A 144,179-nucleotide genomic window follows, 5' to 3' on the forward strand; every position below is an offset into this window, starting at 1 on the left:
CCATTCCCCTAAAGGGCAATCTAATTACCAACTCAAACTCTGCCCTCAGCTTTGAAGGCCCTTCTTGTCCTCCGTGGGAAATTGTATTAGTCCTTCAAAGCCCCAACCCATTGCTCCTTCCATGAAGCCAGTTCCAATCTCCATTTTTCCTCCCTTGAGCTTCCAGACAATAAGTACAAAAGTGACAGCCACCACTTCTATAGCACTTACTCTGTGCCAGCACTATTCCAAAAGCTTTACCCCACTAACTCTTTTCACCCTTACAGCTGTATGAGGGAAATATTCTATCAGTCCCCTTTCACAGATTAGAAGACTGAGCACAGAATAGGTTAAGTAATGCACCCAGGGTCACACAGCTTGTATGGAGTGGAGCTGATATTCAAACCTCGACAGTCTGGCTCCAGAGTCTTAACCATTATTTGAGACTCATAGGTTGGGGTGTTGGTTATAGGCTATGTTTCCTTCTAGGGTATGAAGAGGAGTGCTTGGGCCTATGTCTACTTTACTGCAAAGCCCTTTGCCTGAGAGTGGGATTGAATCCCACAGTTGGCTGAGGACCTGGCTGGGCAGGGGGCTCTGATCCCCACCCCCAAAGCCAAGCTGCATCATTAAGAGCATCCCATAAGGGCAGGTCCCCTGCACCGGGCACCATCTTCAGCCTCTATCCCTCTCTCCCAGCACCTGGCTTTTCACAGCATTTCCCGTGTGTCTCTGGAGCTGCCTGGCAAAGGCCCCCCTGTTGGATCTGATAGTCCTCAGATCAGCTCAGGCTCTCTAGCAGAAGGGTCAGTCCAGAAACTTTCCCCTCCAAATCCCTTCACTCTCTCACCTCTACCCTCTACCATGTTCAGCCCCAGACAAGGGTGAGGTTGGAGCCCAAGACAACAGGCATCTCCAGAACTTCCCTAAGAGGCCTTGCAGAGTTCAATTCAAAATCTATTATCCTGCTCTAGTCCTAATTCCAACTATTGACAATCCCAACCGTGTAATCTTAACACCCCTTAGAAAGTTATGGCTAATATTAGTCATAAAACCACTACATCTATGTTACCACTGTTAAAGGCCAGCAACTCTTATGCCAACAGAAGGTAATGTGCCCAGGGCCTGGCACAGAGAAGATTTCGTTAAACTTTAGTCTCCCTTCCTTCCTTCCATAATTATATATTGAGCACCTGCTGTGAGCCAAGGCCTGTGCTGGCTGCTGGGGGAAGTGCTGAAAGCCAGAACACTGATCTTTGTGGTTAACATCCATCCATGGCATGAGGTTTGAGAACACTAGCAGAGGGAAGCTCAGAGAGCTGAGGGCACAGTCCTCCACCTGGAGGTGGTGTGTGTGTGTGTGTGTGTGTGTGTGTGTGATGGGCAGGGACAGGCAGGAAGGGCCTGTGGGCCAGGCTGAGCAGCTTGGACTCCACCAAGGTGCTCAAGGAAGTGCTCTGTTCTAGGAAGGAAGTGCTCTGTCCTAGGAGGCAGGCAGACCAAGGAGGACAACTAAAATGGTCAGGAGGAAGATAATGGCCACCTCTCCTAGCAAAGTGGCAACCAGGTTGGAGATAAATGACTCTTCGACAGTGTTTAGTAGGTTACAGTTAATTATAGCTTCTAGTTATGAGCGACAACTGTGTCCTCGGGGTTAGACCTTTGTGCCTTATATCCATTATCTCCATCCTTACAGGAATCCTCCCACCAAGGATCTATCAGCCACACCCTGGCAGAAAGCAGATAGCACCCTCAGACTCGGCACCATGAGAAGAGTTTAATCAACGGACTGTCTCACAGATATGAGCAGGGTCAAGGAAAGCTCTAAAGAATGGTGCTGTACCCTAGAGCTTGGAACCATGGGGAGCCATTACCAGCCCAGGTCAGAAAGGAGATGGGGAGGGAGCAGCTACTGGGACCCAGAGAGAGGAGAGCTGTGGGGTGCCACCGTGGAGGTGGGGTGCTTCAGCTGGGGGACACAGTGAGCCCGTGGTGACCCTGCAGGAAGGAGAACTAGGAGAAATGTAACAACCACATGAAGGCAGACCAGGTGACGAGCCTCCTGGGCATGGGGTGGGAGAGGACAGGCCTAGAGGGCTGGAGCACACGGTCAAGGCCAGAGGGCCTGGGGACTGAATGCAGAGTCAAGGCTGACCCAGTTTCTGGTTGGACGTTAGTGGCAGATGGTGGTGTGATGCTCAGAGACAGAGTCAAAGGGAAAGGAGGGCAGGACCTCTGTGGCGGGAACGCTCCTGCCTCCACCCCGAGGCTCCCACATGGCCTGCACTGGCTCTGTGGCGCGGAGGACCTGCCTCGTCTTATCCCTGGTCTCCTTCTTTCTAAAACAAAGCACTTAACCAGCTACTTGAAATGGCCTCCTCATGTCCCCCCACCCAGCTCCCACCTTTCTTGCTGCCACAACTCTGGGCTGGCACATGGCACGTGGAGCCATGTTTTAGGGAACGTGAGCTATCTGGGGAGAGTAGGGCCCAGCCTCTGGAGTCGGGCAGAACTGAGCTGGGCAGGCACAAAATGGCAGAATTGTATACATTCAGATGTGCAAAAGCACAGACCTTTATTTTCTATGACTCATCTCATCTTGCTCTTGCACTTGTATTCCCACCGATGCCTGGGAAAGGAGTAGGGGAGATCCTTTAACTCATCAATTAAAGATAGCTCAGCCTTTTCCTGTTTAAAACAGTCTCTTTCAGGTTAACTCAATATCTTTTGCATAAATACTCAGTCTTCCAAAATTCAAGCTCTCAGGACACTCTCCTCTTTCATTATGTCTTCATTCTACTCCCTTCTTGCAAAGACGGCAGCCAACTGCAGGGGGCGGCTGGCACCTCTCATGGGGGCACAGGGAAAGGCATTAGGAACCCATGCTGCCCGTTGTACTCTCACTGGTCTCAGACGGTGTGACCAGCTCCTGGTGTTCACTGAGGTGCTGAGTCCTTGAGTCCCATCTTGGCTTCTAGTCATGAAGCCTGTATCAGCCAGTATAAGCTAGGTTACGCCATGACAACAAACAGCCCCCACATCTCAGGGACGTATTTCTCACTGTGTTACGTGTCCATCACAAGTCAGCCACGGGCCCTGATCCACGTCATCACCATCCTCCCTCCAGGACCCAGGCCGATGGAGCAGCCACCATCCAGAACGTCGTGAACGACGCAGCAGAGGGAAGCGAGTGCTGCGGAGGGTTTCACTTCAGGGTCTAAGTGCTCTGTCCTAGAAGAGGCACTTTTGCTCATGACGCTTTGACTAGCACTAGACACGTGGTCCCACCATGGAGCCAGGATCTCAGACCTGCCCCATGCCAGGAAGGGGAAAGAAAGAAACTGGAACGCTTAAGACCCCTATTCTGTAGCTCCAGTACGTGACCAACACCAGACCTACTTGAATGTGCCATCGCTCTCCCCAGCATGACCTCTGTGGGCTGGGAACACAAACGGGCTTTCTCTACCTCCCCCCGCCCCACCCCTGACAGAGTGCTGGAGGTCCTGTGAAGCTGTCTTTCGGCTTAGTCACCCGGGTACCTTCCTTGGCCATTTTTAAAAAAAATGTATGTATGTATTACTTTTATTGAAGTATAGTTAATTTACAATATCGTGTTACTTTCAGGTGTACAGCAAAGTAATTCGGTTATACATGTATATGTATACATCTATATTCTTCTCTTCTATTCCTTTCCATTATAGTTTATTACAAGATATTGAATACGGCTCCCTGTGCTATATAGTAAGTCCTTGTTGTTTATCTGTTTTATATATGGTAGTGTGCATCTGTTAATCCCATACTCCCAACTTCTCCCTCCCCGCCTTCCCCTTTGGTAACCATAAGTTTGTTCTCTCTGTCTGTGAGTGTGTTTCTGTTTGGTAAAGAAGTTCATTTGTACTACTTTTTAGATTCCACATATAAGTGATATCACATATTTGGAAAAGACAAAAGCTGTAATTCAAAAAGATACATGCACCCCAATGTTGACAGCAGCACTATTTGCAATAGCCAGGACATGGAAGCAACCTAAGTGCTCATCAGCACATGAATGGGTAAAGATGTGGTAGGGCTTCCCTGGTGGCACAGTGGTTGAGAATCTGCCTGCTAATGCAGGGGACACGGGTTCGAGCCCTGGTCTGGGAGGATCCCACGTCCCGTGGAGCGACTGGGCCCGTGAGCCACAACTACTGAGCCTGCGCATCTGGAGCCTGTGCTCCACAACAAGAGAGGCCGTGATAGTGAGAGGCCCGCGCACCGTGATGAAGAGTGGCCCCCGCTTGCCACAACTAGAGAAAGCCCTCACACAGAAACAAAGACCCAACACAGCAAAAATAAATTAATTAATTAATAAACTCCTACCCCCAACATCTTCTTAAAAAAAAAAAAAAGTAAGTCTCCCCAGCTGTAAACCAGGGTCAATAGCGCCTACCTCATAAAGTCACTGCACTCAATAAAAAATATCAGCCTTCTAAAACAAAATAAAAAAAAAGAAGATGTGGTACATATGTACAATGGAACATTACTCAGCCATAAAAAAGAATGAAATAAAGTCATGTGCAGCAACATGGGCGGACCTAGAGATTAGCATACACGGAGACTCCCAGCCCCATCTGGGTGACCAACTCCACTTCCCTGCTGCTTCCACTCCGGGAGCAACCAGGGTGTTGACACTTTGCCTCTCTTCCTACTCGCCATTTCAGTGGTGCCCATCCCTTAACTTCCTCTGCCTGTGGAGGGGAATTTCCTCTGTGTAACATCCTCCAGCCTCCGTCCTCCCCTCCCACACATCAGCTTGGCTTCTCCCGGCTGGCCCTCTGCCCCCTCCTCTGCTTCACAGGCTTGTCCTGGGAGCACCTATTTCATAAACCACTTGTACACGATTTCTCATCTCAGGGTTCACTGCTGAGAACCCAGCCTGAGACAGCACAGGCCCCTCAGAGCTGTAAGCAGGCACAGGTAAGGCTGAGAATACCAGCTAATTACTGAGCGCCTACAGTGTGCGTGGCCCTTCACGTGCGTGTCTCATGTAATCCTCACAACTGAACTTCCAGCTAGGAGATATTATTATCCGCATTTTACAGATGAGGAAACGGAAGCTTAGAGCAGTCATGTGACTCGCTGAAGGCCATCTGGCCAGTACATGGCGGAACGGGATTGGGATCCAAGGCTGTGGGACCCTGTAGTCAACCTCCCTAACACACACCCCACCCCAGGACGCACAGTGGGTGAACACAGCCGAGAGTCCCGTGACAAGAGGTAAGGTAGTTAGTGTGAGGGAAGACCAAGATCCTTTTTGGAGGAATTATGGAAGAGCAAAACAGAAAGAGCTCAAAGTGGGGATATGGGTGGAGAGGCAGACCCCAGCCAGCACGTGGGATTGGGAAGGGGCTGGGCTGAGCCAGCCCACGGGCACTAGAAGAAAGAAGCGTCAGACTGCACACTGCTCCCTCTCCCGCCCACACCGACACACACGCCCCCACCAGGATACGCAGCGTGGCATGTGCACGCGCTACTGTGACACAGACGCACCAGGGACGCCCGGGGGATTACAGCTCACACGTCACCATTCCCTTGCAGAGACCCTGGTTACACCACGTCACTCTCCTGGTTTCAGCCACCTCCTCTTGTACTAGAACACTCCAAGCATGGCTCCAGCCCCCAGGGAGGAAGGGATAGGCCCACTGGGAGACCCAGGGCAGGAGGGTCTGCTCAGAGAGGGTCCTGGGTTGAGCTTGGAAACACAACCCCTACAGGACATGTTTGGATCTGAATTGGGAGAGAGATTACCCTGATCCAGCCCCTGATGAGGGAGCCAGGGGAATAGCATGGACCTCAGCTGGGCAGTGAGGGTCAGGAGGGGAAGACAGGAGTGGCCCTGTGTTCCCCTCCTGTGACGACGGGACCTGTCACAGAGCAGCTTCTGCCTAAGACCTCGGAGGCCGCAAGAGTGGCTATAAGTCAAGTGCAGCCAACCTGGGAGTTCAAAGTTCCCCTTCCTAAGATCTGGGGCCAAGCTTCCACCTGAGCTGTGGACAGGGCTTACAGCTAATGGCAGGTGTGGGTGGGTGGCCATGGCTGTGGGCAGGAGAGAGAGAAGAAGGAAGCCCAAGATCACCGTCCTTTGGAGATGGTGCCGCACCGCCCATACCGGCAGCAATGGAAGTGACTGGGGACCTTCAGTTTCAGGGCTTCCATGGCGTCACCAGCCCCTAATACCCTTAGTCTCAGAAAATGGCTGGGGCAGGAAAGGGGACAGGGAAAGGAGAGAGAAAGCACAGAACACTGGGCCAGAAGCAAGAGAAGGAGACTTCTGGGTGTTCCCCGAGGGTGAGCTGGAGTGGACTCTGGGCATGTCACGCCTGGTCTTGGCCTCTGTCTGGGTCCCTAGATGGTACCCCCCAAATGAGGAAATCCTACACCCTGACACATACATAATCCCAACTGCACCCTCATCCAGGAAAAAATCCTTTCCCCCAAACCAAACTCCAGCTCTATTCCCTAACCTGACCTCTCTCCTAAGCTCCCGTGGAAGCCTCTCTTGACCCCTGACCTGAATCCAGCCTTACGTCCAGCCTACCCTGACTGAGTGCAGACCCAACTGGAAACCTCACTCTTGCTCTGCCCCGACCTTGAACATCCTCCACGAGCCTACGACCTCGGTCCTGACAGCTCCACGCTTGCCTTGGCCTGTGCACGTCCAGGGACACAGCTTTGTTACCGTAAGCCCCCTACATACGGAAGAGTCCCATTCCATTCTGAGAGCACATTTGTGAGTCCAATGTGTTCGTAAGTCCAACAGAGTTAGCCTAGGTACCCAACCAACACAATTGGCTATACTGTCCTGTACTGTAATAAGTTTATAATACTTTTCACACGCATAATACATAAAAAAGAAACACAAAAAATAAAGGAAACATGTTCAGTCTTACAGTACAGTACCTTGAAAAGTACAGTAGTACAGTACAACAGCTGGCACACCGGGGCTGGCATCGAGTGAAGAGGCAAGAGGAGGTACTGACTGGAGGGGGGAAAGGAAGTGGGAGATGGTAGAGCTGAAGGATCATACGTAGGGGACTTACTGTAGTTTAAAAGGACTGTGCCCGGCACCTGGCGGCTGCCAGCCTCTGCCTGCCCCATCCTGAGCACCGCAGGGAACCACCTTAGAGTGGTCGGGGCTCTGAAGTTTTCCAGCCACGCCTGCCATCATCAGCACCACGGGAGGGATTCACCCATTTCCCCGCCTGTCACCTCGTCATACTTTCTAAAGCACAGTAAGCTGATGCCATCTCTCAACATCATTGGACTCCGTCCCTGCCCCAGAGGGCTTCCTTGGGGCCAGGACCTAGAAGGAATAGCCTGGTGCGATTATTTCGCAGACACGGACAGGCAGGCTGCATCAGCTGTCACACGTTCTGCTGGCCTCCTGGACAGATGTCACGCCAGGCCCCCTCTGCCTCAGCCCCAGCACTCCTGGCTCATCTGAGGCCTCCATGTCACCATGAGCATCCCCATTGCCTTGGAGCGTGCAGGAGGCAGGTGAAGCAGAGACCACCAGGGGTCCCTGTCACACTGTGCCTCCAGCCCCTCAGGAAGGTGACAGAAATCCTAAAATCCTCAGCGGTGCTCAGGCACCTGTCCTCACAGGCAGGAGGGACATAAGCAGGGCCTGCTGTGGCCTCTCTCCCATCGCCTTCCCCACCTGCAACTGTCCCAACAGACTGACCATGAGCTGCCTCTACTGCTGTCACGGGACCCCACAGGCAGTGGGTGGTTGGTGGCTGCGTGACCCATTGCAGAGTTGGGTGCTGGTGTGGCGGAAAGGGGTTCAGGAAGAAGCCTGCAGGTAACAGGGAGGAGGGACGCTGTGACAGAGCCTGACAGGATCACCCCCTGGGACCTGAAAATGCTGAAGGCACAGCCCCCCGGAAGACTGGTGTTAACCACAGACAGAACGCTAGGGTTGCAGCCCAGGGCTCAGAGGCAGAACCCTGCCAGGGGGAGACAGAGAAGCATTTCCAGACCTGGGGCCCCAGCCTGTGGGGTTGTCCGGTGGTGTAACCCCCAAGGTGCAAGGTAGGTGCTAGGGTGCCCCCCAGCCGCACTGGGTCCACAGGCTCTCACAGGGCCCTGTGCCTGACCGGACCAGGTGCCCCAGCCTGGCATAGTGGGAGGAAAGCAGGGTGTTGACAGGAAGGTTTCTCCTCAATGTAAGAAACGACTTCCTAACCATCACAGCATCCAATTTAAAAGAAAATCTAAAAAGAAGACATGACATCAACTCTCTGATTGCTTGTGGGCTTTGAAGACTGACTGTAAAGCCTCCTCGGTAATTAAGCAGAATGACTCCATTTTGCCACATAAGTACGGTTATTGCTCCTGGGTGGCTGCAGTTAATATAAAAGCAGCTTAAGGAAGCCATCATCAAGGCATAACGAGTTTTTAAATATTAATTAATATGTTAATAACCATTCTAGGTTAAGGGTGAGGTTTTGTGCTGTTAGCTTACTGCCAGGGACCCAGGAACGCCTGCATCCTACCCTACGTAACCTCCACTTCCTGGCGGGACTCCTGGGGGAGCGAGAGCACAGCACAGATCAGAGCCCTGCTGTGTTCACAGCTACGTGACACGTGATGCCTAAGGCCCAGCGCAGCGCGCTGAGCGGCCAGAACCCGGAACATGGAGCGTCGGCTTCAGGGGGCCCGAGCACTTCCCCAAATCTAAATGTGGCATCAGCACCTCCCAAGGAAAGAGAGTGAGGCCCCGGGAGAGGCCCTCAGCCCACTCCTCCTCCCAGAATGTACAATCAGAGGGGATGCTGAGCAGGAGTGGTCGCAGGACCCAGGGCTCGCGCCCTGCCTGGGTCCGCGAGATGCCGTGAACTTAAATCGGGGTCCACTAAGGCCATGACCTTGGCCCAGCCGACGTCCTGAGTTCTGACCATGCGAGTCGGCAGAGCCCTCCTTCGGTGGGAGGACAGCAGTCAGAGGAAGGTCTAGGAAGGGGAGAGTGGAGGGGTGAAGCACCCTGTTTTTGTCCTCTCTTGACTTTCTGGTCTACCTAGTGGGGGGGCGTGACTGCCTCCCAAGGGAGGGGGCCACAACCAGCAGCCCATTGGTACAGTTCCATTCCCAGCTCACGAAGGCCCCTTGGTCAATACCTACTGGAGGGATTTCCCTGGCGGTCCAGTGGTTAAGACTCTGCGCTTCCACTGCAGGGGGCATGGGTTCGATCCCTGATCTCACATGCCGTGAGGCACCGTGTGGCCAAAAAAAAAAACCTACAGGAGAGCTGCAGGTCCAGAGGTCTCTGAATAGGTTAGAACAGGACATTAATTGATAATTGAATAACCCAAGGTTGTCCCACACACTTAAGTCAAAAATTCACACACCCTTCTATTTCCCTACCTTAAGTTCTGACCAGCCCCACTGCCCCAGCTAGTTCAACAAAGGGGGCGCCACAGACAGCACAGGCGGCAGAAGCCTAGGCGGCAGCAGAAAACTCCCAAGTCTGAGCCTCACCTCCTCATTAAGTTCTTACAGAGAAACTAACGTCCAAAATGAAATCCCTTTCTATGTGTTAATCCATATTCAAAATTCTCCCTTCCTATCGTTTTCCGGCTGTCTCAGAGAGAGGGGGCCTTCCTCGGAGGCCTGGGGGGTGTCGAGGGTACCTCTGTACCGTTGCAGCCTTGACCAAATTTCTTGGGAGTGGTTTTCAAAGTTATGGAGAGCGAATTCAAACTCTCTTATCTGTGCCATGTTTCCTAAAACTCCTAAAACACTTCAGCCACAGCCCCAGTTCCAGGCCATCTGGAAACAAATGTGGCCACTTCAGCAATCAATAACATTCCCCAAGGTAAGTGAAGTGAGGGTCTGACATTTCTATAGTCAGCCATGGACCACAGCCCACATTGGAGCCCTGGGCTGGGGAGTGAGAGGACAAAGGTCAGCTTTCAACTCCAGCTCTGACCCTGTGTGGCCTTGAGCGAATCAATTCCCCACTGTGGGCCTCAGTTTTCCCCTTCTGCAGCATGGGAATGACAGTCCCGCCCCACTTCTTTCCCAGAGCTGTGGGGATAAACCAAGAGGAAGCCTTTTGGAACCGTAAAAGGAGATGCAAGATGAGGGTGCTCTGTAAATGTATTCCCTCCTCCCTTCCTTGGCTTTCCTCCCTGTGGATCAGATCCAAGGACATAGCGGCATCAGCGAGGAAAAACCCCTGCCAGGCCCAGCCTGAGCCAACTCCCAGGGGCTTCCCACCCCTGCCCCCATCTCCACTCTCACCCTCAGGCCTTATCTCCCTTCCTAATCCACCCCCACCTCCCATCTTTGCTTTCCCTGATAGAGTCTCCTAAGGCACAGGCCTGAGGATACCTAGTGGTCAGGGTCTGAACTCAAGCACAGAAGCACACCCCTCAGACGCCCCACATCGAACCCAGCCCCGCCCAGGGCAGTGCAGGTTACATCTTGTCAAGGAGCTTTCTCTCCCAGCAATCTGCCCGGGGGCGTGAAGAAAGTCCTGAATGCTGTGAACACGGGTCTCCCACCTTCTGTCCAGATGGTTTCAAACTTGCTGGGACAGAGGGCTGAGCCCCTTTCTGGGGAGGAGTGGCAGCTGGGCCCACGGAGCAAGGGGAGCACGGCCGAGCAACCCCTGCGTCAATTAGGACCTGATTAGCTGGGAGGGGGCCAGGTGGGCTGCTGGCTGGGCGCCGGCCCCTCTGTGGCCGCAGCCTGGCTTCCCTAATTAGAAGCGGAGCCTGGCAGGGCTGGGCAGACTTCACGCTGAGAGAGAGGAGAGCGCCAGGCAAGGCCTGAATGCTTCTGTTTCTGATCTCTTCTTGCAGGAAAAAGAGCAAAGCTGCTGTAAGCTGCTTGCCTTTGGGAGGAGGGGAACGAATGGCAGGTTTAAGCAGGGGCCCTGTCTGCTAATTGCAGCTCCTGATGCTTGCCTGGGGGCTGCAGAGGCAGGTGTAAGGGTAGGGCTCTCATGCTTTCCCACACAGCCCCTTCCCACTCTGTCCCTGCCAGGTGTTCACGCTCTGAGTCCTTGACGGGCATCCGGGAGAAGATTCCTGAAGGTTGCTGACTCTGAGTTCTACCCCCAAGCTAGGAAGGCCACTGGCATTCTGTATGGGGTGACTGATAACAGGGGAGGTTAATATTCCACATCTGACTACTGAACACCGAAATGCGGCTGGCATGACTGAGGAACCCAATTTGTAATTTTATTTGAGTTCATTTAAATAGCCACATGGGGTTAGAGGCTACGGCACTGGACAGCACAGATCTAGACTGAAGTGAGGAAAATGTTGTCCAAATTCCTCCCAGGTCGCTTGGGGAACCTGAGGAATGGCATGACTGTCCCCTGACCCCATCTTCTCCACCCGCCAAAGGACTTTCTTTTCTCTCCATGTCAGCCTGGGTCCCTGCCCCAGGAGCTCCGGGCCCTGCGGGCTGGGCTTCCAGGAGCAGTTGAGGATTGAGGTTAGAAGCACAGGCTTTGGGGCCAAACAGACTGGAATTCAAATCCATCCCTGCTCTGCCACTTACCAACAAACCACCAAGCTTTCCTGAACCTCAATTTCCTCATCTGTAAAATGGGTATCATAAACAATACTAATATCCACTTCGGTTACTGTGAGGATTGAATGAGTTAATACATGTGAAGCACCGAGACTAGTGCCTCGCCCACAGGAAGCACTCAAATAAGTGGGAGTTTTTGTTGCTATTACCACCACCACAATCACCACTAGTTAGCACGCAAAGCAGCAGCTGGAATTAGAAGCAAGTACTGACAACTATCTTCTGGAGGGAGACCACAGACCTTAAAAACGCAGCTTGTGGGTTTCCCTGGTGGCGCAGTGGTTGAGGGTCCGCCTGCCGATGCGGGGGACACGGGTTCGTGTCACGGTCCGGGAGGATTCCACATGCCGTGGAGCGGCTGGGCCTGTGAGCCATGGCCGCTGAGCCTGCGGGTCCGGAGCCTGTGTTCCGCAGTGAGGGAGGCCACAGCGGTGAGAGGCCCGTGTACTGCAAAAAAAAAAAAAAAGAAAAACGCAGCTTGAGTCACAAGCTTCTCCTTGAGCAACAGAGAGTAAAGGCCATCAGGAAAAAAACCCAAACACCCAATAATGGGGAGGGGGCCAACACCTCTTGCTAGTTGAGGAAGTGGTCAGAGTATGGATTCAGACCTAACAATTGCTGCCACCTGGGTGGGGCTGGGGGCGGGGTGCACCAGCTGAATGGGATCTGTCGGATGTTATAGGTACAGTCAGGCCTGAAGCTCACCCCGGTGGGGACGGAGACAGGACAATGCCCCCAGAAGCTCCCACGTCCACTTCTGACCATGGGCCTAGCGCTCTTCCTGCCCACAGCTGTCCTGGGAGACCTGGGTGGCACTGGACCTTAAAGGGGAGGGTGAGGGTGGAGGAGTGTCTCTTCCCCCTCCCCCGCAGGTGCTCTGAAATGCATGACTGATGTGGGACTCTGCCCTGGGCCACAAGGACTGACGCCAGCTAGTAGTGGTGAGGTTTCCCTGAGAGAGGTGGGTGGGATTTCAGGCGGAGGTTTGCAGAAGACTCCTGGTGGCGCGGTGGCCTTGGAGCTGGGGGAGGCAGATGAGGACTGAAGAGCACCCAGGCATCAACACCGCCTCTTAGGGTCTGAGGCCTGCGGTGACACGCCTGGGAAATTCTGGAGGAAGTCCTGTTGGCAAGGGCTCTAAACCGCGGCCCCCCACCTCCACGTGGCACAGCTCCTGTCAGGGCCAGCCCGGGTGTCTGGGGGAGCCCGAAGCCCTCCATCTCCTCTGGCTCCGGGAAAGAGCGACAACAGCTGTCAGGTGGCTGGATCGTTGACCCACCGTTCTGGGCTGGCTGTCGGGGAGAGCCAAGGCCCTGGGTGGCGCCGGGAGCGCCCAGGGACGACCCGCCAGGCCAGGGGAGCACTCTGGAGAGACAGGAGCCCGAGCCCAAGGTGACCCCGAGGGAGAGGAAGCTGTCCCGGGAGGGGAGGGCGAGCGCGCGCAGCTTGATTGCGTTGAACAAAATGAGGGCGGCGCCCCGCCTCCTGGGCACTGCGGAGGTTTGGGCCAGCGGCTCGCTTCTCCCCCCCTCCCACCCCCGCCGCCCCCGCCCGCCTCCGGGCAGGGCTGTCATCAGACTCATTGGCTCCCAAGTTCTGAAATGAACTCTGCTCCAAGTAATTACAGCTCTTCAAGTTTCCCGTCCTCTGTTTAAAGAATTCGTCCTCTCGCCCTCAATGCCCCATCAGCTCCCTAATTAGCAGCGCGCGGCGCGATTACACATTCTCCGCAGCTCGCTGGGTCCGGCCCCTAATGAGTGTTTGTGGACAGCTGGGAGCCGGGCCGCCGCCGCCGCCCCGCCGAGCCAGGAGTCAGGGCCCAGGAGTGCGAGCTGTCAGCTCCGTGATGGGGCTGGAGCTGGTCGCAGCCCCGCGGGCCTCCGGGAGGAAAGGCCTTGAAATATAAATGAAGATGAATATTCATATTTGGTTCAATAAGTGCCAACTATTAATATACATGTCTGTCGGGAAGAGGCGGCAGCGCGGAGCCAATTCTGCCGGGCATAATTGCGCTCCTAATTCACAATTAGCCTGGAGCTCCAGGCCTATGCGCCGCGGGAACCCGGGCTCTAACGGTGACAGGGGCCGGGACCGGCCTGCAGGGAAGACCCTGCACACTCCAGGGTGCTTCTGCCCTGAGACCCCTCCCCGCTAGAAGAAGGCAGCCTGCAGTCCCCTCCGGGAATCCCACAGGAATTAACGCGAACTGCGATCTTCAGGTGGACCCCAGAGTCACATTTGAACCACACACACTGCTCCTCTGTGAGGCTGTCAGCCCAGAGGGCTCACGCCCAGTCTGTAACCAGAGCTCCACACCAGGAAATGTCTAGAGATGCATGAGAATTGAAGCCAGAAAATTGTAGGGACTCAGCCCAGCATGGCTGTTGTTCACCCTAAAGGCTGGCTTTCTGGGGGTCCAGCCTATGTAGCCAGAGGGACTCCAGGCACCGCCCCACCCAGGCTCCTGGTGTCACTCAGCCTCTCTTCTTTACCCTCTCTCGTTTCCCCAGACTCTGCTCAGATGTCCTCCATTATGACACAGTTGCCACCAGGCCTTCTCTGCATCCTAAAAAATCATAGACTGCCTGCAGGTGGCCGCAGAGCCATGCTGAGCATTACCTTCGCCTGCAAAGTATCCTCAACTCGGAGACAACAGGGAAGAAGACCTCAGGGCCAGGGACTGGGTGGAGTCACAGCCCAGGAGGAGGGCATGTCTGAGCCCTGGGAATGAGCCCACACCGGCGGCAGCTGTGCAGAACCCCTTTGAGCCAATAGCCCATCATCACACTGGTGAGTGGGGTGCCAGGGGGTCCCTGGCTCAGCCCCAGATCTGCTTCAGCCAGGGTCAGGGGCTGAGGTCTGCCACCGGGCTAAGGGCCTGCCTGTGCCCTCCAGCCAAGATCCAAACCTGTCCAGACTCAGCTCCAGTGGGGATGAGAGATGGGCGCTCATCATGCCAGCCTGACAGTGAATGCAGGAGGGTGGAAGCTTGGACTTTAAGCTTGTCCAGGGACATCCTGAGCAACAGCCAGGAACAGGTTGGAACAGTGAGGGGGAGGTGGGAGCTGTGACAAGGCCCTGGGGCAGGCCCCCCGGAAGGTCTGGTATGATCAGGGCCAGGAGCATTGCATCCTCTCAACAGCGTGTGAGGCGGACGCTGCTGTAATCTGCATTCTACACATGAGAAGGCTGAGGCACAGAGAAGTTAAATAGAGGGAGTAGAGAGGAAGGCTGAGCACAAGCAAAGCCACTCACCAGTCTGATTCCCAAGGTCTGCAAAATGGCAACGCCACATGGAGCCTGCGGGGAAGGGAGTGGTTTCCCACGGCAGGCAAATAAGAATGATTTTAAATGGATTTTCTACTCTTTCTCTTCTTCTTCCTCTTCCTCTTTCCTCCCTTCCCCTCCCTCCCCTGCCCACCCCTTCCCTTTCCTTCCTTTTATGAACAACTCTGCCCCAAAGCCATTAGGTGAGGCCAAGCAAGGTCACTGTCTGCACCGAAGGCCAGGGGAGGGGCCACAGTGGCCCAGAGCAGGATGTCATGTTGGAGCCTGAGCAGATGAGCCGGACTCCCATGTGAAGGGGAGTGTCTACCTCGGTGGGTCAGAACACAGGGTGAGGAAGCCACCTGGGAGAGTGGTGCAACAGGGGGAGCCTGATTACACACAGGGGATCAAATGCATAAATATACGGAGGCTAATGGGATCCATGTTTCACGCTATGGGGGAAAGGAGTTACAAATAAGGAAAGAGAGAAAACTAGAATGATCCTGGGTCGGAGTTGGAGTTGGCGATGGGAACTCACAGTTCTCGGCAGAAACAGATGAGACAGATAGATGATAGACAGATTGATAGATAGAAGCAAAAACATAGACATAAACGTGATCTGTCAATCAATTGACCTATATTCATCTATTCCTTTGCTCAGTCCACCAAGAGGACCTGCGAACAGTGACACACCAATAGCAAAGAGCATACCTTGCACCCAGTTCTTGAATTCTAAATATAGTTGTCCCCTAAAATGAACCAGGATTTCTTGGAGGAATGCCCGATTCCAGGGCGAGAGCAGAGAAAGTACCAGATGAACCTAGGACATCTTATTGTGCCAAAAAGCCAGTGTACTCAAATCCTGATGTGCATATATCAAAAGGAAACAGAAGTCAGCTTGAAGGGGCTCCCATGGGCCAAATCTGGGGCAATTTGAACATCAAAATAAATAATGATGGTAGCAGTTTATAGCCCATTGAATAAAATAGGAAACCATGAATCCATACTGACATAAATGAATACATGGAAAATTTAATGAGGAATGGGATATTTACATAGTCTCAAAGTACCTTCCCACATAGTTATTAATTACAAAGGGAAAAAGTGATTTTACAATGGAGGAGTCCAGCAGACACCATCTTAAACAAGTGATCAAAGTGAATGTCAGTAATGGAACAAATCAAAACTAGGCACCACCTGATTGGAGACAATGAGAAGAACCTTACATCACGTCTGTCGTGTTTCTGCCAAAAATGCTCCGTCTGAAATGAATCTTGAAAAACGTTGTACAAACCCGAACTGAGGGACATTCTACCAAAGAACTAGCCTGTAGTCTCAAAAGTGACAATGCACGCAGAGGTTGAGGAACTGTTTCTAGATTGAAATAGACAAAAGAAATATGACAACTAAATGAGACATGATCCCCAAACCTGGATCCTTTTGCTATAAAGAGCATTACTGGGACAACTGGTGAAGCTTGAGTGGGATCTGAAGACTAAATGGTAGTTAGGTGTTGATGTTAACTTACCGATTTTGCTGGCTGGCTGGTGGTTATGTAGGAGAATGTCCCTCTTGGTAGGAAATGTACTGTAACCCATGGGGATGGGAGGTGATGGGGCATAATGTAAGGAACTTATTTTCAGATGGTTCAGGGAAAAAGACAGTCATGTGTTCTGTAGTTGCCACTTTTCTGTAAAGTTGAGGTTATTTCAAAATAAGAATTAAACTTTATAACAAATGCTGGAGAGGGTGTGGAGAAAAGGGAACCCTCCCACACTGTTGGTGGGAATGTAAATTGGTGCAGCCACTAGGGAAAACAGTATGGACTTTCCTTAAAAGCAAAAACAAAAAATAGAGCTACCATATGATACAGCAATCCCACTCCTGGGCATATATCTGGAGAAGACCATACTTTGAAAATATACTTGCACCCCTATGTTCATAGCAGCACTGTTCACAATAGCCAAGACATGGAAACAACCTAAGTGTCCATTGACAGATGAATAGATAAAGAAGATGTGGAATATATACACAATGGAATACTACTTAGCCATAAAAAAGAATGAAATAATGCCATTTGCAGCAACATGGATGGACCTAGAGATTATCATACTAAGTGAAGTAAGTCAGAAAGAGAAAGACAAATACCGTATGATATCACTTATATGTGGAATCTAAAAAATAGGACACAAATGAACTTATCTACAAAACAGAAATAGACTCACAGACAGAGAGAACAGACTTGTGGCTGCTGGGGGGGCGTGTTGCAGGAGGGAAGGTCTGGGAGTGCAGAGTTAGCAGATGCAAACTAGTATATATAGGATGGATAAACAACAAGGTCCTACTGTATAGCACAGGGAACTATATTCAATCTCCTGTGATACACCATAATGGAAAAGAATATGAAAAAGAATATATATGCATGTATAACTGAATCACTTTGCTATACAGCAGAAATTAACACAACATTGTAAATCAACTATACTTCAGTAAAATAAATTTTTTTTAAAAAGAATTAAAAATTTGAAAAGTGTGGGGGAGGTCCTGCTCTGGGCTGAGGCCCAAAGCTGGACGAAACAAGACCACAGTTGCCCATGTTCTAGGGGAGGTGCTGGATGCTCCAGGCGAGGCTTGCCAACAGGAGGCCCAAATCGGCCCAGGTGCCTCACCCAGTCACTTGCTTCCAGATGGTCGGAGGGAGAAGCCAGAGACCAAAGAAAGATTTGGGAGCCAGGAATTCTCTGGAGAGATCACGTATTGCTGCTTACCTTCCACCTGCCCCAGCGGTGGGAAAGGGCTGCCAGGCCATCGAGGGGGTTCTTGAGGGAACATGGCCTGTCCCCTGAGTTTGAGGGCAGGTTTCTGACATCTTCCAGGAAAGTTTGAAGGTCAGAGGTCAGCTGCAGCCATCTGTGCTGCAGAGAGAAGAGAACTCACCACCCTGGGTGGTCCAGGCATGCTGGTGGAGTTTGGCTCGACGAAGGTGAGGGCGTCCCTAGGAGCAAGGGAAAGGTCACAGGGCTCAGCTTTCTTGGAAGAATCCTCCCCAAGGAGACTGTCTGGCAGGGCACAGCACAGTGACTTCAGGAGGTGACTCCAACAGGAAGGGCACACAGAAGCCCAGGGTGGTTGAAAGGACACAGTAAGCTGAGTTCTGAGTGCCCTAAGTCCATGGGTCAAAGCGAGCGCTTACTCAGCACCGGTCCGCAGCCTCCAGGGCTCATTTTGCATGAGAGTCCTGCTCCAGAACCTTAACACAGCCCCTGCCTCCTACCCCAGCTTGTTCCAGCTGCTGCTCAGATATAGATGCTTGTAACAGCCAACAACTGCTGTGACATCACTGTGACAACCCCCTCCAGAAGTGCACGGAGACAGCAGCATTTCTTTCCTCTCTCTCAGGTCGACAGGTGAGGTGGGTGGCTACTTCAGGATGCAGACTGGCTGGGTTGGCTGCAGGTCGTTGTTGGCTTTAAGCCTGCTCCTTGGGCCCAGCAGAAGGGGTAATAGCTCCCTAGGCATGTGCTTCTTACCCCATCAAAGGAAACAGGAGGCTGAGCAGAAACACAGGGCCCTGTCCCAGAGCCCACACACTGTCGCTTCCACTGTCCAGACAGTGGATGTGTTAGTCTTCTCCTGCTGTGTAACAAACTACCATAAACCCAGCCACTAAAACAACATCCATTTATTAGCTCACAGTCTGTAGGTCAGAAGCCAGGCTTGGCGTGACGGGTTCTCTGCTCAGGCTGATATCAGGGTGTGAGCTGACTGTGTTCTCATCTAGAGCCCGGGATCCTCTTCCAAGCTCATTCCTGCTATTGTGGTTGTAGGATGGTTCCTTGAGCCTATTGAAGTCCCCACTTCCTTGCTGGCTGGCAGCCAGAGCTGTTCTCTGCTTCTGGAGGCCGCCCACATTCCTTGTCACATGGCCTCCTCCATCCTCAATATAGCAACATTGCAACAAATTCATCTCGCGCTTTGAACCTTTCTGACTTCCCTTTCTGCTGCTGACCAGAGAAATTGCTCTGCTTTTAAAGGGCTCACTTGACTGGGTCAGGCCCACCTGCATAATCTCTGCATTGTAAGATCAGCTGACCTGGGATTTTAATTACATCTGCAAAATCCCTCCATAGCAGCAGCTAGATTCGTGTTTCATTGAATAACTCGTGGTCAGGAAACTCGGGGGTTGGAGGGCATCTTTAGAATTCTGCTTAGCACACATGGCCAAGTCCAGCATCTATGGGTGGGAAAATATGTACCTCCCCAGAGAGGCAAGTGAAATGTTACTGAACCATTATCTTACCTATCACGTGTTCCTGAAAAACCCTCTCCAAATCCACTCATCTGACCACTAGACAATCTTCAGCAGTACCTGGGCAGAACCCCACAGAAAGGGAGGGCCCCAGGCCTGTTCCCAAGATGCTCCATCACTGTTCTCTTCCCAGGATGGACTTGGGTGTCTGAGCCCCACGCAGGCCCTGGGACCCTTCTGAACCCCCTTCCTCTGGCCCCCTATCCTGTCTCACTGCGGGCGGTTGTCCAGCCTTCACTTCACCTGGGTGAGCCAGGCCCTCCAGTCCTGACTAGGCCCCTTGATCTCCCAAGACACTCCCCACATGCTGGGACAGAGGCTGAGGTCCAGTCCCTTCATCCTAGTCCCCAGGCCATCTGCCTCTCTCCAGCCTTTGCTCTCTGCAGTGCCCTTGTGCACCAGGCTCGTGCAACCTCCAGGCCTTTCATCACGCTGGCTGCCCCTCCTGCTGAGTTTCAGGGCTTTTCCTCTTTGATCCCTTTACCCACATCCTTCCAATCCTTCAAGGCCTAGTTTACTCACTCTTTCAGGAAGCCCTACCAGACTACCCCCTGGACCCTGTCTTACTCTGCTCCAGGGCTGGGTGGAACTCCTTCTGGAAGGGTCAGGACAGGGTGGGGGGAGCCCTGCCCAGTGGTAGCACAGTTACATATGGGGGTTGTTCCTTGGAAGGGAGTAAGCACCCTAAAATGCCGGTGTTGCCCTACGTGATACTCTGCCCTTCACGAGGGGGTGTCCAGCAGGGGCAGCTGCCCCCAAGCCTACACGGCCCCATAACCACCCCCCTCCAGTGTCCCTCCCTCTCACCACCCTCTCACATGCCTGCCCGGGCTGCTGTGCTCTCTGTCACACACTCTGGGATCCCCGCCCAGAATGGTTCAGTATTGGGCTGCCTCTGTTTCCCTAGGTGTGACGTGTTTTTGAAGAGTGTCTATACCTCCTGGGACTCAGGCCCTGGACTCAGTTTGAACAGAGAGGGTGAGCTAGCTCCCTGGGCTCTGGCTCTGACCATTCTCTGGCTGGCAGAGTCTTGGGAAGGGAGGGCCTGGTGGAGCAGCTGAGGGGCCTTGAGCACAAGGTCACAACTTGGCAACCGAAAGCCAGTCGAGCGCCTTCCATCAAGTTTTTAACCAGAAAAATAGTGTGCCCATTTCTCTGTAATACACCTCTGGGCCTTTTTATTATGACTTCATTTCCCCTTGTAATATTGGAACGTCTCTATAATTGTAAAAGTGTAATAGAATCTAATAGAATTTCATTTGGCGCCCGGAATGCTCCGTGCCATGGCCGCTCATTCAGAGTGAAATAATGATGTCTAATGCCCACACATGGCTCCCCGTGACCTTATTCAATCTTGGGGCTGATCGGGAAATACATTGATTCAATTATACACTGATGACAAATGAACTCAAAGAAAGAGGAAAAAAAGGTCAGCATATATTTGAAAATGTAAATCTTAGCAATGTCTTTGGGGTTCGCCCCAAAAAAAGAAAAAAGCCATTTCAAAATGCCATTTGTGGCTAATAGTGTGGAGTTCCAGGCTCAATCAGGGAGACGCATTGGGTGGCTGAAAAGGCATTAATGGGGTGCTGCTTCCTTAGAGCAGGAATCAGGCCCAAATCCACCTTGAGCAGCTGCTGCCTGCACAACCTCTCCGGGCACTCCCTCTTCCCCCAGAGCCAGACCTCCCTTCCTCCCTCCTCCCTCTCTCCTCCCTCTCTCCTTCCTCTCTCCTCCCTCCTCCCTCCCTTCCTCCCTCCTCCCTCTCTCCTTCCTCTCTCCTCCCTCCCTCCTCCCTCTCTCCTTCCTCTCTCCTCCTCCTCCCTCCCTTCCTCCCTCCTCCCACCCTTCTTCCCTCCTCCCTTCCTCCTTCCTCCCTCTCTCCTTCCTCCCTCCTCCCTCCCTCCCTCCTCCTGCCCTTTCTCCCTCCTCCCTCCCTCCTTTCCTCCTCCCTCCCTCCTCCCCCCCTTCCTCCCTCCCTCTGGGGAGAGGGTGAGGAGGCAGGGTGGCAGGGTCAAACCACTGGCCATCTGGACAGAGTGAGGGCAGGGAGTGTTCTGGGTGTGCTTGGGCTCCGAGGTGGAGGGTGGTGTCCCCCAGCAGGGCAGCACAGCAGACGAAGAACAACACCCACAGCCAGGTAGTGGTGGACAAGGAGTGCCCAGAGGAAGGAGGAACACCAGGAGAGCTGGATCACACAAGTCAGGCAAGGGAAGAGTTTGAAGCAGGAGAAAAAGACCAGGCATGTCAAATACTGTCAAATTCTAGAAGATGGAGACACATAAAACTCCAAGGCATTCACAGAATTTCTCCAATCAAAAAAATTTTAAATTACGACTGTCTTACAGCAAAGTCCATAAATATGAAGTGTGCAGCTCGATGAGCGTTTTAGAAATTTATATATGCCTGTAACCACCACCCAGATGGACATATGGAATACAGTTGGCCCTCCGTATCCATGGCTTCTGCATCCGCAGATTCAGAATATTTGTGCATTGACAATATTTGGAAAAAATAATTCCAGAAAGTTTCAAAGAGCAAAATTTGAATTTGCCACATGCTGACAACTATTTATATAGCATTTACATTGTATTTGCAACTACTTACATAGCATTTACATTGTATTAGGTATTATAAGTAATCTAGAGACAATTTAAAGTATACGGGAGAATGTACATAGGTTTTATACAAATACTGCACCATTTTATATAGGGGACTTGAGCACCCTTGGCTTTTGGTATCCAAGGGAGGGCCCTAGAACAAATCCCCCCCAGATACCGAAGGACGACCGTATTTCCAGCACCCCAGCGGCCTTCCTCACGATTCCTCAAAATTAATAACCCTGCATCCCCCTAGGTAAACACTATTCTGGCTTCTATCCCCATACGTTAGTTTTGCCTGCCTTTGCACTTCTTATAAATGGAATCATAAAGTATGTACTTTTCTGCCACTGGCTTCTTTCCTTCAACGTTGTATCTGTGAGATTCATCCATGCTGTATGTACCAGCAGTCCTTGCTTTGCACAGCAGGACTGTGAAATGAATATGCAGGCTGAAACCATGCAAAGCAATCTTGATGATCAATGGGGAATATTATGATTGTTCTGTGACTTTTAAAATTTTTCATCAAAACATTAAAAACTCTCTTCCTGTTGGTTATAAATGTAGAGGGAAATGAAAAAATAGGAACACTAATATTTAGTAACCTGTCGTTTAAAGCATTAAAAATTAAAGTGTTGTATTTCTTTGTAAAAAAACTTATCAAGAGCCGTTTGAACAGTCCTCGCCTCCTTCTGCTCACGTTATGTAACTTACAATACAGAGCGAGCGTCTTTTCTGTGCCTTGGCAGACTGTCCTGCTGTTTTCTAAGTCTGGATCAGCTTCCAACGTTGTGCCTTTGTGCTTTCAGTGTGGTGAAATATCTCTGAAAGTTCCTTTAATTCGAAGTTTTGTGTGAGCTTCACTTTCTCTGGGCCATCTTCATCCTTTCAGTCACAATCAGGTTCAAACAGTGGCTATGTCAGCATTCTCATGATCAGCTATTTCTTCTGTAGCTCCACTTAACATCTGATTCAAATTTCAATTCCATCATTATCGATTTTCATTTCTTTGTTGCACTTTCATCTTTGTGACTAATTCCTTCTTTCACTTAACGAGTTTTGTAAAGTGTTGCATGTATTTATAACTTGGAGATGAGGAGGCAACACAATGGCACACTTTGCTGTCTGTTCGTGAAATAAACAGCAGATGCCCAGTGGCTAGTCATCCACAGACGCCCAAAGAAGTGACATGGCTGGTCACAGATCGTGATTTGCAGACTGAAGACCAGGTAGGGAAGTTTGTATTCTACGCAGTTACAGTTAATATACCATGGTAACTAAAATTTGAACTGTGTTATTGGGAAACTGGTATCATCTGACTAAACTGTGGTAACTGAAATTTGTGCATATTGGAACCGTGTCAAGTGAAGCCTGCTTGTATAAATAGTTGGTTCTTTTTCACTGCTGTGTACTACTCCATTGTGTGACTATGTCCCAATTTATTTGTTCCTCTTGCTGTACACTTGGGTTGTTTCCAGTTTGCCTCTATTATGAATAAAGCTGCTATGAATATCCTTGCACCTGTCTCTGTCAACATATGAACTCATTTTGGTTGGTTAAAGAGTTTTCTACCCAATTATTTCATGTGTCCCCAGGCAATTCCCCATCCCCACAGAGCTGGGGCATCTGAGCAACATCTGTAAAGAAAGAGGGTCATAATTGCACTGAGATGGGAGGTCCTTCCCCTCTTCCAGACCCATTTTACAGACAGGAAGATAGACTCTAGACCCAGAGGACCTGCTTGAGGTCACACAGAGTCAGATCTATGGGGCCCCTTTCAACCTGCCCTCCAGGAGGCCTGCCTGCCCTACCGAGGGCTGCCCTTGAGGGTCAGCCCTCCCAGCTGTGGAGCTAGAGTTTGCCTTATTCTGGGGCTAGTGGGACTCTCTCTATCTCAATGGGAAAATACCTTCATCCCATCCGCATGGGGCTGAGGTCAAATCAGGTGTATGGGGCCGGGAGGCCCAAAACGGGAACCTTACCTTCTCCTGATACCCCAGAACTCTCAGTAAGAGCTCAGCCGGCCTGGCTGCCCCATTTAATTTTCATAATTAGCTGACAGCTCATTAGCAGCTCATTAGAAGCCCTGAATGCAGTGACAGTAACAAATTTGGTGCAACCAGGCAGTCCGGGGGTGTCCCCAGGGGAGTGACCCAGGCTGGGCTTCAGAGTGGGGGGCTACTGGGAATGAGCTCAGCCACTGTGCCCATGTCTGAATCCTCAGTCTGAACCCTAGTCCTTGGATACCATTAAAATATCCCCTCCCCCAACCACCTGCCCACTGACACTTTCCAGCCCTGCCCCCAGCTTCAGGACCCTTAGCTACCCTCCCCTGCGCTCCTCTCCTGTGAGGACCACATAGGAGAAGGCAGTCTGGCTCCAAGATAGGAAGGGGGACCCCAAAGCCGCGAGGGACCCCAGAGAGCCCAGACTCTCTGCCCAACACTGGGCACCAGGCCAAGCCTGGGAGACTCAAGTGCCCCCCGTCCACTCACTGAGTCCTGGGGCGCATGCTCTCTAAACCCTTCTCCACTCGTCCCTCCAGCTCCGGTCGCAGCTCTGTCTGTCGGTCTGTCTCAGTCTGTCTCCATTCATTCAACATTCACTAGGCACCTATGATTTGCCTGTTCTGGGCTAAGTCTGAAGCAGCTACAAAGCTAGGTTACGTCAAGTCCCTAATAAAGGACTCATGACACAGCGGGAAGGAGAGGAGTAAACAGACATTACAATCCTGTGAGGTAAAGGCTGGATAAAGGCCGGAGTAAAAACTGCAGATGCATCAGAAGAGGGGACTCCAGGACCCCAGGGGTTGGACCTGTCAGGGGAGGCTTCCTGGAGGAGGCAGCATCTGAACCAGGAGCAGGAGTTTGCTGCTTGCTCTTCAGACCACCACCTCTGTGCCTTCACCCTTCTCGCTACAGCCCAGGCCTCCCCTCCTTACAGCTGAGCCCCTCCACCGCAGGGTCTCGGACCCACTGAAGGCTCCAGGGGCAGAGGCCAGAGACTGGGGATGGAGCCAGCCCCATGGGAGACAGCTAGAGCCTGGAGGGGGCAAGGAGAGACAGAGTGACTTTTCCTACGGAGGGCATGGGAGAAAGAGAAGAGAAAATGGGGTGGGAGGGGGAGGGAGGGGGGAGGAAAGTCAGAGGGGAAGAGCCCAGGTGGTCCCAGGCTCCCACAGCCCTGTGACCTTGGGCAAGTCGCTTCTCTCCCCTGGATTTCAGTTCTGTCTCCCCACTGCGCTCCAAGGGAACCTTGCAAGGTAGGGCCTCACCATGGCCTGGGTGAGGCCAGGGCTGCCTGGTGTGGCCACCAAAGGTCAGGGCTCTGCACGGCCGGCCTGCCTCCCAATCCTGAGTTCCCAACTCCACCTCGGGGTGGCCATACGTCTGCCACTGGGATCAATGGGAAGCCATTATCATCACCACATCTTAATGACACCAATTAATTCCCCATCTGTGGGTCCCCTGCAGCCTTCAGTGCTGAAGGTTAAAGGGAGGGGCACTGGCTCAGGGTGGCTCTTCCCCAGGATGAGTTACAGGCTGGTCTGTGTGGCATGTGTGTGTAAGCATGTGTGTTCATTACCCTTGCGTTGCCTGTGTATAAAGGCAACGTTCATCTTTTACTGGTTTATGTGTGTACACGTGTGCACTCTGTATGTGTGCATTGTCTGTATACAAAATGTTTATGTGTACAAAGTGTAAATCGTTATATATGTGCAAAGTACGGTATGTTGTTATGTGTACAAAGTATGTGCATATAAATGATGCCTCTATATTACGTTTGTACATAACGTGAGGTTTATCTGTGTGCATTGTGTGTGTGTGAAGCTTCTGTGTGTGAGTCCTATGTTGGTGAACACCAAGAACACAAAGGATTTGCACCTCTGTATCCACTCGGATTGTGTGTAAGGGTGCATTCTGTGTCTGCCTGCCTCACTGTACACGTGCCTGTGAATGTGTGCTTGTACATTCGTGTGCTGACTGTGAGGGGCCCTGGCCAGCAGATCCCCCCTCTGCTGCATGGGCGTGGGGTAGGGGGCAGAGGCTCCTCTCTGCTTCTTTGGGGACTGGGGTTCTGCTCTTGAGCCCAGGGTTCTCAAGGGTAGATCTTCTTGCACTCTGACATGGACCTGATGCTGCCTGAGCTTCGTCTGTGTTTTGAAGGATGAATAGGAGTTCACCAAGTAGTCAAGGAGGGAAGGGGGTTCCAGGCTAAATGTTCTAAGTGTGTTACACACACATTCATATAATCTTCACAGCAACCCTATGGAGTGAGCACTATCATTATTTCCATTTTACAGATGTGGAAAATGAGGCAAAGAGATGTTTAGTAGCTTGCCCAAAGACACATAGCTTAAAAGTGGGACAATCAGGATTCGAACAGACACACACTCACACCCACATTGGCACATATATACAATGCTCATGTAGACGAGACAATGGACACACACTCATGATCACACACACATGCTGGGCACACACTTATGCACCTACACACATTGCACACGTCCACATCCAGGCCGTGTCCAGTGTCCCCAGCTGTCCAGAGTGACCCAGACCAGAGCAGAGCTCTAGCTCAGCCCTGGCTTTGCCAGGGTGGGCATCTGGGGGGAGGAAGGCGGTGAGCATGAGATGAAGGAGGACCAGAGGGAAGTGCCTGGGGGTTTTCTCTGCCTTGTAACCCTACCCATGCAGCCCAAGAATGGAGGGCAGGGTCCTCCCCACGCAGCACACCCGAACAAACACGCCTGCTTTGCAGACCTCAGCATGGCCTCACTTTCTCTAGCAGCCATGGGGGAAGAACGCTGCCCACCCTGTCCCTGCCCAAGCCTGTGGAAAGGACTCTCTGGGAAATGGGAACCCCCATCCCACCCAAGCCTCACATGTCCCCAGTCCCCTCAAGGGCCAGCAGCCACCTAGGTTCAAAAAGATAAAAACTAAAGCTGCTGCCTGCCCCATGCACGATGCTTTCTCTGGCCCAAGGAGGCTCCCTGAGGGCCAGGCTGTCCCTAGCCTGTGCCCTCAAGGTCAAGCAGTGCCCCGGCCGCACCCTCACACCCAGAAGGCCCCGGACAGCTTGCCCTGCCTGCCTGTGCCAGAAAGCCGGCTTGCCATCCCTCCCCTGGGCTCTCTCTCTTCTTAATTAACAGGAAGCCATTGTGAATACTAAAGAAGAAATTAGCACCTGTCAGTCATTTCTGGGTGTTTTTAGATTTCTCAAGCCCTCTTTAATTAACCCCTCCAGTTCCAAAGCCCTGCCCCCCCTTGGATGGGAGCCTGGCCCCTGCCCTTAAGGACCCCAGGCTAGCTGGTCTTGACTCCCTGTTTAACAGCAGCTTCCCATTCATCTCAGGCCCCCAGTGGGGGCCCGAGCCACCCCAAGATGTCGGGCAGTCAGATCAAGACATGAAATATACATGACCTTTCACCTTCCACTCCACATTTGGGAATTTATGGAAAGGAGCTGATCACACAAATGAGCAACATGTAGAAGGAGCTCCAGCACAGAGCTGATTGTCACAACCCAAAGTCACAACTACGTCCATGGGTACGGGATGGCTTCTTACAGGCAAACAGTCCTGTAGACAGTGACACAATAACAGTGACATAAATCCGCAGTTACTGCCATGGAAACTGTCCTTTATACACTGTTTTGGCAAAGCTGTAGGTTACTAAAGTGCGTTCATAATATGACATTTACAGAAAATCTTATTCTTTGAGAGAGAGTGAGAGAAAGGAAGAAGGCTCAAGAGACGGATGTTTTGAAGTTCCCAAAATGTTAGCAGATATTATCTCTCAGTGGTGAAATCAGGTTGTTTTTTTTTTTAATTTCCTTTTTTTCCATTTCTTTGTGGTGAAATATATATTTGAATATGTCTATTTCTATATTTCTATATATACATATATATATTCAAATCATAAAGTCCCGCAGAGGTGCACTGATTTGATGGAGGGCGCTGACTGAAAGGCTGCATGCAGACAGGCAGGCACTCGGGGCCCCAGGGGCGGCTGGTGGGATCTTCTAACTGAAGAGGGCCCGGGAGGAGCCTCCAGAGGGCAGGGGAGCTGAGCAAGTCCTGCCAGAAGAAACTTCTTCATTTGCGTGGAAAGCAAGACTATTTGGGACAGAGGGTGGGGTGGGGGACGGGAGGGGCCTGGAGGAGAGGTCTGGAGCTGGCAAACAGGCCCAGCCTCTCTTTTCCTGTCCCTCCTCTCCCCCCCACTCCAGCAGGGGAGAGAGTACTGCTGGCTTGTGCGGGGAGGAAAGCCCCGGGGCTGGAGCTCGCAGCCCTTGGTTCCCATTCTGTTGACCTCAGTTTCTTAATTGGAAAATTCTGAACTCTCAGAGCGTGGAGACTCCTTAGAGGCTGGCCTAGCAAGGCCCCAGGACTTGGGGAGAAGCAGACGGCCCCCTGAACAGCTGAGGGTTTGGGTCAAGCCTGGTCCACCTCGCTCTGGAGGCCTCAAGGGTCATTTAGGCCGGAGAGGCTGGAGGTTTACTTAACCTCAGGGCCAAGCCTGAGGAATGCCACGGGCAGACTTGCAGACCAAGCACTCAATCCCGTGTGTCTGTTTTCTTCAATGAGGACTCAGAGCCCTGGGTGGGGGACGCCAAGCAGAGGCAGGTGTCTGTCATCTCTGAATTTCTGACTGGGGTCCTTCAGCTTTAGGAACAGAATAGCCCACAGGCTCCAGCTGCAGCTGTGGCCAGTGAAGGCAGGAGGAGGCCAGCCCAGGCCACCTGCCCCTCCCATAGGCCAGGTCTGAGTTTGGAGCTGGCTTGGGGATGCCTGGAGCAGACTTAAGGGTCGGGAGGGGAGAAAAAACAGCCTATTCAGGCCCAAGGCATGAAAAGCTGAGCGTTTGGACAACTCTCCTCAGTGCTTTCCCCAAGCGAGGCCTTAAGGGAGAAGTACGGGGCAACACCCGGCCAAAATTCTCCATTCTTGAGGCCGAAGTACCACATCCAGACCTTAAAGGTGGGACCTCACAGGGGCAAATGCAACATCCTGAATTTCTGGTCAAAAAATTAACTGCTGGAGGCACATGAAAAGATGCTCAACATCGCTAATCATCAGGGAAATGCAGATCAAAGCCACAATGAGATATATCACCTCACACCGCTCAGAATGGCTACCATCAAAAAGAACACAAAAAATGTTGGCGAGGATGTGGAGAAAAGGGAAACCTAGTACACTGTTGGTAGAAATGTAAACTGGTGCAGTCACTGTGGAAAACAGTATGGAAGTTCCTCAAAAAACTAAAAATAGAACTAGCATATGATCCAGCAATTCCACTCCTGGGTATTAAAAAAAAAAAAACCCAAAACACTAATTCCAAAAGATACGTGCACCCCAATGTTCATAGCAGCATTATTTATAATTCCCAAGATATAGAAGAAACCTAAGCATCCATGAACAGATGAATGAATAAAGAAGATATATATACACACACAATGGAATACTATGCAGCCACAAAAAAGAATGACATTTTGCCATTGGCAGCAACATGGATGGACTTGGAGGGCATTATGCTAAGTGAAAGAAGTCAGACAGAGAAAGACAAATACTGTATGATATCACATATGTGGAATCTAAAATATACAACAAACTAATGAATAACAAAAAGGAAGCAGACTCACGGATCTAGAGGACAAACTCGTGGTTACCAGTGGGGAGAGGGAAGGAGGGAGGGATAAAGTAGGGGGAGGGGATTAAGAGGTACAAACTATTAGGTATAAAATAAGCTACAAGGATATATTGCACAACATGGGGAATGTAGCTGATATTTCATAATAACTATAAATGGAGTATAACCTTTAAAAATTGTGAATCATTATATTGTATACCTGTAATTCATAATATTGTAGAGCAACTATACTTCAATAAAAAAAATGAACTGCTGGAGTTGAAGACGGAGGAGACCAGGCAGCTCACGTGAAAAACGGGGCTGGAGAAAGACCCTAGAAGCCCCGGGCAAGTGTGCCGTGACCACAGGCATCCAGTGCCAGAGTGCGCCCAGCCATGAGGAGTGGCCGGGAGGTTTGCTTCGGTCCCACTGTTCAGCCATGGCTTCAGTGATGGGCTCAGTTTCAAGGACCATATTTTCAGAGGCTTTGACACCCTGGGTGGTCCAGAGTGGGATGAACAGGAGAGTGATGGGTCTGGAGACCATGAACTGGGATGAGGAGAGGAGACAGTGAGAGAAGCAATGGGGCAGCTTGTTGTGAAACAAAGCCAGGGGCATGGCTGATGTTGTCAGATCTCTGTTGGGCTGACAGGGGCAGAGGATGGACCACGGGGGAGTGTAGTGGGTTGAATTGCATCCCCCCCACCCCTGAAATTCATGTCCACCTGGAACCTCAGAATGTGACCATATTTGGAAATAGGGAGGGTCTTTGCAATGTAATTAGCGAAGGCTCTCTAGATTAAACCATAGCCCTAAATCCTATAAGAAGAGGAGAGGACACACAGAGTCTCAGGGAGGAGGCCAAGTGAAGAGGGAGGCAGAGATTGGAGTGATGCTCCCACAAGCCAAGAAGCACCAGGAGCCACCAGAAGCCAGGGGGCGCAAGGAAGCATCCTCCTCTAGAGACAGCATGGCCTTACCAGCACCTTGATTTGGACTCCTGGCCTCCTGAACCGTGAGAATTCTGTCCTTTTAAGCTACCGACTTTGTGGTCATTTGCTTCGGCCGCCCTAGGAAACTGATACAGGGAGAATGGATGGGAGGAAGATTTTAGAGTAATAAGAAGGCTTTTCTGCCCTGCAAACTGGTTCATCTGTACCAGTTTTCTAGGTTCCACATATATGCATTAGTATATGATATTTGTTTTTCTCTTTCTGACTTACTTCACTCTGTATGACAGTCTCTAGAAATAGAGACACAGATGTAGAGAACAAACGTATGGACACCAAGGGGAAAGTAGCAGGGGAGGTGGTGGTGGTGGGATGAATTGGGAGATTAGGATTGACATGTATACACTAATATGTATAAAATAGGTAAGTAATAAGAACCTGCTGTATAGAAAAATAAATTAAATTAAATTTTAAAAAGTCTTTTCTAACAGAAAAGCAGATTGTCCTGTAAGGTAATGAGCTCTCTGTTGCCGTAAGGGCTCAGGCCAAGTTCTGTGAACACCATCAGGCCATTGTAGGGGTGGAGGAGCCCACTCTGGAAAGGGTGGGGGCTTCTGGTGACCCACAGAGGTTAATTAGACCAAGACCTGGTATTTCTGACCTCGGCTGATGCTTGGCCTGGGAAGGAGTGGGTGGGAGTGGGGCAGGGGAAGCTTGCCCCATACTTTGCATTCTCACTACGCCTGGGCTCCAACGCGAGCAGTAGACACCATAGTCTGTCAGGAAGACCCTTGCCACCTTGCCTCCCAGTTAGAAACTAGTAGAAATGCAGGCACTCGGAAGAGGGGTCTGGAGACAGTGTGCCTTTCTTTGGTGCCGGGCATTGGGGTTTGAGGCCTGCTCCTCACGCAGCCCGGTCGCTGCAACCCCACAGGCCTGGGCGAAGGTCAGCCGGTCTTGCGCCCATGGTCTGCATGACTCAGACAGGCGCCATCTCCCCCATTGCCCCAAGCTGCGCTCAGGGTCACCCACTGCAGGCTCTTACGATGGCCTCTCACAGCCAAGAGCACCTCTTCACTTTTAACACCTTCCTCTGGAAAAGGCACACCAAGATCACATCTAACTGAGCTTGCTCTGGTAACTGCAGAGAGCATGCAGGCCAAGCGGCCAGAGAGGCGGAGACCGTGCCAGGCCAGCCTGGGTGCCGGCCCCTCCACATGCTCTGGGACCCTCTCACTGGCCAGTCACTCTGGGAAGCCCTGCACGGCCCTTGGGAAGATGAGGGCCGGCATGGAGGCAGCCAGGAGGGCTCACCAGGAACCTGAAGGTCAGCGGGAAAGATGGCCCCAGAGCAGGGGGTTTGCCCAAGTGCTCTGACAGCGGCAGAGTCTGTGTGCCACTCCCCCCCGCCAAGAGCCCCGTAGACAGGCCCAAGTCTGAGGGCCTCCACTGACCTTGACTGGGCCCTCAGCTTAGATGACTGGGCTCCATGCCGCGTGGTCTCTCATCCTCCAGGAGGCTGATCTGGGCTCGTTCTGATGGGAAGGCAGGGGAGCAAGAGTGTGAATGGAAGCACACGAGGCCTCTGGAAGCTTCAGCTCAGAAATGACATGAGTCACTTCGAGCCACATTCGACTGGCTGAAGCACGTCACAGGCCAGCCCGGGCTCAGGGGCCGGGAGATAGACAGTAAAGCCACGCTGTGAGGGCGCGGCTACACGTGGAGAGCCCAGCCACACATGGATGCTGAGAAAGCTTCCCAGGTGATGTTGGTAAGACATCCCTACTGCCACCCTCCTGGGAACCCCGGGGATAAAGGCACAGGGATGGAGGGGGGGCAGTGCCTGGCAGAGGATGGCAGTGACAGTGTGAGGGCCGGGCTGAGGCCAGGCATGGCTGGGAAGAATATGAGGGAAGAAAGGTAGGGAATGGGCGGGGGGTGGGCTTGCCACAAGGAGCCTAGGATGGCCTCAGGTCCGATGGCTCAAAGCATCACCAGGTCTCACTGGCTCCACTGCCACTGGGACAGACCCTCTTCGCAGGTGGCTCATCCCAGCGGCAGAGGCTCAGTCAGCAGGAAGTGGGGCCTGGAGCCCCTGGAAAAGCACAACTGTCCTGAGCTGGAAGAGCCCAAGCTGCTTCCCTCCTAGGTACATCCTGGGACTCCTACCTTCCAGCAGTGGTTGTCAAGCGGGGCTGTGACTGTAGCCTCGGGAGCTCAGGGTCCTCCTCTTGCCACCAGTCCAAGCGCGCAGGCCCTTTTCTGGCTCTTAGCCACGAATCACATGCATTCCCCTCCTCCCTGTCTTCCTTCACCCCGGGCTTCTTTACCAATGCGAAGCGATGTAAGCCTTAGAGGTTGCTAAGGCTAATACTTATGTGTGCCTCCTGGCTCTCACCTGAGCTCCCAGCTGCCTCACATTTCAGTTACATGGCCTGTGGGAGGGATTCCAGAGCCCTCTCCAAGTTCCCGTGCCTCTCTCTGCCTCTGGGCTCCCACCGCCTCTCACTCTGCTCTTGGGTCTACCTGAGCCCACCTCAGGGGCACTCAGAGCACAGAGCCCAGCCCGTTTGGCTCCATCCCCACCCCTTGCACTCAGGCACCTTGCAAGTCGGGAGGAGGGGTAGATCAATAAAGGCAGGGGATTGAATTAGTCTGTTTGGGCTACCATAATGAAATAACACAGACCATGTAACCCAAACAACAGAAATTTATTTTCTCACCGTTCTGGAGGCTGGGAAGTCCAAGATCAAGGCCCAGCAGGGTTGGTTCCCAGCGAGGGCCCTCTTCCTGGCTTGCAGACTGTGCCTTCTCACTGTGGCCTCATACAGCAGGGAGAGACAGGGAGTTCTCCTATGTCTCCTCTTATAAGGACCTCCATCCCATTGGATCAGGGCCACACCCATATGACCTCATTTAACCTAATTACCTCCCTCCAGACCCCACCACCAAATACAGTCACATTAGGGATTGGGGCTTCAATATATGAATTGGGAGGGGGGATACAATTCAGTCCATAACAGGGATGTTGATGCAGAGGTCACGTTACAAATGGAGGGTTTCGACCATCTCGTGCTCCTCTAACTTCCTCTCTCAGAGCGATGGGCGCGCCTCCCCGACCCCATAGCTCCCTCAATGCTTCCCTCTGATTCAGGCCTGTCGCTCTCTTCTTCTATTCAAGGACCCGCCAAGCAGTGTTTTGCAAACAAGTGGAGGACTTTCAACGAATAACATCTTCCCCATCACGTAGCCTAAATGAAATTTCTTAGTGCGTTTGCACAGTCTGTGGAAGATCCTGACGCCCAGCCCCCCTGAGAGTCCGCGGCACCTGAGTGCACTTGCAGGGTCCGAGCCTTCCTGAGTGGTTGTGGTTTTAATTAGCTACAGGCTACTATTAATTTAGCTTCATCGCTATCCACTCAGTTGCTTGTTGGTTAACCCTGCAATGTGTAGGGATACATAGTTGCAAAAACAGGGTTCCCGGCATAAAACTTCCCACTGCTGAGGGCTGGAGGTGGGCATTCACGTTGGTGCAAACATGGAACATTTCCGTCCTGTTCCTACTTTGGAGGTACACGTTACTCACCATCCCTCCCCACATTGCAGCACAGAAAGAAACTCATTACTGGTAATGAACCCCTAGAATCTGTATTAGTTGAATAACCAGCAGTGCACCATCAAGGTAAGAATAATAGAACTACTGCATGATTTTCAAGTTCACAGAGAATTGTTTTATAATCTGTTTAAGCTTATATTCATTAATAGTAAATATGCAGTTCATACATGCTGCCAGCAGCCAGCTGTCTGCAACTTACTTGAGAATTCTCTTTGCCTAGAAAATGGAAGCAGGTGGGTGAGCCTTGGGGGGAAATTCAGCTTGGAGAACACAGTCCACTGCCTGGGCCCTCGGGCCACTGTAATTTCCAGACTTCCATCAGGACACGTGCACCCCCTTGCTTCCTTCCTGAGCCAGCCACCCATAAAAGTGTCCAGAGAGGCCGTGGGGGAATGAGCAGGGTCAGTGTTGTGGTTCCAACCCAGGCATCACTGAGTGATACCCAGCTGGGGCAGGGCTCTTGGGAACAGGAGTCTCGGCTGAGTCTCGGGCACTTGGATCCTGGGCAGGTGGGGCAGACAGTGAATGTAAGTCATCTGTGTCTGAGCCTGTCATGTGAGCAGCTCAAACCCGTTCCCTGAGGCAGTGAGGGTCAGAGATCGCACACGAGTGTGTGTGTTTGTGGGGTGTTATGTAAAACCTTTAGCCCGAGCCAGGAGAAGGCAGGAAGTTGAGGCACAGTTGAGAGCTCCTTCCTCCCACCTGGGTGCTTACGTCATCAGCTGGGATCTCTGCAAGTGGACGAGGTCTGCCCTAACGCCTTGTCTGGCAGCCCTTGCTTTTCATCTCTTTTAAATAAGCCATATCACGTCTTCTGGCTGCCACACACTGGCTCCTACAGTCCTTGAAGTTCCCAACACTCTGCCCGGGTAGGAAAGGCCCCTCCGTGGCAGAATCTGAAGCTGTTCTGCTAGTGTCTGTTCTCTCCTCCTTGGTGTCCCATATCCCGCGGAAGGTGGTCCATTCATCAAAATCAGTGACCTGACTGTGCCCTTTCACACCCTGTAAAATCCTCCATTTTCCTTTAAACATGTCAAATCCAAAGCAAAACCTGGAAGGTAGAAATGGTGTCCTCGTTAACCCAGAATGACCAGTAAATACCCCACAGCCCTGGATTGATGCAGTTGTCCTGCTGCCAAGGTGGGAGCACTGCAGACCCCTTAATCTTCACAAATCCTCTCTAAAAAACATTCAATCTCATTTTAAATCTCTTAACCCCCAAAGGCAGTGATGGGGACCCGTGCATGATTGATACCCAGGTCAGCTGAGGGTCTCCTGCTGGCCCCGCCCCCTGAGGGTTAGGCTCCTGCTGCAGCCTCGTAGGGAAGGAGGAGGGAAGCTGCTGGCTGAGGAGATGCTGGAGCCTCTGCCTGCTCTGCCTGTCCTGGATCTGGAAGGTTCGTCCCATGGGAGACATCCTGAATATAGAGTCCTGAGAGACCACCCAGCTCCCAGCTCCCACTTCCAACTGGGACACCTGCCTGGCTTCTAATCCAGTGGCGGCCGAGCAGCCCTTTCACTGAGCCTTGCTGTACAGAGAGGGGCTGGACCACATCCTACCCTTTTCACCCCAAAGGTGCCTTTTCTTTTATGGACTCTGTGTTTTGAAAGATTTTGTCACCCAAAAACTTCAGGTATGAGTGTGGCCAGAGCCGTTCATCACAGACAGAGATGCTCTCTCCACGACGTTCCTTGACATTTGAAAATAGCCTGCAAATCCCATTACCCGCTTTGGGGCCCAGATAGGAAGCGGAGCTGTTGTGTGTCAGGATTACCTGGGGCGCCCTGAGGCCTGGGAGAGGGGAAGGCCTGAGAGGTCTCCGAGGGCCCTCCCACCGAGTCCCTCTGTGCACAGTGACCCTCCTCCCACAAACTCCACCCCCTCCCCGTCCAGCAGCTCCCATCCCACATCCCAGGCACCTCGGCACTCATCACCACCCACATCCACCACCACACAAGGCTGAGTCCGCAGCAGGGGCTACACGAGGAGGTGCCCGGGCTGCTCCGTCCCACCACGTCTCGGTGGGACACCTGCGATTTGGGCCTGGCTCTCATCACTTTGGATACATAGCATCTTGCCGGGCAGCGGCTGCCACAGCCCCTGGCTCCCCAGGAGCTGCACAGAAGCTGGGGAAGCAAAAGCCCTGGAGAGAAAAGTGAGGGGCAAGGGCCTCAGAAGTTATGCCCTGGTTTCGAGGGTCACGTCTGAGCCTCTGCTTCAGGCAAAGAGCAGCACGTGAACAAGAACACACGTGAGCAGCCCCAGGAATTTTCACGGAGGTCTGGGGAGGCAATCCTCGGACAAAGACTCAGGTTCCTGCTGGTACCGGGGGGACGGCTCAGAGCCATTTAATTTAGGCACAGATGTTCCTGTGTCCCTGTGCTCGTCCTGTTGGGAGGGCCCGGGACAGGTCCCGTCTGAGGCTGCGAGCCTCTCCTGCCCCACAGTGCCACCCAGTAGTGGGAAGCCACTAACGCATCCTCGGGCAAGCAGCCTTACCATTCAGTTTGCGCCTTCCCCCCTCTCCGTATAACTCAGTGGGTAAATAGACAGCCACTTGAGGAAAGTGAGTCTGTCTTCCCGGCTAATCTCAGGGCTCCGTGCCGCAGACTCAACCCGGGTGCACTCTCTGTCGCTCCCTGCTGGCAGCCCGCTGGGAAGGGGCTCTTTCGTGGTCACCGAGAGTCTGCCACAAGGACATCGATAGGAAAATAAAATGCTTCGGGGACACATCGTCATTAAAGCCTGTCCTAGTAAACTCAAACCAGACTGCCCACAAATCCTTGCCAATAGGAACATGACGGGCCCCAGGGATGGGGGCCCCGTGTCCAGAGGACTGGGGGTGGCAGCCACACTTGGAGGCCTGGGTTCATTTTGGATGAGCCAGAATGAAGGGCCAAGACACATGTCATCTGAGGAGGAGTCCAAGAGAAGTGGAGACATTTAGACTAGAGAAGGCTCACAGGGCTATGGGGATACCTTCAATTCCTAAGGGGCCGTTACGTGGCAGAAGGAACAGACTTTAAATAGTTCCCAGGGGGCAACTAAGGAGCAGGTGTCAGTTAATATGAAGACTCTTCTAGCACTTGTGTGTTTCCACGGTGGAATTCATCTGCCTTGAGACATAGGGAGCCCGTCCATCCCAGGGGGCGTGTCCCCTGAGGCTGCAGGTCGGGATCCCTCCCCTGGGGGAGAGTTGGGCAGAAGAAGTAGAGCAGATAGTCCATGATTCTGCGAATTTGGGCTTCAGGAAAGTATCTGGTCCATCATCTTCTCATTCACTGCTGATGGGAGGCTATCGCATGATGATTTAGCTATTGAGGGTGTTACCTATCACTATCCAGATTCGCTTAATCAACCTATAAGGAGGTTTGGCCACATCCCCTAGGGATACTTCTCCAAATGGCATTCATGTCATCCCATTCCATTCTCATCCTTGTTCTTGCCAAAGCACAGTCACTGCCCAGTTCCTGAGCGAGGGACACAGGCTGCTGGGTAACCAAGATGGTGCCTGGATGCCTGGGTCTCCCTTGGGCCCTGGGTTCTGTGACCCCTGCCCAGTGTCCAGAAGCCCTTATGCAAAAACTCACGATTAACTCTGGGTCTCTCTTCACATGCTTTCTCTCCTCTAGGCCACTTTCCCCTCTCTCCATCCACCTTGATCCACTCCAGACTTTAAGTCCATCTCAAGCAGCCATCTCCACTTCAAGGTCTGATGGCCTCTCAGCTTAGCCCTCTTTGGTCCACTGCCACCCCTGACTCGGTCCTCCTCAGTGAGTGAAACCACCATCAGTCTGGTTACTGAAGCCAGAAGTCATTCTTGACCCCCTGCCCCCTTTTCTTCACATTTCACATCTACTCATCATTTGATCCCATCAATTCTATCTCCAAAACATATTTCATATCCACCTATTTCTCTCCATCTTCTCTGCCACCATCTTACTCCATGTCCTCTAACCAATCTCCCACCTCTTGCTCCACTTGAGTCATTTGTTACAGAGAAGGCACAGAGATCCTTTAATCAGATGCCATTCCCCAGCTGAAAACTTGTTGATGGTTTTCTGCTGTGTTGAGAATAAACAGGTTCCTTCCCGTGGCCCCTGAAGTCGTGCAGCACCTGGCCTCTGCCTCTCCCTCACCCGTGTTGTTCTGGTCTTTGGACCAAGTCCTAGAACCCAACAAGCTCTTTCCCCTTTCCTTCTGCCTAAAGCATTCTTCCCTTTAGCCTTCAAGCATCTTCAGAATTGCTCTCAGATAAGGTTTCTCTTCTGTTATTCTCTATTACATTACTCTTTCCTTTATTGCTCTAATCACAATACACAGCTATTCTACTATTTGTATAGGTCTCAATCATCTTTCCCTCCCTCTTCCAAGACTGCAAGCTCGTTAAGGGCAATGACCTTGACAGTCTTTTACATCATTTTCTGTCCAGTGCCTGTCACAGTGCCCGGCCCATAGTAGATGGTCAATAAACACTTCTTGGATGAAGGACTGAGTCTCTCAATCCAATTCTACTGAGTTCTTTGTGCAACTCCTGGTCCTTCGTGCTGGTGCTGCAGAATGCGGTGCTGGTCAACATGGAGGAAAAAGGAGACGTGGGCAGTGGTCAGACTGCTCTTCCCCTCCAGGCAAGCAGAGTGTACTGCAGGCAAGACATCCCTGCTGAGATTGAATACGGGGGTGGGGCACCCAACAACGGTTCACGGTCAGGGACTGTGTTAAAAAAAGAGTCAGCTGAAAGTTGCTATAAAATTCAAATGGCTGGACGACTAAGATCTCTACTGATGGGAGGAAGGATGTCAAGCCACAACCAGGTAACTGCTTCTGGAGGGAAAACAACTCTTGTAAAAAATTACCCATTTCAATGGGCTTTGGGATCTTTTCCATTAGAAGCCCTTTCTATCAAAGTTCCAAAACAGCAATGAGGATCCTGTGTAAGAACTCCCTCTCTCCTCCGGGGACCAGCCGCCGGCAGCAGACTCAGAGATGGGTGGCGGCTGGCAGGTGGCATCACCCTTAGCTGCTGGGCTTCGTTCCAGAGCAGATGTTTGCCTCATCCTGTACCACAGAAGGGGTCCGAGCCTTCAGAAACAGTCTGTGCTCCCTGAAGTAGGGAGCTGTCTGTATGACGAGGAAAATCATCACTCCACCTGGCATTATCTTAAAGTGGTAAGTGATGGCAAATGCTAGAGATACTGGAGAAGGGCGAGGTGGAGAAATGGTCCAGCAGCTGACTTGTGAACTCCATATTTTCACAGCTACACACACTACCTGATGAAGAAATATGGGAAATCAAAACATTTATAGTGATTCTTAACCCCCACCGCCCTGCGATGGGAATTACAGCACTTGGCGCCTGGTAAGCATCGATCTATCATGTTTGCACAGACAGGGCGTGAATTCCCGAGGAGGCAATGGAGCCCCTTTTCTTTCTTCTGTCAAAAACATATTCAAAGGCTTCTAAAGACTGTTCCTGACAATGACCTGTTAGAGCATTTAGAACTTATTTTTATTATGCAAAGTCCTGCAGAATGCAGCTCTCCCTGGCTGCGGGTGGGTCTTACTCAAATTTATTAGCATGCAAAATAATCCTACTCTGTTCCGAAACCTCAAGGCCCAAACTTCACAAAATTACCTCGACTTTTGCTGGAAGACAGAATGTTCAGGAACCACTTGGCCTTTTGGAACTCTGAGATTGAACTTTACAGCAGTCTCAGGCCTGAACTACAAATGCCTGGAGACACACTTGAGCCTGCTGCCTACGTTCAAATCTTGGTTCTGCTACTTCTTAGCTGTGTGACCTTGGACAAATTTCTCAACCTCTCTGTGCCTTAATTTATTCCTCTTTAGAGATAAAAGAATTAGAAGAATACGTGTAAAGGGCTCAGGATGGTGTCTGGCATGTGGCAAGTGCTCTGTAGATGTTGCTGCTATTATTACATTATGACCCTGAAGAGGGGCTTTAGTTAAGAGACAGTGATTGCTTCCACTAATACAGCTCAAAGTCCAGCTAACACGGGGACTCTGATCTCTAGTAAACTCAGTGTGAACCAGTGCCTGGACCAGGAAATACTGGCTGCTGCCTTGCCCCTGGTCAGACTGGAAATGCCGACTCCTGGGACGGTACAGTTGCCCCGGGGATGGAGACAGCTTGCTGTGCTGATGAGAAGAGTCTCTCCTAAACGACAGGGTGATGTCAGGATCTTGTCTGCAGACCCCGCTGTGGGTGAGAGGGTCAAAGCTGTCTCAGTCCTCCAAGGGCAGGGAGATTTATGTAACCTCTGTATCAATGCCAAGGATATGTCTGGTCTGGAGATGCTGCAGAGTCCACTTAGGAGAAGTTCATGCTGGGGGGAGGGGTCTGCACTGCATCTGTGGGTCTGTCCTCTGTGCCAGGCCAGGAACCACTGCATGTTTTGCGGAGAAGGTCCTCTGAGGTCTTCACCTTGAGTTCGCTGGGTCCCTCAAAGATGTGTGGGGTGGCACCAGGCAACCAAGAGGGGAAGGCTCTAAGAGAGCCAGTGGTGACACTGCCACAGCCCTATTAATCTTCCCGGTGTTCCACTGTCTCCTGTGTGTTGCTGCTTGAAGTGAGGCCACTGGGGCAGTGGTGGGAATCCTCATGGCTCCAGCTGAGGGCTGCTCCGGATAATTTAGGGAACAGAGAGAGCAGATTATACCAGCAACTGAGGAAGGCAGCCACAAAAAAGCAAGACAGACATTGCTTATGGTCTTCCTTTGAAGAACAAAAGCAAAGCAAATTGGCTCACCCATGAGAGAATGAAGCGGTAACCATGTGCTGAGCAGAAATCCCAAGCCTGAGCCTGCTCACCCAGGAAAGCACAGGATCCTGAAGAATAAAACTGAACTATGCGAGGCCTCTGAATAGCGAAAGGTTTTACTTTAAAATGCTTTGTAAAGGGACGTTAGCACTTGTAGAGAAGAAACAAATGCACAGCCCAGGGAGACGTCTTGTCTTCAGGCTGCCTGTGCTTGCCCTGGAAGCCTCTGCTGAGCCCTGAGTCCACAGCCAGGAGACGGCGAGGGTAGCTCCCGTCCCAGCCTGTAGGTCCTCTTGGCTGTTACAAGTCAAGTGTGGCTTTCTTTTAGGCTCCCAGAGGCCATGGTTGGAATTTAAGACCTAAATTTCAGCCTTCTGGGTCCACACAATCTCAGATCCACCTGGGCAATGTTAGATTTATCTCACTGGGTCTAGGTTCCAACCTCAGGAATATCTCCCCTGTCACCCCCTCGCTCAAGCCCCAGTGACCACCCAAGGGCATCAGTTTGTTTCACGAAGAACCCATTTATGCTCTCTGCTCTTCACTTTACTGTCATTTGGTAGGAGATTGGCAACCATAGACAAAGCTGCCCCAGGTCAAAACAATGCAGAACTGACAAGGGTCTGGATCACCTTGGGTGTCAGGAGGAGACAGATGGTACTCACTCAAACGGGGTAGTTGAGAATCTAACAAAGAGGCTACTTGTAAAGGTACCAGAGAGTTTAGGGAAACCCATGAAGGAAGACACAGTCCCCAGGGCAATAGCCCTGGTCTTAGCCTGAAGGGGCAGGGAACACAGCTGTGAGGGAGCGCTGCCGGCAGGAGCTCAGATCTATAGAAAGAGAATGCAGTGACTTCCCAGTGGCCCAGCACTGGGGGAATCAAGGCCTAGACCTCTCCCCTCCCTAAGTGCCTGTTGGTGTCCCCCACTGACAGAAGCCCAGTGAAGCCAGAGGCCAAGGGAGCCTGTTAATTCACTCCTGAAAGATCACTTCTCTGAGTGGAGAGGGCAGAGCAGGGCAGAGTGGTTCTGGAGGGGCAGATGGAAAATATCCAGCCCAGGGTCATTTCCCAGAGGCCACAGCTTCTTGGTCTCCAGCCAAGTGCAGCCATTATGGAACACAACTTCCCTGGCCAATTTCAAAGCTCTGCTTACTGCTGGGAATGCGTGTTTGAACAAAGCCTTTATTCTCTATTCCAACAGCAGGGCTGGAATTTAAAAAGCTTCATTTTCAAGACTGGCTGCTTTCAATCTTTCTAACCTGGAACTTACATTTTGGAGTCAAACAGAATTATTTAAACAAAGCATTTCAGTGATAAGCACAAAGTGTTTTGAATTTTTTCTCCTTTCCCCTCCCTACACAGCATAACATTCCTACTCAAAATGTCAGGACTATTCTGTGGCCACCTCTTACAACCGGCCTCTCTCGGCTTCCATTTCCCCGGGTCTTTGTTCTTCAGCCTGTGTCCTCACCCAGGTGTGCTGCTGTCCAGGCCACGAGAGGCCAGTCCTAATGCAGACTGGCCTAGGACAGGGACCTCTCTAATTACCCCAGGAGCACTTTCGTCCTCTGACTCCTGCTTCCGGGTTTGGCAGAACCATGTGCTGTTATCCAACCAGTCTTCCTTATTAATTACACTTTGTTCTCTTTTTGCTCCCCTGACCCCAACCCATTTTCCTGTCCTCTGTGGTTTAAGTCCGTCTCTGCCATCCTCTTGTTCTCCTCGGCTGAACTTCTCCCCAGCCCCCGGCAGGCATTTATCTTTTATCATATTCCTACTGCCTTGACCTGTCTTTTACTCAAGTCAGAGTGTTGATTGGCATTTGCATTCCTTGGAAATAACACCTGCTCTGCACTGTCCTGGGCAGACTGTGTCCCTGTGGGTCATAACGAAGCCCAGCCCTCCACGCCGTGGTGCACAGGAGGTGTCAGAGTGATTATCAGTGCCTTGGAGTGGGCCTAGCAGTCACTGAAAACACATCTGAAACAGAAGAGTAACTATTTTCACAGCCATGAAAGTAAATGGAGAAAGCAAGGCCACAGATCCCCAGATAGTAAAGAGGTACACAGTTGGAAAACAAAGCTCACATATGGCCTGGCCCAAGTGTGTTCCACACAAATAAATAACAAATAGAAAAAATACGAAAATTCTCTTTAGAAAGAGTGAGCTAAGTCCCGGTCAAAATGATTCTACGTAAATCAAGTGAAGGTCTGCACAGAGGACAGCTAATAGAACGCATTTTCTGGTAGATGGACAGCTGGCCTGGCCTGGTGCTGGGGTGGGAAAAGGTACAGATGTACTAAAACGTTATAAAATGACTTCACCTTTCACTTAGTGCTTAGTTCTGGACCTTTGCTCAAGTTTACTGAGCAGAATCACTAATTTAAGACTGAAGAGAATGGTACAGATGAACCGGTTTGCAAGGCGGAAATAGACACAGATGTAGAGAACAAACGTATGGACGCCAAGGGGGGAAAGTGGGGGGTGTGATGAACTGGGAGATTGGGATTGACATATACACACTAATAAGTGTAAAAGAGGTAACTAATGAGAACCTGCTGTATAGCACAGGGAACTCTACTTCGCTGTACAGTAGAAACTAACACAACATTGTAAAACAACTATACCCCAATTAAAAAAAACAAAAAGACTGAAGAGAAATGTGGATAGAAATTTGGATACTATTCAATTTAACAAGAGTTCTCCAATACATGATAGAGAAGAAGGTATCACCATGAAAGTAAGAGCAGTTTTGAACACAGGAACTATCCCATTTTCGGGCCCAGGGGAAGGACAGAATCCAAGCCACTGTCTCGGTTGGCTTTTCTGCCGGGAGACCAGTCACCTCACCTCTGCCTCTGGGAGCACCTCTGGGAAACGTAAATCTCCACTCAGCTGAGACTGGCTTCTCTGTAGGTGAACAGAATACGCTCCTCAAAGATGGCTCACTAATCCCGGAGAGATGGTTTACGGGCTCCTGGCAGGATTGGAAGTAATAGTCAGGAAGGAGAAAGACCTTGAAGAAGCTTCAACTCCAGTTTTAAAGTAAAGCTGGCAGATTCCCCCGGGGAAGCACATTGAAGGCACTGAGAAAATACTGGCCAAACTACTCAGCCAGGGGCAACATACGTCAGTGTTATCTCTGACCCATTTGGAGGCTGGACGGTGTCTTCCAAATTGATCACTAGAAGCACATCTACTACCTTCAGCCATTGAGGGGACTTATGTGCAACTAGGACCTGCTCAGCTGGCCAGGTGTGGGGCATTTTGGAGGCTTAAGTGACAATCCCACGAGGAGCTGGAATGAACCTAGGTTACTTACTTTATAAAGGCAAAAGCAGATGCAAATTGCTTCCTCAGAGCTTGTCTGTGAGGCCAAGGGAAGCATGTCTTCACCCAGTGTGACCTAGAATGACAAAACTATTTGTCCAGCTGCAAAGGAGAGACCTATAATACTAAGAGGAATGATGTACCTTCCCCTGTGTCCAGCCTCATGACCATCCCCAAAGATGTGTGCCTACCTTTGCAGCAGCAGGCCAAGCTCAAAATTTGCTTTTTAGGGCTTAGAGGACCTGATTATAGTCACCTCTTGTTCACGTAAAAATTAACGTGCGTGGGTGACATCTGGTTTTTTATTGATTCGATCGATACGTTGGGAATTTAGCAGCATGTTAATGGCAAACAGTTACAAAATCTATTTTTCTACATTTAAAATAAGCTGTCTTAAACCATCTACAGCAACCTAAAATTACAAGAACACACGTGAATGGCGGAAGCACTTCTGCTGTTACGCTTATAGACAAGTTTATTAGTAATTTCCTAACAAATCTTCTAGTGCAAAGTGCACATAATCATTTGGAACCTCCACTGAGGTTCTGGCTCTCAGTTTCCCCTACAAATAATTGTGCCTAAATGTAAGAATCTGAAGTACAACTGGACAAGTGTGCCCACAGCCTTGCTTTGAGGGCATCCACTCCTCTGAACAACTCTCGAAAACACCTTGAGTTGATTTCAGCTGCACAAGCCATCAGGCCTGTTGCTGGCTGTCCTTTAACCCCACTTTGGAGTTGACTGCTTCAATTTTAAAACTGGTGCAAACACTTGGCAGGGCTCAGAGCGGCTGAAACGCTGAAAGCTCGGCATACTATTGTCCTTTTCCCCTCCTAAACCCTCATTGCACTAGAAAGAGCAGCTCTGTTTCTGTACTGTTCAGCGTTGTTTGAGTTTCTTTTTGGTTCTAGGCAGGGCAATGGATTTAGCAGTGCCTCTGGGTGCTGTTCCTTGCCCTGAAGTCGTGGGGGGTTTCTCTATTTCTCCCTTGAGTTCAACTGAAGGGAGTCTGCTAGATATGTAACTTGAGTAACTCATGTCCGAGTCATCCATGTTTTCCTTCTTACTGGGCACAGAAGTCTTTTCATAAGCAGTGGGCTAGAAAAAAAAAAAAAAAAAAGGCCTGGATTAATTTTGCAGACACAAAGCAATCTACATCAATTCAAAGAAGCGAGGGGCTACGAAGTTGTCTAGGATGTGCAAGTTGGAGCTCTCTTCGGACGTGAGATATAAACTAATCACACTGTGAAACTTATTGAATGCCAAAGAAAGCTCCTTTAGCATCTTCAAGAAAACGGAATTGTTTAGTGTCTGGGATAGAGCAAACTACAGGCACAACTTCAAACCCACTGCCCTGCAAAATGAAAGTAAATACCTGGTACCATTCACATAGGCAAGTCCATCTGGACACAGTTGTAATCATTCATCTTTCCGGATTTCTAGATGAGCTTTGACATGTGTGTGGATTCCCTGACAAGCACATCATGATTATTCTTTCTAACCTGGGTATAAAGTTGCTGCATGTGGCCCACTCCTCACATGCTCACCATTCTCTGCATTGATTCCAGGGACTGGCTTCTAACGCCAGTCACACCGCTTGGGCAGGTCTGAAGACCTTTTGTAGTCTTGATGCCTCACTGTTAAATGAGGAAAATGGTATTTGCACATTTACTACATGGGCTTATTATGAGAATGAACTAAGGTGGTGGCCACGAAAGTACTCTGTGAGCTTTAAAGCACGAAACAAGTAGAAGGAATTTTAACAGGCAACTGTGTTTTCTCAGGTCACTGCACCCCACAGTGGAGGAAACGGTCTCTAATCCTGCTGTTGTGAGGGAAGCAGAGTCCATTTTGACCTTAGACCCATTTTAGAAATGCTCACTTCCCATTAAATGAAGCTGGGCATAGAGTTCTAAAATAGCAGAGAACGTCTCAGGAGACCGGCACAAGCAGGATGGGGGATGAGACAGGAGCTATAGATGCAGCGAGTTCTCATTTACACAGAATGAGCTCGGAAAGGGCTCATAAGTTTAATACTCTGGTTAACTGAAAGCATACACATGAGTTAATAATCAGGTTAACAATTTTCAAAGAAGGTGAAAAGATTACATATAACACAAAACAAATAAACCTGGTGTGTGCGTGTGTTGTTTTTTGATCACTCTTGTGATACAAGTGACCATGTTTTATACACAGTAGCAGTACGTATTTGTCCAATGAATAAATGAACTCCCAGGGCTGCAGCAAAACCTCAGGTCATTTATGGATTTTTGGTACCTCTATTTCGAGAAAAGAGAAAATTTACCAGATGTTTGCTTACTGCAGACAGTCCTTAAATAGGTGCTTCTTCAAACTATCATTCTTGTATGACCTTATAACAGTATACGCTAATTCTTGAGCTGGTAATTTTGCACATTGAAAAATTAATTTGTATAAATTTGGAAAAGTAAAAAGGTCCTTTTCTGTATAGATGCATTTTCTCAGGAAAATTTCTGGGTTGCTTCTCTGTGTATTCTTTCAAGAAACAGAAAACAAAATGTGTTAGCCTTCAGTAATACAGGTTGTGTCTTCTCCTTGAAAACTCCTTACGTTTAGCAACAGGGTGAGAGTAAAACACCCCTGATGTTCCAGTGTCCAGCTAAAGACAAGCTGCTCTGTTTAGTACAGAACTGGTCCCTAGCTTGGACATTTCAATTCATAAAAATTTAAGTCACTTGACATACAAATCATTTTAAAAGGTGAATCTAAGTTTAACCTCTCTTTTGACATTTCCACCTCTTGAGTTATCACCTGAGTAGTTGAGGAAATGGTTTTCATCATGTCCACTACAACAAATAATCTATAGAATAGGAATAGAGACTCAGTCATTTTCTTTTTAATGTGTTCATATTCATATCTGGTTTAACATTTCCATTCTTCTTCACTGTTCCATTTGCTAATTAATGTACTTGAGTCATTAAAGTAGACTCAGAAGTTGAAGTCACTGGGAAGAAATACTCAGAAAGTCTCTATGGGCAGGATTAGTGATATAGATATTGTCTTCTTTTTTTCAAAAACACTGAAGGCTCTGATTTCTTCCTGGATAAGATATCTTAAGATAATTTGCAGAATCTTCTGGCACAGTGGAAGGAAAAAGGAAACTAAACTAAACTATTTGGTTGCTTCAGTGTAGGAACATATTTCTCAGTTTCATTCTAGAGCAAGATGAGAAAATGATACTACTCAGCCACATTTATCTATTTTATTTACTTATATATAATTTTTAAGTGAATCAGTTTTTAAATAGGTAGTACATCCCCATGATTTAATATTCACGGTGTTCAAAATCTCCTCCTTGCCCCCTAGTTAACTCAGCTCTGCCTCCCATCCAAGACAACGAATACTATCAGTTTACAGTGCACATTTCTGAAGAGATTTTATGTAACTTCAAGCAAATATTAGGTGGAACCAAATGGAAGTCGTCATCATTTTTGCAGGTCAAAACAGCCTAATAATGGCAATTTCATATGGTTCAATCTAATCCATATATTGACGCACTTTACTCTCACTTTTTTACACAAATGGTAGCCCACTGTAAACACTTTTTTACACCTTGCTTTTTTTTTTTTTTTTGCGGTACGCGGGCCTCTCACTGTTGTGGCCTCTCACGTTGCGGAGCACAGGCTCCTGACGCGCAGGCTCAGTGGACACGGCTCATGGGCCCAGCCGCTCCGCGGCATGTGGGATATTCCCGGACCGGGGCACGAACCCGTGTTCCCTGCATCGGCAGGCAGACTCTCAACCACTGCGCCACCAGGGAAGACCCCTTGATCTTTTTAAACTAACAATTATCTTGAACATCATTCCATGTCAATACATAAAAGAGCTCTCATTCTTCTTTCAGCTATGCAGTGTTCTCTTGTTTGAATGTACCATAATTTATGTAGCCAGTTCTTGAGAATGGACATTCAGGTTGTTTCCAATCTTAACTAGTAAACATAATGCTGCTGTGAATAACCTTGTACTTGTGTCATTGTGTACATGTGTAAATAATATATCTACAGGATATACATTTTAGAAGTAGAACTTCTGAGTTAAAAGTTATATGGATTTGTGATTTTGCAAGACATCACCGTATTGCCTTCTACTGCAGTTGTACCAACTTATACTCTTACCAGCAACATTATGAGTACCTATTTTCTTATTTCTTTTTCAGTTTGGTATTTAATACATATTAAAACTAATATAGTCAACCACTTTTTTGTTATTATGAATCTTTTTAATTGAAGTATAGTTAATTTACAATGTGTTACTTTCACATGTATAGCAAAGTGATTCAGTTATACATATATTCTTTTTCAGATTCTTTTCCATTATAGGTTATTACAAGATATGAGTATGGTTCCTTGTGCTATACAGTAGGTCCTTGTTGTTTCCCTATTTTATACATAGTAGCATGTATGTGTTAATCCAAAACTCCTAATTTGTCTCTCCCCCTGCTCCAAGTATCCCCTTTGGTAACCCTAAGTTTGTTTTCTATGTCTGTGAGTCTATTTCTGCTTTGTAAATAAGTTCATTTGTACCATTTTTTTAGATTCCACATATAAGTGATATTACATATTTACCTTTCTCTGTCTGACTTACTTCACTTAATATGATAATCTCTAGGTCCATCCATGTTGCTGCAAATGGCATTATTTCATTCTTTTTTTTATGGCTGAGTAATATTCCTGTGTGTGTGTGTGTGTGTGTGTGTGTGTGTGTGTGTGTACCACATCTTCTTTATCCATTCATCTGTTGATGGACATTTAGGTTGCTTCCACGTCTTGGCTATTTTAAATAGTGCTGCTATGAACATAGGGGTGCATGCATCTCTTCGAATTATGGTTTTCTCTGGATATATGCCCAGCAGTGGGATTGCTGGATCATATGATAGCTCTATTTTTAGTTTTTTAAGGAACCTCCATACTGTTCTCCATAATGGCTGCACCAATTTACATTCCCACAGTTTGGGAGGGTTCCTTTTTATCCACACCCTCTCCAGCATTTATTATTTGTACACTTTTTAATGATGGCCATTCTGACTGGTATGAGGTGATATCTCATTGTAGTTTTGATTTGCATTTCTCTAATAATTATTAGTGATACTGAGTATCTTTTCATGTGTCTTTGGCCATCTATATGTCTTCTTTGGAGAAATGTCTATTTAGGTCTTCTGCCCATTTTTTGATTGGGTTCTTTGGGGGGTTTTTTGTATTAAGCTATATGAGCTGTTTGTATATTTTGGAAATTAATCCCTTGTTGGTAGCATTGCTTGCAAATATTTTTAGTCAACCATATCTTAACTGAGCTTCAAAATCAGCCTAAAACTGGCTGCATGGAAACAAATCACAATGTTCGTTCCTTAACTCCCTGGTAACATCAATGCAAGCCTATTTACCTAAATGCAAATACTTATTGCAAATGCTTAAAAGCTTCTGTGTATATGTGTGTACCTTGTAAAATATTATGTATGTACTTTACCATTTCTCTTTGCTAATTTGCAGTTTCATTAAGTTTAGGGTGCCATTATTTAGGAATCAGAATCCTAAGAGCTTTCCTAAAGACTGAGTCTCCCTACTTAAATATCCCCTCACTAAAACCGTTCTCTGATGCTAATAAAACACGGATGAAGGCTGGCCCACATGATGCCCTTCAGGCCAAGTTACAGCTTTCTTCACCAAGAGCCAAGCCTCTCATCTCCTTGGAATATAAACAGCCAAGGCGAATTCCAACTTCCAGGCTTTTCTCTAGGATTTTTAAAAGGATTTCTTCTGTAAGTGATAGGCTACCTAAATTTTAAGTTTGTAGTTTTCTTCTCTCATAGTTGATGGGATTCTTCAGGGATCTATGCTGTAACTGATGCAATTTTACAGTTTTGTAAGAAATGGAAAGTGAAATTTCCAGAGAAATGGAAAGTGAAATTGCCAAGGCTATAGAAGTTACTAAGATCTTCCAGGTCATGAAAGGCGTATAGAAGGTGATGAGCTCCCATAAGATTGTACAAAGCGGGAGAAAGATGAGAGAGGAATTTCAATATTCAGTTCTAGGGGGAAAGAGTCTATCTAAATGATCATTATCAGACTGTTGGTCATAATTATCAGTCCAAAAGAGGATCTAAAAAACACTGTAGACTGTTTTCCAAGAGAGGATTTAAAAATAATTGTAAACTGTTCTCTAAAGATACTGTTGTAATATACCATTTCACAGTGACCAAGAGAACCTGGCTATCATCAGAAAGCATCTTAGAAATCAAAGAAAAAAATTCTTCTATCCTTATTTATCATGAAGAATTCATATCTGAAATACTGCAACCAGTCTGAATAGACATAAAGGGACCAGAGAAGGTTTACAGACAGGCTACTGATGTGCTAGTGGAGGTTCTCACACACACACACACACACACACACAATCACAATTTTAAAATGCAGAAGGGGTAAGATTTCAGCACTGGGAAGCTAGACAGCATCTCTGAGTGCTGCAGTCAGGATGGTTACACCAGGGGTTCCCCCAAGCAGCATTTCAGTTGTTCCTCATCTTTGACAGACTCTTACCATGTGGGACTGCTGAAGAATAGTCATTCCTACTAGAGGCACAATGATAGAAAAGATGACCTTACAAGGTTCCCTCTGGTTCCATCTTTCTGTGGTTCAGCACCCTGGGCCTGATTTCTCCAGATGATATTATTAATCTTGAAATGGGGGTTCCATGTGTGCAAGGGGAGATATATAACCAGAAGAAATGGGCTAAACACACATATTTCATTATTCACTGGCATAACTTCAACTTGATGAACTCATCTGGTGATAATGGATGCAAAACCTGTAAGTTCTAGGCATATCCCTGCAAGTTAATACCAGTGCACAATTACTAGAAACTGTTACCATTTCTCTAAATTTTGAGTAAAATACATGCTATTTAAGTCAAGTGGTTTATCACCATAGCAACCATTTCTAGAGTCACACATTCAAATTATAGGCCTGCACAAGGTCCAAGTGACAGAATATTCGGATATAAGTTTTCAGCTATAGTTTTACTTGCAATGGTCACCCACTTTCTTTCACATTCCTGTGGTTTTCGGAAGGAAGAGGAAGGGGGAAAAAAAAGCAAAGGGAAGAAGAGAAATTGACTTCCAAACATAGATTTCTTATATAAGCCTACCCACATAAAGAGCAGGGCCTTCCATGGCGTTAATGAAAACAAAATCTAACTTGTAAATTAGAGAAAGATATAAATATCTCTCTTTTCTTTTTAATTAAAGTATAATTTACATACAGTAGAATGTGCAAATCTCAAAAGTATAGTTTGATGAGTTTTGATAATGCATAGAGCTATATAACCAACACCCCAATCAAGAAATAGAACAATTACCCAAGAAGTTCCCTCATGCCACATTCCAGTCAACTCCCTCCCATCCTGGGGCTATAAGTGTTCTGACATTTTTCAACATAAATTACTTTTGTTTTTTCTAAAACTTCATATAAACAAAATAACATACAGTATGTACTCTTTTGTGCCTTGTTTCTTTTGCTTAACATGCTTTTTAAATTTTGTTTTGTTTTGTTTTTTGCGGTACACGGGCCTCTCACTGTTGTGGCCTCTCCCGTTGCGGAGCACAGGCTCCGGACGCGCAGGCTCAGCGGCCATGGCTCACGGGCCCAGCTGCTCCGCGGCATGTGGGATCTTCCCGGACCGGGGCACGAACCTGTGTCCCCTGCATCGGCAGGCGGACTCTCAACCACTGCGCCACCAGGGAAGCCCCAACATGCTTTTTTTAATTGAAATTTTTATTGAGATAGTTATAGATTCTCATAGTATTATACCATTTATGAGATTCATCTGTGTATTAGCAGTTCATTCCTTTTTACTGTCAAGCAGTATTCCATTGTATGAATATGTCACAATTTGTTTATCCATTCTTCTATTAATGAATATTTGGGCTGTTCCCAGTTTGGGGCTTTTTTTTTATATAAAGCTGCTATAAACGTATTCTACTAATCCGTTTTTGAACTTACATTTGGGATTGCTGGGTAAATGCTAAATAAATGCTTAACTTTATAAGTAACTGCCCAACTGTATTCCAAAAGGACTGCACCATTTTGTATTCCCACCAGCAATGTAGGAAAATTCCAGTTGCTCCAATATTTGCTAATATTTCGAGTTGTCAGTCCTTTTAAATTTTGGGCATTCTAGAAAGATTGTAGTGATATGTCATTGTAACTTTTCCTGATATCATTTGCATTTTCCTGATAACTAATGATGTTGCACTTTTTTTATATGCTTATTGACTACTGACTACACAATATAGTCAATGTGTGACTACACACATTGACTACTATCTTTCTATCTGAAGTGTCTGTTCAAGTCTTATGGCCATTTAAAAAAATTAGTTGTCTTTTTATTATTGAGTTGTAGGAATTGTCTTTATATTCTGCATACAAGTCCTTTGTCAGATATGTTTATTGCAAATATTTTTTCCCTGTCTGTGGCTTGCCTATTTCTTTTCTTAATATGCTTTAGATGAGCTAATATGTTTACTTTTGCTGAAGTCTATTTTATCCATTCTTAAAGGGCTTTCTGTGTTTTAAGAAATCTTTGACTACTCTCTGGTTGGAAGATATTATCCTATGTTTTCTCGTAAGAGCTTTATAGTTTAGCTTTTAAACTAATTTCTGTATACAGTGTAAGCTGGGGGGGGGAATCAAAGTTATTATTTTCCCATATAGATGTACTATTATTCTAGCACCATTTATTGAAAAAACTATCCTTTCTGCATTGAATGGCTTTGAAATATCTGTAAAAAATCAACTGACCTCATAAGTGTAGGTCTCTTTCTAGACTCTCGATTTTGTTTCATTGATCTATTTATCTACTCTTAAACCAATATCACACTGTATTGATTACTGAAGCTACACAGTAAATGTTGAAATCAGATCATATAAGTTCTCCAACTTTGTTCTTTTCATGTTATTTCGGCTGTTCTAGGTCTTACATATTCCCCAATAAATTTTAGAATCAACTTGTCAATTTCTATCAGAAAAGCAAAAGCCCTAGATTTCACTTGGGGTTGCTTTAAAGTTATAAATCAGTTTGGGGAGACATCTTAATAGTATCAAATCTTCCAATCCATGAACATGGTATATCTCTCCATATATGTCAGCCTTCTTCAATTTCACTCAGCAATATGGTGTGGGGGTTGGTATATATATTTCACATATATTTTGTTAGATCTATCACTAATATTTTATGTTTTACAATAATATGTTAAATGGTTTAAAATGCTTTTGTTTTCCAATTGTTCATTGCTAGTATATAAAAATACAATTCATTGTTTTGTATACAAATCTTGCATCTTGCACTTTAAGTTCAATTTCTGAAGATTCCTGGGGATTTTCTATGTACACAACCATGGCATTTGCAGGTAGCCACAGTTTTATTCTTCCTTTCCAATCTATATAATTTTATTTCTTTTACTTGCCTTGTTGCATTGGCTAAGACCTGTAGTACAATGTTAAAAAAAAAGTAGAAAGGACATCCTTGTCTATCTCCTATCTTCAGTGGAAAAGTGTTCAATATTTCACCATTAACAATTATATTAGCTTTAGAGGGGTTTTCTTTTCTTTTGGTAAAAATCCCTTAGTATGTAAAAGAAAGTGCCCATCTGTCCCTAATCTGCTGAGGGTTTTTCTCATGCTTGAGTGTTGAATTTTATCAAATGGTTTTTTCAAAATTATTGAGATAACTATATGGCTTTTCTCCTTTACTTATTAATAATGGTAAATTACATTGATGGATTTTTGGATGTTAATCCAAACTTACATTCCTGGAATATACTATACACTTGATCATAATGTTACGCCTTCCTTATAAATGAGTTGGGAAATAGTCTCAACAGTTTGTGTCATAAGCTTTCTCCTCTTTCCTTCTTAAATATTTGGAAGAACTAACCAGTAAAATCATTTGGGACTGGAGTTTTCTACACCAGCAAGTTCTCAATTACAAATTCAGTTTTTAAAAAATAAGAATAGAACTATTTAAATTTTCTATTTTTGTGTATCTGTTTTGGTGTATTTTAAAGGAATTTGACCATTTCATATAAGTTTTCCAATGTATTAGCATTAAATGAGTCATAATATGTTCTTTTAAAAATTATTTCCTTCCTACTATTTTTGTTAGGAGGGTGCTTAATTTGATGTTCTTTTTCTAGCTTATTGAGATGAAAGCTTAGTTCTTATTATTATTGCTACTGTTTTAAACAGTCAACATTATTTTATGTTTACTCACATATTTACTTTTGCCAATGCCCTTCATATTTTCCTACAGTTACTTTCATCTGGGATCATTTTCTTTCACCTTGAAACTTTTCTTTTAGTATTTCTTATAGTAAGATAGGCTGGTAAAAATTCTCTCATCTTTTACATATTTGAAAACCTTTTTATTTTTATCTTTGAAGGAAATTATCACCAGATACAGAATTCCAAGTTCGCAGGTTTTTTGTTTTGTATTGTTTTCCATTTAGCAGTTTAACAATATAATTCCTTTGTCTTCTGGCTTCCATTATTTCTGTTGGGCTGTCAAAAGTTGCTCCTTTGATGACAACTTTCCCCCACCCTCTACCCCAGATGCTTTCACAATTCTCTCTCTCTGATCTAAAGAACTAAAGGATGGAATTCAAAGCAACCACAGACACCAAAGAATAGTGAGGGAATTCCTTAAAGGAGATAGCCAGAAAGGGGGAATCCTAACTTCTGCTCAGCTGAAGATAAATGAACCAACCTAAGATTTGAACTGCTGGCTAAGAGGCAATTTTCAGTTTTTATCCAATCAACTAATTGCCTGCTAAAACAGAAAGGTCAACACTTTTTGGAGGAACATAGTCAAATCAAGAGTCGGTACAACACAACATTTCCAATGTCTAGGATACAATCCAAAATTCCTCAAATTCCTCAACAGAAATAACAATCAGTAGAGACAGACCCTGAGATGACCCAGATATTGGAATTAGCAAACAAGGATTTTAAAGCAGTTATCATCACTATTATCAATGATGTAAAGTGAAAATTTATTTGGTGAATAAAGCAGCTCTCCATAAAGAAACAGAAATAATAAAAAAGAACCAAATGAAAATTTTAGAATAAAATATAATATCTGAAATTAAATATTCACCAGATAGGTTTAACAGGAACATGGAGACAACAGAGCAAACAGTAAAACTGAAGACAGATCAATAGAATGTATCCAATTTAAAGAACAGATTGAAAAAAATCAATACAGCCTCAGGGACTTATTCAACAATATCAAATGGTCTAACATACAAGTAATTAAGACTCTCAGAAAAAAACAAGGAAAAAGTAATCACAAGATTTCCTAAACTTAGCAAAAGACAGAAATACAGATTCAAGAAGTTCAGCAAATCCCAAGCAAGATAAATGTGAAGCACATTCCTAGCAATATGATTGTCAAACTGCTGAAAACCAAAGATAAAGAGAGAATCTCGAAAACATTCAGAGAAAAGTAACACATTACATATACGAAAAGAACATTTCAAATGACCAGTGACCTCTTATCAGAGAATCTGGATTCTAGAAGGCAGAAGAATAACATCTTTAAAGTGTGGACCAAAATTACCTGTTAAACCAGAGCTCTGTAAACAGAGAAAACGTCCTTCAAAAATTAAGACAAAATAAAGACATTTTTAGATAAAAGAAAACTGAGCGAATTCATCACTAGCAGACATGCAATACAAGAAATGCAAAGGAAGTTCATCAGGCTGAAGGGAGATGATACTAAATGGAAGCTTAGATTTTCAGAAAGGAAAGAAGAGCATCAGAAATGGTAAATATCTGGGTAAATATAAAAGACAATTTTCCTTTTAATGTCTTGGAAATACAACTATTTAGGGCAAAAATTAAAACATTGTTTTGTAGGGTTTATAATTACATAGATGTAATACATGTGACAATTATAGCATAAAGGCAGGATAAGAGATGAGTGGAACCAAATTAATACATTTGAAATTGAAGCAATATTTTTTATAACCCAACCCAATGGGTTGGTTCTCCACAGGGGAAAATATACATAGCATATACTAGAAGCTATAATCTCTAAGGGGAGCTGAGCAGAAGCCAGGCTTGGGAGAGCAGGGAAATGATTTGAAAGGATTCACTAATATATCCCTTCAACCATAGACGTCTGGCTAAACCCGTGGTGAAACCTAAGCCTTACATAGGAGATTCTACTGGGACTAGAAGTACAGACAAAAGCCTTATTGTTTACGGAAGCCTATGAATCCAAACTAGCAACGGGAATTGCCAATAGCATTAGATCAAACAACAACAGGTCAAAATTCATGTTAGCACAATGAATAACTAGTACCTGTATAAGTCAGCTATTGCTGCAGCTATGCTACTGTGTTTGGGAGGTCCCCAGGTTCCATTATTCACTAGGAGGACTCACAGAACTCAGCATATAGTTGTACTCATTGCTATGATTTATTATAGTGAAAGGATGCAGAGCACAATTAGCAAAGTGAAAAGACACTTGAGGAGAAGTCCAGTGGAAACCATGTTTAAGCTTCTAAGAGTCCTCTCCCAGGAGTCACATAGGATGCACTTAATTACCCCAGCAAGAAGTTACGACAACACATGTGAAATGTTGTCAACCAGGGAAGCTCTAGGAGACTCAGCACCCACGGCTTTTATTGGGAGCTGGTCATGTAGGCAACCTCTGCCTAGCACCTAGCAAAATCCCAGACTCCCAGAAGGAAAGCAGGTGTTCAGCATAAACCATATTGTTTGCACAGTTTAGGCACAATTGATCATTCTTATCAGTTAATGGTAGCCACTGTTCCAAAATCTAAGTTCCCAAAAGCCAGCCAAGGGCCAACCTGGCAAGCAGGCCTTTTCAAGGATAGCAGTTTAGGCCTGCTATGTTAACTCTTTTCTGTACAACTACCTAACAAAGAACTGTAAGAGTCTCAGTATGTTATAACAATAAACATTAATTTTTGCTTGGTGGTGCTAGGCTAGACTTCAGGCTTTGTACTGGGTTCAAGTCTGTTCACAGATCTTCATAATTCCAGGAACTGTGGCTTCCGCAGTCATGTTCTTCTCACGTCAGGTGGCAGAAATACAAGAGAGCAAGCTAAATCATGCAAACAATTTTAAGGTCTCTGCTTACATCACACCTCTTAACATTTCATTTGCTAAAGTCAGTCATATAGCTAAGATCAACATTAGTGAGGTGAGAAAATATACATCTACTCTAATAGGGAGAAAAACCACATGGCAAAGGGTATGAATGTACAGATCCCTTACAGAGGTTTTAAATAATTGGAAAAAATAATCCAATCTACCACAGTGCCCTAGGGATCTCACCAAACTCAGAGGGCAAACGAGGTTGGAAGCATCATCTTACCACTTTTGAAAATGATATTTCTTAGTTTGTTCATTAGTTTATTCCCACACCTATGCCCAAAGGAGCCTTAAAGCAGACAAGAAAGAACATGGAATTTTAGCAATATCCTATGCAAGTTCTTTAGCAACATAATAATAAAATTAATAATAGCTAACATTAATGAGTGCTTACTATATGTCAAGAGTGTTACATGCATGATTTCATTTAGTCCTTGGTTGATGTCATTATTTTTCCCATTTTAGATATGAGGAAACAGAGGCCTAGAGACTTGCCCAAGGTCCTAAAGCTTATAAGTGGTGAAGCCAGGATTTGAATCCAGGCAGCCTAGATCTGGAGCTTGTGCTTTTAACCAGTAGGATATTTTAAATGGAATGCTTGGGCATATATGCTAGATTACAATGCTTCAATATTGGAGTGTAAAAGTGTGCCAGAAACACGGAAGCACCACCAAATTTTCACATGATTCACATGGGCTCGGGGAACTAAGATTTAATATGTTAAGAAAAGAAAATTTTTATCTTACTCAACTAAAATACTAAGAAAACTTGACTTTTTCCTCACAGCAACAGGTCAATATACCACATAGTTCAACCGTTTAATTTCAATCTTATTTAAATTCAAATATTCCTTGACTTTGAAGAACTGCTAATGAATACATTTCATTGATCAAAATAATTTTCAAAGTTTCTAAGCCAGCTTGCCTTTCTACCTTCTAGACTAGATAAAGTATCTGCTACACATACCATCTCCTATGATTCTGTAAAGGCCATGTTTTTTCAGTCAAGAAAAATGATCACAAAAATCTTCCATTTTCACTAAACAAGTATATTCAAGACTGTGTTCAATAAACAATTTAACAACTAAGAAGTTTTTCCTTTATGAAGCAAGAATTCTGTAATGCAAATATACTTCTATCACATCCAGAGTTGCTAGTCCCTCCCTCTATGGTTATGGGGGGGGTGCATTTTAATTACAGACATTCATTTCTCTTCAATTGTTTTCTGAGCTTAATGAACAATGAAAGTACCGTACTACTTATCGGAAATCACTAAGAATCGAACGTCGAAAGGCATGTTCCTGCAATAAGCAATGGTCTGCTAAGTGTCTCATTTGAAGATGAGTAAATGCTGCTGTAGGAATTAAGTCTAGGGTCTGTCTGACAGAATAGATTAAGAACCCATTGTAGGGAATTCAGAGGGTTACCAATAACACAAAACGTTATCTAGATGTACTCAGCCTGTAAAAAACAAGATATATAAGAGAGAACACTTCTATCTTCAAAAAACGCAATTACCTAAATTGAAAATGAAAAGAAAAAAATGAAAAGAAAAAAAAAGGACATTAATAAATGTCAACTAGTCAAAAATAAGTTTGAAAAAGTGAAGTGTGATACCTTAGTCCAAACATGAAAAATGAGGAGATACACACTGTATTTTTCCATAATGCCCAGGGCATTTGGAACTAAGGAACAGTTACTCAGAGAAAGAGGAAGGTGCTTAGTTCAACTGTTTTGGTTTTTAATAATTCCTCACTTTCTCTGCTGGTTTTTCAAGTGTTTTGCCACTTATCTAAAAAATATGATGACACTGGCTTGTGAGAAATACAAAATCAGGAGCTCTAAATGGATTTATGAGATTCTTCAGAAGAGAGAACAATGATACAATGGAAAGCAGGAACTGCTGGCAGATTTCCACTTAAAGTAAAGCCAAATTTCAAATATTTTAATGGAAAAAGAGTCATATACACCTCTTTAATTTCGTAAGTATAAATTATTTATCATATCAAATTATCCATATAATCTAATTTTAACAAATAAATTTTTCCCATGAGAAATATTTCAATATTCATAGAGTGATTTTTTTCTCTTTTTAAAAAATTAATTAATTAATTAATTAATTTTTATATGTGTTGGGTCTTTGTTGCTGTGCTTGGGCTTTCTCTAGTTGCGGCGAGCGGGGGCTACTCTTCATTGCGGTGAGTCGGCTTCTCACTGCGGTGGCTTCTCTTGTTGCAGAGCACGGGCTCTAGGAGCATGGGCTCAGTAGTTGTGGCTTGCAGGCTCTAGAGTGCAGGCCCAGTAGTTGTGGCACACGGGCTTAGCTGCTCCGTGGCATGTGGGATCTTCCTGGACCAGGGCTTGAACCCATGTCCCCTGCATTGGCAGGCAGATTCTTAACCACCAGGGAAGCCCTTCATAGAATGATTTTTAATAAAATTAAAATTTCACCCTTAAGAATATTAGTTACTATATGAATCCTGTGTGGACTCAAGACTAAATGGCCTATGCTATTTTCAGTTATCACGTTAGGCCTTATACTCTACTATTTACTGTTAATGAAGATTTGAAAAAAATAAAAGAAGTAATTTCTTAACATAAACTCAACTTCAATATAATTAACAAAGTAACATATTTATTCATAAAAATCAGTGAAAAATTTAATATGGATGAGAAGTCTTTCTTTTAAGGGGTAACAATTTTCAGAAAAATTCCCAAATAAGGTAAGATATTCCTCTCAAGATATCACAGCCAAAACCTAAGCACAGGAAAGTCCCTTAGAGGACATCCAGGGCAAACTCCTACCCGTCTTGGAGAAATTCCTGCTACAGCATTTATAACAAGTAGCTTTCCAGAGTCTGCATGAATGGTTCCAATGATTGAAAGGTAGGGTTTATTATCCATGGCCCAACCTGTGCTATTGCAGGTGAGCTCTGATTGTGGAAAAGTTCTTCTTGTTGATGAGTAGAAATCTACATTCTTAAATTTTCAATCCACTGAGTATAGTTCTAGCATCCACAAGAACCTCAAATTCCAATTCTTCTGTTCCCTAATTGGAAGTAGCTGAGAACAGCATGGCAAGTCCCATCACTCTGTGACTTGCAGGGGAAAGAGGAGGAGGATGGTGGAGACAAGTGACAGAGCAATGAAAAAGGAGATGGAAGACAACCAAACATTTGGTTCACAAGGATATTTTATGTCAGATTCAGTGCCAAACAGAATCCAAGACTACAAAAGACAATGTGCATATGCATGTGTATGTATGGATTTGTGTTTGTATATATGTGAGTATACAGTAGATGCATGTATGTAATACGTGTAATGTATGCGTATACATGTGAGTATATATACATGTGTGTATGTATATGTGTGTGAGTATGCGTACGTATGTGTGTGTGTGCACATGTATATGTGTGTATAAAATGCCAAGTCAGCTAACAGGAAAATTTTCAAACTATATATGAGGAAATGCAAACATCGGGTTTTTAGGATATTTTTAACAAGAATATAAAATACACACATCTGCTAAGCACTGCAGGAGTTGTTAACAGACTAGAGAGGATGAAAGGGAGTCAATAAACCTATGTTTATATTATGGTAAAAATATGGTTATTTCAAAGTATCTGAATAATTAAATGTCAAGCTTATTATCTAGACATTTGCTATCAAGTAGACAAAGAAGTTCCCAATGAGTAAATAAAAATCAACCAGATCGCTCTACTGGGTCTCTTTCTGCAAATTTCTGACAGGATTCTTAGCATGGCACGGAGTGGGCCAGCCACGCTGCACCTTCCTGGCTGGGGGTCAGGATTTACCCTCTCAGTTCCTTTCTCCACTTGCCCGTCTCTAGGCCTTGGAGAAAGGCAGCAACTCCTTACAAGAAGTCTGGGCTCTCCGGAGGTAAATACAGCCCCCACTGGCAGCATGTTCAATCATTAAAGAAGAGCGAAAATATGCTGATTAGATCTCAAGACAAGAAAGAGAACAAACATGCAGACAATTTTTCCTCAAACACAGAAATGAAAGAAAAAAAAGGGTTTGGGTAAATTGTCAGGATATCAATTTAGCAGAACACAATCTAGAATTAATCAAAATGTTACTAAATTTTATTCACCAAAAATGATAAAACTATATTCAGATCTAATAAGGTAAAATAATAAAACTACACAAACAGTTTTAGCTACCATAAAATTGGAAACGACTAACTGGATAATTTAGTAAGTCTTTTTCTAGGTAATACATAAACCCATTCCAAATTGTGTAGCCTGGTAAAATACAAAAATTATTCATCGTGACTCATTAGGCAAAACTGGCACACCACCTGTCTTTGTAAATAAAGTTTCACTGGAACATGGCCATGCTCATTCATTTGTTGCCTATGCCTATTTTCATGCTATAACATCAGAGTTGAGAAGCTGTGACAAAGACTATTACGGCCCACAAAGCCTAAAATATGTACTATCTGTTCCTTTACAGGAAAAATTTGCAGACTCCTGCCCTATATAATCATGGATCCTAAAATAAGCATGTAGGCCACATTGCTAAATCATGATAGTTTCAAGGGAGGAAAGAACTTTCCTGTCTTTATCATGCAGGTCTCCTTTGTTACAAACCATTAAAAACCAACAATAAAAAAGAGTTGCAAAAGAATGTTCCAAGTGTTGTGAAGGTATTTTACAGTTTGGAGAAATGGAACAATTGGTTCTTCCTACTTGTTTTGTTGGTTCTTCCTACCTGTTTTCCTTCCTCTTCATCTGAAGAGTTCCTGACATGGATACTTCTGCTGGGTTGGTAACCTTTCAGCTTTTCTTGACCGGACCAGTTGTTCTTTTGATCTGTTGTACTTTCCTCATCACTTCCTGGGTTATTTTTCCATTCTTTCATCATTTCTAGCACATTGGTTGGTCTCGCCGAAGAAAGTATATTGCCCTAATGTTAACAATGAATTTTTGGTGTTATAAACAGTTTAGAAAACGGAAGACTCTTACATATTTTAGTAATATAGTCTCACAAATTCAGTAAGTCACATGGAAAAATTATAACGCTGAATAAATAGCAAAACTTTGGATGCCCTTTTGAGCATACTCCTTGTACTGGCACGTCTCAGACCTCTTCACTAATACTTTTACAATATGCCAAAATTTAGGGATGGGAGAATATTCTGGTTTAAAAGAATAGTGCAGCATGCTTGTGTGAAAGAACCACTACATAGGGCAAGTTCCTGGAATCCAAAGACCCCCTTACAGTGCCGTTCCTAGAAAATTAATAGGGAAGCTGAAAGAATGAAAGAAGTTGCCCAAAGTCTACTGGGTAAGCCTATATAACATCAAAATGTTTAGGTAAAAAATCTAAATTCAGTTGATTAGTCCGGTGCCGTGTCCAAGAATATAGATGTTTGACTTGAAAGCTCTTGGTTGACTGGAAGATTTCGATATAATGTGGTCATTTGATTATAATGGATTCCGTGCACTGTTTTAACCCCAGATGTGGCTATACCATACTAAAATTGACCATTTTATATTAACTATATTTTTCTCAAATATAATATTCCATTTAATGCCAAGAAATGCATGAATGCATTCTTAAATGCCTCCTGCTAGACTAGGTATGCCTTAAATAGTTTTGCTCCTAACTCAGACTAGTAGAGAAAGTTTGGACAAGAAGTTTGGATCACATTTAGATTAAAACAGGACGTTTAGGTGTGGGAACAACTATGGAGTGATCTAAGTTAATTTGATATGTGGGTGGATTGAAGCATTAAGCAACAGTGATACAGAATAGTACGAGGCCAGGCATCTTAAGGGCAGCCATCTGAGTACACTGTTGAGGATTTGTAGAGTTCAATATATTCGTGGTTAAAGACACAGACAAATATTAAGCATGGAATAGTAATAATTAAATGAGGATCGTTATGCTATTCGTTCCCTGTCATTCTTCTACGTCATCCTGTTTTAAGAAGGTCTGTATTCTTACTACTTTTATAGCATCCTACTTTTGGTTGCACTTCTGCAGCCTCTACCCATTTACTCCCAGAATGCCTTTACTATGCCTTCTGCCAACCCGTAGCCTACATTTCCGTCAAGGCTCAAGTTGACAGTCATCTCTGTCAAGTATCCCAGAACTTCCAAAGATGTTGTCAACTTAAATGAAGCACAGATGAAGTCTCAGAGAGCAAAAAGGAGTTGAAATTGTTTAGAACGGCAGATAGCCTCAGAGCTCTCATCTGAATGAGTTCTGATCTTCAGGCCTCTGTCAACAGCTCTGCTTGACCCCAGTGATTCATCTAGCCTCTATTATAACTTCCTGGCTTCATCATGACCTTGAACACTAACCCACAGTGTCCAGGCTCCTGGAATACTAGTACACACAACTTTGCCTCAACTTAATTCTTTCATTAGAAAACAGAGACAATCTGACATCTATGTCTGTAATCCCGGTCCTCAATTGCTCTTCCCTGATAAACTCTCTACAAGTTAACTCTTTGGATCTAGAGTCATTTCTTCTAGGCACATGGTAGAATTTTGCTTCTCCACCTCTTTTGGAACATGATGATATGACTTGTTTTGACCAGTAAAATGTGATTTGAAATAGTGTGTATCACTTCTGGGTAGAAACTTGAAGAAAGAGCATGTAATTTACATGTTCTCAATTTCTGCCTTAGTAACTATAGAAGCACAGAGATGGAGCCTCCATCAGCCTGGGTCCCTGAGTGAAGACAAAGTAAAACAGAGCTTGCTCCCCTCGTCCCAGCCAATGTGCAATGGAAGGCATAAACAGCACTGAGATCTGGGGGTCACCTGTTACCACAGCATAATCTAGCCTGTCCTGATATAGACAGAAGATTAAATATTTACACTCTGTAAGTCACCTCCAAAAAGCTTTATAAAGAGTGAGCCCGCTATATAATCAGCATACCCAACAAAGTTGTAATTACTACACAAATCATATGCAATCAGTACCATGTGATAGCCAATTTATGTAGGCAGTCTTTGCTTTGCACAGTCCTGATATGCATGAATTTTACTCATCATGACTTAAATAATATCAGTCCCTCAGCAACACAGTTCAAATTTCAGTCACCATGGTACATTAACTATAATTGCATAAAGTTCAAACTTCACTGCTAGCTCTTCAATCCACGATCACCAGGTAAATTACAGATCTGCATCACAATCAGTGACCAATCACATCACTTCTTTCACAGTCTGTTGGTGATTGGACACTGTGCATCTGCTATTCAGTTCACACACAGACAGCAATGTGTGCAGTTGTGCTGCCTCCTTGTCTCGCAGGGAATTTGCCAACAAAAATGAAACTGCAACAAAGAAATTAAAAGTGATAATACTGGGAGTAAAATTTGAATCAAATGTAAATGGAATAACAGAAGAAATAGCTGACCATGGGAATGCTGCCACTGCCACTGTGAGAATCTAGATGCGCAACCAAAGGAACTTAGTGAAGGCAAACTTATCAACATAAATGAGGAAGGATGAAGATGCTTCAGGGAAAATGCCACCCACAAAAAAACTTGACATTTAAAGAATTTTCAGAGATATTCAAGACATTGAAAAGAAAAAGGATACAACGTTAGAAGTTGATCCAAACTTGTAAAACAGTATGACAATTCACCAAGGCATAAAAAAGATGCTCCCCTCTGTATGATAAGAAGAAGGCAAGCACTGTTCAAACTAATCTTGATAAGTTTTTAACCCCAAAATAAGATACTTTAACTCTCAATATTTCTCTCAATATTAAATTACAGCGCCAAAAATTTAGCTTTACTTTTATTTCATTCTCTCTCTGTATTTAGAACCAACAGGGAGTTTTTAATGTTTAACAAAAAATTTTAAAGGGCATGGAAAAATCACAATTTTTCCCATTGATTATTAAAATCATTTTGCACAGCTTCAGTCTGCACTATTATTATGGTTCTGCACTCCTGTGCAAAGCAAGGATTACCTGTACTATCTTGAATCTGCATTTCTAGACAGCTTTCAAGTGCTTGGTTCACATATATCAATATATACACACAAAAGCATGGTGACTGACACGCTACAAATGACTCTATTTCTTATTGCAAAGAGACTGGGGAGAAGAGCAAAAGATCTAGAATAGGGTCATTATCCCATCAAAAACACTCTACCATTTATAAATTTTTAACTATTTGCTTCCTATATTCCCTTGTGATATCAAACAGGGCACAAATGTTGGTATAGATTCCAGACTTTCCCTCTTGTCTGAAGTCCAGCCAATAACTTACCAGACTAGCCCCTTCTTGCCTGCTAACAGTTGGAGGAAGAATTGCATCAGATACTTGGACTGACCAATGAATAAGTGGCCCAGAGCTGTGTGTCATGAGCCTTCTAGGCTCAAGAGAAATTACACATGAACCAACCAAAGAAAAATGGGTGGAATTGTTAGGGCAGACACTGGAGATTGTGGAGACACCTCACCACCAGAACAGTAACCTCTGAACTCCCTTTACTGGCTGTGTTAAGAGGGGTCACACCCTGAACTCCTCAACCATGAAGCAGCAAATGGCAAGAAGGCAGCAGTAATAGGCTGATAATCTGAGGCTATCATAAGTAGAAAACAAACCTTTTTGTTAATAAATTTCCACTTGTTTAACTAACAGTTTGAGATGACTTCATTTTGAAAAACTGGAAAAATGAACACTCACAGAGGAGAAGCATTGGTCAAATACTAAGATTTGGATTTAATCTTAGTAGACAGGTCCTGCAAATAGGAACCCAAACATACATCCTCATCTAACAAAATTTGCCTTTTCAAGGACAGTGCCTATCAGTATTCTGTAAACAATAAGTCTTTTACAAGTATTTTTTAATGAACGAATGAATGATATGTATGAGTTGGGGTAAGATAGTATAAAACATAAAATCAGCAAAGCGAAAAGGAAACATTCTGTGTCTTTAACTTACGGTCATCATTTTCTACTTTTCGTAAGTAGCTAGAACTCTTTATTTTGTAATGTTCCGAGGAATAAAATTTTTTAATTAGAAAATTTTTTTATATCTTTATAAAAAAGATATAAAACGATGCTCAACTTCACAAAATTAATAAAATCCAAATCAAAAACAATGAGTTGGCAATTTTCACCTAATAGATGGACATAAATTTAAGTTTGATAAAACTGTGTTGGTGAGGGTATGGGGAAACAGGCTCTCTCATTTACTTGCTTTTTATGGGAGGATAAATCGGCAATAAACTATCAAAATATGTAATGCACATTCTCACAAACCAGTGATTCAACTTTTAAGAATATATTTTATAGATATGCTGACACAGTATGCAAACATATACTTACAAGAACATTTGTTGCACCATTGTTTGTAACAGAAAAGACCTGAAACAATTTAAATATTCCATATTCATAGGGGCAAAATAATAGTGTATCCATAGTTTTGGATACAATACTGTTTTTCAAAAAAATAAATGTATCTTCCCAAAATACATTAGATGAAAAAGAATAGTTTGCATAATATAAACCCATTTGTGAAAAGTGAATAATAAAAATGTTCAGAATGTATTTGAAAGAATACATAAGAGACTTAACAATGGTTATCTTTAGTAATTGGGAATGAGGGAATAGAGGGAGAAAGTTATTTTTCCTGCCTTGTTTACCATTTAAATCATTTACTAAGGGTAATGGCAACTATTATATGACTAAAAATTAATATAAACTATGTAGGAAAAGAAATAATGTAAGATGCAGATACTCACAAAGGACTGATAGCACCCAGTAAGATCACCAAACATGCTCTCATGGGTCTCAGTGAGGCCAAGGCAGCAGCATAGAAAGGTAGTAAGGGCTGCTGAAGTAAGCAACTCTGCACCACTTTAAAATTTTTCCTAACAAAGGCATCTCAGTGATTTAGTTTTCACAAGTATAGCAAATAATGAGAATAGAGAAAATTCGTGTTGATATTCTTATTCTTTAAGAGGAAACAAACTGAGAAATTTAGTAATTTACCCTTATTCCAGAAGTGCATTTCCATTGTCTGCTAAGAATTTCTAGGTAGAGGTGCTGCTGAGCCTTCAATACGGTAATGTATATTTGAAAACTGCTCAAAGAGTTTTTCCCACCACAAGAAAAAAAATTTAAACTATGTGAGGTGATGGATATAGTAACTAAATTTATTGTGGTAATCATTTCACAATATACACATATATTAAATCACTATGTTACACATCTTAAATTTATACAATGTTATATGTCAAATTATGTCTCAATAAAGCTGGAAAAATAAAAACAAAATATATTCCAAACCAACATTCTTCAAATGGTTATGTGTACACCTCGCTGTACACCAAGAACGAAGACTTCCTAAGGGCTGTATGGGCAGGGATGGTTTGCAGGGAGTCAATTTCAAGACCCTTAATTTCCAATGACCTACTCTTTTTCAAAAGTCACCTGCTTGAGCAAGGATCTGCAGTAATTCTTTCCATGTTCTTTTCTTAAGTCAGCTTCTTACAATGCTTGTTATTGTACATATATTATTTCTGTGTGTGTGTGAGAGACAAAAGGCTCACATCTAGAATATACAACAAACTTCTACAAATCAATAAATAAAAAAAAAACTAATAGAAGAATGGAGGAAAGACTTGAACAGACATTTCACAAAAGAAGATATCCAGAAGGCCAATAAGGATAAGTAAAGTAAAAGTGACCAATTTCATTTGTCATTCAGGAAACGCAGATTAAAACCGGACTTGAGGATATGGGGAGGGGGAAGGGTGAGCTGTGACAAAGCGAGAGAGAGGAATGGACATATATACACTACCAAACGTAAGGTAGATAGCTAGTGGGAAGCAGCCGCATAGCACAGGGAGATCAGCTCGGTGCTTTGTGACCACCTGGAGGAGTGGGATAGGGAGGGTGGGAGAGGGAGATCAAGAGGGAAGAGATATGGGAACATATGTATATGTATAACTGATTCACTTTGTTATAAAGCAGAAACTAACACACCATTGTAAAGCAATTATACCCCAATAAAGATGTTAAAAAAATAAAACCACATGAGATACCATTATATATTACCAGAGTATCTAAATTAAAAATATTGATAATAACAAGCACTGGAGAGGATGGGGAGCAAAACTAGAACTCTTACACATTGCTGGTGAGTCATACAGACTGCCAAGAGTCACATGAAAAGATGCTCAACATCACTAATTATTAGAGAAATACAAATCAAAACTATAATGAGATATCACCTCACACTGGTCAGAATGGCCATCATCAAAAAATCTACAAACAATAATGCTTGAGAGGGTGTGGAGAAAACGGAACCCTCCTACACTGTTGGTGGGAATATAAACTGGTACGGTCACTGTGGAGAATGGTATGGAGGTTCCTTAAAAAACTAAAAATAGAACTACCATATGATCCAGCAATCCAACTCCTGGGCACATATCTGGAGAAAACCATAATTCAAAAAGTACATGCACCTCAATGTTCATTGCAGCATAATTTACAATAGCCAAGACCTGGAAGCAACCTAAATGTCCATCAACGGAGGAATGGATAAAGAAGATGTGGTACGTATATAGAATGGAATATTACTCAGCCATAAAATAGAATGAAATAGTGCCATTTGTAGCAACATGGATGGACCTAGAGATTGTCATACTGAGTGAAGTCAGTCAGACAGAGAAAGACAAATATCATACGATAACGCTTATATGTGGAATCTTAAAAAATGGTACAAATGAACTTATTTACAAGACAGAAACAGAGTCACAGATATAGAAAACAAACTCATGGTTACCAAGGGGGAAGTGGGGGGGAGGGATAAATTGGGAGACTGCGATTGACAGTACACACTACTATATATAAAATAGATAACTAATAAGGACCGACTATATAGCACAGGGAACTCTGCTCAACACTCTGTAATGACCTATATTGGAATAGAATCTAAAAAAGAGTGGATATATGTATATGTAAAACTCATTCACTTTGCTGTACAGCAAAACTAACGCAACACTGTAAATCAACTATACTCCAATAAAAATTAATTTTAAAAAATGCCTGGCCCTGTCTCTTTGTACATTTTCTACTAGGTTGTTTGTCCACTTTTCATTGATTTGTAAGAATTATTGAGATTTCATGATATTAACCCTTTTTTGGTTTTTTGGGTTACAAAAGCCTTCTCCTAGTTTATAACCTATCCCTAAAGTGTTGTTTTATGAACAGAAGTTCTGAAGATTCATATTAAGTCAAGTTTATTCACCATTTCTTTTATGTTAGTGCCTTTGGTATCTTGCTTATAAAATCCTTTTCTACACAGTCCAAGGTCCAAAAGATTTTCACCTATATTTTCTACTAAAAGTTAAATATAAATTTTATTATTTAAGTCCTTGATTGATTTGCAGTTGACTTTTGTCTACAGTGTGAGATAGGAACCCCATCTCTCTCTTTTTTTCATATGGACAACCATTTATTCCCTCCAGTTATTGAATAGTCTCTCCTTTTTCCACTGATCTGCCATACTACCACTGTCATAAAAGTTCCAGATATGCATGGATATGTTTCTGCACCTTCTATTTTATTCTACTGGTCAATTTGCTTATTACTGCAAATGATCACACTATGCTAACTAAAACAGCTTCATAAGTCTTAATATCTGGTAGAGCAAAACATTCAGAAATGTTTTGGCTATTTTCCACCCTTTAAGCTTCGATACAAATTTTAGGGTCAGGAAAGTTTGTGGAATTTTGATTGGATTTGCATCATGTATGTACATCAACATGAGGAAATCAGTTTTTATGATATTAAGTCTCCTGACCTATGATTATGGTATACCTTTACACTTTTCTTCAATGTTTTCCAATAAAGTTTCATAATTTTCCCCAAATCTTATCTTGAATTTATTTCTAGAAATGATATATTCTTGAATATTATTTTACATCTTCATTATTTTACATTTTATATTGTTGCTTGCTAGTGAAAAGAAATACAATGTCAATCTCTTTTTTCCAGGTTTACTGAGATATAATTGATATATAACATTGTGTAAGTTTAAAGTGGACAATGTGTTGATTTGATACACTTATATATCGATGAGTATCAACCTTAAATCCAGCTACCTTACTCAGCTCTTCTATTATTTCAAATAGTTTAATAATTTGTCTAATAATTTGTATATTACTGCAAATAATAAAAGTTTTCTTTCTGTTTTCCAATTCTCATGACTTTATTTTCCTTGTCTTAAGTTGACTAAGATCAACAATGTTGGGAAAAACTATTGAAAGCTGATTTCCTTGACTAGCTTCTTATTTTAAAGAAATGCTTCTCACGTTTCCCATTTAAAACGATATTTGCTGTAAACATTTATCAGGTTAAGGAAGTTTTCTTCTATTCCTAATTAAATTATGAATGTATACTGAGTCTTATTACAAGTGTTTCCATTAAATTATCATATGCTTTTTCTCCTTTAATATATTAATGTGTGAATTTATATTTACAGATTTTTTTCCAAAATTAAACCATCATTGTATTTTTAGGGAAAATCCAACTAGATCACGACCTTTTTTATAAACACAGTTGGATTCAACTTGCTAACATGTTGTTTAAGGTTTTACATCTATATTAATAAGTAATATGGATCATTTTCCTTTTTCATAGGTTTGGCCTACAATGGTCTAATTTTGTTATACTAGAGTATACAGAATTAATACTAGACTCAAAATAAATCAGGAAAATTCTCTCTTTGGGGGCACAGGAGGAGAGTTATAAATTTGACATAAAAGTTTGGTAGAACTAATCTGTAAAATCATCTAGGCTTGGTGTTTTCCTGGTGGAAGATTTTAAACTACTGCTTCAATTTCCTTAGTAATTATATAGGACAATTCAAGTTTTCTATTTATTCTTTTTTTTTTAGTTTTTTTTTTTTTGAGGTGGACCATTTTTTAAAGTCTTTATTGAATTTGTTACAATATTGCTTCTCTTTCATGTTTTGGTTTTTTGGCCGTGAGGCATGTGGGATCTTAGCTCCCCAACCAGGATTGAACCTGCACCCCCTGCATTGCAAGGCAAAGTCTTAACCACTGGCCTGCCAGGGAAGTCCCTTCTATTTATTCTTGAGACAATATTATGAAGCTGTATTTTTTGAGGAAAATATTTTTTATGAAAAGAAATTTTGTCCATTTTCGCTAAGTTTTCAGATTTATTAGTATACAGTTGGTGGTGGTATTCCCTTGCCTTTTTAATATTTATCCTTTTAATTTCTGCTTTATCTGTGCCTGTATTCCCTTTTTCCTATTAATACTATTTTTGTCTTCTCTATTTCTTTCTTATTTTTGCCAAAGATTTATCTATTTGTTGGTCTTTTCAAAGAATCAAATGTTGGTCTCATTGATCTTCTCTTTTCTACCTTTCCTTTCCATTTAATTTATTTTCACTCTTACTTTGTTTTATTTTTCCTACTACTTTATTTGGGTATATTCTGTTGGGATTTTTTCCTGAGATTTTACGTTGGATATGTAGTTCCTTTTTTAGCCTTTCTTCTTTTCTTTCTTTCTTTTTTTTTTTTTTTTTTGCGGTATGTGGGCCTCTCACTGTCGTGGCCTCTCCTGTTGCGGAGCACAGGCTCCGGACGTGCAGGCTCAGCGGCCATGGCTCACGGGCCCAGCCGCTATGCAGCATGTGGGATCTTCCCGGACCCGGGCACAAACCCGTGTCCCCTGCATCAGCAGGCGGACTCTCAACCACTGCGCCACCAGGGAAGCCCTTTTCTTCTTTTTTAATGTGAATACTCCAGGTGATAAGTTTCTGCTGAAACACACTTTTACTGCATCTCACAGGTTTTGATATGTTGTATTTTTATTACCATTCAGTTCTACAAATTAAAAATTTGTTCTCATTAGTATTTATTCTTTAACCCATGACTTATCTAGAAGCATGTGATTTAATTTCCAAATATATACAGATATTTAATCTTATTGGCATTGACTTTTAACTTAATTGTGTATTGTTAGATAACATAATCTGTGTGAAATTTATTGAGACTTGCTTTCTTCCTGGCCAGTTCAATTTTGGTAAATGTTCCTTCCACATGTGGTTAAGAAAAATGTATATTCTCTAATTGATGGATGCTTTTTTTTTTTTGTATACATGTCCACTAAAATAAGCTTGTTACCTGTGTTGTTAAAATACCCTTGTTTCTGTTTTCATTTGCTTTACATATCAATAATTGAGAGAAGTGCATTAAAATCTCCCACTATGATGGTGAATTTTCCAATTTCTCCATGTAATTTTGTCATTTTTGATGTATATTTTTGAGGTTATCTTATTAGTTGCATACATGTTTAAACTTATATATTTTGTTTGGATTGAACTTCTATTATTATAAAGTGACCTTCATTATCTCTAACGATGATTTGTTTGTGGCAAGGTATATTTAATTGATATTAATTCAGTTACTCAGGCTTTTTTTGGTTAGTGTTTGCCTGGTATGTTCTTTTCCATTCTTTTTCTTTCAATATTTGTGTCCTTATGCTTCAAATGTGCTTCTTGTAAATAGCACTTAGCTAGATTTTTAAAAAGTCAACCTGACCTTATGTCTTTTAACAGGTATTTCTTTTTTAAAAATATTATTTTTTCATGTTTATTTATTTTTATTTATTTATTTATTATTTTTGGCTGTGTTGGATCTTAGTGGCGGCATGCGGGATCTTTTGTTGTGGTACGTGGGCTTCTCTCTAGTTGTGGTGCGCAGGTTTTCTCTCTCTAGTTGTGGCACGTGGGCTCAGTAGTTGCGGGACGTGGGTTTAGATGCCCTGCAGCATGTGGGATTTTAGTCCCCCAACCAGTGATCAAACCCACATCCCCTGCATTTGAAGGTGGATTCTTTACCACTGCACCACCAGGGAAGTCCCTTAACAGGTATTTCTAACCCATTAACTTATTTGAAACTGTTTCTATCATTTAAGTTTGTTACTACAACTGTCTCACTCTTTGTATCTTTGTTAATCCTTTATTACTTTGAAAATCCATTGTCTACATCTTCCATTTTAGCCCCCTCTTGTGTACCCATGTTCTCTCTCCGTTCTCAACACTTGTCATGTGTATATTATCTCACATTTTAAGTCTGGGTTATTATGAATATACTTTCTCCTCTTCTTCTTTGGTCTTTTTCTCTTTTTTTGGACACCAACACACTTTACTAAGGTATGTGAAGACTCTCGGTACACATAGCTCTTGCAGTATCTACTGGATTTCTTTGACCTCCTATTTAATTACTTCTATCAAGTGTTTTAAATCTAGGATTTGTGTGGCAAACCTGAGGCCTTGTGTATTTGAAAATATTTTTATCATTCCCTTTCACTTGAATGACGATTTGGATGGATATAAAATTCTAAGTTTACAGTTGTTTTCCCTATAACACATTTAGAATTATTACTCCATTTACACTTGCATCCAATGTTGCTGCTGAAAAGTAAGATGTCAATGTGACTCTTGTTCTTTTTTATATGATATTGCTCTTTCTCTCTGGGAACATTTAGAATTTCCTCTTTGTTTTTGATGTTCTTAAATCTCATTATGTCTATTTTGTCAGTTTTTCCTTCTCTCTCCTATTTGGTAGTCTATCATCTATTTAGAGCTGAAGTCTTTCTTCTTTCTTTAATTCTGACGAATTATCTCTATTATTTTTTAAAAGATTTCCTTCTCCCTCTTTTTACTTTTTTTCCTGAGACTCCTATTATATGGATTTTGTAACTTTTACTTTCAATTCCTTATAGCTTTTCTTTATTTTTTCAATTTGTTTATCTTCACCTGTTCCCTTCTGTAAAGTTCTATTAAAGTCCCATAATCTGATCATCTAGTTTTTTTAATTCATTCTTCAGCTGCACCCATTTCACTACTTATCCTATATAACTGTATCTCTATTTTAACTATTATACCTAAATGGTTCTACCTGGTTTTGCTTTATCATTTCTTGCTTCATATTATTAACATCTTCCCTTATCTCCTGTAGCATGTTCATTTTGTTGACTTCTAAATTCTTGAACTGACTATTCTAAACTCTCCTAATGGTGTGTGAAATGTGGCCTGTTAGCTCATACTCCACAGGGAGTACTGGCTCCTCAGGAGGACAGACCAGAACCAGGCCTTCAGCCCCAGGAGCTCAAAATCCCTAGGCACCAAAGATCTGCCCCCACAAAGCAACTCCTCAGTTCAGGGTTTCAACCTTATCAAACTTCTCCTCCAAGGAGGAACAACCCAAGGAGGAGGCACTTCTAAAAGTATAACCCACCTGTCCTAGGGTGTGGAGGCCAACAGGTAAGTCAATGCCTAAATCCAATTCGCACCCATTTTCCTTAGCTTCTCTCTCATGCAGGGCCTCAGTGCTGCTCTGATTTTACTTTCTACTCCTGTGAGAGGACAGGCATCAGCGTCCCGAGGCAAAGGGGAACTTGGGTTGTTTTTGTCTTCCTATTTTACTTCCTTCCCTGGCTGTAACCTCACTCATCATACATGCCAGCTCAGAATATCCCCTTATCTTCCCAGGGGTTTTGCACACTATTCTCTGAATCCTGGTATCATGAGGTTTCTCTCTAAAGTTACTCTAGGTTTAATCTTCAGAGAACATGCAGAAGTCTGTGCTAATTCAGTACCTTGTCAGGAACCAGAGCCTCCTCCAGCTGGTCTTTCACTAGGTGGTTTTTGACATATAACCCAAACAGATTTAAAGAAATGAGTGACACTGCTACATCAAAATTCCTTCTACTTGTTTATAAGGTTCTCAGTGCTTACATCTATGAAAACTGAAAACAATAATACAATTGATGCTGAACACTGTCTCTCTCTAACATTAAGTAACATTCAATCATGGATGGATGGCTATTTGGGGGGAAATGTAGCCCTATCCATCCACTAAACAGATATTTTTCCAATACAATTTGACTTATGTTTGATAATTATTAACAATTATAATTACATTCCCTTGATCAATTATAAACAAATAATTAAAGTCACTCTTAAATAATTTTTAAAAATTTAGAGCCCTAGGGTCACGAGAAATAAAAACAAAAATATATATTTGAGCTGTTTTTTGCAAAATGAAACAAATGATAAGGTGATTAGTAAAAAGTCTTTCATGCAAAAATATATATTACATTGGGATAAATGCGGTGGAAGAAATGCAATACAAAAACAAATTCAAAGAAATGAACGAATAATCTAAAGTTTCTTTTTTAAAAAAATTTTTTAAATTTTATTTATTTTTTTATACAGCAGGTTCTTATTAGTTATCCATTTTATACTTATGAGTGTATATATGTCAATCCCAATCTCCCAATTCATCACACCACCCCCCTCCCTGCCACTTTCCCCCCTTGGTGTCCATATGTTTGTTCTCTATGTCTGTGTCTCTATTCCTGCACTGCAAACTGGTTCATCTGTACCATTTTTCTAGGTTCCACATATATGCGTTAATATACGATATTTGTTTTTCTCTTTCTGACTTACTTCACTCTGTATGACAGTCTCAAGACCCATCCACACCTCTACAAATGACCCAGTTTTGCTCCTTTTTATGGCTGAGTAATATTCCATTGCATATATGTGCCACATCTTCTTTATCCATTCATCTGTCAATGGGCATTTAGGTTGCTTCCATGACCTGGCTATTGTAAATAGTGCTGCAATGAACACTGGGGTGCATGTGTCTTTTTGAACTATGGTTTTCTCTGGGTATATGCCCAGTAGTGGGATTGCTGGGTCATATGGTAATTCTATTTTTAGTTTGTTAAGGAACCTCCATACTGTTCTCCATAGAGGCTGTATCAATTTACATTCCCACCAACGGTGCAAGAGGGTTCCCTTTTCTCCACACCCTCTCCAGCATTTGCTGTTTGTAGATTTTCTAATGATGGCCATTCTAATTGGTGATACCTCATCGTAGTTTTGATTTGCATTTCTCTAATAATTAGTGATGTTGAGCATCTTTTCATGTGCTTCCTGGCCATCTGTATGTCTTCTTTGGAGAAATGTCTATTTAGGTCTACTGCCCATTTTTTGATTGGATTGTTTGTTTTTTTGATATTGAGCTGCATGATCTGCTTATAAATTTTGGAGATTAATCCTTTGTCAGTTGCTTCATTTGCAAATATTTTCTCCCATTCTGAGGGTTGTCTTTTCGTCTTGTTTATGGTTTCCTTTACTGTGCAAAAGCTTTTAAGCTTCATTAGGACCCATTTGTTTATTTTTGTTTTTATTTCCATTTCTCTAGGAGGTGGGTCAAAAAGGATCTTGCTGTGATTTATGTCATGGAGTGTTCTGCCTATGTTTTCCTCTAAGAGTTTTATAGTGTCTGGCCTTACATTTAGGTCTTCAATCCATTTTGAGCTTATTTTTGTGTATGGTGTTAGGGAGTGTTCTAATTTCATTCCTTTACATGTAGCTGTCCAGTTTTCCCAGTACCACTTATTAAAGAGGCTGTCTTTTCTCCATTGTATATTCCTGCCTCCTTTATCAAAGATAAGGTGATCATATGTGTGTGGGTTTATCTCTGGGCTTTCTATCCTGTTCCATTGATGTATATTTCTGTTTTTGTGCCAGTATGATACTGTCTTGATTACTGTAGCTTTGTAGTATAGTCTGAAGTCCGGGATCCTGATTCCTCCAGCTCCATTTTTCTTTCTCAAGACTGCTTTGGCTCTTTGGGGTCTTTTGTGTCTCCATACAAATTTTAAGATTTTTGTGTCCTAGTTCTGTAAAAAATGCCATTGGTAATTTGATAGGGATTGCACTGAATCTGTAGATTGCTTTGGGTAGTATAGTCATTTTCACAATATTGATTCTTCCAATCCAAGAACATGGTATATCTCTCCATCTGTTTGTATCGTCTTTAATTTCTTTCAACAGTGTCTTATAGTTTTCTGCATACAGGTCCTTTGTCTCCCTAGGTAGGTTAATTCCTAGGTATTTTATTCTTTTTGTTGCAATGGTAAATGGGAGTGTTTCCTTAATTTCTCTTTCAGATTTTTCATCATTAGTATATAGGAATGCAAGATATTTCTGTGCATTAATTCTGTATCCTGCAACGTTACCAAATTCATTGATTAGCTCTAGTAGTTTTCTGGTGACATCTTTAGGATTCTCTATGTATAGTATCATGTCATCTGCAAACAGTGACAGTTTTACTTCTTCTTTTCCAATTTGTATTCCTTTTATTTCTTGTTCTTCTCTGATTGCTGTGGTTAGGACTTTGAAAACTATGTTGAATAATAGTGGCGAGAGTGGACATCCTTGCCTTGTTCCTGATCTTAGAGGAAATGCTTTCAGTTTTTCACCATTGAGAATGATGTTTGCTGTGCATTTGTCGTATATGGCCTTTATTACGTTGAGGTAGGTTCCCTCTACGCCCACTTTCTGGAGATTTTTTATCATAAATCGGTGTTGAATTTTGTCAAAAGCTTTTTCTGCATCTGTTGAGATGATCAAGTATGGTTTTTATCCTTCAATTTGTTAATATGGTGTATCACATTGATTGATATGCGTATATTGAAGAATCCTTGCATCCCTGGGATAAATCTCACTTGATCATGGTGTATGATCCTTTTAATGTGTTGTTGGATACTGTTTGCTAGTATTTTGTTGAGGATTTTTGCATCTATATTCATCACTGATATTGGTCTGTAATTTCCTTTTTTCACAGTATCTTTGTCTGGTTTTGGTATCAGGGTAATGGTGACCTCATAGAATGAGTTTGGGAGTGTTCCTTCCTCTGCAATTTTTTGGAAGAGTTTGAGAAGGATGGGTGTTAGCTCTTCTCTAAATGTTTGATAGAATTCACCTGTGAAGCCATCTGATCCCGGACTTTGCTTGCTGGAAGATTTTAAATCACAGTTTCAATTTCATTACTTGTGATTGGTCTGTCCATATTTTCTATTTCTTCCCGGTTCAGTCTTGGAAGGTTATACCTTTCTAAGAATTTGTCCATTTCTTCCAGGTTGTCCATTTTATTGGCATAGAGTTGCTTGTAGTAGTCTCTTGGGATGCTTTGCATTTCTGTGGTGTCTGTTGTAACCTCTCCTTTTTCACTTCTAATTTTATTGATTTGAGTCCTCTCCCTCCTTTTCTTGATGAGTCTGGCTAATGGTTTATCAATTTTGTTTATCTTCTCAAAGAACCAGCTTTTAGTTCTATTGATCTTTGCTATTGTGTTCTTTGTTTCTATTTCATTTATTTCTGCTCTGATCTTTATGATTTCTTTCCTTCTGCTAACTTTGGGTTTTGTTTGTTCTTCTTTCTCTAGTTCCTTGAGGTGTAAGGTTAGATTGTTTATTTGAGATTTTTGTTGTTTCTTGAGGTAGGCTTGTATTGCTATAAACTTCCCTCTTAGAACTGCTTTTGCTGCACACCATAGGTTTTGGATCGTGTTTTTGTTGTCATTTGTCTCTAGGTATTTTTTGATTTCCTCTTTGATTTCTTCAGTGATCTCTTGGTTATTTAGTAACGCATTGTTTAGCCTCCATGTGTTTGTATTTTTTACATTTTTTTCCCTGTAACTGATTTCTAATCTCATAGCGTTGTGGTCAGAAAAGATGCTTGATATGATTTCAATTTTCTTAAATTTACTGAGGCTTGATTTGTAACCCAAGATGTGATCTAACCTGGAGAATGTTCCATGTGCACTTGAGAAGAAACTGTAATCTTCCATTTCTGGATGCAATGTCCTATAAATATCAATTAAATCTATCTGGTCTATTGTGTCATTTAAAGGTAGTATTTACTTATTAATTTTCTGTTTCGATGATCTGTCCATTGGTGTATGTGAGGTGTCAAAAGTCCCCCGCTATTACTGTGTTACTGTCGATTTCCTCTTTTATACCTGTTAGCAGTTGCCTTATGTATAGAGGTGCTCCTATGTTGGGTGCATATATATTTATAATTGTTATATCTTCTTCTTGGATTGATCCCTTGATCATTATGTAGTGTCCTTCCTTTTCTCTTGTAACATTCTTTATTTTAAAGTCTATTTTACCTGATATGAGTATTGCTACTCCAGCTTTCTTTTGACTTCCATTTTCCTGGAATATCTTTTTCCATCCCCTCACGTTCAGTCTGCATGTGTCCCTAGGTCTGAAGTGGGTCTCTTGTAGATAGCATATATATGGGTCTTGTTTTTGTATCCATTTAGCGAGCCTGTGGTTTTTACTTTGTGTGTGCCCTCCAAGAGTGGAGTCTCTGTTTCCCCCAGGGAAAAGTCCTGCAATCGAATCCCACTAGCCTTCAGAGTCTGATTCTCTATGAATTCCTCCTCCCGTTGCCAGACCTCCAGGTTGGGAAGCCTGACGTGGGGCTCAGAACCTTCACTCCAGTGGGTGGCCTTCTGTGGTATAAGTGTTCTCCAGTTTGTGATTTGATTTTATTGTGATTGTGCCCCTCTTACCGTCTTATTGTGGTTTTTCTTTTGTCTTTGTATGTGGGGTATCTTTTTTGGTGAGTTCCAGTGCCTTCCTGTTGAAGATTGTTCAGCAGTTAGTTGTGATTTTGATGCTCTCGCAAGAGGGAGTGAGTGCACATCCTTCTATTCTGCCATCTTGAACCTATCTCTCAACTGCATTTCTAAACACTTCAGTTCCTGGCTGTGCCTCCCTGGGAGGATCCTGAGCAAACCCAGGTCCTGTCCACATGGATGTAGCCCCAGGTTGTCCTGAAGCCCAAATCCCAGCAAGTCCTATGGAGACTGAACTCCTGTTGCAAGGATGCTGGCCCTTCGAGTCCCAAAGCTGAGGACCTGGTGGTGCTTGAGGAGACAGAACTCTAAAGTTTCTGTTAAAGGATAATTTGTTCATAAATTTTTTAAATTGGATGAGATGGAGGTGTTATATATGTAAAAAAAGTTATTTTTAATTACCAACATTTACAATACATAGGAAATTATATCCCTTGTAATTATTTACATTTATGATGAAAAACTTTTAAGCTCAACCTAAAAATATCTGAAGAGATTCGTTACTTTTCAGTCTTTCTGAAATTATTCAAGCACAGACGTTTGAATATACTGTTTCAAAAAGTACCTCATTCTTCTTCCAATCTACAAAACCAGTAAGTCTTCGATACTTTTGTCTTACCCCATTTTCCTCATCACCTGAAAAAGTTTTTATTCCTTTTACTCTTTTATCTAACATTTCTTCTTAGTTGAAAAATTGTGTTGATTGTCTTTCTAATGTCTATTTCTCTCCTCTCCTCTGTTCCGTTCTCACTGCCCTCGTTCCAATCTTTATTATCTCACCTGAGTCCTATTTCAGTTCTCCAACTTTACTTGCCACTCTGCAAACCATATCACACATACCGTTGCCAGATTATTCTTCCTGAAGTTCTGTCTGCCCTGGCCAGCAATACATCCACCAACCCACTAACTGACAGAGTTGACCTGTGAAGAATCTTAGACACTTGCTACTTGTTCCCAACCTGCTCCAATGCCTATCCTGTTCTATCTCCCCATTAAGATCCTGTTTCTGCCCTTCAGCCATGATCCGTGCATAAGGATCCCTCAAATTTATTCCTAGGGCCCTTCTGGCTTCACACTATTTCAGCCAGGATACTGCATTAGAAGAGGAGCTCCCCCCTCAGAATATCCCACAGACCCCATCCAAGTCCACTCAAATCACTCCACAAGGGTTGAAGGGACAAAGCAGAAAACAAAACTCACATAAGTTCAGCTATGATCTGGTACTTCAGTGCCTTTCAGTAGCAATCCATTGTCAAATAAGTCAAATACAAAGTCTTCTCTATGTAGGCCAAGGTCTAGAGCAAAATAGCCCTAATCTGCCTTTACAGCTTAATTTCCCACTACTTCCCTACATGTCTTCTATGATTCTAAAAAACCAGAACTACTAATATACTTCATTTTTTCTTTCTCTATATCTTTGTAAAGTTCTTTCTATCTAGAATCCCCTGCCTTCTTACTATGACTCCAACTTTAATTGCTACTTTTACCCATTCATTTAGAGTCAGATCACATATTACCTTCACTTTAAGTGGTTTTTGTAACCCCCTAAAGGGAATAATAGCTCTCTTCTTAAAAACCTAATAGTACTACTACTATACTATATAAATACATGTTTTATATATTAAATATAATATATATTTAATATACATTAATAAGTACAAATATGTTATAAATATATAATACATATTTTATAGGATATATATTTTATACAGTATATTTTATATATATATATATATATATATATATATATATAATATGTATACACACACACACATCATATACTCATTCTCTGCCTGTGTTTTTGTTTTAAACTTTCCACTATGCTTTGGGCAACCTGTAGGAAGGGACTACGCCAGACTCATCCTTGTGTCCTCCACAGCACATAGTAGTTATTCAATAAATATTTGTTTGAATTATTAAGTATATATCAATCACTGAATTTTGAGTAAATGCCCAAGGTTCCTGGTTCATGAGCTTCCAAACATAATTCTTATTTATTAAAAAACCTTCATTAAAGAGGGCTTTCAAAGCGTATTCATATACGTAAGATAATTCAGAATTTAAGAATAAGTAAATATATCAATAGTAAAATAAAGGTAAGAGACTTAATATATTTAGGAAGAAAATATGCAGTAGGAAAAAAAATAGTTAGGTATTAGAATAATTACCAATAATTAGTTAGGTATCAGAAAATTCCAATTCTTTTACATAGAGTGTACAGGCTAAAGGTTAAAAGCTAATGACCAAAGCCTAAATAACAGTTTGTGAATTAGTGAACAAGGACCCTGTTCACACATAGGAAAGAGTGTTCTGAAGTTAGACCCTACAGTTCATTACAAGAGCATTTGTAAAGTGTGACTAAAAAGCAAAGTACACTGTAATTTGTGGTAAATCACTCAATGGGAGAGACTGTGTTTTATTCATCTTTGTACCCACATAGTGCCCAATGAATTAAAATCAAAAGACACTTGTTAAAATCAACATAGACGTTTAAATGACTGTTGTCCCATTTAAAATAAGCCACCCTGCAAGACTGACACACTATAATAATAATTTCCTTCCGTCAAAGAGCTTGCAATTGTTCCCCACTATCTATGGCAGGAAGTTAAAACTCTTTAGCCTGGGATTCAAGTGCCCTCACAATTTTCTTTCCTTTTCTAAAGTCTTATTTCCCACTTCTTTCCTTCAGGCATCTTATTTGTCAGTCAAATTGAACAACTGATTTCACACTTGCTTGCCTCTGTATCTCTCTGTTCATCTGGCAATTTCTTATGTCATTTATCATTTTCTTCCTTGCTTTGTATCTTATACATAGTTTGTTTTCCTTATTATATTATAAGTTCCTCATGTCAGAGACTAGGTCCTATATGTCTTTAACTATATTTTATTACCTAGCACAGGGCCTGGCACATGGTAGGCACACACACAAAGAATCTGTTGAAGGAATTACTGAATAATACCAGTAGAGCTCAACTGCGGAAACTACTTTTTGACAAGCCGTAAAAGAAAAATGCTTTTGTTAATTTATGACAGAGTTCTTAAATATAAGCAGGCATTAAAAATACTGGGGAAACTTGTTAAGTATGCAAATTCTTGGTGTTAGTTGTTACCAGGGGACTTAATACCAAGGGGCAACCATAACTATCTAATAAGGAATGAAGTCCTGAACCACTGCTGAGAATGAAAAGGGCAAAAAAGAAGAAAAGGATAAAGAGGATAACAGGCACACTCTTGGCAGTGGGAGTCATCATCAAACTCTTCCTCTGTAGTAAAGTCATTATTGGCTGTTTTTCCTTGTATCTGATCTTTGACTTTTTTTTTTAAAATACCTGGGTTTTTGTTTTGTTTTTTATAAATTTATTTATTTATTTATTTTAGGTTGTGTTGGGTCTTCGTTGCTGTGCACAGTCTTTCTCTAGTTGCAGCGAGCGGGGGCTACTCTTTGTTGTGGTGCGCGGGCTTCTCACTGCGGTGGCTCCTCTTGTTGCAGAGCATGGGCTCTAGGTGTGCAGGCTTCAGTAGTTGTGGCACACGGGCTCAGTAGTTGTGGCACATGGGCTTAGTTGCTGCACAGCACGTGGGATCTTCCCGGACCAGGGCTCGAACCCGTGTCCCCTGCATTGGTAGGCAGATTCTCAACCACTGCACCACCAGGGAAGTCCCGATCTTTGACTTTTTAAATCAGGATGACAATATCTGTTTAAGACCCATTCACTTAAATGTATATAGCGAAGCAATGATTATTTTTCTCAGAATACTTTTCAGATATGTACTGTATTTCAAAATGCACAATATATAGGTAAACCATAGAAACTTTATCCAATAAAGCTCTTTGAAAAGAATGTTACTATTTGTTCGGTATTGGAAGATCAGTTCTGCTTATAAAGCAGTAAGGCACTGAGAGAACTAATGTGTTCTCTTTAGATTATTTCAAACAGGATATGAATTACAGGAAGCAAGACCTCAAGTGGTTAAGAAGAAAAGAGTTTTGCCTTTCAGAAGTTTACAAAATGCCAGTATTCTAAACTTCATACACTGAACTCCTTAGGATAGTCTGATATAGTACACACTATCTGTCACTTCTCTATCCATTTGGCAAAGACTACATAGAGACAAATGTTACAGAGGCTCAAAAATGGAGACTTCTGGAAAAATGACCAAAGCCAGAAATAAAGTTGTACTAATTAGAAAACAAATAATTAAATGGCCAAACCCGAATGTTGTGTGATGCTGAAAAGAGATAGATTTCTAAAGCATACCATCTGTTTTACAGTTTTTATTTTGCTGTACTGCAAATCTACTCAGTAGTTTTGCAATGATCTAGCTGCTAACTCATTTGCACAATTACTTTAGGCCAGAAATACTTATTGCACAGAATCATTTGAGAGTTCAACACATTCACAGAAGAGGGCAGATATAAACCATTTTTGAGTGAAGACAATTTCTTTAGTCCTTAAAGAAAATGTTATTCAAAAAAAATGATTAGAAATTGCCAAAAGAAAATCAGAATGCTATCACTATAAATTTATGGTATCTAAACCTATCTAGGCCTTCAGGGTCACCATCAACCCCTCTGTTGGCCATTCTAATGAAAACTCATTCTCATCTTGACCCCTCGGCAGCATTTACCTGGGAGCTGACTGCTCCTGCTTTCTCAAACACTCTTCTCACTTAACTTCCTTGGTACCACCCTCCTGACTTTCCTTCTTCCTCATCAGCTATTCCTTTTCACCCTCCACTGCTAGCTTCTCCTCTTCTAAATGTTGTAGTGTTTAAGGCAGGGTGCTAAGGCCTCTTGTCCTTTCTATCTGTATTTTCTTCCTAACTTATCTCTTCAGCCCAATGGCTTTACATGGCATCTATATACTCAGGATTCACAGATTTATATCTCCAGCTCATTCTTCTCGAGTTCCAGGCTCATACATTCAATGATCTATTTGAAATCTCCACTTGAATGCTACATAGGCATCTCAAATTTAGCATGTTTCATATGGAACTCTTGACTCACCACTCTTCCCCAGAAAAAAAAAAATCTATTTCTCCTACAGTCTTCCACATCTCAGCAAACGGCACTACCATCCAACCAGCTGTTAAAGCAAAATCTAAAAATCATCCTGATACCTCCCTTATCCTTATCTCTTATCTGATCCATCACCAAGCCCTATCAAATATACCTAAAAAATATATTACATTTATTTCTCTTCAACTCTATTGCTACCACCCTGTCCAAGCCACCATCATCTCTCAACATTACTACTGCATTATAAGCATATCATGTATCTGCAGTACCTAACACAGTGTCTAGCAAGTCATAGATGTAAAATAACTTTCTGCATAGATAAATATTACTTAGCAATATTCCTATGTCTCTAAGACAATCTCTAATTTCCATTCTCAGACATTTTCTGACATACCTACAGATATTCATTTACTGAATCATCTACTCATCCAGCAATTATTTATTATTGTATTAATTGGTATTAGGTTTAACTGCATATTTCACAGTATCTCAAAGATGACAGACATTTGTCTCCTGCTCATATAAAAACGTCTGGAGGTAGGCAGTCAAGGGCTGGCATAGCAGCTCTATATGCTAAGAGCCCTGGTTCCTTGCATCTTGTTGCTCTGCTATCCCGTTTATAAATTCCACTCTATGATCTAATATGGCTACTTAAACTCCACCCATCACAGCTGCATTTCAGTCACTAGGGAAGAAGATGGATGTGAGGAAGGCCATACCCCCTCCATTTAAGGACACTTCCCAGAAATTGCTCCTACCTCCACTTAGATCTCATTGACCAGCACCATAACTAGCAACGATGGGGAAGAACTAGCAAAGAAGACAAGATAGCAATGTTACCAGCTAAAAGCCAGGATCCTCATTTCCACAGAAGAAAGAGAAAATAAATACTGAGAGGTAGTAGTATCCTCTTCCAAAGTTCCTGTTGTGACCAGGTAATGTTCTGGGTACAGGGATACAAAGACCAGTAAGACATAGGGTCACAAGGGCTTCCCTGGTGGCGCAGTGGTTGAGAGTCCGCCTGCCGATGCAGGGGACTCCGGTTCGTGCCCCGGTCCGGGAAGATCCCACAGACCGCGGAGCGGCTGGGCCCGTGAGCCATGGCCGCTGAGCCTGCGCGTCCGGAGCCTGTGCTCCGCAACGGGAGAGGCCACAACAGTGAGAGGCTCGCGTACCACACACACAAAAAAAAGACATAGGGTCACTGCTCAAGACATTAGTCCAATGGGGGAAAGCAATATGTAAATGAATAATTACTCAAGATTTCAAGCCAGGCAACAGACACTGTTAGAAGACCTTGGCTTTTCTGAATCCCTGAAGATTCCTTGCATCCAAAGAGTTGAAAGAGAAGTAGATGGTTCCAGTGCTTTACGTCACTAAACTATACAGACTGCTTCAATATTCCACAGCTTTAATAATGGACATTTCTCAGCTCTATTTTACTGGATTTGATACAAAACAAAAGTTCATTTAAACCTCTATAAACATATATAAACAACTGTGGTAGTAATTTTAACAGTTTGAAAATACCCATTTCAGAAATGTGGCAACACTCAATAATTTTTTTAACTTGTCAGAAGATGAAACTAAATGACTGTTTTAAGAAGACTATATATAAACTACAAGGCCAGATGAGAAGAAATAAGCAATGACAGCATGCCAAAAAGAAAAAAAAGAAGTAATACTGTAACTTACCGTTAACCACTGGTTATCTAGTAGTTCCTTAGCTGTGATTCTATGAGCAGGATCTACTTTCATAAGTTGTTTCAAAACACTTTTAGCTGCAAATAAGGGAAAAATCCTGAAAGTCTTATTTATCTCAACTATAATTAGTACCACACATTTTCCAGTTTATTTAGGATTAGGTCTGTATGATATGAAGGAAACTTCTCAGTTATAAAATAAGTATCATCAGTACCAATGGCTAGTATTAAATAAAGTTTAAGGCCTAAAGTGAGGTTTTATTGCCTGGGTTACCTGGTTTATGGTCTATAGTAAAAAATTAGCTAGATAATCAGCAAATTTCCTCTTCAATTTTTATTATGCATTTTCTGTTTTTGCTGCAAGTTTCAACTATAACAAGCACAGTGAAGATATCACTATTACCACAAGTAAATAGTGTATTTCTACAAGTAAATTTAATGACTAACCAGAGATCTAAAGTATCTGAGTTACTGGCTGCCTTTCTTATATTATGTATACTTGCTTTAGTAAATAATAACAAATCTATACTTACCAGAATCACTTATGGAATCCCAGACTGAACCTTTAAAATGTAGTTCTCCCTTTCTTATTAACTCAAAAAGCTTCTCTTCTGAGCTTGCCATAAAGGGTGCTTCTCCACATAATCTACAACAAAGACAGTCGTTTTGTTAAGATTTTTTAAAAAATAATCAGAATGAGGCTATTAAAAATTAAGTTTCCACAGGACTTGGAAGTAGTGGTGCTTCATATTTAAATAAAGGAGAGAAAGAGGTGGGAACTTCTCTGGATGTAGAAATGGAAGCGAAGGGCTTTTGCAAGATCTGTGCTAGGCTCTTGTATACATTGGAACTTCCACATTTGCAAATGACCCAAAGCTCTTCCAGGTGGGGAAACACTAAAGGGTTAAAATACAGAAAGGTGTGTGAGTTTAAGTGCACAGTAATAGTGGTGGATGATAGAGGAGAAACACTTCAACGTGAGCAAAGGTAAGGTAACACCTTAAGGTACATAATTCACATTGGACTTACAGAAAGATATACAGAGTTATCAGAGTCTAACGAGAGTTATCAGACTCTAATGACCATGTAAGAGTTTTACCTGTGGTAAAATGCTACACGAATGTTAGTGATAGTAAGAATGACCCTGGGGTCTACAGGCTCTGAGTCAAAACCAAAAATCCATTAAAATGGCCACAACTCTTCAAAAATGATACATAAAATGAAGAAAATCTGAATGAGGAAAATCAGTCTGGAAGGGTGAAAGCTGAGTATATGTAACAACCAATATCAGTAAAGCCATGTGTATACAGTAAACATGGGCTTATTTGTAGATTCTGTAGTACGGGGACTATGAGTCTTTAGAACCTTTTAAAGGAAGCACCGTGCTATACTTTACAAAGAGCATGGCAAGCCTATGCTTCAACAGGTGATCTAGTCCAAAACTACAAGAACATGCTTAAAAGTCGCAAACGTTAGCCATCATCTTTATCATCAACCCCAACATCTGAGGGCAACCCTGTAGACAACAACCAGATTTTCCCAATGACAACCACAGAGAAGTTGGACCTGGACTCATCACAGAGGCAACTCTAACTCTGTATGTCTATTCTTCAACTCTCAGGATTATACTTTTCCACTTTATTATGGAAACAGTAAAACGGCAGAATTCCATTACACTTCCCAAATGCTGGTCTATTATGTACATAAGTATAATGTATAATGATCTCCAGGTCTCTTAACAGATTTTTACTGATTTTTGTTTTTAGTCATATTTTTCTTAAAGTTCTTTAAAAACCTTTCCCATGAATATTTTTTGAATAAGTCTAAATTTGGTAAATATCTTACATGACAATGATTTTCTGGAGGGGGAGGGGGAGAGCTGTTCTCATCCTAGTAATTTATCAAACTAGGCTGGATAACACAGCTTTTCATTTACCAACAGGTTCTTGTTAAATGATAAATATTTATTAAATTGTTCTGCAAACTCTCATTTTAATACTTTTTATTTCTCCAGCTCATTCTGACCCTCCTCTCTCTGATCTTACTTGCCTTACTACTGTTTAGTTTTAAAATGCAATAAAAAAAAAGCCAAAAAAGATGGTCTTATGGACAATTACAATCTATTATAGCAAGTACAGGCCAGCAAAAGCCTGGCTCATTGAGTCTGTTAACAACCAGTGATATGCACATTCACCAATTTCTTAGCTGCTCCCACACTGCCTGACTAGCATGCAACTATATAGCTCAAGGGCTACATTTTAAAAATTCCACTTTTTTCTGTCCTTTACAATTTTATTCACACAAAATGTATCTAATGGTTGGTCAATCAGCAGCGTATGAAATTTTATGACAGCAATTTTCTGCACATCCAGAAAAGGGAATCCAAGACATGAAAAATGCCTCTTAAAGCCTTCCGATTATTTTGCTTCATAGGAATCAAAACAGCAAAAGATAGTGCCCATAAAGAGTATTTATGTCAATTTCACCTTGAGAAAGTATGTTATCATTGTCCAATTAAGTAGCAATGAAACAGGGGTAACCGATAAACAAGAAAATAACCCCCCTGGAGAAGGTAACATGTTTGCGCCCTTGTTGAAGGAAATTATCTGTAAGACCACTGGGCTCAGGCAGATTAATGAATAGGCACTGATTAGCTGAGCAAGAGTCTACTGTGAAGAAAAAAATATGTCATTATTATGATACGCAGTCACACTCAGAAGCAGAAAAATTAAAATTACATCTTTAAGTAGGAGAAAAAAATTTAAGGTATGTAATACACTATCACTTCCCTTAACACCAAATTCAAACTAAGAAGGCAGCAAATACCACATGAATGGTGCAATAATAGTTCACATGTATTATGTTTGACTTGTGTTGTCCAGAAAGTCGTAAGAGTATAAAACACTAATTTTAAATAGTTGTATTTTTAATTTAAAACTAAGGCTCAGAATTTTAATATGATTCTAATCAGCACAGAACAATGATCAAAAACTTTGTGAATACATTTATACTTTATGCAATCTAAGCAGTGACATGTCAGCTATCTGAGTTACAACTACGATCACAACATCCAATTTCTACTGCCCGTGTATTCCATTTCACAGAACTGTGAAAATATAACTACTGTGATGTCAATATTTAGAAACGATCTGGAAGAGGTAGTGCACAGTGAAATCTTCAATATGACCATAAAACTCACGTTGCATCAACATAAAAATGTTCATATTCACCAACAGGCAGAACAGTGACCACTAACTTTGCAGAACATCTCTTAGACAATTCACTTTAATTCAATTTAACAAACAAATATTGAGCACTGACTACATGTCTACTATTGTACCAGATACCAGGGATGCAAAGATGAATCATATCTCTGTCCTTCATGGAATTTAGAGTAAGAAAAACAGGTACAATACACATAATACAATAATTATATTCCATTATAATCTAGCTTTTAAAAGTGCAATGAGAACACAGAAAAGTGAACAATTTATTCTATCATATTTACACATGTGCAAACTTTCCTGATTAAATATGCTTATTATTTTGTTTTTCTTTCTACATTACTGTTTTACATGCATCTTCGTCTACTGCCTTAAATTCCAAAAAGTATACACATAATGAATGTAGTAACTGCTGGGGTAGAGTAGGACTTAGGGAAATAGAAGTCTTTACTGTGTGAGCTGGACACACCCAGGAAAGAGGTTAGTAGAGAAGAAAAAAGAGAACATCTAGGCAGAATGAACTGCATGAGCAAAGACCCAGAAGCATGCAATACAGGGTGCCTGAGTCATAAGGAGTGGCCTAGAGTGTCCACCAGCACAGGGTAAGTGAATGGGAACACATATGCAGACCAAGATTAGAAAGGCACTCTGGAGCCAGGCAGTGGAAGCTTTGTGTTACGCCATGCGGGGATGCTCTGAGATTTTTCTACAGCAAGGGAGAATTACCAGAGGTTGTTAATCAGGAAAGTAGTACAATCAGATTTGTGATTTAGAAAGACAACTCTGACAACTGTGTGAAGGATGAACCCGAGGCAGGAGAACCGACAGAAAGACACTGTAATCTTCTAGAAAGGGATCGTAAGGAGAAATGATACAAGTGAAGAGAAATGAAATAATAGGTGAGGACACTTCAAAGGAAAAATACAGGCCATGGGGTCTGACTGAATCTTGAGAGTGAGACAGAAGAGAGAGCAAGAAAGGCCAACATTTTCAGTAGCATGAAGAGAAGCAGAAACAACAGAATACTCTCTGGACCCTGGGCTGAACCTTTATCTGGTTACTGCCCGCTCCTCACACCATCAGGTCCATCAGGTGGCTCTGGTGCCAGGTCCCAGGACCTCCCTCTACCTGATGCTCTATAAGTGAATCTCTTGAGAAAATACAAAGAAGCTTTCGTTTTGTAGCAAAGGATCAGGGAGGTGCTGAGGCAAGTTTTTCATGTGGCTCAGATCATACAGTGCATTGTAGCATTTATAGATCAATGAAAAGAAAAGCTGAAAGTCATAAATTGATTGTATTAAAAAAATACCTAATGGATGTACCTGACAACTAATAAGACACCTTTTAGAATGACTTCCCAACTGTTTCTTTAGTCGCTTTCTTAAAACTATATTGTTTAGTTTTAATTTAAAGTCTATGTAATTCTACTGTTAGGGATCATCCATTCATTTTAAGTTGTACGTTTAGCAGGGTACTTACAAAATGTACATTATGACACCTATGCTCCAAATGTCACACTGCTGGCTATAGTCGTGGGCATTGATAACTTCAGGGGCTGCCAAATAAGCAGAAATAAAATAATATTAATAATACAATAAATGACTTTTAAATGCTTAAACACAAAGCATGAAAAATGTGCTGATGTGCTGTAATTTATTCCCCCACAGGGAAAAAGAGAACCAACAGCAGATGTTAAGTGAATAATGTATAGGCTTAACAACTGACGTCGCTGTATCCTCACCCCTGCTATTTAGCTTCTGATGGAACAATGGCACACACTGTATAGCTAAATGCACAACTCTTCATCTCTTTCAAATTGTTAAGAAATGATTTTGCAAAGATTGTGTAGTTATAGTAGAAGACAACAATATCTCAGTTCTTTGCCAAAAATAGAACTGAAAACATACCTTAAGTAGATACAATTTAAAATAAGCCCAATAGGTAGAAATCTGGATTTACAGAGAAACTAAGATAAACGGTTATAAATCACTTCAGTAAAATAACAGTAGTAATAATAACATCATAGCACTCCTATGGCAGTATGAATTATCTTCCACATTTTCTAAATGAGAAAACTAAGACAGAGAGCTCCTATAACATAACTTGATCAAAAAGCCAATTAGGCCCAGGATGATGACTAGGATGCAGGCACTCCTGACTCCCCAACTCTGGGCTACTTACTTACAATGTGTCCACAATAGGGTTCCTTTAAACAATCTTCTCAAAGTAGAACTTTTTTTTTTACTTTGAGGTAGCACATTTTTTAATGATTAGGTTTTTTATAATGGCTGGCTTTCTAAAAAGTCACATATGATATTCCAGGACTATGTCTATTATACCTCTACAGCTAGGTAGCACCACACAGGGCCGACTGTAAGTTATACGTGGATTCACCCCTGCGTCGTTCAAGGGTCAACTGCGTGTATTTGAATAGAACTTTAAAATTGACAAAGCACTTTTGTATAGATGATGTTATTTGTGTAAATTATGTTAAGAATCATGTGACACGGGTATGTAGCCATGACTTACTTTGCCAGCGAGGAAATTAAGGTTCAGGTACAGATATGAAGCGACTCACCTAAAGCAACACTGTTATACAGCGCCTCCCATGTAAAAGGTGTTTTTACTTTAGAAAACTGTTTCAATCACCCCCCCAACATACACACAGCTTTTATAACTACTAAAAGCAAATGAAATTTCATTTCCTCTGCCTATTGTTAAAGGAACTAAAAAGCAACAACAAAGGAGTTAAAAGGTAAACAGAAGAAAGAGAACAGGCTCAACTGTAGATAATTAACAAATTGAATAATTCTTCTCTAAATCACTGAAAATTAAAATTAATATTTTCCTTTAAGCAATTACTTGTATTCTTTAACTCTACTTAAACTTTTAAAATATGGAATCATTAAAGCTCAAGTTGCTCTATGGCTGCATGCCTACGACAAGGGCAGATTCCATGATCCGATTCCCTGACAGATCTCCATGTAGGTGCATCACACAGCAGGGGCCCGGAATTTGGAGCCCTCACTCCCTCTTTTGGAGTCACCTTAATTATCAGGGGCATTTCTACTTGCACTGTCATCGCAGCTCTCACAGGGAGGCAAAGGCCAGATTGGCTGGGCCAAGAAGCCATTTAGGAAGTCAGCAAAGCTCCACAAACCATCTGCCTTCTCTCTTGTTTTCTCTCTTGTCTCACAGTGCAGACAACTAATAAGCAGGCATAAAACTCAGGGTGCTTGGATATATTTTCCCCATGTAACTACAGACCAGATGTCTTTTGCCAACAGGAGGATATGAACAGAATCTAAAGTAGCCTCTTCCCAAATAAGATAAAACAATTTAGAAGCTTTATGCATCAAGTAGACAAAGAAACAATGAACTAGGTATACTGCTCAGCCATAAAAATGAATAAACTACTGATATAACAACACGGGTAAGTCTCAAAATCATTACATGGAACAGAAGAAGACAGACACAAAAGAATATATACTTATGATTCAATTTATATAAATTCTAGACAAGCAAAACTAAACTAAGGTAATGGAAATCATCAGTGGTTGCTGGGGTCTGGGTGAGGAATCGACTGGGAGGGACACAAAGGAAATTCCTGGGGTGATGGAAATGTTCTATATATTCACTGGGGTGGTAATTGTACAAGTATATGTATTTGTCAAAACTCACTAAACTTTACACTTAAAATCTGTGCATTTTATTATATGTAAATTATGTTTCAATAAAGTATATTTTAAAGAAATCTACTCAAAGTACAAAAAGAATCTATCAAAGCCCTGCGCTGGTGAGTGACTTTAATAACTCTCTTAGAAATCAACAGAGGAAGCAAGCACGATTAAATTAACAGTATTGACTAGGTGGCCGAGATGGCAGAGCAGGAAGACCGTGAACTTCCACAGACACACCAAAATTACCACCACTTACAGAGCGACTGTCCATAAGAATGACCTGAAAACCAGCAGAAAACAATTTCCACAACTAAAGACATAAGTAGGAACTACAAGAAGATGGATAGGAGGGGCACAGACACAGTAGAGTTAGGACCTACGCTCTCAGATCGGCGAGCCACAGACAGGAGGAATGTCACGGTCTTGAGGTCCTCCCCAGGGAGTGAGGGCTCTTGGTCCCACAGCAGGCTCCCCAGCCCAGGGGGTCCGACACCAGGAATACAAAGCCCCCAGAACGTCTCCCTCTGAAAACCAGCAGGGCTTATGTCTGGGAGAGCTGGAGCGCTACAGCAAACAAGAGACTCCACTCTTCACGGGTGCACGCAAAATCTCATCCACTCTGAATCCCAGCTCAGAGGCAGTACTTTGAAAATGAGTCAGACCCACTTGCTGATCTTGGAAAACCTTCCAGAGAGGGAGGGAGCAACTAGGACTCCCCCTGCTGACTGGCAGCAGCCATTTTGGGGAGTTCATTGTAACACGTGGACACTGGTGCTGGTAAGCACCATTTTGGATGCCTCCCCCTAGCTTATTAGCGCCAGGACCTGCCCCACCCACCAGCAGGCACACACCAGCCCCACACCCCCGGTAGGCAGCTGCCAAGACCTGGCCCGCCCACCAGCAGACTTACACCAGCACTAAGCCCCCCATGCCATTCAGACGCCATGTGGGAACCCAGCCTTGCCCACCAGCAGGCCAGCAGCAGCCCCATGCAGTTAACCCTGCAGTAAGCCTACCCCACCTTCTACCAGGCCCAGAGCCACTGGACATGACACAGCCTCAAAGCCAACCAGGCTGGGGGCCAGTCCCACCTACCAGTGTGCTCACAGTAGTCAGCTCTACCACAGCAGAAGGGTGCATGCAGCCCACATAGGAGTTGCCCCAAGAACATATAGCTCCAGTGACCAGAGAGGAGCATGCTGTTGGGCCCCACAGGACATCTCCTATATAAGGCCACTTCTCCAAGATCAGAAAACGCAACCAACATACCTAATACATAGAAATAGACACAGAGAATTGGGCAAAATGGAAAAAAAAAAAAACTGCAAAAAGCACAAACACATGAAGTTTAAATAATATACTACTAAACAACCAGTGGGCCATTGAATAAGTCAAAGAGGAAATCAAAAATACCTAAACAGAAATAAAAATGGGAATACAATGATCTAAAATCTGTGGGACACAGCAAAAGTAGTTCTAAGAGGGAAGTTTATGGAGACACAAGCCTTACCTCAGGAAACAAGAAAAACCTCAAATAAACAATCTAGCCTTACCCTTAAAGGAACTAGAAAAAGAAGAACAAACAAAACCCAAAATTAGTGGAAGGAAGAAAAAATAAAGATCAGATCGGAAATAAAAGAAATAGAGACTAAAAAGATATAGAAAAGAACAATGAAACTAAGAGCTAGTTCTTCAAAAAGATAAAATTGATAAACCTTTAGCAAGACACATCAAGAAACAAGATAGAAGACACAAATAAAATCAGAATGAAAGAGAAGTTACAACCAACACCACAGAAATACAAAGTATCGTAAGAGATTACTATGAACAATTATATAACAATCAAATGGACAATTTAGAAGGAACAGATAAATTCCTTGAAATGTACACTCTCCCAAGACTGAATCAGGAAGAAATAGAAAATATGAAGAGACCAATTACCAGTAATAAAATTGGATCAGTAATTTAAAAACTCCCAACAAACAAAAGTCCAAGACCAGATAGCTTCACAGGTAAATTCTATAAAACACTTAAGAAGAATTAACACCTATCCTTATCAAGCTATTCCAAAAAGCTGAAGAGGAAGGAGGATTTCCAAACTTATTCTACAAGGCCAGTGTCAACCTGCTATCAAAACCAGGTAAAGATACCACAAAAAAGAAAATTATAGGCCAATATCACTGATGAACCAGATGTAAAAAATCCTCAAAAAAATCTTAGCAAACCAAATTCAATAATACATTAAAAGAATCATATACCATGAGTAAGTGATATTTAGTCCAGGAACTCAGGATGGTTCAGTATCTTCAAATCAATCAATGTGATACACCACATTAACAAATTGAAGGGTAAAAATCATATGATCATCCTAATAGATGCAGAAAAAGCTTTTGACAAAATTCAACATCCATTTATGACAAAAACTCTCCAGAAAGTGGGTATGAGGGAACATACCTCAATATAATAAAGGCCATAATGGCAAACCCACAGTGAACATCATACTCAATGGTAAAAAGCTGAAAGCATATCCTCTAAGAGCAGGAACAAGACAAGGATGTCCACTCTCACACTTTTATTCAATATAGTATTGGAAGTCCTAGCCATGGCCATCAGATAAGAAAAAGAAATAAAAGGAATCCAAACTGGAAAGGAAGAATTAAAGCCATCACTGTTTGCAGATGACATGATACTGTATACAGAAAATCCTAAAAATGACAACAAAGAACTATTAGAATAAATGAATTCAGTAAAGTTGCAGGATACAGAATTAATATTTAGATATTTATTGCATTGCTATACACTAACAACAAATTATCAGAAAGAGAAATTAAGAAAACAATCCCACATATGGATCAATGGAACAGAATAGTGAGCCCAGAAATAAACCTACACACCTAAAGTCAATTAATCTTTGACAAAGGAGGTAAGAATGTACAATGGAAAGAAGACAGTCTCTTCAACAAGTGGTGTTGGGAAAGTTGGACAGCCACATGTAAACCAACGAAGTTAGAACACACCCTCTCAACATACACAAAAAATAAACTCAAAATGGCTTAAAGACTCAAATATAAGACATGATACCATAAAACTCCTTGAAGAGAACATAGGCAAGACATTCTCTAACATAAATCATACCAAACTGTTCTTAAGTCAGTCTGCCAAGGCAATAGAAATAAAAGCAAAAATAAACAAATGGGACCTAATCAAACTTACAAGCTTCTGTACAGCAAAGGAAACCATAAACAAAATGAAAAGATAACCTACAGACTGGGAGAAAATATTTGCAAATGATGCGACCAACAAGGGCTTAATTTCCAAAATATACAAACAGCTCATACAACACAACAACAAAAAAACAAACAACCCAATAAAAAAATGGACAGAAGACCTAAATAGACATCTCTCCAAAGAAGAGAGACAGACGGCCAACAAGCACATGAAAAGATGCTCAACATTGCTGATTACTAGAGAAATGCAAATCAAAACTACAATGAGGTACCACCTCACACAGGTCAGAATGACCATCATTAAAAAGTCTACAAATACAAATAACAAATGCTGGAGAGGGTGTGGAGAAAAAGGAACCCTCCTACACTGTTAATGGGAATGTAAATTGGTGCAGCCACTATGGAAAACAGTATGTAGGTTTCTCAAAAAACTAAAAATAGAGCTGCCATATGATCCAGCAATCCTACTGCCAGGCATATATCTGGACAAAACTCTAATTCAAAAGGCTACATGCATCCCTATGTTCATACTAGCACTATTCACAATAGCAAAGACATGGAAACAACCTAATGTCCATTGACAGATGAATACATAAAGAAGATGTCATACATATATACAATGGAATACTTTGCAGCAGTAAAAAAAAGAATGAAATAATGCCATTTGCAGCAATATGGATGGACTTAGAGACTATCATACTAAGTGAAGTAAGTCAGAAAGAGAAAGACAAATACCATAGTATATCACCTATATGTGGAATCTAAAGTATGACACAAATGAACCTATCTACAAAACAGAAACAGACTCACAGACATAGAGAAGAGACTTGTGGTTTCCAAGAGGGAAGGGGAGTAGGGGAGGGGTGGATTGGGAGCTTGGGGTTAGCAGATGCAAACTATTATATATAGAATGAATAAACAACAAGGTCCTACTGCATAGCACAGGGAACTATATTCAATATCCCATGGTAAACTATAAAGGAAACAATATAAAAAAGAATGTATACATAGGTATACTGAATCACTTTGCTGTACAGCAGAAATTAACACAACACTGTAAATCAACTATATGTCAATTAAAAAAAAAGACAACAATCTCATTTACAATTGCATCAAAAAGAATAAAATACCTAGGAATAAATCTAACTAAAGAGGTAAAAGACCTGTGCTCAGAAAACTACAAGACAATGATGAAAGAAATTGAAGATGACACAAATGGAAAGATATACCATGCTCATGGACTGGAAGAATTAATATTATTTAAATGACCATACTGCTCAAGGCAATCTAGAGATTCAGTGCAATCCCTATCAAAATAACAATGGTATTTTTCACAGACTAGAACAAATAATTCTAAAATTTGTATGGAAACACAAAAGACCCTCCTGAATAGCCAAAATAATATTGAGAAAGAACAGAGCTGGAGATATCATGCTGCTCAATTTCAAACTATCATACAAAGTGACAGTAATCAAAACAGTACGGTACTGGCACAAAAATAGACACATAGATCAATGGAGCACAATAGAGAGCCAGAAATGAACCCACACTTATATGGTCAATTAATCTATGACAAAGGAGGCGAGAATATACAATGGAGAAATGACAGCCTCTTCAATAAATGATGTTGGGAAAACTGGACAGCTGCATGGAAAAGACTCAAAATGGACTAGTTTCTCATACCATATACAATTTAAATAATCTCAAAACTGATAAAAGACTTAAATGTAAGACCTGAAACCATAAACCCCCTAGAAGAAAACATAGGCAGTACACTCTTTGACACAGGTCTTAGCAATATTTTTTGGATGTGTCTCCTCAGGCAAGGGAAACAAAAGCAAAAATAAGCAAGTCAGACTACAACAAATTAAAAAGCTTTTGCACAGAGAAGGAAACTATCAACAAAGTGAAAAGGCCACCTGCTAAATGGGAAAAGATATTTGCAAATGATGTATCTGATAATGGTTAATAACCAAAATATACCAAGAATCATACAACTCAACATCAAAAAACCAAACAACCCGATTTAAAAATGGGCAGAGGACCTGAATAGACATTTTCCAAAGAAGACATACAGAGGGCCAACAGGCACGTGAAAAGGTGCTCAACATCTCTAACCATCAGGGAAATGCAAATTAAAGCTACAATGAGATACCACCTCCCACCTGTCAGAATGGCTACCACCAAAAAGACAACAAGTAGCAGATGTTGGTGAGGATGTGGAGAAAAGTGAACCCTCATGCACTGGTTGGTAGGAATGGAAATTGGCGCAGCCACTCTGGAAGACAGTATGAAGATTCTGCAAACAGTTAAAAATAAAACTGCCATACGATCCAGCAATTCCACTTCTGGGTATTTTTCTGGAAAAATCCCCCCAAAAAACAAAAAACCAAGAATTTGAAAAGATGTCTGCACCCCTATGTTCAATGCAGCATTATGTACAATAACCAAGATATGGAAGCAACCTAAGTGCCCATTGATAGACGAATGGATAAAGAAGATGTGGTTTACATATATAATAGAATACTACTCAGCCATAAAAAAATTCAATCTTGCCATTTGCAACAACATGGATGGTTCTTGAGGTTATTATGCCAAGTGAAATAAGCTAGAAAGAGAAAGACAAATACTGTATGATCTTACTTATATGTGGAATCTAAAAAACAAAACAAACGAACAATATAATACAAAATGGAAACAGGTTCATAGATATAGAGAACAAATGGGTGGTTGCCAGGGGGGTGGGGGGGTTAAATTTTCTAGGTGGTTGGGATGTGTTTGATGCTCATGTGAATGTGTGTTAATTTATCTAGCCTTTTGGTTTTTCTGTCTAGCTTTCTTCATTATACTAGGTAATTGTGACTTAAAGGTTTCCAACTTTTAGGAGTTTTCTCTGTGATTGAACACAGGATTCATTTTTGCAAATGTTACACTGGATATTTTGAAATTTTCTGAGAAACATAAATTATCAAAAGACTCAAGAAGATGTGAAAAACTTGAATAGCCTAATATAAATTAATAATAGAAACTTTATCCCCCAAAGGGTATCAGGACCAAAATATTTTAAGGGGAAATTTCATCAAATAATTAATGAACAGGTAATTTCTATTGCTTAAGTGGTTCATGAGCATACAAAAAGTGAAAATATTTTATTTTTAAAATGAGGATATTATAACCCTAACATCAAAATGACAAGGGCAGCTGAAAGAAAGCAAGCTACACTCAAAGTTCCTAAATAAAGTGGTGACAAATTGAATATGGCAGTACCTTAAACCAAGTGGGGTTTAATCCAAAAGTACAAGGATGGTTCAACATTTTAAAAATCTATTAATGTAATTATTTCATTAATAAATTTAAAGAGAAAAAATATATGATCATCTCAATAGGTACAGATTTGAATAGACATTTCATCAGAGAAGATATATGAATGACTAATAAGTACATGAAAAGATACTCAACATCATTGGTCATTAAGGTAATGCAAATTAAAAATCACAATGAGATACTACTTCATAACCACTAGAACGGCTATAATTAAAAAGATAGGTAATATAAAGAGTTAGCAAGGATGTGAAGAAACTGGAACTCTCATACATTGCTAGTGCAAAGGAAAAATATTAGAGCCACTTTGGAAAATTGTTTGGCAGTTTCTTACAAAGTATAAACATAAATAATATATGACCCAGCAATTTCACTCCTTGGTAGTTACCCAAGGAAAATGAAACCACACGTCCACAAAAAAACTTGTACACGAGGGACTTCCCTGGTGGCGCAGTGGTTAAGAATCCGCCTGCCAATGCAGGGGTCATGGGTTCGAGCCCTGGTCCGGGAAAATCCCACATGCCATGGAGCAACTAAGCCCATGCGCCACAACTACTGAGCCTGTTCTCTAGAGCCTGCGAGCCACAACTACTGAGTCCGTGAGCCACAACTACTGAAGCCCACACGCCTAGAGCCCGTGCTCTGCAACAAGAGAAGACAACACAATGAGAAGCCTGCGCACCGCAACGAAGAGAAGCCCCCCCTCGCCGCAGCTAGAGAAAGCCTGTGCACAGCAATGAAGACCCAACATAGCCAAAAATAAATAAAATAAAGTAAATAAATTTTACAAAAAGCTTAAAAAAAAAAAAAAAAAACTTGTACACGAATGTCCATAGCAGGATTATTCATAATAGCTCCAAACTGGAAACAATCCACATGCCCATCAGCTAATAAATATATAAACAACATACAACGGACAACTGTTCAGCAATATAAAGAAACAGACTGCAACAGGGATGTACCTCAAAAACATCATGCTATGTGAAAGAAGCCAGGCGTATAAGCCTACATATTGCATGATCCCATTTATATGAAATGTCCAGAAACAGTCAATCTAGAGAGATAAGGATTAGTGGTTACCTGGGGTTGGGATGGGAATGAGATTGAGTGCAAACGGGCATGAGGCAACTTTTGGGGGTAGAACTGTTCTAAAACTGGATTGTGGTGATGCTGCACAGCTCTGTGAATGTATGAAAAAAATCACTGAATGGTACATTTTTATGGTATTTAAATTATACTTCAGGAAAGCTGTTAAAAATCACATTTAGGAAAATGGGCAACTTGGTTTATAAAATATATTTAATCAGTACTCTCTGAAAAACCACTGGATGGCAATGAAATTGGATAAAAAATGGAAAGAAGCAAAACATACTCATGATTTTAGCATGAATTAATAAAACAATAATTAAGTTTGGGTGTATGATTACCTAAGAGACATAAACAGCTATAAGAAGAGCCCAGAGAAATAATGAAAACTATAATCTTTGAAGATAAGAACTATGAGAAATCTGCTAAAACAATTAAAATTATTTGACCTAAGAAAAGGTAGCTTGATCAGGGCCATTAAGTCATGATGTGAAATTGAACTGCTCAAGTTTTAATCCATACTAGTTGTTCTACTTTTTCATATAGAAAAAGAATCATTTTAAGTCTACTAACTTACCCATATAGATAGGTGTCCCACATGTGGTCTGCAACATGGCTTCACTCCTTCCTTGCTTCTTCACCGCTAAACCAAAATCAGTCACCTAAAAGAAGAAACTCATACGGAGTTACCTGTGTTCCAGTCCCAGAATTCACTCATTCTGCAAATAGGACTTTCACCGCATTGTATTGCATTTAATTCAGGGATTCTTGAGGATGGAGGGGCTTTGCTTGTATTACTAATAAGGACCTTGCTTCCCCTCTCCACCCACCCCTCCTTTTGAAGAAGAAACTTGGTAAAGAGAAGCTTGGTTTGTCCAATCTTGAGAAAACACCCGTGACGTTGATTGTTCATTCCTTCTAATTAAATTCACCAGTTCAACATAGGAAGTTGTTCTTGCAAGAAGGCATTTAACTTTTTTTCAAATAAAAAAGTTATTTTTATAAAGTTCTTTCACTGTAAAATACATTCTGGCCTTAGTAAGTTTATCATCTATTTTTCTGATGCTCAAGCTATGTTCCAGTCTAAAGTGCCGTTATAAATGCAAATCATTATCCTTGTCAGCACTCAAGGAAACTCCCCCCTTTAATAATTATTTACAAAACATTATCTCTAGTAAATGCTATCTTTTCTTTATTAATATTTCCTTTGTTTTCTAGAGTATATTAATTTAAAAAATTATTACACTATTAAAAACTACGAGAAGCAAATTAACAGGAAAAAAAACACAATATAGCTACGAATACACAGGAGGCCTACTGCTGCAACTGCAGGCTTTCTGCTCAGTTCTAAATCTTGGTCATTAAACATTTGGTTATTAAATATTCAGTACGTGCCCTTGGTCTTGTCTCCCAAGTTGGAACAGCCTTGGGCTGAAAGCAGAAAAACAGGCACATTTATTGATCACACAATCAAAGATAGGCTTTTGGTCCACAGACACTGAATGGAAAGTTTCCAGTACCGCATGGAGTAAGAAAATATTCCTGTCAACAATGTAATATCACTATTTTTCTAAAGAGATTAATAAATTTCTCCAGGAGAGTTCACAACGATCCTACTTGGAGCATTATGATACATATCTTTCTCCACAGAAAATTTATACAGATATCAAATATATAAAAGCTTTCATGATCCAATTCAGTTCTTTGGAGAGCATTTATTCCTTTATGCACCAAATATTAATTGAGCACATACTATGCTTCAGGCACTACTCCAGGTACCAACAGTGAATGAGACACACAGAATTCCTGTTCTCGTAGAGTTTACAGCGGAAATATTTAAGAACATTTACTTTACTTGGGTAAAACAACAATGCTGTTAAACCTATTTAAATGCAACAGAGCAAGTTATTCACAGACAACATTTTATTCCTAAATTAACACATTCATATATTTTGAAAGCAGCCACTTTTAAAGTGCTAAGTAATAAATAATGTATCCTATCATTTATTTGACATTAAGGAACACTTAATTTGAATAAAGTCTTCAAGAATAAATACTTGGCACATTAATTTTTCTTAGGACATAAATATTAATACCCAACTTATTAAGTTTGGGTATTTTTAAATGAGAAATACAGACTTTATTTTTAAATGAGAAATACAGACTTTAGCATTAATTTAGTATCAAAGGCACAGCCAAGGTGCACTTTTTCTCTAGATCTGTAACACATTTACATCAAATTACCAGGCATAATTTTGAAATTAATTAGAATTCAGAGCATCTGTTTGTTTGCTATTAACTAATGATTTAGAACTATCAAAATGAATATGTACTTTAGAAAAATTCAATAGCACCACTTAACTTGTAAAATTATTCTTGTCAGTCACAACCTCTTTTGTGAAATTTTAATATTTTTAGCACAAGCACTTAGTTTTGGCTGTTTAAAAGCTTTCAAAATGTATCTAAAAAGAGGATGTACTTTGCCACTTCGCTATCAAACTGTTTATAGGCAAATAATTACGACCATTTCTAATATCTTACCTTTATGTTTAAGTTCATTTCATCATTAGCATCAATAAAGCTGCTTTTAACCATTATGTTTTCCAGTTTTAGATCTCTATGTACTATATCTACCAAGAAAATAAACAACAAATCAAATGAAATGGATAATGAAAAAATAGAGAGGACACAAATAGAACAAATAAATATACTTGACCAGTTAACATCCACTGTTGAAAAATTTGAGGAGGGCCAGGTGTAACCCTGCCCTCTTCTATTCCCTGATATTCAGATCCCTTTTCTCCATGTTTCTAACCTTAAGGAGCCATTTTCTTTGGCTCCCTCACCTCTCCCCAATCCCCTGCTGCTCCAACTGGCCGCTCTTCATGACAAGTGGCCTGGTAAGTATGGAAGAGGATCCTGTCCAAGGTTAGGTATTCCCTGGAGGAGGGAGACACGTGTACTTACAAGCCTGGGAAGGTTTCCCATGTCCTTCGCTCTTCAAATAGAGGATGACTTCTTTACTTCTATGCATATGTTATTGCCAGTATAAACATTTAACATACTGCAACCTGGCAACACGTATACAAACTACACTTACTTCAGTATATTTTTCTACAACATCAGTACCACCTTCCTACTCTATACATCAAAATTAAAAACAAAAACCCCTGAGACACAAAATCTCCAGTTGAACATGTCAGAGCTCAGGTAGGACTTTTATGTACATGCAAATACTCTCATGTACCAAATATTTCCTTTGCAAATAAATGATTCAGTTCATATCCATAGCAATCATTTCCCTGAACTTAAAAAGTTATAGGCATAATTTCTGGAAAAATGAAGCTGAATGAGCCCTGGACTGGCAATTATACCTAATTATTTACAGTTCCCTTACACAGTTCCAGCCTGTGTTGGAATTTTAATTGTTTCTATTGTTCTCCTTATCTCTTCTTACATAAATACCACAAAATTTTAATATTAATTTATCTTTATGTTTTAGTAGTTGGCAGGGCAAGTCTCTCTGCTGCCTCCGCTGTTCTTTTTCATTGTTTGCTTTACTAGTCTCACCCATTTCAAAATAATTTTATCAAGTTCCATGAAAAACCCTGTTAAGATTTAGTTTGAAATTATACTGAATTTACAGCTTAATGTGGGAGAATCGACATTAGCATAATATTAAGCCTTTGGTTTCCTGCCCTTGCAAAAATTGTTGCCCTCTGCCTGGAAAGCCCTCCCTTTTTCGTCTGAGTTTGTATTCCTCAGCTCAGGTTTTGCTTCCTCTGTGAATTCTTCCCTGACTTTCCAAATCAAATGAGGCGCTTAATATACCTATGCTCCTTGCACTTTATATGGCTTTCAGAAATCACCATGTTGCATTACAGTTTGTTTTCTGTACTCCATCACCCATCTGCCTCTCAATTTCCTTGAGGGGCAGGTGCCTTGTCTTTTAACTTCTGTAACTCTAGAACTAACCACAATGCTGTAGGTGCTCAAGAAATATCTGCTGAATGAACCCCTGGGTTCCAGTACCGGCTCTGCCACACCTAACCATGTCACTTCACCTCTCTGGAACAAAGCTTTTTCTCATCTATAAAATGAGAAGTTTCTAAAGTCACATGTAAGCCAAACTAACACTGAAGAAAAAAAAGCAGAAGCACGAGGAAAAACAGTAGCAATAACACCAAAGAACAGTAAAGCAATTAGAAGAATTAGAATAATATTTAAATGTGGATTTTAAAGTAGTGGAACGATTCCCATATGGTACTATACTGGGGGATATGTATCTTTATACATTTGTCAAAATCCATAGAATTTTGGATTCTATGGATCCAAACTATGGATTTTGGGTGATAATGATGTGTCAATGTAGGTTCATCAATTGTAGTAAATGTACCACTCTGATGGGGGATGCTAATAACGGGGCAGGATGTGCATGCACGGGCAGAGGTATCTGGGACTCTCTGTAACTTCTCCATTTTGCTGTGAACCTAAAACTGCTCTAATAATTAATCTAAAAAATTTTAAATGCCTAGAATATATAGACTTTTAACATTATTAATATATGTGTTTTTAGACATTTCACTTTTATTATTGATTTTCTATGTTTGATTTGATAATATTAGCTTCTTTTCAAACTGTTCTGTAGAAACATTCATAATTTCATCTTGTCTGTGTACAATGTAATTGCATACCTGCCTTGCTTCTAATTAAAATATATCTATAAAGTTAAAAAGGAAAAATTTTTTTAATTTTTAAAAGAATATCTTCCATATTAGTAGGCATTATTTCTGTGACTATGAACCCTGAATACAATTGCCCTTAAACAAAAGTGGTGTCTGCGCTCATGGAGTCAGTGAGCTGGATCCTCTTCTTACCCTTATTGTGAAGATAGGCTATAGCTGAGGCGAGACTTCGAATGATCCACCTGGTCTCATTCTCTGAGAAATGACCTTTCCTATTCAGAATTCCTCTGAGTTCTCCATCCTCACAAAGCTCCATCACAAGGTACATTTTCTGACATTATAAATTTAAAAAGAGAGACAGAGAGCACAAATTATTTAGCTGAGGATCTTTAAAATGTTATATATGGTATACGTCTAGCAGAAATATGGTTACAATCGATCTTTTCATTCAAAACTATTTGTTATCTATCATGTACAAGATACTATGCAGGATACTAGAGGAAAAAGGAAGCATAAGACACATAGTCTTTACCTTCAAGGAGTTCAGAGTTTCGCTATAATCACCATACCATGGGGTAATGGCTAACAGAAGAGGAATGTCCGAAATGTGATGAGGTTACAGAGGAGGGGAGCCTTTGCCTAAAGAATGCTCACTGAAGAGGCAACATACAGGCACGTCTGGATGACTGAATAGGGATTTATGGGTAGAGAATATGGGCAAGAACAGGCATAGCACATGGCATTTGCAGACTCCAAAGCTCAAAACAGCACTGGTGGGACTTCCCTGGCGGTCCAGTGGTTAAGACTCCGCCCTTCCACTGCAGGGGGCGCGGGTTCTATCCCTGGTCGGGAACTAAGATCCCACATGCCAGCGCTGCAAGACTAGAAAAAAAGAAAGAAAGAAAGAAAGAAAGAAAGAAAGAAAGAAAGAAAGAAAGAAAGAAAGAAAGAAAGAAACCAGTGCTGGCAGTTAAAGAATAACAAGTATCTCAGTGTTAATAGCACTGGGAGTTTGGTAAGTCAGAGAAGACTGAGATGGTGAGGGGTGAGGCCAGAAAGAACACGTTGGTGTCAGGCTGTAAGGAGTCTTGGATGTCACACAAAGGAGCTGGGATTTTTTCTTTTTTCCCATATGCAATAAGGAGCCACTGAAGATTTTTTTTTTTTTTTTTTTTTGCGGTACGCGGGCCTCTCACTGCTATGGCCTCTCCCGTTGTGGAGCACAGGCTCCGGACGCGCAGGCTCAGCGGCCATGGCTCACGGGCCTAGCTGCTCCGCGGCATGTGGGATCTTCCCAGACCGGGGCATGAACCCTCGTCCCCTGCATCGGCAGGCGGACTCTCAACCACTGTGCCACCAGGGAAGCCCGCCACTGTAGATTTTAAGCTGATGTCTGGAGTGGGGGGAAAGGTATGTGCTACTATCAATTCTGCATTTCTAAATGAACACTCTAACAGTAATGAGGAGCAGAGTTCAACAAACTTTTTTCTGTAAAGGCCAGATCCAGGTAGTAAACATTTTTGGCTTTGAGGAACATACACAATCTCTTGCAACCACTCAACTCTGCTGTTACAGCATAAAAGCATCCATAAACGAAACTTTATTTATGGACTTTGAAATTTAGCTTCATATAATTTTAACATGTCATGAAATTTTACTCTTTTACGTTTTCTCCAACCATTTAAAAATGTATAAAACCTGGCTTATGGGCCATAAAAGAACAGGCCACATGCCACTGGCTCACATGCTGCGTAAGCTGACCTCTGATTATAAGAGGGTAGATGTGAGGCACAGAATGGAGAAAAGAAGGAAGAAGAAAAAGATGTGAAAATACCTGGAGGGAGAAATAGTGGGACTTAGTGACTAATTGGGTATAAATCGTAAAAAGCCACAAATGAAATGCCTCTTCCATATTTTCTGTTTCTGTGCATACATATTAAGATCACCTTAGGTATTCCGATAGCCAAGTCATCTATTAAGTCAAAAAGATTCACAGTCAACTAAAATGCGTGTCTTTTTCATACCTATGCTATTCAGACACAGACTACCCTCCATGTCTCCATTCTATCCTATACCACATTTTCACTGCTGTTTTTAAGATTCTGGCATCTGATCCTATTCTATTACCACTACTAGTGCAATTTCTGTGTTCAGTCAGCAAGCACGAATACAGGAGGACAAGGCTAACAACCATTCTTCCTATAGTCAAAATTCTGACTCACTCAATCTCAAGATGTTTAGAATTTCACAAGTAACTACAGAATGCTGCAAAGTCTAACACGTAAATAAGCTTTTGAACTAGGCCGTAGTTTTTCCACTGACAACACTGTAGGATCATGAAATGAAATGGTAAGTGAACTATTTGGAAGGCAAAGTTATATTAGCAGTGCTTACAATATAAACTGATGTCATTTTAAAATGTGTACGTTGATAAAAGTTATATCAACAGAAGTTTTTTTACAACTCTTTATACAATTATTAAAAGTAATTGTGTAGAACATTTAGACTCACAGGAAACCATACATAGTCAAACTGCATGACCAGCATTACTATCTTAGCCTAACCCTTCAGGTAGCAATTTCCATTCATCCTTAAGATGGCTTCAACGGAAGGTCTAGGCATTTGTGTGAGTTGGGAAGATGGGGAGTCAGATGTGACCTGTGTGAATCAAGGGCAAACAATACATAAAAAAGACAATCACAGATGATGGTTTCTTTGGCCTTCAAATTATCCTAGATTTGGACTCCCACTTGATGAAGTAACAGATCAGACTTACCCTCCCTCCTGAAACAACTTAAGAAATGGACAAAATACATAAAATAACAATTTTCAGACATCAGACAGCATCGGGCAGTGATCCCTGAGAGAGGGGAAACCTACGAGGCCAGCCCCGTGATTATCCTAGCTTACTGTCTGGAGAGTTTCCAAGCCACAGAGAAGGGAAAAGGAATCCAAACAGAGCCCAGCAGTCTACATGAACTGAGGAGATGGTGCTGGGAGTCCCTGAAGGCCAAGACAACTGAAGTTCACAGAGAAGATTACCAAAGAGGAGAAATCTATGGAGAGAAGGCTCCATAGATTTGCAGACAGCCCCCCCTCGACTCTTCAGCGAAGTACCAACTAGCACATATGTATGAGGAAACTACCCAAAGTTGGGAGAAGAACCATGTGAAAAGATCAGAAGAAACAATCACTGGTGCTTACACATGGCCAGGAAGGGTTTGTATTCCCATTAGCCAGAGTGGAAAATCTCATTATTCATGGGGTAGAATACTCAAAAGGGTCTTCCCTCATTAGTCTGGAAAAATTAGCCCTAGACCAAAGGCTGCTCTGGTGCCACCTAACAAAGCTTAAAGCAAGCTTGAAAAGTATCAAACTATTTCCGATAACTTAACTATGTCCCAGAATAAAGCTCAAAAATAGTTGTAAGAGTATAAAAAATAGCCAGCACCCAATCAACAATTAACAGGCATCTAAAGAGGCAGGCATATAACGAAGGGGAAAAAAATCAATCAATTAAAACTGACCTAGAAATGGCACATATGATAGAATTAAGAGAAAAGGACATTAAAGGTTATTGTAACTATATTTAAGGAGGAGGAAATAGTGAGCACGTTAAGTAGAAACATGGAAGATAGAAAAATGATCCAAAGCAAATTTCCATTGGAAGGGATAAACAGCGCATATGATGTTACAGAAAAAGAGATTACTGAATCTGAAGATATCACAATAGAAACTCTGCGAAACTAAACAGGGAGAGAAAAAAGATTGGAAAAAAATGAATAGAGCATCAGTGAGCTTTGTACAATGTCAGGCAATCTCATGTGTACTTGAGGTCCTAAAAGTAGGAGAAGGCAGAAAAAATATTTGAAGAAATAATGGCCAAGATGTTCCTTAATTTGATGAAAACCATAAGCTCACAGATTCAAGAAGTTCCATGAACCCCAAGCCAGGATACATGAAGACAACTATACCAAGGCACAACATAATGAAATTGGTTAAAACTGATGATAAAGAGCAAAACTATTCTAAGCAGATTTGAGGATAAAATAAGTCACAGCTCTAAAACTGAAAAGGTAGAGAAGCCTTCTGGCACCACTGCCATATACTGTTCCCATAAAAGGTAACTGTGGTCGCTAACATTTATCAAGCACTTCTAATGAATCAAGCATAACGCATAACGCAAGTTGACTATTGCTGCCTTAGAGACTGTCGAAGGAAACAAAGAACAATAGCTAACAGTCGATGAGATGTATGCTTTATATTCGCTTTCCCGTTTAATCCTTCAACAACCAAATGAGTTTGATAATATCATTAAACCAATCTTACAGATGAGGAAACTTACAGAGTTTCCTCATAGAAACTCCTTATAGAGAGGGTGAGTAACTTGTCCATGGTCTCAGAGCTAATAAGTGTTGGAGCCAGGATTATATTGCACAGGCAATCTGATCCCAGAGTCCACGTGCATAACCACTGTATCATACTGCCTCCGAGCAGAGAAATACCCAAGCCCACGTGCATAAACAACTTGAAGGCAGAATGGCAAATAACCCAGGCTTCAGAACAACTCTAAATGGAAATTACAAGCATTGAAAGACAAGAATGAAAACATCTAGGAAAGAAGGAAGATTAAACATATTAGTTTAAGACACAGATGACAAAATATCTTCTACATAGTGCCAAATATGCCCATACCAACTCTACTATGAAGCTAGACTTGCAAAATTATGACAATATTCCAAGAGACTCTAATGGAGAACCAAGGACCAAAGCAAAAAGAAAGACACTTCTAAGGAAGCTCTGGTCACAAATGGGTTATATCTGAGGTTGTTTCAATTTTAAACATTTGTTTTCAACATGCCACCAGAAATTTCACTAAAAACGTCAATCTAATCATCAGACACCTAACTATAAAATCAACAATAAAAAGTCCTCCAGAATGCTCTCATCAATCTCCAGTGACAGACTCATGCCAAGGACATGAGCCACTGTGTCCCAAAAGGATTACTTCCCAAGGGAATGATGTTCATTTTGTAATAACAACAATTTTCAAAATGCAGCACCTGACAAAGCTTTACCTTAGGCGTCTCAAATACTTGTTCTAGATGTATAATGTGTTTATGTTTCACACTTTTTAGGATGGTCACTTCCCGTTCAAGCAACTTCACAGCAGAGCTTCCAGCCTTCAATGATGAGGAAACATAGATTTCACATATGAATTTCATTACTGCATACCTCAATATAAAAGTTAAAGTTATTTAATATTTTTCCTACATTTTCTTTAGAAGTTCCTTTTTCAAAAGATAACATGCAACTTACCTATGTGTTAAGATTAAAGTATGCCCCATCTTATCCTTTTGTCCAATTTTAAGAGATATATAATTTGGCCTCAAACCACGTTTCTTGGACTGTTTCTATAAATTAGCTACAACATGGTCTCTGTCATGTCACAAAATTATTGCAATTTTTAATAGCCTTTTTGGAATTTCCTTCAAAATCGTATTGATCCTTTGATGTTAGCATAATAAAAACAAAATCTACTTTCCCGGGACATCAATTAGAAAACGGATATAAAGCATCTGTCTCATTAAATGTTAGAATTGTTAAAATAAAATGTTTTTGTTTTATTGTTGTTTTGTTTTGATTATATTTATATACATATCAAAAGAAACAACAGGCAGTGAGATTCTACACTTAGCCCTGCATTATATTACTTCCTAGTCCCCCAGCCTCAAAAATTTGAGAGAGAGAGAAAGAGGAGAGAGAGCACGCTCGATCAAGATGGAGATGGAGATTTTGCCTTCAGACCAACCTAACTCCAATTTATCTCCTTACATGTAACCCTTAACCACACCTGACCAGGCCTTCATTCAGGGTGTAAGTAACTGTCTACAATGTCATCTAAGAAATTCCAGGAGGGCTTTCTCCACCCTAACCACCACTACCACCAACCCCCTCTTGATATCTAAATTACCATCATTATTCAAGGATAAACATTGTCCTCATTCACATGAAAATATCCCTGAAAGGGATAATAAAGTTCTTATTCCTCCCTCCTTACCCCTAACCCCTGCCCCCACCAAGTTTGGGAGAGACATAATAGTTCCTGAAGGACTGGAAAGGGATTGATCATAAGGCAAATTTTACCTAGTTAAAATTTTTCCTAGTGTCATCCCTGCTTCCAATTACCTTTACCCTTCAACCATTACCATCTCAGGAGGGATAGGAAACTGCCCACCCTCTGTGCCTCACCCATGGAGGATGAAAGTCACAGTTTAAGGTTATCCTAGAGGGTCAAGAGAAATAGTGATTGTGAGGAGTGAATTCCTATACAGACTAGATATGGAGAGTTATAACAATATCCATCTCAATCCTCTTCCTACCTCCCTCCACAAATGATTTGACCTGTATATAATGCAGTAAGATACTGTCCAATTCATATACTGACTATATAACTTTATTTTACTTAGTGTCCTGAAGACTCTCAGCATCAATAGGTATGTGCAAGATTATGAATTCCTAAAGTTGCAAGCAGGCATCCTGACTATATAACCCTAAAACCTAACCCCTAACCCAATCTGGGATAGGAGCAAAGCAAAGGAAATAACATCCCATTTAGTTTTTTTTTTTTTTAATAAATGTATTTATTTAATTTATTTATTTTTGGCTGGGTTGGGTCTTCATTGCTGTGCGCAGGCTTCCTCTAGTAGTGGCGAGCGGGGGCTACTCTTTGTTGTGGTACGTGGGCTTCTCATTGCGGTGGCTTCTCTTGTTGTGGAGCACGGGCTCTAGGCATGTGGGCTTCAGTAGTTGCGGCACGTGGGCTCAGTGGTCGTGGCTCACGGGCTCTAGAGCACAGGCTCCGTAGTTGTGGCGTACGGGCTTAGTTGCTCTGTGGCATGTGGGATCTTCCCGGACCAGGGATAGAACCCGTGTCCCCTGCATTGGCAGGCGGATTCTCAACCACTGTGCCACCAGGGAAGCCCCGACACTTCATTTAGTTAATTCTAAAGATTTCTAGAAGGGCTCTGGATCTCCCTTTATTTTTTTATTTTTTTGGATCTCCCTTTATTAAGATTTAATGTTACTGTATTAAACTTTAGGGGGAAATGGTATATAATTTCCTATGGCTTGTTTTAAAGAATACATAAAACCTACTATTTCCTTCTGTAAGTGTAATATTTATCATCGCAAATCCAAGGGGAAAACACCTAATGTTGTCTTTTGTTTTTCCTCGGGCATAGAAAGTGTTTTAAAGTTGATGAAACGATCAGATATAAAGCTTGAGGACTTAGATTCTCCCTTAAAAAGAAGCCCAGTTGTTCTTTACTCCAATGAAATCTAGTGAGACATACAGTGATTACAAGTAAACAGTACAGAAGAGAGTTGGGGGAAAAGTGGTTCAAACTGAAAGAGTAGGTAGGATGAATAAACAGAGTTAGCTACCAATGAGGAAATAGGGAATCAAAGGAAAGGCAAAGATAGGGACAAAGTATATCAGAACCACATCGGGAGAGACTACTGGGACCCATTTCTCACTAAGACATCGCTAGCCCACAGCCCTCCATCTACACATACTGATGATCAGCCCTCACCTTCAGCTCACTCTGGTAAACTTTACCTATATTTGGTTATGCTGGTTATGTTAGGTAATCCTTTCATTTACTTTTTAGTACCTGTCTACTTGAGTTTAAGAACTGGTCCCGTCCCAGAAGGCTAGAGAAATATCCACATTTCTCCAGGGGAACAGCCTAGGCCCTGGCCCTCAGGGTCAGCTGTGTTAGTGTGAAAAACTGTACTGCCTACCCCACCCTGCACTGGCACTGTGCTCTCAGTAGGACGCTGCCGATATGCCTTACCTTTTCTTTGCTCACTCTTTTAATTGCCCACTTAGTTTCTGTCTCCTTGTCAATAGCTTCAATGACCATTCCAAAGCTCCCTTTTCCCAGTATTCTTCCAAAGGTATAGATTTCCTGGATAAAAAACATGAGTTCCTTTGTCTCTCTCTGCCATTCATCAGGATTACAAATAAACATATAATACTGACAGATATCCACCCAAGGGAAGAGTGATTCTGCTCCAGGGTAAAATCAAACAGAAGACACCCCATATTTGCTTCAATATTAATAAACACATCTTAATTAAACAAAAATAAGTTTTGATGAATTTTATTAAATATCCTTTAGAGGAAAACCATAAAAATCCTTACAAAGAAATGTAAAAAACTTCAAAAGCATAAAAAATGAACCTCTTATAAACTACAATATTAATGAAATGTCTTCATAAGAAAAAGGAGGAATGGAACATTCATACATGCAAATATATATGTGTGTGTATAAGATACATTCAACCAAAAAATTATCACCAAACTCTGAGAGCTACACTATAAAATCAGCACATATTAACCACTGAACAACTGCTCTCCTGTTTACCAAGTAACCTTTTTTCTTTATCTTCACTGTTTCTATTAAAAAAATCACTTTTGTTGTTTTATTTCCTTTTGTTTTAGGAAAAGGAATATATGACCAAAATATTAATATAAATCAGCACTGTAAAAAAAATGAAAACCTTCCACAGTAACACTATCCAGACCAAGGATCCTTCTGCTTATCGTTTTACTCCTGCTTACAAAGACAGAATGTGTGGTCTTGCAACCAGCATTCCTCTTCATGTCGTAAAATAACAAGCAGGTAACTCATTTACACTTTCATTTCTTGTGAATTTGGTTGGAGGGAGTCAAGTCTCCTTGATCTGAATCAACTCCAGGGCAGTAGCAAGAGTTTCTCGACCCATGATGCACAGGGACTAGAACAGGAGAGAACACCTGAGCTAATGCTGCTCGGGGAAGCCTCTGTTGGGTTAGCCAGCCAAAGCCTGCCTTAGAGATGCCATGTTCCCTCTGCGTGACTATTTTCATCTTCACCATGCAACAGGTAAGTTACTGCTAGACTTTATGTTTTCTACTGCTTACATTCCTTTCTTACTTTTGTAAAAGAAGATCCGTATCCAACTAATTACTTACCTCCTTATGAAGGGCTTCTCTGCCTAACTCTGCACCATGGTAATTGTTTGTTTGACTTCCTTCAACATGTATGCATTGGTCCTCAAACACTATTATTACTCTCTTGCTTACAAACACTTTGGCTTATTTTTTTCCTTCCAAGATGGTCTAGAAACACCTTATGAAGAAGCTGTTTCTTTTGTATCCTTTAAAAAGCCTGCCTGAAACCTTGTAGGCAAAATATTCATGCTTAGTGCATGGGAGGAAAAGGGAGAAGGAAGAAGGGAAGGGAGGGGAGAGAAGGGGAAGGGAGGAAGAAAGGAAAGAAGGAAACGGAAAGAAAAAAGAGACAGAGGGAGGGAAGGGGAGAGACAGAAAGGAAAAGAAAGAAGAGAAGAGAAGAGAAGAGAAGGAAAAGAAAAGAAAAATGTTCAGCTTCACCATGTTAGATTTTCCTTGGATATTTCCTTGTGATACATACTTTGGGGGCTACAAAGATGAATAAAACATAATTACTGTTTTCTCATAATTTGTAGTCTACTCAAAAGACAAGATTATTACTTAAGTCATAAAATCTTAAGTTAAAAAAAAATACAAAATGACACTGGGGCCAGAGACCAGAGCTAAAATACTGGGAGAATAAGGGAAAACGTTATGAAAGACATGGCTTCTGAGATAGGCATGTGAGGAAACAAAGGCAAAAAAAAATAACTGAGAATATTTTTCTCTAATCCAATCACAGCAAGGAAGGTATTTCAAAGGAACAGCAGTGCAAATGTGGAATGAATGAGTGAGCTGATAAATGAACTGAATCAATAAATCAATCTAGTCAGCAAGCCAGCCAGTCAGGAACCTTCTATACATATGCATATTTGAGAGAAGTGAGAGACTGGGTACATGGAGTTGAACCCTGGAGAAGGAGCTCCAGATCTGAGGTCTTGAATGTTGTGAATGGTGACCCCCACTCAGGCAGGGCACATCCTGTCCAGGCGATTGTCCTCAGGACACTGCCTTCTGATGACTTATAATTACTTTGGCTTTTCCCTCTTCCCATTACCACTTGATAGTGAGAATTAAAGTCAAAAAACTAAGATGATTAAAATAAGACAAAACATTTTATTATATGTACCTGCAACTCCCAACTATACGCTATGTAAAATGAGGTAAATCTCCACTTAAACCTTTTATTCCCACAGAACAAAATAATCTCAATAATCCCTAACCACTTCCTCAACTTTTCTTGTCCTTTAAAAATTAACCTCTCATTTCATCTCTAGACATATAGAACCACAATTTGGACACAGTATTTTAATACTGTTTATAGGATTTTTAAAATGAAGAATGGGTAGAAAAATAGTCCAACTGCCCAACTAGTTGTTTATAAATTAATCTTCTTCTTCAACTAACTCCTTTGGCATCATTACATAGTGATGACAATAAGGAGAAAATGACTTCTTGTTTGTAATAATTTTAAGAGGATGCTATTACAATGATAACGTAGATCTCTTTTTATTGACATATAAGAAGTCCATGATATAGTATAGAGTGTGAAAGCATGCATGATATGATCCCATTACGAAAAATCTGTATATGTGGAGGTGCTTACATTGATGTCTGGAAAGTTGTTCATCTAAATATTAAGAATAGTTATCATTAGGTAGTAGAACTTTGGATGACTGTAGCTTCCTTTTTTATACTCTTCTGAAATGTTTGATATCTTTAAAATGAGCCTGTCTATTTAATAGGAGAAGAGAAACTTCCACTATACCATTTAATGTTATTTCTTAAAAATATGTGTATATTTGAAATATTTTACAATTTAAACCAGGAAAAAAACAAAAACAAAAAATAGGGTAAGACTTATACATGCCTAGAAAAATGAAGTAAAGACAATAAATGTTAAAATTGTTTATGTCTGGCTCATGATTTTTATCTTCTTCACTTTTCTATCTATATTTTCCTAATTTTTCAAAACACATACATTTTGCTTTTATAAAAGCTCTTATGGTTAAATTTAAAACTCAGTAAATTTGTGGATTTTTTTAAAATTCAGGTCTTTTGTTTACAGGGGAAGATTTAAACTTTTCAGGTCAGAAGTTCTCAGAAAGTTTTTCTGATCTCTTCAAGTAAATTGCCAAATATTTCTTAAAGTAATTTTTTAAAGTTATTTAACATTAACACAATTTTCTTCTTGTTGTTCTTGTTGCAGTTCCTTTAATCTGGTGTTAAAGGAACACATTTTAATTTCTAAAATGGTACTAATATTTAAGTCATATTTGTATATAAGAATTAGAATCCTGGGAAGAATAATATTGGTATTCACTCAGTCACAGGCTGGAAAAATATGGAGGGGTCCATGAGGGAAATTCTAGCCTCACTACTGGTCATCAAAGAAGTGAACAGTCAAACCATCTAAGTCACCTGGTCTCTGTCTGCATCCTGAATAGGTCTATACAAAGACTCCACAACTGCCCTCAGCAACAGGCAAGACCTGGAGACCAAAATGTTCTCATTTTGTCTAATAAATATGCTCTCCACTTTAATTATTAAAGTCCATTTGCACCTCTATGAACAGAAAAAATAATTAATCTGCATTTTCTTTAGTAAAGGCTTTGACATACTTAAAAATGGTAAGTTTCCTCTTTCCTTTCCTTAGAGACTTACTTTTAAATCATTTTTGCCATTAACACTGACTTAGAAGAAACTGGAAAATTTCTAGTAGCTTCAGTTTGCTCTCTATATACCTGAATAGCAGCTCCATTGTCCATCCTTATGTGAGGAACTTTTCCTTCTGTAAAGTTGCCTCGACCCCACTGTTGTTGAGATGATTTTCTCTCTACACTTGAGGTTTCTGAGGGCTTGGACCAAAAAGAAATTTTAATATTAACTTTAAGATATAATAATCTGACAAATCTTTAATGTGTGTCAAGATATTTATTGTGTACAAGACAGTTTACTGTTTTTTTCAAATTCTAAGCCCTATATAATTCATTCACTCATTAGGCTAAAAGAGGCCTTAAGAAGTTATTCAATCTAATCTCCTCTATCCAGGCAAGTCTACATGATGACTTGCATAGAAGATAAATCAGGACTTAAAATCTTTAACACCACAAAAGAAAGCAACTTCACAGCTTTCTCAATCACCCTTGTTTCAAGACATAACAGTCATCTCAAATAGGTTATACACAAAAAATTACTGGCCAGACATTCACAAAATATGCTTTGAATGAAGATAACATAGCAATAATTCACTCAGAGACACCTATATGGAAAAAACTATACCATAATACAAATCAGAAATAACAGTTTAGGGTGAAAATGTGAAAAGGGTACAAACTTGAGGGCTGAGAACCTAACTTTTCTTAAACTTACTGCTCTCTGTCTCCAAAGTTGTGCTATATCAATGACAATCTTCCATAGTGCCTCTCCTCTATAAAGGCGAATATACCAAAACCTGTCCAACTGGGTAGTCATAGATTGTAACTAATGCAAGTCAATTTTGTAAGGTATACTTGATATTCCATCTAGATAACCAGGAACTGTCTTAAGTAATAACCACCCTATATTTAACCACAACCATAAATCTCATTCTGCATCAGTTGAAGAAAATGCCCCCAAATTCAGATTGAATTCAATTTGAAAACCAATTCATTTCCATATAAACCATTTTTAAAAAAAGAAGCTGGAATAACATTCTGAATTATTCATAATCCTGAGAAATCATTAATTTGGGCAGTCGTTGGAAAGAGCATAAAAGAAATTACCAACCAACTTTTCTCACCTCTTATGTAAGAAAGAAATGTTACTTTAATAGTTAAGAAGGCAATGAATTGGCTGACAAGGGTCCATGGGATATGGATGAATCTAGGGATGGGATCAGGGAATGGGACATCCACTTGTGCTGAATCTTCAATATTTACCAAATCTTTTCCAGAGGTACTATCTTTGCTGGCTTGTCTTTCTTTTTTTCTCTCTGGTGAAACTGTAAATTCTGAACTACCAGTGCTCGATGTCTGTGACATTTCCACCACTGACATTGGAGAAAGCTTTGTTTTACAAGAACATACACAAAGCACATTTCTCTGAGAAGCAGATGAACAGTTGGGGCATTTTGTGAATTTTTTACCACAGCTGCTATCAGCCATTTGCCTAACTCTTCAACAAAAGCAACTTGAAAGAAAGATGTTTCCAGTGTTTGAGGAAAACAACCAGACCAAAAGGATAAGGTAAGCTGATGACGAAAACTGTAACTTCCAAGTGGTGAGGTCCTTAGGTTAACGATGCACTAGACTTACAGTCACACATGAGAGCTGCAGGTAGAAAAGAAATCACCATTTAGAAAATTCTTTCTTATCCAATCACCCTCCTAGAAATCAAAGAAAAACTAGCAACTAGCACCAAAAGCATCCTGCCTATACATGAAAGTTAATATTTACAACAAAATTAGAACATATTTCTAAAAACCAATACATTCTCATCTTCCAAAATTGAATTCTTGAACTCCAGACATTTTATTTACTTAAGAGTCGAAAGAATCACCCTCTGTACAGAATCATAAAACTTAAAAAAGCATGGTCTAAGGAAATTTGGTGGGTTGATATCAATTTTTTTTAATGAAGTAGAATAGAATAGATATATATGAGAGTATTTTGCATAGATCCTTGGTAAGTTTTGTGAAACTTAAAAAAATTATAGATATGAATGTACAGAATGTGTGTGTGTGAGTGTGTGTACACTTGGTCACAGTTTAAAATGTATTTCTTAGTGTGGGTTGTGGTAAAAAGAAAAAAGACTTAAAAATACTGATATAAAACGTACACTACTGTGGCTTCAGAAGTTAATAAGCCTTAGTCCACTTATTATCAGAGCAAAGCCATGTCACACACTTTACAAAGGAGTAGATAATTTGATTTTATAAAACTATCTAATTCTAGAAGTTCAAAGGCAATATTAGAAGTATCCTCATTTTTATTCTCAAACAGAAAAATAGGAACGAGTGGGTACTATTTTCCCAAGTGAAGAACAGGTACGCCCATCATTCTACCTAACTAGAGTTACTGCAGCTGTATGGTGGCAAGTCAGAGAGATGTGAGCTGAGGAAGGAGGGGGATGTGTTCTGCAGCACATGAAAGAGAATACTTTGAGACACTTCCAGAAGGAACTGGGAGTACATCGTTATGGTTTTGTGCCATCCTACTTCAGGTATTACTTAAAAGTGTATTTTGAAGTCATAGATTGATAAGGCTGGGGTATATGGACTATACCTTTGTTCTTTGTACTGGAATAAACTTGACCAGAATAGGAGTTAGATATCTTTATTTCATTAAAGAAATATTTTTCCAGTTTTAATTGTCTAAGACTGATTTTCTAATCAGAAACAAGGGCTAACGTTGATCAAATCTTTATCTATTGCGATTACCATATTTTTTCTTATTAGATCTTTTGATATGCTGTATTGAATTAAAAGCTTTCCTAATATTAAAGCATTCTTACATTTATAGTATGAACCCTACATGATCATGATGGATGATTCTTTCAATGTGCTGAAAAGTTGAAATGTTTGTATCTTGACTTTTCACAGTTATATTCATAAGTTAAACTGGTCTATAATTTTCCTTTTCACTCATCTTTGTCAGGTTTTGATACAAGATCCTGGCAGCTTTATAAAATAAATTGGGTATCTTTCCATCTCGCAATGCTTTGTAACAATCTGTATAGCATGGCAATCTACAGGAAAATCTCCCAGGCCCTTAGGATTTTATGAAAGATACTGCTAGTAGTTTATCCAATGTTTATTCCCCCATTCTTCCTTATTAACAGAATCCTGATTTTTGTTTGGGACAGCAGTATGCTAATTAAAATCCTCCATTTCCTAGCATCCCTTGCAGCTTGCAGATGGCCATGTGACTTTTGACCATGAACCTTACAGAATGAAAGCAAAGTTGTACTTAAAAGAAAACTTTATTAAAAACAGAAAAAAAACTTTATTAAAAACATCAAAAAATAGTTGTCTTTTTCTTAGCTCTGTTCAGAAAGCATTTCCTTTAGTTTTTCTCTCAATTTCTCACTAAGTGATATTATCACTGTATCACTGACATTGACACAGACTGCCGAGTACTTTTTTTTTTATACTGTCCATTTTATTATTTTTTAACATCTTTATTGGAGTATAATTGCTTCACAATGTTGTTCTACTTTCCGCTGCACAACAAAGTGAATCAGCCATATGTATGCATATATCCCCATATTCCCTCCCCCTTGCGTCTCCCTCCCACCCTCCCTATCCCACCCCTCCAGGTGGCCACAAAGCACCAAGCTGATACCCCTGTGCAATGCAGCTGCTTCCCACTAGATATCTATTTTACATTTGGTAGTGTATATATGTCAATGCTACTTTCTCACTTCGTCCCAACTTAAACTTCCCCTTCCCCGTGTCCTCAAGTCCATTCTCTACATCAGCATCTTTATCCCTGGCCTGTGCCCCTGGGTTCACCAGAACTTTTTTTTTCTGATTCCATATATATGTGTTAGCATATGGTATTTGTTTTTCTCTTTCTGACTTACTTCACTCTGTATGACAGACTCTACGTCCATCCACCTCACTACAAATAACTCAATTTTGTTTATTTTTATGGCTGAATAATATTCCACTGTATATATGTGCCCCATCTTCTTCATCCATTCATCTGTTGATGGACACTTAAGTTGCTTCCACGTCCTGGTTATTGTAAATAGTGCTGCAATGAACACTGTGGTAAATGACTCTTTTTCAATTATGCCCAGGGTATATGCCCAGGGTATATGCCCAGTAGTGGGATTGCTAGGTCATATGGTAGTTCTATTTTTAGTTTTTTAAGGAACCTCCATATTGTTCTCCATAGCAGCTGTATCAATTTACATTCCCACCAACACTGCAAGAGGGCTCCCTTTTCTCCACACCCTCTCCATCATTTATTGTTTGTAAATTTTGGGATAATGGCCATTCTGACTGGTGTGAGGTGATACTTCATTGTAGTTTTCATTTGCATTTCTCTAATGATTAGTGATGTTGAGCATCCTTTCATGTGTTTGCTGGCAATCTGTATATCTTCTTTAGAGAAACGTCTATTTAGGGCTTCTGCTCATTTTTGGATTGGGTTGTTTGTTTTATTAATATTGAGCTGCATGAGCTGTTTATATATTTTGGAGATTAATCCTTTGTCTGTTGATTTCTTTGCAAATATTTTCTCCCATTCTGAGGGTTGTCTTTTCGTCTTGTTTGTAGTTTCCTTTGCTTTGCAAAAGCTTTTAAGTTCCATTAGGTCCCATTTGTTTATTTTTGTTTTTACTTCCATTAGTCTAGGAGGTGGATCAAAAAAGATCTTGCTGTGATTTATGTCAAAAAGTATTCTTCCCATGTTTTCCTGTAAGAGTTTTATAGTGTCTGGCCTTACATTTAGGTCTTCAATCCATTTTGAGTTTATTTTTGTGTATGGTGTTAGGGAGTGTTCTAATTTCATTCCTTTACATCTAGCTGTCCAGTTTTCCCAGCACCACTTGAAGAGACTGTCTTTTCTCCATTGTATAACCTTGACTCCTTTGTCATAGATTAGTTGACCACAGGTGCATGGGTTTATCTCTGGGCTTTCTATCCTGTTCCATCAATCTATATTTCTGTTTTTGCGCCAGCGCCTTGTCTTGATTACTGTAGCTTTATAGTATAGTCTGAAGTCAGGGAGTCTGATTCCTCCAGCTGTTTTTTTCCCTGGTTTGGCTATGTGGGGTCTTTTGTGTCTCCATACAAATTTTAAGATTTTTTGTCCTAGTTCTGTAAAAAATGCCATTGGTAATTTGATAGCGATTACATTGAATCTGTAGATTGCTTTGGGTAGTATAGTCATTTTCACAATATTGATTCTTCCAATCCAAGAACATGGTATATCTCTCCATCTGTTTGTATCATCTTCAATTTCTTTCATCAGTGTCTTATAGTTTCCTGCATACAGGTCTTTTGTCTCCCTAGGTAAGTTAATTCCTAGGTATTTTATTCTTTTTGTTGCAATGGTAAATGGGAGTGTTTCCTTAATTCCTCTTTCAAATTTTTCATCATTAGTGTATAGGAATGCAAGAGATTTCTGTGCATTAATTTTGTATCCTGCAACTTCACCGAATTCATTGATTAGCTCTAGTAGTTTTCTGGTAGCATCTTTAGGATTCTCTATGTATAGTATCATGTCATCTGCAGACAGTGACAGTTTTACTTCTTCTTTTCCTATTTGTATTCCTTTTATTTCTTTTTCTTCTCTGATTGCTGTGGCTAAAACTTCCAAAACTATGTTGAATAATAGTGGTGAGAGTGGGCAACCTTGTCTTGTTGCTGGTCTAAGAAGAAATGGTTTCAGTTTTTCACCATTGAGAACGATGTTGGCTGTGGGTGTGTCATATATGGCCTTTATTATGTTCAGGTAGGTTCCCTCTGTGCCTACTTTCTGGAGATTTTTTATCATAAATGGGTGTTGAATTTTGTCAAAAGCTTTTTCTGCATCTATTGAGATGATCATATGGCTTTTATCCTTCAGTTTGTTAATACGGTATATCACATTGATTGATTTGTATACACTGAAGAATCCTTGCATTCCTGGGATAAACTCCACCTGGTCATGTGTATGATCCTTTTAATGTGCTGTTGGATTCTGTTTGCTACTATTTTGTTCAGGATTTTCGCATCTATGTTCATCAGTGATATTGGCCTGAGGTTTTCTTTTCTTGTGACATCTTTGTCTGGTTTTGGTATCAGGGTGATGGTGGTCTCATAGAATGAGTTTAGGAGTGTTCTTCCCTCTACTATATTTTGGAAGCGTTTGAGAAGGATAGGTGTTAGTTCTTCTCTAAATGTTTGATAGAATTCGCCTGTGAAGCCATCTGGTCCTGGGCTTTTGTTTGTTGGAAGATTTTTAATCACAGTCTCAATTTCAGTGCTTGTGATTGTTTATACTTTCTATTTCTTCCTGGTTCAGTCTCGGAAGGTTGTGCTTTTCTAAGAATTTGTCCATTTCTTCCAGGTTGTCCATTTTATTGGCATATAGTTGCTTGTAGTAATCTCTCATGATCCTTTGTATTTCTGCAGTGTCAGTTGTTACTTCTCCTTCTTCATTTCTAATTCTGTTGATTTGATTCTTCTCCCTTTTTTTCTTGGTGAGTCTGGCTAATGGTTTATCAATTTTGTTTATATTCTCAAAGAACCAGCTTTTAGTTTTATTGATCTTTGCTATTGTTTCCTTCATTTCTTGTTCATTTATTTCTGATATGATGTTTAAGATTTCTTTCCTTCTGCTAATTTTGGGGGATTTTGTTCTTCTTTCTCTAATTGCTTTAGGTGTAAAGTTAGGTTGTTTATTTGAGATTTTTCTTGTTTCATGAGATAGGATTGTATTGCTATAAACTTCCCTCTTAGAACAGCTTTTGCTGCATCCCACAGGTTTTGGGTCATCCTGTTTTCATTGTCATTTGTTTCTAGGTATTTTTTTATTTCTTCAGTGATCTCTTGGTTATTTAGTAGTGTATTGTTTAGCTTCCATGTGTTTGTATGGTTTACAGATTTTTTCCTGTAATTGATATTTAGTCTCCTAGCATTGAGGATGGAAAAGATACTTGATACGATTTCAATTTTCTTAAATTTACCAAGGCTTGATTTGTGACGCAAGATATTATCTTCCCTGGAGAATGTTCCATGAGCACTTGAGAAGAAAGTGTATTCTGTTGTTTTTGGATGGAATGTCCTATAAATATGAATTAAGTCCATCTTTTTTAACGTGTCATTTAAAGCTTGTGTTTCCTTATTTATTTTCATTTTGGATGATCTGTCTATTGGTGAAAGTGGGGTGTTAAACTCCCCTACTATGATTGTGTTACTGTCAATTTCCCCTTTTATGGCTGCTAACATTTGCCTTATATATTGAGGTGTTCCTATGTTGGGTGGATAAATATTTACAATTGTTGTATCCTCTTCTTGGATTGATCCCTTGATCATTATGTAGTGTCCTTCTTTGTCTCTTGTAACATTTTTTTTTTTTTTTTTTTTTTGCGGTACGCGGGCCTCTCACGTTGCGAAGCACAGGCTCCGGACGCACAGGCCCAGCGGCCATGGCTCATGGGCCCAGCCACTCCACAGCATGGGGGATCCTCCCGGACCAGGGCATGAACCCACGTCCCCCGCATCGGCAGGTGGACCCTCAACCACTGTGCCACCAGGGAAGCCCTCTTGTAACATTCTTTACTTTAAAGTCTATTTTATCAGATATGAGTATTGCTACTCAAGCTTTCTTTTTTTTTTTTTTTTTTTTTTTTTTGCGGTACACAGGCCTCTCACTGTCATGGCCTCTCCTGTTGTGAAGCACAGGCTCCGGACGTGCAGGCTCAGCAGCCATGGGTCATGGGCCTAGCCGCTCCACGGCATGCAGGATCTTCCTGGACCGGGGCACGAACCTGTGTCCCATGCATCGGCAGGCAGACTGTCAACCACTGCGCCACCAGGAAAGCCCTCGAGCTTTCTTTTGATTTCCATTTGCATGGAATATCTTTTTCCATCCCCTCACTTTCAGTCTGTATGTGTCCCTAGGTCTGAAGTGGGTCACTTGTAGACAGCATATATATGGGTCTTGTTTTTGCATCCATTCAGCCAGTCTGTGTCTTTTGGTTGGAGCATTTAATCCATTTACATTTAAGGTAATTACCAATATGTATATTCCTATTACTATCTTCTGAATTGTTTTGGGTTTGTTTTTGTAGGTCTTTTTCTTCTCTTGTGTTTCCTGCCTAGAGAAGTTCCTTTAGCATTTGTTGTAAAGCTGGTTTGGTGGTGCTGAATTCTCTTAACTTTTGCTTGTTTGTAAAGGTTTTAATTTCTCCATCAAATCTGAATGAGATCCTTGCTGGGTAGAGTAATCTTGGTTGTAGGTTCTTCCCTTTCCTCACTTTAAATATGTCCTGCCACTCCCTTCTGGCTTGCAGAGTTTTTGCTGAAAAATCAGCTGTTAATCTTATGCGGTTTCCCTTGTATGTTATTTATTGCTTTTCCTTTGCTGCTTTTAATATTTTTTCTGGTATTTAATTTTTGATAGTTCGATTATATGAATCTCGGCATGTTTCTCTTTGGGTTTACCCTGTATGGGACTTTCTGCACTTCCTAGACTTCACTGAGTATTTCCTTTCCCATGTTAAGGCAGTTTTCGACTATAATCTCTTCAAATATTTTCTCAGACTCTTTCTTTTTCTCTTCTTCTCCTGGGACCCCTATAACTTGAATTATGGTGTGTTTAATGTCATCTCAGAGGTCTCTGAGACTGTCCTCAATTTTTTTCATTTTTTTCCCTTTATTCTGCTCCCTGGCAGTTATTTCCACCATTTTATCTTCCAGCTCGCTTATTCATCCTTTTGCCTCAGTTTTTCTGTTATTGATTCCTTCCAGAATTTTTTTTTTTTTTGGTATGTGGGCCTCTCACTGTTGTGGCCTCTCCCGTTGCGGAGCACAGGCTCCGGACGTGCAGGCCCAGCGGCCATGGCTCACGGGCCCAGCCACTCCACAGCATGTGGGATCCTCCCGGACCAGGGCATGAACCCGTGTCCCCTGCATCGGCAGGCGGACTCTCAACCACTGTGCCACTAGGGAAGCCCCCTTCTAGAATATTTTTAATTTCAGTTATTGTGTTGTTCATCACTGTTTGTTTGCTCTTTAGTTCTTCTAGATCCTTGTTAAATGTTTCTTTTATTTTCTCCATTCTGCTTCCGAGATTTTGGATCACCTTTACTATCATTCTGAATTGTTTTTCAGGTATGTTGCCTCTTTCATCTTCATTTATTTGGTCTTGTAGGCATTACCTTGCTCCTTCATCTGTAACATATTTTTTTGTCGTTTATTTATTTATTTTTTTGATGGGTGGGCCTGTATCCCTGCCTTACTGGTTGTTTGGCCTGAGCCGCCCAGCACTGGAGTTTGCAGGCAGTTGGATAGAGCTGGGTCTTGGTGCTGAGATTAGGACCTCTGGGAGGCCTCACTCCAATTAATATTCCCTGGGGTCTGAGGTTCTCTGTTAGTCCAGCAGTTTGGACTCAGAGCCCCCACCATAGGAGCTCAGGTCCAACCTCCGGCCTGGGAACCAAGACCCCGGAAGCTGCGTGGCACGGAAAAAAAAGAAAAGAAAAGAAAAAAGGAGCAGTACAATATCAAAGAGTAAAAAACAAATAAAAGTTGAAAGATAAAGAATATATTAGGAAAAGTAAAAGTATAATTGAAACAACTGCAACAAGGTAAAATAAAACCACAACAGAAAAAAGAAAAGAAAAAGGGGGGGGGGAGTGGGGGAACAAGCCAAAAGGAGAGAACAATAACAAAGCATAATGAATAAAACAAAATTATAAAAATAAAAATTTATTAGGAAAAATAAAAATATAAATGAATCAAGATAAAACAGAACCCCAATCTAAGAGGAAAATAGAAAGAAAAAAAAAGTCTTAGCTACAGGGGTGGAGTTTAGGCTGGGGGGGGTGGAACTTAGGCAGGGGCAGGGTTTAGGGTGGGGTGGGACCTAGGCCGGTCGGGGGGTTGATATTTGAGCTTGGGGCGGGGCCTAGGCTCAGGACCCACGCAGCCGAAAAGGCCTTGGGGGCGGGGCCTAGGCGGGGCAACATTGAAGCATGGAGCCGGGCCTCTGCCTTGGACCTGTGAGGAAGGGGAGAAGCAGCACGTAGAAAGGAGGGCCTCTGGAGTGTGGAGTTCCGGAGTTTGGAGGTAGGGCCCTGGGTGAGGGCGTAGGGGCAGGGCTTGGGCTCTGCACGGCAGGAGGGAGGCTCTGAGGGCAGAGGATTAGGTCCGGGAGCCCAACAGGCTCCCCGGTGCCTAAGTGGACAGGGAAAGCACTGGCCCATTCCCTTCCGTTCCTCTGCGCCCCTCCTGCACCGTCTCCCCCTGGGTCTCCCCCTACTTCACTAGGCCCCTAACCGTGGGTGGGTCCCGCTGGCCATAGGAACCCCTCCCCTCCCCAGCACCCCTCAGGGGTGCTGTCCCAGAGGTCCACCCTTTACTTTTGCTCCCCCTTCACTCCCTCCCACTCCCTCAGGACGCGCGTGGCTGAAGGGGGCTAGGTGGTCAGGGGAAACCTGGCCACGTTCCCTTTTGATCCTCTGCCCTCCCAGTGGTTACCCAATTTCCCCCTTCGGGCGTGGGATCCCTTCCCCTCCCCCAGCCGCCCCTCAGGGGCGCCAGTCCCGTCCCGCCCCCACTTCTCCTCCCCCTTCACTCCCCCCACACCCCACATCCTACCCGGTCACTGGGGTTTCCTCCTGTCCCCTTAGGTGTCCGTGGTACCTCACCAGTGCCTGGTAGGTGCCCTAGTTGTGAGGAGACGCGAATTCCGCATCCTCCTAATATGCCATCTTGACTCCGCCCTCTGACGAGTACTTTCTTGCTTCAGTTTCTGACATATCCATTGCCCTAGAAGTATTTGGTAGCTATATTCAGAAAGCATAGGAGTTCCTGGTACTCACTGACAAGCTACATTTCTACTCTCCAACTTACTATTACATTTGCCAGCGTAATGTTCTACTCTCTTACCCCAGCAGGTCTAAAACAATAGGTTGAATAGCTGTATGCAAAATTTCTTGACAAGGATTGGATTTCGAATTTAATTTCTTTTTGGCTGGCTGAATTCCAATTATTTTAGCTTAAAAACCAAAATAGAACAAACGTTTACTCACATTTCTTTCTTTTCCATTTATGAATTTATCTGAAAGATTTGTTACTAAAATAAATCTACTGTCGAGCAGCCCAAATGATGTCATTCATATTTTAGGGGCATAAAATGAATCAGGTATTGCAAACTTAGCATATCTTTATGTAAACACAAAGATGAATAGCTCTTCTTCTATAGAATCATGGAATTACATTTAAACAGGACTTTTGATATAAAAAATGTATCAGAAAACCAAAGAAACTTCTAACATAATAGTGTTTCTTTGTGTCTCCAAAGACTGGACATGCATAGGTATTAAACATATGCAAATAAATAAAATAAGGTCAAATCATGTCAATGCTTAACTAACATGTGAGCTCTCCTTTGGCTAAGGTTTTCATTTTATTTTCAGGAGTAAGACAAGTCAATGGAACAACTCTGATATGGAAACTCTCTGAGCTTTCATTTAAGCATAAAAAGGTCTCTTACGCACTGGCCCTCTAAGATACACTTACAGTAATTTCCTCAAGAAAATGAACACAAGAATGGTTTTATGAGATATAACTAGCTACAATTTTCTTCCCCAAAAGCAATTTTTTAGTTTTCTTTGCTAAGACTGTGTCTACAAGGAACCTAACCGTCAGTCAATTCAGTAAAAAATGTGTTCTATTCAAGTGAAGAAAAAAACCTTATGAATTGTCTGACGATGCAGACCAAGCAGAATGACTGTATATTCACTTTTCAACTACTTGTTTTCATAACATGCTTACAGAACCGAAATAGGGGCCAAATGAGCTTTCTAGATCATAGTGTTGTTAATTTTAAATGAGACGAGCACTTGTTTACTATTTCCATTAAGGTCATGATTAGGGAAACCGGTCTGTGTTGTCTTATGAAAGGATCTACAGTATGTTTAAATTTTACATTATTTCAGACATTTAAAAAATGTTTAACAGCTAATGCGTGCTATCAGTTTTTAAATTTTAATTTGCATAATATTCCTCACTGATTAAGCTCTAATCTGAAGGGACAATCTTAAATGTGGTCCCCATCCTGACAGTTTAAGGTAAGAACAGAGATTTTACCAAGAAAGTTTGGCTTAAAGAGGCTGGAGAGGGCTTCCCTGGTGGCGCCTGCCGATGCAGGGGACACGGGTTCATGTCCCGGTCCGGGAGGATCCCACATGCCGCGGAGCGGCTGGGCCCGTGAGCCATGGCCGCTGAGCCTGCGCGTCTGAAGCCTGTGCTCCACAATGGGAGAGGCCACAACAGTGAGAGGCCCACATACCGCAAAAAAAAAAAAAAAGGCTGGAGAGACCCTCTCCCTGATTCTTTCCTGTTATTATCCAGTATCTTTTCCCCATGTATTGATACATTATAAGCAACCTGAAGTCAGGGACATTTATGCCAGCTCAGAATTATCCTTGTACATAATAGACACTCAACGAAAATTTCTGAGTGTTCATTTTGTGGGGAAGAGCCAGAATCACAAATCACTTAGGCAGAAAAATAGGCAGGTGTACAGAAGAGTTATCAAAGAAAGGAGGGGGTCATGTGGAGGAGGAAAAACTCAAAGGGAATGTCAGGGTTCCCTTCATAGATGTGAAGAGGGTTAGGCACAGGAATTAGAGTTCTGCACGATTCAAAGAGCCTGCATGCGAATTTAAGGCTGATACAAAGGACTTCCTAACATTTAGAACTGTCAAAGATAAAAGGAAAGACTATCTCCATCACTACAAGTGTCCAGGTAGAGGTTGGAAGGTCAGCTAGCAAGAAACCATAGATGATATGTAAGCATAGACTAGGATGTCTTGAGGTTCCTAGTCCTAAAAGTCTACAAAGATGAATCACTCCTAATGATCAACTGAGGTGGATGGAGCAGACATTTAAAGGAACCGAAGTGATAGGTGACCTCACCTCTACTGTGGAGGTTTCAATTTTATAATGGGGATCCCGCTTTCCTACCGCAGAGCAGGCCAAACTGGTTACAGCCCCAAAACTCACCTTGGCCAATCTGAATTTCACCTTTAACAGAGCAGCGCAGCCAAGCTCTACCACAGGCGCAGGGTGATAGTGAGGAGGAGGAAGGGGATGAGGCGCCAGGCTGGAGGAGTAGTGCTCAGCTAGAAAGGAAGAAGCTAAATTAAGTGAGAAAGAAAAGACACTGTAAGAAAACAGAAGTAAGTCTGTCTTCCCACTCATTAAATCAGAGGATAATAGGTGAAGAGTGAGTAAATGGGCCCACATGTAGCTAAGGCAGCCAGAAAACACAACATTGCCAAGAAACTCTAGGAGAGAAGAAGAACCACTCAGAGAACTGTGGCATGAACACTCAGCAGTGCTCCATCCAGGATGCTTAAAAGAAAATACTCCTCTTTTCCCACTTTACTGAGGAAAAATTGATAAATAAAATTTTAAGGTACTTAAAATACACAACGTGATAATTTGATAAACGTATATGCGAAAGGATTCCCCCTCATCAAATTAATTAACACATTCACCATCTCACGTATTAGATACAAACTTTCAGTTATAAGATGAAAAAGGTCCAAGGATCTAATATATAACATGGTGACTACTGTTAACACTGTGTTTATTACATAATTGAAATTTTCTAAGAGACTAGAATTTAAATGTTCTCACACACAAAAGGAATCTTAATCCAATTAGCAACAGATCAATAAGTTTAAGAATTTGATGGCAAATCTGAAAGTTACGCTAGCTTCATTTATCAAGCACCAATTAATAATTCTGGATTAATAAGATCTATTAATGTAAAACCATGTGGCCAGAGATCTTTCTTGTATGTCAAATATTCGCAGGAGTATTGAAAGAGAGGAACTGTCCAAAGCCAGCAACTTCCATGAAACTAGTTAGTTAGCTAAGCAAAGTGTGGTATAATGCTCCAACCTAGATGTTTCATACCATATGAGAAAAGGCATTCTGACCCCCAAGGTCATTGCAAATACTGGGAACACAATTTAGAGGTATCCAGGCAACCTTCGTCTTGTGGCCAGGTGTCTGAAAACTTGACAACTCCAAAGAGTCGGCAACAAAACACCAACAACAGATTCCATGATCCCCGTTTTGAAGTTTCTGTATAAGTAATATTAATTTAAGGAAACAGAAAATGACAAGAAAAGATACTTCTCTTAACTGTGAGCCCCTCCAGGGCAGGAAGTATGTTCTATTCACCTTGTCGTCTTGTATCCAGTAAAGGCCTCTATTATTAAATAAGGATTACTGATTGAAAATCATTCACTGATTGATAGAAACAGTATTTTCAAACCTACAAACATAATATGCAATATAATTGCCTAGAGTAAGAGAGCCAGTGGTTTATCATGTAAACAAATAATATCCTTGAGGAAGTCTCCTGGCCAAAAAACTGCACTACAACCCAACCCTCACTCTATCTTGAAGCTCTCATTCTAGAGCAAAACACCAAAACCCCCATACCAAGCCTGACCCCAATCCTGTACTCTAAATTTCCACCTACTTCTGAAAGTTTCCCTATCAGACAAGATGTTATAACTACACTCCCAAACTTATGTTCTATTCCAGACTTTTGGTTTTCAGGAATCTCAAAGGATGCATAGACACAAATATTTATTTCAGTGATAAACCATATTATCAAACTCTAAGGGTTTCTGCTCAGTCTCCAACAACTACAGGCCTTGGTCATAAACCTTATTATTACTCAGATCCTCATATTCAACAAAAGGTCACTATTTTTGGCAGATGATGTAACCAGCAATAACTGGTTCATGTTTCTTTCATGTAAAACATGCATGTCATAGACAAGACCAAAAAAATTCACGTGATATATATGTTAACTTTCTCAGGCTCCCTAGTCAAACCACCTCAAGTAAGGATACTTATTTTTGGAAAGAGCCTGTTTTCTTCACTCCTAATGGTGAGCCATTTATCTGCAGCACACAAACCCCAGACTTATAGCCAGAACAAAAGCATTTAGAGTGTCGTATCTCAGGCGTCAATGTGGCATGCCTGTTAATTACAGCAAGACAGGAAAGACAGGGGAAATAAGACCTAAAAGGCACTTACTGGCAAGAGTTCTGTACGACTGGCCAAGAAGAGTGTCCAGAGGGCAGTAATGAGTTAAGCAAAGAGCACAAGAGGTCGAAGTAGAACAGACCAACTAAGAATCCAGCCATCTAACCGTGTATGTATGTATCCAGCAAACATTTTCTGAATACCTGTTATATACCAAGGATTGTATTGGGTGCTGGGAATAAAGAGATTATCAAGACATGGGCCTTACTAATAATGATTATGATAAAGATAATGATCAGTATATACGAAGTACAAAAGTGATATAAAAGAAGAAGTAACCAGGGAAGTAATATAATCAGGTGGGAAACAAAATTTTAGAATGATAGAGATCAGGATTCAAATCCCACCTCTACTAACTAGCTCTGTACAAATCGGGATATGTAAAGAGGAGTTAATAGTAACTATCTTAAATGATAATTGTGAGGACTAACTACAAAACATTTGTAAAGTGCCTACAACTTTGCCTGGTACATATTATTGCTTTAAAAAATCATTATCCCTCACTTGCTGAGGGAACGGTCACAAGTTTCATGGGATAAGTGATATTCAAACTAAGTCTCTTTTTTCGTTCTTTTTTTATTGAGGTATAGTTGATTTACAATTACTATAATTAGTTTTTATAATTATATTAGTTTCAGGTACATAATGATTCAAAAATTTTATAGATTACACTCCACTTACACTTAAGATAAAATATTGCCTATATTTCCTGTGCACTACAATATATCCTTGTAGCTTATTTTATACATAGTAGTTTGAACCTCTTAATACCCTAACTATATCTTGTCCCTCCCCTCTTCCTTCTATATCTGTGAGTCTCTTTGTTTTGTTATATTCATTCATTTGTTTTATTTTTTAGATTCCACATATAAGTGATAAAATACTGTATTTGTCTTTCTCTGTCTGACTTTTTTCACTGAGCATAATACCCTCCAGGTCCATCCATGTTGTTGCAAATGGCAAAATTTTCATTTTTTTATGGCTGAGTAGTATTCCATTGTATATATGTGTCACATCTTCTTTAGCCATTCATCTGCTGATGGACACTTAGTTTGCCTCCATACTTTGGCTATTATAAATAATGCTGCTACAAACATTGGGGTACGTATATCTTTTCAAATTAGTATTTTCATTTTCTTTGGATATATACCCAAGAGTGGAATCACTGGATCATATGGTAGCTCTAGTTTTAGTTTTCTGAGGAACTTCCATACTGTTTTTCATAGTGGCTGCACCAATTTACATTACCACCAACAATGTACAAGGATTTGCTTTTCTGTAAAACCTCATCAGCATTTACTATTTGTGGCTTTTTTGATGACAGCCATTCTGACAGGTGTAAGGTGATACCTGATTGTAGTTCTGATTTGCATTTCTCTGATGATTAGTGATGCTGAGCATCTTTTCATGTATCTGTTGGTCATCTGTATGTCTTCTTTAGATAACTGTCTATTCAGGCCTTCTGCCCATCTTTTAATCAGATTCTTTTTTAAAAAAATTTATTTATTTTATTTATTTATTTTTGGCTGCATTGGGTCTTCATTGCCGCGTGTGGGCTTTCTCTAGTTGCGACGAGCAGGGGCTACTACTCTTTGTTGCAGTGCTCAGGCTTCTCATTGCGGTGGCTTCTCTTGTTATGGAGCACAGGCTCTAGGCACGCAGGCTTCAGTAGTTGTGGCACACAGGTTCAGTAGCTGTGGCTCGTGGGCTCTAGAGTACAGGCTCAGTAGTTGTGGCACACAGGTCCAGTTGCTCCATGGCATGTGGGATCTTCCCGGGCCAGGACTCGAACCCATGTCCCCTGCATTGGCAGGATTCCTAACCACTGCGCCACCAGCAAAGCCCTGTTTTTTAGATATTGAGTTGTATGAGCTGCTTGTATATTTTGGATATTAACCCATTATTAGTCATATCATTTACAAATATTTTCTCCCATTCAGTACATTGTCTTTTTGTTTTGTCAATGGTTTCCTTTGCTGTGCAAAAGCTTTTAAATTTAACTAGGTCCCATTTGTTTATTTTTGCTTTTGTTTTCTTTGTCTTAGCAGACAGATTTAAAAAAAATGTTGCTACAATTTATTTCAGAGTGTTCTGCCTATATTTTCTTCTAGGAGTTTTATGGTTTCCAGTCTTAACATTTAGATTTTTAATCCATTTTGAATTTATTTTTGTATATGGTGTGAGAAAATGTTCTCACTTCATTATTTTCCATGTAGCTGTCCTGTTATCCAAGCACCACTTATTGAAGAGACTGTCTTTTCTCTATTGTACATTCTTGCCTCCTTTGTCACAGATTAATTGACCATAGCGTGTGGGTTTATTTCTGGGCTGTTTATTCTGTTCCATTGATCTATGTGTTTGTTTTTGTGCCAGTACCATACTGTTTTGATGACTATAGCTTTGTAGTATAGTCTGAAGTCAGGGAGCATGATACTTCCACCTCTATTCTTCTTTCTCAAGATTATTTTGGCTACTTGGGGTCTTTTTTGTTTCCATATAAATTTTTAAATTATTTGTTTTAGTTCTGTGAAAAATGTCATTGGTATTTTGATAGGGATTGCACTGGATCTCTAATTGTCTTGGGTAGTATGGTCATTTTAACAAAATTAATTCTTCCAATCCATGAGCATAATATTTCTTTCCATCTATTTGTGTTGTTTTCAATTTTTCATCAGTGTCTCATAATTTTCCAAGAACAGCTCTTTTACCTCTTTAGATAGGTTGATTCCTAGGTATTTTATTACTTTTGATGTGATGGTAAATGGAACTGTTTCCCTAATTTCTCTTTCTGATAGTTCATTCTTAGTGTATAGAAATGCAACAGATTTCTATATATTAATTTTGGATCCTACAACTTTACCAAATTCATTGATGAGCTCTAGTAATTCTTTTGGTGGCATTTTTAGGGTTTTCTGTGTATAGTATCTTGACATCTGCAAACAGTGGCAGCTTTACTTCTTCCTTTCCAATTTGGATTCCTTTTATTTCTTTTTCTTGTCTGATTGCTATGACTAGGACTTCTAATACTATGTTGAATAAAAGTAGCAAGAGTAGACATCCTTGCCTTGTTCCCAACCTTACAGGAAATGCTTTCAGGTTTTCACCGTTGAGTATGATGTTAGCTGTGGACTTATCCTACATGGCCTTTATTATGTTGAAGTATGTTCCCTCTACACCCACTTTCTGGAGAATTTTTATCATAAATGAATGTTGAATTTTGTCCTTTTTCTTCATCTATTAAACTAAGTCTTAAAGAATGAATTGGAGTTCACTTGGTGAACAAGTCAAGGAAAGGCTCTCTAGACAGGGACACCAGCACATGCAAGGGCTCAGAACCTATGGTTCAAGAAGAGTGGAAGAAGGTGATTTCCATTTAAAGGCAAGAACAATGGGAGAGAGAAAGCCAGGCACTGATTAGCCACAGATTTGGAGTGAAGAGAGAGTAGCCACCAAACTGCCAACACTAAGTCCTCCAGCAAGCATTTGCAGCTTAGGCATGGAAGGGACAGAGGGCTTCAACGTATGCTGAAAATATAAACTGTAAAGTTCTAAAGTATGCAGAATAAGTCCTAGACAGTACAATCAATCCAAATCTACTGCCGTATGAACAAATTAGAATTTAGTGACAAATTAACTACAGTCAGTGTTTCAATGTGATGGAAATATATGGCTTATTTCTAATTAGTTCCAGAATAACAAAAAATACCAAGGGAGCCTTCCCACTATAATTTCCACAGAAAAAGAAAAATATTAAGTTATTTATTTTATACACACACGCATACATCCCTACTCCAAATTCAGCACTACTGCAAACAAAGCTACATCAGTCCCAAAAAACAGAACAGCAGTGTTCTACCATTTGGGTATAAAGACCCCAAATTTCTAAACAATTTATGAGCATTTAAATCTCAGAAGTCTTCTCAGACAATGGTTCCATTTTACACGTACAGAATATTTTAAATGAAATTTGTTTGCCCTTGGTAGTCAGAAAGAACCTGAGCTTTACCATTAGACCAAGGTTCAGATTCCTCATCAGTGACTTAACCTATGTGGTCTCACCTTCCTTATATGCAAAGTATATAGACGGTGTCTGTATACCTACATGGCAGAATCGTTATAAGGATAGGATATAATGTATGTAAAATCCTGATACATTGTAAGCTTTTAATAAGTGGAGGTTTTTATGATTATTATGAAACTCTACCAAAACCCAATAGCAATAGATGGTAGCATCAGAAAATTATTTTATCAGCCATAATCTCTCAATCTAATGCTCCAAATATTGTTCTACATGGTTTCCAAGATACAAATTGCCATCAAATCAGCTCGTAGCTTAGAATGTAACCTCATGGGAGCCTGCTCTAGATATATGCAGTTGAGTTGTAGAGGGAATGGCTTGCTAGATTAGCCTACAGGCAGCTTGTTAAATGTTAAATTCTGAATGCTACAGGCACTCAAATATCACATTTATAAGAATTTTATTTTTAAAATATGTAGTGCTGAATATCAAGAACATTTTAGCCTAGCCAAGACCACAGCCTCTCAAAATATTACTACTCTGTGTTATACCTTAGCAACTGATCAAGAAGGAATAATATATAATTGGTTAGGTTTTCAGAGAAAAAAAAAGAGGTGTCTGTATCCACAGATTTATTTACTTGGTGAGTTTCCCAAACACTGCAATGGAACTGTAAAAACAATGTGATTAAAATCGATAGAGCACATCATTTGCTGATACTGTTGCCCAAGAAAAGGCAATAAGCCTTAGGCATGTTATTACTAGATTACACAATTTCACTGACAGGCTCAAGATTTTTAAAAGCAACTGAGAATACAGAGTATTTCTGTTTTGGAGCCAAGGGATTTTTTGTCTTCAATTAAAAGAAAATCATCATTTCTCTCTTTTTTTATCATGAAGATTTTAAATGTCCTCTATAACATTTAAAAAATAATATTAATATTTCATTTATTTCCAAAAATAAAAATAGATTGATGATCCTGATTAAAATTAAACTGAAAGCTACTTTTGTTTAACAATACCATATCCAACCACACATCCATTTCACAAATATTAGAATAGTTCAGGGAATATTGGTTATAGGAGGATTATTATTTCTTCAAAGTCCATGCAGAAGAATATGAACGTCCAAATATATGAATTTCCAAACCTCTTCTGCAAAAATGATCAATGACTCTTTTTTCAGGTCTTAGTGATGAAATGACAAACTTTAAAACAGCCCTTCAAATTCAAAGAATGCTACATTTCAAAGTATGCTTTTTAATCAGATAGCAAAAGTTAGTCATGTAGACATAAATTCATTTGGTAAAAAGTGACCAAATAAAACTGAACCTAAAATCAGTAAGACTTTTACTCTAGTCAGATGTTCTACTATACTACAAACAGAAAACTGCAAAAGTTTTTGATTGCTTTATACTGAAAATTCCAAAGTAGAAACATTCTTCTGTAGCATGGGAAAGCTGATGGTATCAACTATGTAATTTTATCCTTATGATAAAAAAAAAAAGTTGACCTGAAATGTTGAGATAATTTTAATCATGAATCCTGATAGGATATACAGTGCTAGGCTCACAGAAATAAATTGACCGGGCATTAGGTCTACATTTACCAGCTTTTACCAAGTGAACAGTAAAGTCTATTCAGGGGAGCTTAGGTCTTAGACTTATACCAGATGTAGATAATTTTAAGAAGAAAATCTACAAAACACCACATACTTTCTTGTCACTGAAGTGCATACATATATAAAAGCTTTATGTTCTAAGGTACATTAAAAGATGCTCAGTATTGCTAATTATTAAGAAATGCAAATCAAAACTACAATAAGGTATCACCTCACTCTGGTCCAAATGGCCATCATCAAAAACTCTACAAATAACAAATGCTGGAGAGGGTGTGGAGAAAAGGGAACCCTTGTACACTGCTGGTGGGAATGTAAATTGGTGCAGCCACTATGAAAAACAGTATGGAGGTTCCTTAAAAAATTAAAAATAGAGCTACTATATGATCCAGCTATCCCACTCCTGGGCATATATCCAGAAAAGATGAAAACTCTAATTCAAAAAGATATATATACTCCAATATTCATAGCAGCACTAGTTACAATAGCCAAGACATGGAAGTAACCTAATGTCCATCGACAGGTGAATGAGTAAAGAAGATGTGGTATATATATAATGGAATATTACTCAGCCATAAAAAGAATAAAATATTGCCATTTGCAGCAACATGGATGGACCTAGAGAAAATATCATACTGAGTGAAGTCAGACAGAGAAAGACAAATATTATACCACTTAAATGTGGAATCTAAAAAATAATATTAATGAATTTATTTACAAAACAGAATCAGACTCAAAGACATAGAAAACAAACTTATGTTTACTTAAGGGGAAAGAGGGTGGAGAGGAATAAATTAGGAATATGGGATTAACAGACACACACTTCCATATAAAGAATTGATTAAAAAAACAAGGATTTACTGTATAACACAGGGAACTATACTCAGTATCTTGTATTAACCTATTATGGAAAAGAATCTGAATATATATATATATATATCCATATCAGAATCACTTTGCTGTACACCTGAAACTAATACAATATTGTACGTCAACTATATTTCAATTTTTTAAAAAAGCTCTATGTTCTAAATAGCTATCGGAATAGATAGCTTTATTAACTGAATAATACAATTTTCCTTAGTTCCTCTCTCTCCCTTGGTCTCCACATTCAACAATGCTATTTCCAAAACACTTCTCAAATCGATCTGACTTTCTCCATTCCAAATGTCTACACCAATATTATCTCTTGCCTGGAATACTGCAAGAGCTTCCTAACTGGTCACTCTGATTCCAAGTCAACCCTCTCATGCAAAGCATTCTCCATACTCCAGCCAAGATGCTTTTTCTAATATGCAAAACTCATCATGTTTCTTCCCAACAAAAATCGCTTCAGTGTGATATGGCCCCAGTTTACCTCTTCAGGCTTAACTGATTCTACTTCCTCAATGTAAAGTTTTCCAACATACAGAACTTCTTTCATTTCCTGCAATTCTGTGCTTTCTGTAGGCCTTCCTACATGCACTCTCAGCCTGGAATACTCTTTCCCATTCTTCCCTTCATTGTTAAAATTTCTGCTCTACCTGCAGATCTCAGCTTAGACATCATCTCCTTTGAAATTTTCTTGATGTCTTGAGTCTCAGTTGAGTGTATGCCTCTCCTTTGTGCATGTACTTGCTCTAGCATACTTGGAACTGTATGTGTCTGTGTCCCTCCCTATACCCAAAGTTCCCTGAAAGCAGGGATGGTGTCTATATTGCTAGCTATTGTCTCCCCAGTGAAGGAGTGACAAAAAGAAATGCGCTTTTTAGAAAGCATGTTCTACCTGCAGTATAGAAAGTGTATGAAAGGCAGAACAAGACTGGAGACATAGAGACAAGAAAGTATTACAATAGTTTAAGCAAGACAGAAATGTGGTCCTAATTAGGAAAGCAGCATCAGGGATGGGGAAAATAGATTCTACAGATATTCAGGAGGTAGAGTGATCGAACTTGGTAACTGATCACCTATGACCATGCTAAGACACAAAGTCAAAGAGGACACTGAAGTGGAGATGTCTAAGAGGCAGTGGTTACATAAGTCCAAAGATAAAAAGAAATCTGGATTTAAAACTTGGAGTTAAGAGTTATGTCACAGAAGAGGCAACTGAAATCACAGGTATAGGTGAGATCACCCAGGAAGGATGTGTGGAATGGAAACGTAAGAGAGTCAAGGACAGAACTTTCAGAAACATCAAATTCTAAAGGATAATCAGAGGAAGAGAGTCCACTGAACAATGGAAAAGAGTATCCACAGAGGCAGAAAAGAGGGTATTTAATGAAGGAAAGACTGGCAAAAGCCAGGTGGCTCAAAACTTTCAAGGAAGATGAGGGCTGGAAAGTTTTATTTTAAAATTAAGTTATGGGGTATTGTTGGCAAAAATGGCAGATTAGGGACCTCCAAAATTTTGTTCATCCATAAAAGCAATGAAAAAGCTGACAAAATTATTAGAATAAACTATTCCAGAGCTCTGGAAATTAACCAAAGCCTTGCAGCAACACAGCAAGCATTTATTTTTAAGTCAATAAATAGTTGTATCTCAGGAAGAACAAGAAGCTTTGTGACATTTTAACTTCCCTTGCTCCCATCCCCCATTCTCATCTCTGCAATACTCTTGAAAAATAATAGCCCACATTCCTGGTACAGCCTAGGAGTCACTGGGTAGAGCAGAATGGAGCTGGAGCCCTTTCAAATCCTCATTCCCAAAGAACTGTCATTATTTGATCTTTCTGATGGTTCCCTGGAAGACCCCACTTATAAGTCAGTCTGTAATTGACCTGACTCAGAACTCACCTAGTATAAAAAAGCCTTCTCCCAAGGGGCATTTGTTGAAAACAGTTACAAGCAAGTGTTCTAACTTCACAGCTGCCTGAGGAAGTAGTTACTACTTGGAGCAACAATAGACTAACCAAAAAGCTTAAAAGAAACAGCTGAGAAATATTCACCCATAGGGGCTTTGAAAAGCTTCAACACAGAAGAGGGTGTGGAGAAAAGGGAACCCTCTTACACCATTGGTGGGAATGTAAATTGATACAGCCACTATGGAGAACAGTATGGAGGTTCCTTAAGAAACTAAAAATAGAACTACCCTGTGACCCAGCAATCCCACTACTGAGCATATACCCAGAGAAAACCATAATTCAAAAAGATACACGCGGGCTTCCCTGGTGGCGCAGTGGTTGAGAGTCCACCTGCCGATGCAGGGGACACAGGTTCGTGCCCCGGTCTGGGAAGATCCCACATGCCGCGGGGCGGCTAGGCCTGTGAACCATGGCCGCTGAGCCTGCGTGTCCGGAGCTTGTGCTCCGCAACGGGAGAGGCCACAACAGTGAGAGGCCCGCGTACCGCAAAAAAAAAAAAAAAAGATACACACACCCCAATGTTCACTGCAGCACTATTTACAATAGCCAGGACATGGAAGCAACCTAAATGTCCATCAACAGAGGAATGGATAAAGAAGATGTGGTACATATATACAATGGCATATTACTCAGCCATAAAAGGAACAAAATTAGGTCATTTGTAGAGACATGGATGAACCCAGAGACTGTCATACAGAGTGAAGTAAGTCATAAAGAGAAAAACAAATACCATATATTAACAGATATATGTGGAATCTAGAAAAATGGTACAGATGATCCTATCTGCAAAGCAGAAACAGAGACACAGACATTCAAAGGTATGGATACCAAGGGGGAAGGGGAGTGGGATGAATTGGGAAGAATTCATTTTGCTGTACAGTAGAAACTAACACAACATTGTAAAGCAACTATACTCCAATAAAAATTAATTTAAAAAAGAGAAAAGAAAAGCTCCAACATAGTCTTGGGAATCTAGGAGACCACACACACACATAGGTCTGTACACATGGAAAAGGAAAACTTGAGAAGCCCCTAAGCTCTCATCTCTGTCTGACCTTGAGGCTCTGCACAAGCAGGAAGTGAAGGTTAAGACAGAGCTGTCATACACCTTGCTAAGTGTTGACGGTGCACCCCAACACGCACATAGAGCTCCTCAGCAAAGACTGGTGATTTGTTGGTCACTCTTCCAATCACTAGCTCACCACTAAGCTAAACAAGTAGAGACATCAGTGGCCACACAAAGCAAACAATACAGACTTCACATAATTAGTTCAGAAAAGTCACTAAACAAACAACTACTACAACAACAACCAATAGAAAAAAAAAAAAAAAACCCTGGGGATGGGAGAGTATCTGATTTCCAAAGTTGCCACATTATTTAAAATGTCCAGTTTTCAACAAAAAATTATGAGCCATGCAAAAACAAACGAACACACAAAAAACCCAAGAAAGTATGGCCATATAGAAGAACAAAAGCACTTAATAGAAACTGGCCCTGAGGAGGCCCAGATGCTACTACACAAAGACTTTAAATGAGTTAATTCAAATATGTTCAGGGCTTCCCTGGTGGCGCAATGGTTAAGAATCTGCCTGCCAATGCAGGGGATACGGGTTCAAGCCCTGGTCTGGGAAGATCCCACATGCCGCAGAGCAACTAAGCCCATGCGCCACAACTACTGAGGTTGTGCTCTAGAGCCCACAAGCCACAACTACCGAAGCCCACGTGTCACAACTACTGAAGTCCACGTGCCTAGAGCCCATGATCCTCAACAAGAGAGGCCCCAGCGCGCTGCAACTAGAGAAAGCGCATGTGTGGCAACGAAGACCCAATGCAGCCAAAAATAAATAAATTAAATAAATAAATAAATATGTTCAAAGAGCTGCAAGAAACCATGTCTAATGAACTAAAAGAAAGTATGTGGTTATCTCCCCAAATAGAGATTATCAATAGAGATATATAAATTATTTTTTAAAAAATCAAACAAATTCTAGAATTGAAAAGTACAATAATTGAAATGAATATTTCATGAGAGATGCTCAATAGCAGATTTGAGCAGACAGAAGAAACAATAAACTTGAAGATACATGTCAATGAAGATTATCTAGTTTGAGAAACAAAAGTAAAAACAATAAAGAAAAATAAACACAGTCTCAAAAACCTGTGGAGATACCATCAACTGTACTAATATAAGCATAACGGGATTCTCAGAAGGGGAGAAACAGAAATGGGAAGAAAGAATACTTGAGGAAATAATGGCCAAAAACTTCCAATTTGATGAAAAACATTAATCGCCACATCTAGAAGCTCAAAAAAACTCCAAGGAGGATAAACTCAAAGAGATCCACACCTTGACATATATTAGCCAAACTGTCAAAAGACAAAGAGAATTTTGAAAGCAGCAAGAGAGAAGTGACTTATCACATTCAAGAAATGTTCAGTAAGATTAACAGCTGTATTCTCATTAGAAACAGAATGAAGGAAATGGAATGACATATTCAAAGTTCTGAAGAAAAAAAAAACCTGTCAATCAAAAATTCTAAATCCAGCAAAAACTACCCTTCAAAAATGAAGTGAGTAGCCTAAGGCCAGAATTATATTGATAACAAAACAGTCAGAGACATCACATAAGTGCACACACACACACACAACTAGAGATCAATATTCCTTATGATTGATGATAAATGCAAAAACCCTCAACAGAATACCAGCAGCATATACCACCAAAGTACTGCATCAAGCAGCATATGAAAAGGATTACACAATACTATGAGAGGAGGTTGATCTCAGGAATACAAGGTTGGTTCAACATATAAAGTCAATGTAATACACCATATTTATAAAATCCAGGGAAAATAAACACATGATCATCTCAATACCTGCAGCAAAAACATTTAACAAAATCCAACACTCTCTCAAGATAAAAACATTCAACAAACTAGGAACAGAAGGGAACTTTTTCAAACTGACAAAGGGCATCTACAAAAAACCCATAGCTAACATTATAGTTACTGGTGAAAGACTGAAAGCTTTTCCCCCAAGATGAGAAACAAGTCAAGGATGCCTACTCTCACCACTTCTATTTAACACTGTACCGGAGGTTCTAGCCTGGAGAGCACTAAACATGAAAATAAAATAAAAAGCATCTAGATTGGAAGGGACACTGGAAAAGATTACCTCTATTTGCAAATGACATGATCCTGTATATAGAACATTCTAAGGAATACA

At 41.5% G+C, this 144,179-nt stretch overlaps 1 protein-coding gene across 1 annotated transcript; it reads right to left on the minus strand.

The window, feature by feature from the left end:
- Nucleotides 1–44,518: 44,518 nt before the first annotated feature.
- Nucleotides 44,519–118,843, minus strand: STK33 (serine/threonine kinase 33). Its single transcript, XM_060017308.1, has 12 exons — nt 118,619–118,843; nt 117,443–117,556; nt 113,557–113,670; nt 110,776–110,880; nt 105,890–106,028; nt 103,554–103,642; nt 101,590–101,674; nt 91,178–91,253; nt 87,008–87,120; nt 86,467–86,552; nt 61,999–62,193; nt 44,519–45,152 (listed from the first exon to the last, which is right to left on the minus strand). The coding sequence occupies exons 1-12, from the start codon at nt 118,841–118,843 to the stop codon at nt 44,934–44,936; spliced, it is 1,560 nt and encodes a 519-aa protein (XP_059873291.1). The 3' UTR covers nt 44,519–44,933.
- Nucleotides 118,844–144,179: the final 25,336 nt, after the last annotated feature.

This window comes from Delphinus delphis, chromosome 8 (genome assembly GCF_949987515.2).
Source record: "Delphinus delphis chromosome 8, mDelDel1.2, whole genome shotgun sequence".
In the NCBI taxonomy this organism is placed as follows: domain Eukaryota; kingdom Metazoa; phylum Chordata; class Mammalia; order Artiodactyla; family Delphinidae; genus Delphinus; species Delphinus delphis.

What these genes read in the sequence shown, in the direction of transcription:
- STK33 (XM_060017308.1), bottom strand. Translation starts at nt 118,843, where the DNA reads ATGGCTGATAGCAGCTGTGGTAAAAAATTCACAAAATGCCCCAACTGT. An exon ending in AGCCTATCTTCACAATAAGG is followed by an intron (nt 103,643 to 105,889) that starts GTAAGAAGAGGA and finishes TTTTCTTGGTAG; the next exon opens with ATATAGTACATAGAGATCTA. An exon ending in GGATTCCATAAGTGATTCTG is followed by an intron (nt 86,553 to 87,007) that starts GTAAGTATAGAT and finishes CCTTATTTGCAG; the next exon opens with CTAAAAGTGTTTTGAAACAA.